At 39.8% G+C, this 134110-nt stretch overlaps 2 protein-coding genes and 1 non-coding gene across 3 annotated transcripts in view; 2 read left to right on the forward strand and 1 right to left on the reverse strand.

Moving 5' to 3' along the window:
• The window catches only part of LOC126416206 (exportin-2), a 165315-nt gene extending 149857 nt beyond the window's left edge, over positions 1–15458 (reverse strand). The window contains exons 1-2 of the mRNA XM_050083798.1: positions 15128–15458; positions 14857–15002 (exon numbers count right to left, since the gene is read on the reverse strand). Coding sequence (XP_049939755.1) covers positions 14857–15002; positions 15128–15212 — 231 coding nt within the window. The 5' untranslated portion in view covers positions 15213–15458. The remainder of the gene's footprint in view (positions 1–14856; positions 15003–15127) is intronic.
• Positions 15459–45098: 29640 nt separating this feature from the next.
• LOC126416154 (XK-related protein 4-like) lies at positions 45099–106830 on the forward strand. Its single transcript, XM_050083708.1, has 6 exons — positions 45099–45416; positions 61113–61214; positions 81886–82106; positions 82264–82416; positions 83475–83754; positions 104532–106830. The coding sequence occupies exons 1-6, from the start codon at positions 45118–45120 to the stop codon at positions 104734–104736; spliced, it is 1260 nt and encodes a 419-aa protein (XP_049939665.1). The 5' UTR covers positions 45099–45117; the 3' UTR covers positions 104737–106830.
• On the forward strand, positions 92824–92897 carry Trnat-ugu (transfer RNA threonine (anticodon UGU)). The gene has a single exon. It is a non-coding gene; the product is annotated as a tRNA-Thr (tRNA).
• Positions 106831–134110: the final 27280 nt, after the last annotated feature.

Here is a 134110-nt window from a genome sequence, read left to right on the forward strand (position 1 = left end):
ACTTGGAACCGAGTTGTCCTAGCTTCAGTATAATATTATTCATACTGTGTTTCTTTCTAACCACTGGGTAAGATCTTCAGAAAAGAACTGAATAATATGATTTACTTATCCATTAGACACAACACATGGTCAAATCTTGTAAAAAAGGGTACTGTAACTCTATTGATTAGCTTTTCCTATTACCAGGACTATCCTCCCATAGTGTACTTTATTTGGAAACTAAACTAAATTTAGTAAGAGGGTTACGCATGGCAACATAGAGACAGGATTTCTGTTATTCAGGTACAAGTATACTAAATTTCAATAGTAGCGGTAGGGTTGTAAAATGGGTGGGGGCCGCCTCCTCATCCCCACCTGGTTGCCTCTCCCATCATACACTGCTGCTCACAGTCAAGCTCCAGCTGCCAGAGACTGTGGTCATGCGTGTGTGAGATGCACTTTTTTGTGTGTGTGTGTTTATTTTCGACAAAGGCTTTGTTGGCCGAAAGCTCACTTTCCAAGAATCTTTTTGTTGTACCTATCTGCGACTCAGTGTCTCTGCTATATGGTGAGTAACAACTATTCTTTTCATAATACTGTTATATTCCATCTTGGGTTTTCCATTGTTTGCCTCTACATCTCACTGATGTAGAAACAGTTGTCCATTCTGCCAAGTTGGTAACAGCAAGAAGTTTGTCAATGAGGGCTAGTGTGTATACAGTGCGCATCAGTCATTGGTTTTATAATGATTGCTAGTAAAATCAGCTTATTTATGTCTGATTAGAGATAGTATCTGACAAATATTCGTGCCCTGCTCTCTGCACAGGAATTACTGCACTGCTGAATCGGGGCAGTCACGATTTGCCACAGACAACAGGTACACATCAGCCCCATGTCATGAGAGATCACTCTGTTCAGCTCCCAAAAATCAGCAACAGTGTGGTGCAAGGGGGAGATGACAGATAAAATGGAAGTTTTACAAAGGATAGGACTGGACTGGTTACATTCCATGGCAACCCCAGTGGTCACCATTTTTACTTGTTACAAGCAAAGACTTTACAGTGGTGAGCAGTGCGAAGAACTACACAGTCAATGGCACCAACATTATGGCCACCAACCACCATTAGGGGAACCACCACCCTAAGTATTAACCATACATTAATTTACCTACCTGACACACCCTTTGAAATCATACCCCTAAAAACATAACATACTTTAATAACGCTTCAACTCAACTCTTCTTGCCTCCCTATATCAGATGTTAACCGTGCAAAATGGATGCATATAAACTGAACACTTACTAGACAACGTGAAAAGGTGCCACACAGAACATCACCACTAAGTCTTAACAATAGGAACCACAACCTCAACTATCTGCATAATTTTAGCAATAATAGGTATTGGTTACTAAAAGTTCAAGCGTATAGCTGTCAAATTCCATCCCTTCCAACCTGCAACCTACAATGTGCAATTTCATACTGGTCATATTGGCGACAAGGAACAGTCAAAGAACAGAGCAAAAACAAGAACCAAAAACTCACTGGATGTGCCAAATGGTATTATAACAGCAATGGAAGCGTAAATAGCACAAAGCAACAAGTTACATTGTGAATGAAGTAAGAGATGTTGACACAAAGCGTAAATAACTGTAAATATATCAGGACTTCTGTTGCGGCCAGTTTAAAGGCAGGAATCCAGAGGATTGGATTTTCCCTAGTTACAAGGAAATATAATGGCACAAACCAAAGCTAATGCCCAGTGCTGTAGAGGGAGTACTGAGTGCTGGGCATTGACAGTTCCAAGTCAGCAACTTATTCTGACAGAAGAAGCACCCTCCATCGAGCAGACACCTCTGCATCAACCTACTACCTAGAATCAACAGCTGCACAGGACACTGGCCACCCCTTCAGCAAGCTTCCACAACAGCAGATAGGTTCAACAGCACAGAGGAATGTGGCAGTGGAATTCCTTCCACATGGTCAACCAACAGATAGCTGTGTTTAGATTCCCCCCCACAAGGCCAGCCAGTGATAAACAGCTGGGCTGTGTTACGACATCTCCTCTGTACTATTTGTTGCCATGAGGACAACACATTATGACGCAGCCACCACCATCGCCACTTGGCCTCGAACTTCCAACTGATGACTGATCCCCCAGGCAGCTCTGCACTCTGCCACTATCCCAAGCCTGCACCAGCATGTTCCCTCCACCTTCATGTTCTGGGCTCGCACGGAAGACCCCCAGCCCTTTGCCATTGGGGCACAATGGCTACTCGTCGTACTGGGACACGATGGTTTCTCTGTAACAGCCACAGACAGTGCAGTCACCCTGCTACACCTGGCTAGTCGATACATCCTCTGACACAGCAGCTACATTGTAGGTGCTAAAGCTGCAAGGCCAGCATTGTGAGATTAACAAATGTCACGATGAATGAATGTAAATAAACAACAATAAAAGGTTTTTTGCATCCACGAGCTGTCTTCTTCAGCTGCACCTACACCCATGTCCTATAGAGAATCGCCATCTACATCAGCCACTCGCAGAGCCCATTACAGCACTTTGTTTTCACTGATTCAGCTACTCCTGCCCATCACAGTCCGCTATCCAACAGGATAGCTGAGTAGTGAGCACTGCCTCACAGCAGGAGGAGCTACTTCAGATGGTTCTCTTTGAAAAGATTGGGGGAGGGTGGAGGGGAGGGATATGTCTAGACATCAAATTCAGAAGGTTACTCTAATCTTTGTCTATTAAGGGATAGGAACAGTGGAATGTCTTGGGGGGATTGTGCTCTGTGGAGGAGGCGAAGCTTCTGGTCAAGACAGCATGGAACTCTACTAGACTATGGAGATATTGATTTTAGGACTGAAACGTCTTATGGATGTTCTTCCAAATACTCTGAGAAAGTAAGGGTACAGAACCAGAACCCCTCTGTTTATATTAGAGGGTGTATCAGGCCTCTGAAGAGCTGGAGGTAAGCGGACTTACACTAGAAATATAAAAAAACCCACACATGCACTTATGTCAAGAATGGAATTTAACTCATGCCGAGGGTGAACTTCTGTTCCAGGAACTTGGTGACCATCAGGATGAAAAAGCGTGATGAAGGAAGCACAAGGGAATTTGTATTTGCTTCAGCTTAACTTCCTAATGAGGACAGTGCTCTTACTTCCCTATAAAGGAGGAGAATAGTAGACAGTTGCTTGCGCTAAATGAACAACTGTTAGTAGATTGTGATGCTAATGTCTACAACCTGTTGTATGCAGCAACACGAAGAGCAGAGTTGAGTACATAGTGGAATATGTATTGGCAAGTAATTTAGAGATCTTGAACAGGGTACGAAACCTACCTTCAGGAATAGAAGGAGGGAAGAAGTAACTGACACAACATTTGGGTCCATATTAATTGGCAGTTACGTCAAACAGTGGCCTGTGGTAATGGAGCTATCATTATCTAATCTGAAGTATATTAGGTTTGGGATTGAAACAGATGTTAAATAGACCATGGCCTATAGGAATCCAAGGAAAACGCATGGGGGAAATATAGGAAAGACCTAAACTAATACTTAAATGATACTAAAACTTCAATAAGAAATCCACCAGATCTTGAGGAAACAGCAGATAAAGTGACATTTGCCATTAGGAACTTGTGTTTAGAGAACTGTCAAATCACCAAGAAATGCACAAACAGGAATGTACCTCAGTAGAACAACAACCTGGAATTTCAAGGTAAGCAGGTAAGAACATTAAAGTTTGCAAGAAGGAAAGGACAATGGGCCTGTGATAAAAACTGGTGTCTAAGACCCAGGACCATATACTGAATATAAATCTTTGAAAGAAGACAACTTACAGGGCTATAATATGGTGGAACAGGATAGAAAATAATGTTACTGTTTGGGGGTATGGGAGGGTGCAGAGATTGGCCTGTCTAATCACAAGAGATGGAATTAGCAGCCCTCTGCTGGGGTAGAAACAACGCTGGTCATGCCGCAATTACATCTTTGGGTTACAGCGGAGGCGGCAGCAGCAGGGGCATACAGGTTAAAAACTGTAAACCTTTAAAGACATCCAGAACCCCACACTAAAACCGGGTGGTGTGGAGCCTACTGGCATTTTTCAGCTAGTTGTATATTAAATACAGAAGCAGAGAAAAAATAACTGAAAGTGTCTATAGGCAGAACCCCACACTAAAACAGGGTGGTGTGGAGCCAACTGGCATTTTTCAGCTAGTTGTATATTAAATACAGAAGCAGAGAAAAAAAACAACTGAAAGTGTCTATAGGCGTATTCCATATCAATTCAGGCAGGCTAGGAAAAAATCTTGCCTTCATTGTCTCGGATGTTATTGAATATAGCATATGTTACAATGATGGACTAATTAAGAAACATGTATTTTTTTTTTTTTATTTTTCCAAAAACCTTCTGCTCCGAGATACAGCCCACCAAAGATGACTGCGCATACAATTTTGAAGATGCAAATTTTGGAAAAATTTTTAAAATGCTGTATCTCTGGAACAGATCTAGATGTTTTGTTGGGGCTTGTTTTATTTGAAAGATAATTTCTTTACGATTACAAAGAAATCCTCCATTTGGACTAATCTGTCAAAGTTCTTTTACTATAGTAATAATTTTTTTTTTCAAACATGGCAGTCCATAAAATTTTGTTTTTTTTCTGTTGATTAGTACTGTATAGTTCTACATTCCCTGAAAAGAAAAGCTTCCATTTTAAAGTGGAACAGGTTTTATAAGCAATTGAAATTTTTGCCTTACATAAAACCTGTTTTATTACTGCATTATCACGTAACAGGCTCATAAAAATCAAATCCTAGCCTAAAGACTTAAAAGTTTCAATTTATACAACTTTCGTGCACTCTGTTTTGCACTGAAATTAGCCAGTCACTGATCTAAAAATGTGTTCCACTGCTTCAGTATTTTCCTTTGATATAGAGTGGTGGCTTCCTGTTGAACCAATAGGAACTGGAGCACTTACAATCTTCAAAACATTGTGAACAGGGAGTGAGCACTGACAGCGCTGTTGCTGTTCTTCAGCTGGAAACCTATATCCAGCAGCTGGTCCACATGGTAGCATAAAGTTCACTACAATTTCATTTAACTCATAACTGGTGTCTACAATATCTGCAATCCACAAGTCACAGTCATACACACACACAAACACAAAACACACACACACACACACACACACACACACACACACACACACACATCCCCCTTCTCAGGTTGTGAATCTGAATATTATCCTGCTGTTGTGAATCTGAATATTATCCTGCTGTTTCTGAGGTGCTGGTCGAACGAATGAAATTTCTTCTTTCTTGCTCTTCAAAGTGCGTGCAATATGAGTTTGCCAATCACTTTGAGTCCACAAATGTGTCTTATGAATTCCTTTCCCAAGAGTAGTTTGGACCAATCTTCTTGTTTCTGCTCATGGAATCCTTCAATTTCCTCTTTGGACAAAAGAATGAGGGCAGTGGATGTATAAGATTTCACGACTCTCGTAAAATCCTCAGCATTCTGAATCACAGCTGTATTTCATCTGGAAAGATTGCTTTGTAGCATGGTGCTTCAGCAGGCCTCCTAAACCATCACAAGGTCCCTTCCTGTGATCAGTAGCAATGTATACCCAGTCAGTTGGCAGAAGCAACTTACTCAATTCAAACAGCTAGCAATGATTTTTAAAATAACTAGGAGTACCATCAGAAATAATGATGATCTTCTCTGCCCTAGTTTGCAGTTGAAGAATTTTGCACATTGCCAGCAAAGCATGTGCTGAGTAGTGCCCTGTGTCATCACTTATAACTGCATCACTTGTGGTCTTGTGTTAAAAATATGTCATTCCAGAAAAAACTGAAACCTGATCATTACTCCAATGATACCCTTGTACTTCTTGTGGGAGAATCACAGACCAGTTCTCAGCAAAATCACAGTGCAGCAGTAAAGGTAGTTCTTCAGCCTGTACACACCCTTTCACTTCTGCAATATGTTGTTGCTGCACTTTCTTCAGATGCTGGGGTGTTACTGCTTTCACAGACCATTTACCAAGTTCATCAATGAAACTGTCGAAGGCAACAGTTTTCTTAATTAGTTTACTCTCCTCCCATGTCACATATGTAATTTATGCAGAGTTATCTGCTATGTCTTCCAGGCCAAGTGCTTGTAAAGACAGTCCTCCCTTTCCAGGGCAGTCACCACATTCTTGAAACAAACAAGTCTCTTGCTTTATGTCACAGACTACTAATGACTTCACATCCCCAATCAAGGTTTATATGTCACATGCTCCAGTAAGTTCTTCAAAGTTACGACACAAAGTTCAAAATTTGCGCAGTACACACGTAAACAGACACCTCTAGGTGGGTGTGAAACTATGCACTTAGGTCGTAGTGCATAAAATTTTGATCTTCCAATATGTGAAGTTGCTCTTATAAATTGCAAAAGTTTCTTTAATACAGCAAGTCATGTACCTCTTCACGTTCACAACTTTTTGACCTTAAACTGTTACAGTTATAGTGTCTTTTTTGTTGGCACTCTGGCAAGAACAGTCCCATTTCTCTTCCAGATAAAATGACTGTACTATTTGAACTTGAGCTGCTTCTACAGAATGACCATAACAGGGGTCTGGTCTTCCAAAGACTCCTTTTACAGACCTCACATTCCTTGATTTGTCTACAATGTACTTTGATACTGATGGAACTTGGTTCAAAATTGTTTTCTTTGAAAATGTCTCTGGACTAGGAGTTAAAACTTGCACCTTTTCACTGCAGGATGCATAATATTCAACAGCTGAAATGATATTTGTGAAAAAATTGCTTGCAAGAGTGCTTTGGTTCATTTTCTTCTGAAGATGGAATTTCTACTAAGAAGAGTGTGGTCATCTTCAATTTTCTTGGTCCTGTCCTCCTCAGTTGCGCGTAATACTACGGTATGTTGATGATTTTCACTTATGGACCGTCTGACAGCAACTGAATAAAACACAATTTTAGTGCCATACGCGTTTCGCCTTTACTTTCTGCAAGGCATCATCAGTGGCCTGTAATATGTACATATGTTAGCTATTTTATTTACATTTTTGTCACTGTGCCTATAGGTTATAAACAGTTCTGGTGGTTGGTATTTCCTATTAAGTAGTAAAGTTTTGAACTGTACTTACAGGTTGCGTAGACAGTTTCTTACATATTACGCTCCTGTTGCATTTTTGGTCTTGTTCATCTTCCTATGAGCGCCAATTTGCTGTTTTTTCTGCATTCCACAGCAATATGCACTGAACGCTTTTAATGCAGTGTTTTGGTTTCTGTTGCCAACTGTCAAATGTTTTTGCCAAAGATCGAATATTACTGCCAAACTTGTGAGTGTAGCTATCGAAGTATCTGTGGTCTGTTCGTGAATGCATTTGTGTGTGTGTGTGTTTTTTGGTGTCATATTATTTTATTGTATTTAATTATTTATTTTTGTTTATGTCCTGTGTATATTTTGTGCTTTGTATGTGTGTCTATCTGTATTTTGGTGTTATGCATTTTTTTTTTTTTTTTGGTGGGGTGGAGCTGTGTATGTGTGTGTGTGTGTGTGTGTGTGTGTGTGTGTGTGTGTGTGTATTTTGGTGTTATATACTTTTTTATGTTATCATTTCCTTTATTAAGTGTAGTAAGGAGCCTGTGCTGATCTGTGTTTGTTCATTTATCACATGTTTGTTTTCTGCTATGGCTTTCTGGATGTGGAAGTTTTCTTGCATTTGTATAAGATGTTTGTCATGGTTGCTTATTCTCATTTCTTGTTCCATGTTTGTAGGATGATGGTTGTAGTGTTTTAAATGCTCTGCAAATGTGGAATGGTTTGTTTCATACTTCCAACATCTGATATGTTCTTTGTATCTTGTTTCAAAATTCCTGCATGCCATGCCTATGTATACTGCATCACAACATTGACATTCAAGTTTATATATTCCTGATTGTTGGAATTTGTCCCTCTTGGTAGCTGGCTGGCTTAGGTGTGATTGAAGGGTTTGCCCAGGCTTACATGCTATTTTTGAAGCCCTGTCTCTTTAGGATGTTTGCAACTCTGTGTGTTAGTTTATGTGTGTAGGTCATGGTGTACCATCTGGTTCTTTTCTGTGTGATGTTGTCATTGTGTGTGTGTGTTGAGTGTGTTTGTAAGTTTTCAGCTTGTGAGTTCTTTTGTATTGTGGAAATGTTGTGTTTGTTTTTTATTTGTGTTTTTATTTTTTGATTGAGCCTGTGTACCACATGTGTGTCATACCCGTTGTTCCTAGCTATTTGTATGATCGTGTTCATTTCTTGTTCATAGTTTCTCTTACTGAGTGGGATTCTGTTTAATCTATGTAACATGTGTCTTAGTGCTGCAAATTTCTGGCTTTGGGGGTGGTTGGATGCAGACACAAGCAGACACAAGCAGACATATTTAAAGACCAATATAATAAATATGTCTGCTTGTGTCTGTATGTGTGGATGGATATGTGCGTGTGTGCGAGTGTATACCTGTCCTTTTTTCCCCCTAAGGTAAGTCTTTCCGCTCCCGGGATTGGAATGACTCCTTACCCTCTCCCTTAAAACCCACTTCCTTTCGTCTTCCCCTCTCCTTCCCTCTTTCCTGATGAGGCAACAGTTTGTTGCGAAAGCTTGAATTTTGTGTGTATGTTTGTGTGTCTATCGACCTGCCAGCGCTTTTGTTCGGTAAGTCACCTCATCTTTGTTTTTTTATATATATATATATATATATATATATATATATATATATCACACCAAAACACACACACATACACAGGACATAAACAAAAATAAATAATTAAATACAATAAAATAAAATAATATGACACCAAAAAACACACACACACACACACACAAACACACACACACACACACAAGCGCACACACAAATGCATTCACGGAACAGACCACAGATACTTCGATAGCTACACTCACAAGTTTGGCAGTAATATTCGATCTTTGGCAAAAACATTTGACAGTTGGCAACAGAAACCAAAACACTGCATTAAAAGCGTTCAGTGCATATTGCTGTGGAATGCAGAAAAAACAGCAAATTGGCGCTCATAGGAAGATGAACAAGACCAAAAATGCAACAGGAGCGTAATATGTAAGAAACTGTCTACGCAACCTGTAAGTACAGTTCAAAACATTACTACTTAATAGGAAATACCAACCACCAGAACTGTTTATAACCTATAGGCACAGTGACAAAAATGCAAATAAAATAGCTAACATATGTACATATTACAGGCCACTGATGATGCCTTGCAGAAAATAAAGGTGAAACGCGTATGGCACTAAAATTGTGTTTTATTCAGTTGCTGTCAGACGGTCCATAAGTGAAAATCATCAACATACCGTAGAGTGTGGTCAGTTTTGTTGTAGTGTATTCATCAACAGCTTTAGCAATTTCTCTGTGCTTTCGTGATGCATTAAGCATATGACTCAACTTCGCTGACCATGGTTTCTTAACAGGACAAACACCTACCTCTGTAGTTAACTCACTCAGGGCATTTAATTCTTCCTCTATTGAAGCAAAATCTGGATCATCTAATCATCTGCACCATGGGAGGCTTCACCTTGTTCAAGTACTATCATTGTTGTTATTCTGTCAAAACATTTAGAACACAAAAAGTTGTCACTGGAAACATCTTCACTTTGAAACAGTCTCCAAACGAGAACACTTATTCCCAACCTGAACAAAGTCTTTTTGTCGGTCTTATATATATCACCCTTTTATGGATATGCAAATAGTCAGCACACTTCACTTCACTCTCCTGTGGCCTCAGTCAGAAGACATTTCAAATAGTTCTTTTCACAAAACATACTGCAACAGTGTCAACTGGCAAACTGTTCACAAAAACACCGGACCCACTGGATGGTCTCAGATTACTCAGAAGCCTCTTCAGTAAAGAAATTAGCACTGAACAACTACAATACAGAAACCTGCAATGAACAACCACGACAAAGAAACTGACAAGAAACGACAACAAGGAGTAAAAAATATCTGCAACATTGAAAATGAAAATAAATAACTGCAACAAAGAAAGTGATAGGAAATAACTGCAACAAAGACAATAGAAATAAATACTGTAACAAAGTAATTAGTAAGAAACAACTCCAGTGAAGACATACATTACCCATGAAAGAGGTCGACAGAAGCATCCGATCCCACGCGTCGGATTTGACCCGTGATGTAAGGGTGTTGCCGTGTGTGACGTCATGACGGCGCGGAGTTTGGTTTGTGTGTGTGGCGTGTTTGTAGATGTCGTCGTGTTGTGGTTTGTTGTGCTCTCTGGTGGTATGTTCAGGGTTTTCGTTTGTGTGGTGTAATGGGCTCAGTTTGCTTTTGCTCATTATCCAGAATTGTTCAAATGTCAGCTGTGTTTGTAGTGGAATTCGTTTCAGTGAGTTAACAATTTTGTGTGAAGGTTAATTTAGTGTTGTTCGCTGTACATCGTGTGGTAATTTTAATAAAATTAATCGGTTGTTGTTTTTGTTCAGGAATGGATATGATGGATAAAATTGAAAGTGCGCAGCTCAAGGGAAGTATTCAATCCCAATGTGTGGCTGTGTATTTGGATATTGGTATCAGGAGATGTTTTTGAGCTATATAGGCCAAGGGAATTGTTTGATCCTAATTTATGGGATCGGGAGCTGCTGTTTAGCAATATAGGTCAAGGGAAGTGTCTGATTCCAGATGATATATTTAGTGGTATTTGGGGATTTTTGTGATGTCAGTTTTTTTCGTCTTTTTGTGTGGTTTTGTATGGAGGCGGGTGTCTAAATTTGTTTACATTTAGTTTGCCCCCACCCAAAAACACCCCATTTCCCGCACTTGTCCCGTTAGTGCCATTAGGCTTATGGTAGAAACTGTGTGTGTTTGTTTTTCGATGTATTTTCGTCCTCATAATGTGTACGTACCAACTTTATATGCGCCATATTGGAATTGTGGTTTATGGTCGTTTCCGCCATATTTATGACGTCATGGGTCAAAGCAGACGGGCGGGATCGGACGCTTCCGTATTTCGCATGAAAGTTAAAAAAAAAAAATGATTGTTTTAAAACAAAACCTGCCCAACTTAAATGTGGAAGCTCTCCTCTGCAGAGAATATAGTACTACAAGGTACTAATTGACAGGAAAAAAATCTACTTTTCTGGATTGGCATTTTTGAAATTAAAAAAAAATCTGTAAATTGTGAAAAAAAAAATCACAAGGCGACAGTAAAAAAACTTTGACAGATATTTCCAAATAGAGGATACCACTGTAATCATAAAGCAATTACCTTTCAAATAAAAAAAACCAACAAAATATCTAGAACTGTTACAGAGACACAGCATTTTAAAAATGTTTCCGAAATTCACATTTTCAAAATGGTGTTCACGGTTGTCATCTTTAGAGGCCTGTATCTCGGGGTAGGAATTATTTTGGAGAAAACAAAAAAAACACGTGTTTCTTACTTCCTCCTGAATTTTAACATATGCTAAACTCAATAACATCTGAGACTATGAAGGTAGCCCCACTGCCTGAAGTGATACAGATTATGCCTATACATATGACCAAGTACAGTATTTATTTACCTCTGATTACAAGGTATTTATTTTTTAAACAACTTCAGGCATGTGGCCTCTGTTTGCGTCAATGCTTTATTGCAAACACTTCTTGAAGTGGCATACACGCACCTCCATAGGTCCTCATTAATGGCTGCAACTTCATCACCAAATGCTTCCTAAGTTTATGAATATTCAAGATATGCCTATGCAACACACATCAAGAACACTCTCAGCAGAAAATCTGTACACTGAGGTCAGACAGCTGAGCTGGTCAAGCGATTCCACCGAAACGAGACATAACAGTTCTGAACACTTTACCAACTACAGCCATACTCTTCATATATGGTATGGCCTGTTGCTCCATCCTGCTGGAAACACAGATTATTAGGATCAATTCCTAGGTATCTTAACTTTTGTCCTACAAAGCCTTTCAACACAGTCCAATAATATTCTAACTACACATCACTGTTCATTGTCATTTTGAATGAAATACAAGACTACAATTCTGAAAGCACTGACTCCACACCAAACCAACACATTAGGACAGTGCAAGGGCTTTTCAGGTAGTTCCTTTGAGTTCACTGGTGACCAGTATTTCATGTTCTGATTGTTTACCCTCCCAGAAACATGAAAATATGCTTTGTTGGTCATTAGCAGACTACTCAGAATGGTTGGATTTCTCCATAACAAACCACTCATGGTGGTGCAGGAAGCAAGTCTTGCTCCCTTATTTCTTTTGTTAATTTGCTGCGGAACCTGCAGCCTATAAGTGTGAAATTTTCTCTCTTTTTAGCATCAGGTTTTAACAACCCTACTGATGCTTAAAATGTGATATTGCTGGTGTGCCAAACAGCGAGGACTGTGTTTAAAAGCTTCCTTCACTATCTACAGGTTCTCTGGCAATCGCACCGTTCGTGGAGCTCCATGCTTCACGTCTAACATGCAACCAGGTCCTTCAAATTTCTTACCCCAAACCAATACTGTAATGCAATCATGTTGGCCATTACTGAACTGTCATCGACAGATATGCAGCACTTCCATGAAAGAATTTGCTTTGCAGTAATTATGATTACAAGTAACACAGTGTTGCATATTCCAACACTCCAATGTGACCTAAATACTGTGGTGGCACGTATCATGAAAACCCCTCTCTCATTCCCCCTACTGGCAACAATGACAAGCTATCGTGGCAGCGCACTATTCACATTTGAAATGTGTCAGTTGACTCTGTGCCAACTTGTATAACGAATGTGGTAAATATTGAAACATTATTCCGAATTATTTGTTGCATGCGAATTTCTTGACATCACCTGCAATAGGTATAGACATATTACTGAACTGTGACATGTGAAAATATGCACCGGACTGGGCATTGAACCTAGATTTCCCACTTATCATGAGCATACACATGAACAATTTAAATATCTGCAAATGCTGACCAGCTAGATCCAAATCTCCATGTCACTGACCACTTCCTTATATTGTAGGTAGACATACATAAGACTACAACACAAGGAAGAAGACAGTGACATATGGAGGTTTGAATCGAACCAGGGAGCTTGCATGGATAGACAAAAATGATTGAGTTGACCGCGCGCAATCAGCAGGAAATCTGGTTCGAATCCCACTCTGCTACAAAGATTCATGTCACAAATGGGTAATACGTCTATACCCATTGTAGATGATGTCATGAAATTTGCATTCGGTGAATAATTTGGAGTTATATTTCATACAGCTGCTGAGAGTCAAATCATATGTAAATACACGAACGGTTCAGAAAATGATTGCTGACTCGACAATATCTTCCAGCTGCCTCAATAAATCTTTCAATGTAACAATTGGAAGTAGGGGAAGAACGAACCATGATAACATTCAGGAGACAGTCTGATGTAATGACCAGTCAAGAAGGTACTGGAGCCAGGGTATATGTGGTCAGCCTAGAACGGGGAGTGTGTCTCTCTAGGGAAGCCTGTCACAAGAGTGTTACAGGGGATGAAAGCGCACCACACTTAATCTTCCAAGACGAAACACTGGAGGTCGGCATAAATATCTGGGTCATTAAGTCCTGAAGAAATTGTGTCTAATAAGGACTTAGTAAAGGATATCCTAACATTCTTTAAGGGTATTGGCTGGTTTTACTTGCGGGCAACAGCAAGCTGAAAACATTGGTGTTTTGTCTCCATGTGTAAATCAAATAACTTATTGGCTTTTCCCATGGAAGGTGGTAGATCCTTAATGACAATGGAGAAGAATTCAGAAGGCTGGGGAGTCTCACTAATATCAAACCATGCAGGCTTCTCTTTTATACTTCATGGAAATGTTGCGACTGTTCCTCCAACAACAGAACAGGCACCTCAACAGAGTGAGTACTCTCTTCCTAGTAAACTGAATGTCAACAGAATACACACCTTAAATATTCCTTTCTTTATTCTAATTCCTAGAGCCAAACTACCTTAATACACAGACACAATGAAATCAATATATAACAAAGAATTGCCATGTACAACAACCTAAGTTCTTCATACTTTTACCTTTAATGAGTACAATTCAGTAGAAGTTGTTTAACTGCAAGGTCCCTACATAGTCAATATTAACAAACATTCAAGGTAACACCAGAGAGCAACAGACAAATCAGCATTCTCAAGTACCTTGAGGCTGTACACTACATAAAGTAAAAAATTTGGCATATGCCATGGGCAATCTTACATAAGGTTTCAGATAACAGAATTCTGAAATTTCCTGGCAGATTAAAACTGTGTGCAGGACCGAGACTCGAACTCGGGAACTTTGCCTTTCGCGGGCAAGTGCTCTACCAACTGAGCTACCCAAGCACGAGTCGCACCCCGTCCTCAAAGCTTTACTTCTGCCAGTACCTCGTCTCTACCTTCCAAACTTAACAGAAGCTCTCCTGCGAACCTTGCAGAACTAGCACTCCTGAAAGAAAGGATATTGCGGAGACATGGCTTAGCCATGCACGGTCTGGCCACAGTTTTAATCTGCCAGGAAGTTTAATATCAGCGCACACTCCACTGCAGAGTGAAAATCTCGTTCTGAAAACAGAATTTTATTTCTCTGAGTGCAATTAATACTGGAGTGTTTACTTTCAATTACTTATCATAATCAACATTGGTCACTCAGCAAATAAATTTATAAAAACAAAGAGAATGTGCAAGGATGAAAGGAAATAAAAGTTCTTGATCCTTCTGCCACGAAGCCTCTGTACCAGCAGCTTAAAGAGCACAGAAATACATATTACATCAATCCGCTGTGGTACATACGTAATACGTAAACAGATCAGTACATTTAGTGCTCACCACACTCCAGTTTCTCTTGATATAGTTCTTAAAGGCAACTGCTCCAGCAATTCGTATAGTCATGTCAGCATCTTTTCTGTCGACTAAATGCAACAGCAGTAGAGGATAGTTTTGATTCACTTCAACCGACTCCAGAAACTTTTCGGCTGTAATGAATAAGAGGTTATAAAATAATGATCTATTCTTCTGGGATTTACACAGCAACATCAGTTTGTCAACACCCCCAATGTTCTAAGTTTTGACTTTCACTTTCTTTAAATGGATTTATTACCTGGTCTCCTGATTTCACTGTCTGGATTCAGTGTGTGCTGTAGATACTGGGATAACGTTTTCAAATTTTCGTCACTTAACTCCATGTTATGAAAGTGGCACTGCCGGTGACACAACGGCTCTGCTAAAACTTGGCCGCTGTACAAACGACGAGTATGAAACTTCTCACGCCTTATGTTTACCGTACGTGCATAAACAGTCAACAGAAAACTACGTAGCAAAAAACATGCCGAATAAGAAGAATAATTGTGCAATCGTAAATCTGAGTATCACAAACTTTTCCCGGCGACAAACAGAAACCGTTCCAAAGTCTTTCTTTCAAAGATATACTGCTAAGTGCTAACCCTAAACTGACATTAAAACCGTCGTGTATACAAAAAAGAAGTTCGCAGACCAATGAGACACATCTCTGACATGCAAATCTTGGTGGTAGGAACATAGAGTAGATATTTACTCTATGAGTAGGAAGGGAGTTGTAATTACGTCACAAACTTTAAGCCGAGGTCCGCCATCTTAAGAAGACCAAAACATTATTGTATCAGCAACGAGACATACCAGTGTCTGTTCTGAGACGCCATGACCGACTTCATTTAAACTCTTCTGTAGGGAGAGTTAATTTGGAGCTGGAATGAGTACTTGGGTCGGGTGCGATGTCACATATTGGTTTGGTTCCTGTTGATTCTCTCAGTAGGTGGGATTATAATAGACATGGCCTACATCTCAACAGGAAATGGAAGGATAAACTGACTGGGCTAATAGCAAGAAATGTAAGCGGGGGAGGCACTCACGTGAGTGGTAATATACCAGTGGTCATAGGTGTTGAAGCAGCACCTTTTTTTTAGGATAGGTAGGACAGAACGAAGTCAAAATCGGAGAGATGTAAAGACTGAAACAAACCTTCAGTTTCAGAAAGAAATCAAACAGCATAAACCTGGCACATTGGATCAGTGAACACAGCTGTTGGTTAAAAATTTAAAGCAATCAGCGGAAATTTTATTTCCACCCCATTTCGTCTCGGTAAATGTGAAATGCCAACTATCTTTATTGCATACAAATATTCGAGGGCTTAGATGTCAAATTAATGAACTACTTATGTGCATTGATGAACTAGAGTAATCGAACCCAGTTGATATAAGCTGCCTTTCTGAACATCATGTGACCACTGGCATAGATATGTTAAACCTTACAGAATTTAAGTAAGCCTCTTACTTCTGTAGACAAAATACGGAGAAAGGGGGAGTTGCCTCATTTGTTGAAAACAGTTTTAAATTAAGAATACTGACATTAATAAATTTTGCTTAGAGCACTTACAAGCATTTGCAACAGAGATAGAATTTCATAATAGGTCCTTTATAATAGTGGCCATATACAGAGCACCTTAGGAAATTTCAACCTGTTTATAAACGGTCTTGAAGATTTATTACCTCATCTAAAATTAAAAAACAAAAAACTAGTGGTTGCTGGTGATTTTAATATGCATGTCCTGAAAAACACTGTCAGTGAACAGTTACTGAAATCAGTTACATTGTTATTCAATTTAATTTCTATTGTAAATTTCTCAACTAGGGTATACAAATGTTCTAAGCCTGACATTGGTAATATCTTTATAGATAATTGTAGGCAACTAAGCCACATTACAAAACCAGTAGTAAATGGGCTATCTGACCATGACATGCAACACTTAACATTAAATTTTGAAAATTGTCATGGTAAAACATATATCAGAACTGAGTACAGAAGTCCAATAAAACAGTCAAAAACTAAGAAATTTAGGAGATTGCTCAAAGAAATTAATTAGATGGATGTTTACAGCATCCAAGACACAAATGAAAATACAAAACATTCATTAATAAAGCTAGCGCCTTATTTGAAACTTGTTTTCCCCTTAAGGTAACTCAAATTAAGCAGAAGTCTAACAAGAAACCATGGATCACACAAAGGATAAAGATATCATATGAGACAAAAAGGAAACTCTATCTGGTATGTAGGGACACCTTTGATACCACATTACAGCTCATTACAAAAATTACTGCGAACTACTGAAGAAGGTTATCAAAAATCTAAACACCTGCATTATGAGAAGAAGATAAATACATCCAGCAATAAAATAAAAACAATATGGGATATAGTTAAGACAGAGACAGGTAGGACCAGAAATGAGGAGGAACAAATACTTATAAAAATAAATGAAACCCTGGTAACAAACGCATATTGTGCCATAAACCATTTAAACAAGTATTTTGTCTCTGTTACTGATAGCATGGGTTTGTCAGGTTCAGTAAATAATGCAATGGAATATCTGAGACCAGTGCACTCAAGCAATCTCAGTAAAATGGAATTGACACTTACTTCACCCAAAGAAATAGAATCCATCATAAACACCTTTAAAGCAAAGCATTCTAGTGGCTATGATATCGTATCAACAAAGAGTGTTCATGTGAGTTTAGTCATATCTTAAGTTATTTGTGTAATCAATCACTTATCACAAGAACTGGGTTTAATGTGGGGAAGTTATACCTCTCCATAAGAAGGGGGACAAAGAAATGGCGCCAAATTGCCGACCGGTCTCACTTTTGCCACCTTTTTCAAAAAACTTTGAAAAGGTTAAGTTCAAGCGTCTGCTTAAGCACCTTAGTGAAAATAGCATACTGTCTAAGTCACAATTATGGTTTCTTAAGGGTTCTGATATTGCGAAGGCTACTTACATTTACAGTGAAAATGTCCTTAATTCATTAGACAACAAATTAGAGGTAACTGGCATATCCTGTGACCTGTCAAAGGCTTTTGACTGTGTGAATCACAGCATTCTTTTAAGTAAATCAAAATATTATGACATCACTGGTAGTGCTGCAAAGTGGTTTCAGTCATATCTTACTAATAGAAAACAAAGGGTGTCATTACTTAACACTTATGCTGTAGGCAATCAAACATCATCTGACAGGGAAGAAATTACATGGGATGTTCCCCAAGGTTCCATACTAGGACCACTACGTTTTCTTGTGTAAATTAATGACCTGCTATCTGTTACATTTCCAGATGCCAAGTTTGTCTTATTTGAGATTGCAATAAATAGTAAATCAAATATAAATCTAGAAAGGGCAGCTAAACAAATTTTTACTGAGATTAATAAGTGGTTCATAGCCAATTCACTGTCATTAAACTTTGAAAAGACTCACTATATGCAGCTCAGAACTTCCAAGAGATTTCCTTTTAGTGTGTGTATAAAATATGACATGGAAATAGGAAAAGTTGAGGGTGTAAAATTCTTGGGATTACAGCTTGATAATAAGTTCAGTTGGGATCGACATACTAACGAACTTTCATAGCACCTAAACATGCCTGCAATGCAATGCAAATGATGTCAGACACAGGAGATATAAATTTAAAAAATGCATATTTTGCTTATTTTCACTCCATTATGTCCAATGGTATCATATTTTGGGGTAACTCCACATACCGAGAAAACATTTTTAGGGTACAGAAGCGCACAATAAGAGTGATGTGTAGTGTAACTCCAAGAACTTCATGTCGAAACCTATTCAAAGAATTGGGCATACTAACCACAGCTTCCCAGCCTATTTATTCCTTAATGAAGTTTGGTGTAAATAATAAATCTACTTTTCCAACTAACTGCATAGTACACAGTATCAATATTAGGAATAAGAACAATATACATAAAGATTTAAAAGCACTTACTCTTGGCCAGAAAGGAGTCCAGTATTCAGCAACGCATATTTACAATAAGTTACCAGCAACCAGAAAGAGTTTAGTTTCAGACAAGGCACAATTTAAACATAATTTAAAAGAATTTTTGGTGGCCATCTCCTTGTATTCCATCCATGAATTTCTCAACAAGTGCAGTAGACCACTTTAATGAAAATTTATTATATTTAATTTTTGACAATACTTGGTTGTAACAGCCAAGTAGCTTCCTACTGTGTGAATGATGGATGTATGGAAAGCATATGTATGTCTTACGTTTGTAAATACTTGGTTGTAACAGCCAAGTAACTACCTACTGTGTGAATGATGGATGTATGGAAAGCAGATGTAAGTGTTAAGTCTGTAAATAGTGGAAGTTTAATTTTAAAGCTTGTACGTAATTTGACTGTTCTTAACTGAGAATCATTGACGCGAATTATTTACTTAAATTTTTGACAATGCTTGGTTGTAATAGCCAAGTAACTAGGTGCTGTGTGAATGATGGATTTAATGAAAGCAGATGTAAGTATTAAACCTGTAAATATTAGAAGTTTAATTTTAATTCATGTACATAATTTTACTGTTTATTGACTGAGGATCATTAAAATTAATGAAACTAAGTTTTTCCTAATTACATTTTTGTAATGTGTTTATCTGACATGTTACACATCCAGGAGGATACCCTCTTTTGTCGGTCTATGGAATGAATAATTAATCTAATCTAATCTAATTAGGTTCACCATTGTGATACTTCCCCATGAAGTCACTCTGACGAGTCGGTGCCCAGTTCGAGCTTGTTGGGCGCTTTGATGGTATGGAGAGGTAGTTGCTTCATAAAAAATGCCAGCTTGCATTGTTTATGGATGTACTAATACATCCAAACCATAATTTAAAGTCTGAAGGAATCAGATCTAATTGGTAAGTGGGGCAGCCCAAACAATATTTTCTTTTATATACATGAATTATGGTTGCACTGTTTTCTTTTAATGTAGTGATTTTATTTCTTTCATTTGACTTTAGATTTCCCTTATTTTGCCGAGTGTCTATTCTTTCTCATGTTTCATATTCTTTTCATTGCCTTCCATATCGCAAACGACTTGACATCCGCCCTGTATCAATGCTCTCGTCCCTGCACAGCACATGGCTAGGTGCCGCATCTCAAGCATAATTATTCATTGTTCACATTTCCTCGCTCTTAAAAAAAGGATTCTGCCTAGAACAGCCGGAGGCAGCAGTAGTGTGTGTGTGTGTGTGTGTGTGTGTGTGTGTGTGTGTGTGTGTGTGTGTGCGTGAATTTTGTTTGTATTATTGTACGAATGTATAAATGCGCCTGTGTGTGTGTGTGTATGTGTGTGTGTGCGAGAGCACGTTCTCGCTTTGCGTCCTTTCTGAAGAAGGCTTTCGCCTAAAACCTACGTGAACACTCTTTTTGCCATGCTTGGCTGCTGCTCAGCATGGAAGTAGCATCCTAACCAATTCACAGCATAGTTATTCCCTAGTGAAGTTTGTTGTAAGTAATCTTCTGCACTTCAAAAGGAACAACAATGTACATGGTTGCAATACTAAAAGAAAGAAGCAACATTCATTACGTCACATTAAGATTGTCCGCAGCACAAAACGGGGTTCACAATGCTGCAACCAAAAGTTTTGATCACTTACCCAGTGATATAAAATGGTTGACAAGCAGCAAAGTAACATTTGAAACAAAACTGAAAACATTTATCTTCGACAGCCCCTTCTGTTCGACAGAAGACCATCTATTATTGTAATATGTAAATGGTAATGGCTAAGACTTACTGACTAACATCTGTCTTTAATTAAAAAACAAATAGCTTATAAATTATCAGCTCGGAGGCATATTTACAAGAAAAATTGATGTTAAAATAAAATTACTCGTTCCTCAAGATTTATCGTGCAGATGATGCATGGAACACGAAACTAACTAACTACTGGTGTATCGCAATGAATAGTAAAGACTTCTATTGTTTGAATACCTCTACACGAAATTCGGAAGCAAAATTAAGCAGATGATCAAAGTAGATGTACATTCAAATTGTGATATGTTTGGTTATCCTTGAAAAACTGACAGCATTACTGGCGAGAAGTATTCTGAGAAAAGAAGCAAACCTGTTGTTGTTGGAAAGGTAACCCTATATATTACACAGCTTATGGTGGCATTACTCAAAAAAAACTTACATGCATGTTAGAGTATAATATCCAATTCAGAGGATAAAAGCATTTGAGATCATTCCCTTAATCGTATTTACAGTATAGCACAGTGCTGGAATATGTTTAAAGCATTACATCTTTTTTTGCCCTGTAAATTGCTGTTATTGGTCACACACTGAATGACATCTCGTAAGAGAACATGGGTAATCTACAGTGAAACTAATACACTGACAATCCAATAAACTAGTCTGCATGGAAGTTCTGTTTCTCTGACATTTCAATAATCGTTCACATTACTGACATGCACAAGATATGACTGCATTCCTTGATTCTTCCCTCATTGCGCACGTTTATAGGCATCAAATAACACGTAGGTATCTTTCTTTGCAAACGTTAACATGAAAAACTTTGTGTATATGAGTTGAAAGCTGAAGATATAACAAAAAAGAAGCAACAAGAGATCAGTACCAGTAAGCAAACAAGCATTGATTTCGAATTTCCAGCTTCACTTGCTATCGATACAAAGAAAGTAAAACCAGAATTAAACAGATAACGAACCGATGCCTTTCACATCACTTCCCTTCTTTTTTTGTTATCCGAAATAGATCAACACTGACGAGGCCATATGTGTCGTATTACTAGAGCAGATACGCATTTAAGAACAGAAAAACGTTCGAAATTGCCGACCTTACACTACACTTCTCCAGTATTTAAAACAGTTTTTGCGTGCTCACAACAGAAATAATGAACAAGAAGCAAACGTAAACAGTATTCTGCTAATTGTTTGGGCTATTTGAGATGGCAGGAGGCCCCGCCCACTCTGGCTTCAAAACAACATACAACATAAGTCTATACTGCCACCTCCCTTCTTTTTTTTACCTCCATGATGGTAACATAACTAAATTTGTTAGGTCCCGGTTTTCATTCTGAAACAAACATATTTCATTCATCGTAGTCGATGTTTTTGTAGAGCCTGGAACTGTTACTTATGATTTAAAAAATGAGACAGTGCACCAGACACATATTTTTTCAGGTTTAGTCGACTAACAAGATTCAAGGGCTTCATCTCATCATGGTGTGCAAATCTTTACCTGTAAGAATTTGCCCTTGATAAAAGATTAAAGTTTGAAATGCGTTGTGCTAAGCACGAAAAAATATGTAAAGGCCAAATCACATTGGCCATCACATCAAATCATGTCATGTTCAATCCTGTAAAAATATTCTACAATGCATTTGAAATGGCTGAATCCACACTGGATATCCCATCACATCATTTCATGGCATCATGAAGGTTTCTTGGCAACATAGTTTCGACAGCTGACGTTATATGTCCATTGTTGATCATGTGATCCCCATGCACATTTGAGTCATTCCTCTCGAGATATAACCATGTGCAGATCTTCATATTTAGTTTTGTTGTGGTTTAGTGGTTAATATCAGTTTATTATTTGTTATGAAATTGTTTCGTTTCGTTCTTTTGTAGAAATTTATCGTAAGTGACGAAAGAGGAATTGAAGCAGTGAGAGAGCAGTCTGAATTGTATGACGCAAGACCACCAAATTACTTGCCCTCTACTACATTTGTAAAGCTGATTTTTATACATACCAGTAGGGTATCTAATATTTTACAAAGAAATGCATTAAATATAGCTGCAAATTGAAGTGAAAAAAATACTGTGGGTAAAATCAGATTGATTAGTAGGTGGAATTTATTCGTATATCGCCAAGAATTTGTAGAGTTTCATAAAAAAATTGACTGAAAACTTCAGACACTTCAAATTGTTTGTTTAAATTTGTGGTGGTTTATTTATTGTTAAGTGGCTTTCTGGATTGTGTATGAAGTAGTTTTGCAGGCAACAGTGGTCAATATTTATGAGGTCTCACTAGCTAACCCAGTACAAGTAAGACATTTGAGCTACTTAAAGCCTAATACAACATGTAAAGGAAACAGATATACCTCAAAGAGAAAGATATTGAGGGAGACATGACTATTGTACAAAAATTTGCACTGTACTAGCAACAAAGCTTAATCTTTAGGTTAGAATCAGGATTTAGGCACCCTGTTTTGAAATAAGTCGAAAAAGCAGAAGAACCCCACAAAGTACTTCAGAATGCTCAAAAAACGAAAGTGGGCTTATTTTATCAAAATATTAGAGGATTGAGTAATAAGTTAGAAGAGCTTATTGTCGGTCTGGAAAATTTAGAGAGCTCTAAGAAGACAGGCGTCCTGTGTGTGCCAGTCAGAACACAACATAACCATAGGTTTAGATAAGTTACATACAAAACATTACACTCTAGCATCTTACTCACGAAGAACTAAGTGGGAAAAGGAGTAATTCTTACACACATTAAGACAGAATGCAAGTTCAAATATACTGAGAAAAATAGAGTATGTAGTGAACAGCGCATACAAGTGTGTGTTTGTGAATCAATACTGAAAAATAGGCACTTTTAATTGCAAACTGTATATAGCCCCCACTGGGCAATTTTGAACTACTTATGAGCCATCTGGACTCCTTGCTGTGCTATCTGTTAGATGGCAACAAGCAGTTAATGATCTGTGGTGACTTCAGTGCAGATTTTTAAAGGATTCTGACAAGATTTTTTTCGGAAAACTTATTTAGATCATATAGGTTGACTTCATTAATTAACTGTACAACACACGTGGATAAAGACAGTGGGATCCTAATCAATAATGTTCTCTAGTGACGCTCAAAGCAAGAAAATAATTATTTACCCAGTATCAAATGCCCTCTCTGATCGTGATCCACAATCTGTTTGGATAAAGAACACAGTGCGTTGCAGTATGGATACTCCTCAGTTGAAATGTTAGAATAATTAATGACTCCGGGACAAATATTTTTACGAAAAGTTTACAAGAGACGGCCTGGGATTAAATATATGATGAAACAAATGCAAACATAAATTGTAATGTACTCCCTGATAAATTCATATCATTATTTGCAAATAGCTAATCAGAGAGAATATTGAATGGTCATGTAAAAAACCATGGATCACTAGAGGGATTATACTATCTTGTGGAACGAAAAGTGACATCTACATGTTGGCAAGATCAAGTAGAGATCTTACAGCAGTTGCATGCTATAAATTTACTCAAATTTACTATGGAAATTTATTGAAAAATCAAAGAACATGTACATAACATCATAAACCAGTAATTCTGGCAAAGGACATAAGTCGTTGTGGAATATGAGTTACAGGAAAACCAGCCACAGAAAAGAATAACATCATTATTGAAATGAATAAAGGGCTATAAGTGATGAGTTACCGGTAGGAAATACACATGGTATCCCACATATAGCCAGTATGCCTCATGTCTGAGATTCAGGAAACAATAAACCAACTCAAAACGTTACATTAGACTGGATTTACTTTCATTCGAAATTATCTGTAGTGAGGAGGTCCTCCAGAATGTAGAACATGTCAGAGAAACAATAGTACATGACAAATATTTACAACTAAAACAAATAATCTAATGTACCTAAACCAAAAAAGAATAGATGACAGTAACATTAAAATCACGTAGTTACCTATTTACAAGAGATGTTGGTAATGGTGACAATGTGCATTCAGGCATTGCTGACTTCGTGTGATGACGTTACCACCAACACATGTGATACTGCCGGCGTGATGTTGCTAAATCTGTAGTAATGTTCCGTTTAAGATCGTCTATTGTGAGAGGATTTTCAGAATACACTTTGTTGTTTAGTGCGCCTCATAAATAAAAATCATGTACATTTACACAGATAACCTGCAAATCACACTTAAGTGCCTGACAGGGGGTTAATCGAACCACCTTCACACTAATTCTCAAGAATTCCGATTTAGAACAGTGCGCGGAGAAAACAAACACATATTTCTTTGCGTACGAGCTCTGAATTCCTTTATTTTACTATGATGATCGTTTCTCCATGTTTTGGTCGGCCTCAACAAAATATTTTCGCATTCGGAGAAGAAAGTTGTTGATTGAAATTTGGTCAGAAGATTTCGCTGCAACGAAAAACGCCTTTGTTTGAATGATGGCCACACCAGATTGTGTATTATGTCAGTGACACTCTCCCCTCTATTTCGTGATAATACGAATGTTCTTCTCTTCATTGAACTTTTTCTATGCACTCCGTTAATCCTATCTGATAAGGCACCAAGACCATGAAGCAATTCTCGAAAATAGGACGGACAAGTGTAGTGTAGGAGTCTCTTTAGTAGATCTGCTACATTTTCTAAGTCTTCTGGCGATAGAACGCAGCCTTTGGTTTGCCTTCCTCACAACATTTTATATGTGTTCTTTCCAATTCAAATTGTTCGTAATAGTAATTCCTAGGTATTTCGTTGAATTTACGGCCTTTACATTTGACTGATTTATCATGTAACCGAAGTTTAACAGATCCCTTTTAGAGCTCATGTGGATGACAACACTTCTTATTACTTAGTGTCAACTTCGAAATTTCGAACCATATAGATAACTTTGCTAAATCGTTTTTCAATTTGTTTTGACCTCTTGATGATTTTACTAGACAAAAAATGACAGCATCATCTGCAAGCAATCTAACAAGGCTTCTCAGGTTGTCCTCCTAAATCATTTATATAATTAAGGAGGGTCTATAACACTACCCTGGGGAATGCCAGAAATCACTTCTGTTTTATTTGATGACTTTCTATCAGTTACTACGAACTGTGACCTCTCTGACAGGAAATCACAAATCCTGTCCCATAACTAAGGCGATATTCCATAAGCATGCAATTCACTTCAAGCTGCTTCGATCGTACAGTGTCAAAAGTCTTCTGGAAATCTATAAATAGGGAATCAATTTGAAATACCTTGTCAGTAGCACTCAACTTCTTGTGTTTAAGGAGCTAGTAATGTTTCACAAGAACGATGTTTTCTAAATCGTTGTTGATTGTGTGTCAATAGACCATTTCTTCAAGGTAATTAATAATGTTAGAACACAATATATGTTCTGAATTACTGCTGCATATCGACGTTAATGATAAGGGCCTGAAATTTAATGGATTACTCCTACTACCTTTCCTGAATATTAGTGTGACCTGTACAGCATTCCTGTCCTTGGGTATGGATCTTTTGTCTGCAAGCAGTTGTACATGATAGTTATGTATGGAGCTATTGCATCAGCATACTCCGAAAGGAACCTAATTGGTATACAGTCTGGTCCAGAAGACTTACTGTTATTAAATGGCTGAAGTTTGCTTTACTACTCTGAAGATATCTACTTATAATTTATTCATGTTGGCAGCTTTTCTTGACTCGAATTCTGGAATATTTCGATGGTCTTCATTGGTGAAGGAATTTCGGAAGGCTGTGTTTAGCAACTCTGCTTTAACAGCACAGTCATCGATAGTATTTCCATTGCTACTGCCCAGAGAAAACATTAGTTGTGCCTTGAAGCTAGAATACAATCAGAACCTCTTTGGGTTTTCTGCCAGGTTTCGAAACAAAGTTTCACTGTCGAAACTATTATAAGTATCTCACTTTGAAGGCTGTGCTAAATTTCGATCTTCTGTAAAAGATCGCGAATCTTAGAGATTTTGCGTTCGTTTGAATTCAGCATGCTTTTTTCGTTGTTTCTGGAACAGTGTTCTGACCCTTTTTGGTACCAAGGGGGATCAGCTCTTGTTTGTTAATTTATTTAGTATTGTAAGGGTCTACGGGTTTGTACATAGCTGTACAGTACGTAACACGCGCTCGACAGCCGGCCCAACTTGGAATGCTAACAATCTGCTTGGTCAGTAAACGTGCGTCCAGCTGCAGTGCGCCACAGGAGCGTAAGCCATTGGCAGTGCGAATATGTCTCTCTTCTTAGCTGACCATGGAGCCTTTCGATATGACCATAAATACCTGGTGTTAGGATGTCAAACACAGTAATGATGGGTGCGCGTAGTGTGCAGTCTTTTGTTAATAAACTGTTTAAACTTACTTCTCAGTGTTCTCGGATTCTGTACTTCAAGGGCCCACTGCTTACAAATCCTGACAAATATTTCGTGTAATTATCGTCTGGGGGCAACAACACAAACAACTTCCTTATAGAAGTGGTGTCAGAAGTAGGATAATTATGGAAAATCTACAGTCCTGAAGAGGTGCAGCACAATGTGAACTTCGAGCAGCAGCAACATGAACATCTTCCGACTATGCAGGGACATCCAACGCTGGAATTCAGGTTGGTCTACTCTAGTTTGGCTACAATACAAAAGGGATTGATGGATTTTTATGTAACGCTTGAGTGACTTATTGGCATTGAATTAGATGAAATGCCACAATCCAGCCAGAGTAACGTTGTCGATTTACAAACTGTTATTAATGAACTGCAAGAAGAGGTTTGGCAGATAAAAGCAGAAAGAAGCGAACGTAACATTCCGAAAGACTTGTCAAATAATTGTTCATGCAGTCCTAGTACAACTACAATAAAGCATTTTTCATTATTGTCATCAGTACCAGTGTTTAGTGGGAAACCCAAAGATGTGAAAATGTTTCTTCGTAAACTTGAAAGTGCCGCCCTGTTAGGGACAGATTCCGATAAGCTAATGGTTGCCAAATTAAGAATTCAGGGACAAGCACAAGATATCATTAGCGTGGAGCCTACTTGTGTGAAAACAAAAGATTACAATGAGTTTAGAACGGTTGTAGTTCAGAGATTTAAACATAAATACGCGATCAGATTTTACAGAGAGCAGCTTTACAGTTGGTGAATGCGACAAGACCAATCTATCGAGCAGTTTGCCGACAGAATTCGAAACATCAAGGCTCAAACGAACGAGTTAGTAAAATATGAAAATCAAAATCGCGTTCAGTTGTTCGAAGCCAACCAGGGAGCCTTGGAGACATTATGCATGGGTTGTACGGAGAGGAAGTAAGCAAATCTGTTAGTTTGGCACGTTGTAAAACGTTTCAGGAAGCAGTAGAATCAGCTGTTGGTTTCGTTGAAACACTAAGACGACTGAATGATATGCAGAAACAAGAACGCATAGTTTTCAACAGAACAGTACAATGCTGCAGATGCAATAAGCTGGGTCACAAGCATAAGGATTGTAAAGAGAATCGTATCTGCTTTCATTGCGGAATGCATGGTCATGTTTTGAGAGATTGTCACAACAAGAAAAAAGGTAATGCGAACAACAGACAATCTACCAAACCTTTAAACGAATATCTACATTTACATATACATCCATACTCCGCTAGCCACCTGACGGTGTGTGGCTGAGGGTACCCTGAGTACCTCTATCAGTTCTCCCTTCTATTCCAGTCTCGTATTGTTCGTGGAAAGAAAGATTGTCGGTATGCTTCTGTGTGGGCTCTAATCTCTCTGATTTTATCCTCATGGTCTCTTCGCGAGATATACGTAGGAGGGAGCAATATATTGCTTGACTCTTCGGTGAAGGTATGTTCTCGAAACTTTAACACAAGCCCGTACGAGCTACTGAGCGTCTCTGCTGCAGAGTCTTCCACTGGAGTTTATCTATCATCTCCGTAGCGCTTTTGCGATTACTAAATGATCCTGTAACGAAGCGCGCTGCTCTCCGTTGGATCTTCTCTATGTCTTCTATCAACCCTATCTGGTATGGATCCCACACTGCTGAGCAGTATTCAAGCAGTGGGTGAACAAGCGTACTGTAACCTACTTCCTTTGTTTTCGGATTGCATTTCCTTAGGATTCTTCCAATGAATCTCAGTCTGGCATCTGCTTTACCGACGATCAACTTTATATGATCATTCCATTTTAAATCACTCCTAATGCGTACTCCCAGATAATGTATGGAATTAACTGCTTCCAGTTGCTGACCTGCTATTTTGTAGCTAAATGATAAGGGATCTATCTTTCTATGTATTCGCAGCACGTTACACTTGTTTACATTGAGATTCAATTGCCATTCCCTGCACCATGCGTCAATTCACTACAGATCCTCCTGCATTTCAGTACAATTTTCCATTGTTACAACCTCTCGATACACCACAGCATCATCTGCAAAAAGCCTCAGTGAACTTCCGATGTCATCCACAAGGTCATTTATGTATATTGTGAATAGCAACGGTCCTATGACACTCCCCTGCGGCACACATGGGCCACCACTCCGTCAGCCCCCTGCCAAAGTCAGTGATTCCTGTTGGTTCCAGCGAAAATCAGACCGAAAATGACTTCGTGATAGGTGGTGTATATCGTGGGAGAAACATCAGACTATTTACACAGGAGCACAGACCTCATTAATGTGGTGTTGCATATATAAACGGGGTAAATTGAAACCGCCGCTATTAAAAGTGCGAGGGTTAAACGAAGGAAAACTCCGTGACTATGGAGAAGTTGATAATTATTTCTTGGGCAAGGCCAAGATGAAGGTGAAAGTAAAGATAATGATAAATACACAGCAAGGGTGCAAGTAATTTCAAATAACGAAACGCGTTACGATGGTGTACTTCGATTTGATTTCTTGTCCACTAACGAGGCAGAGATATGCGTCGCAGAAAGAAAGATCAGACTAGGCTGTAGCAACTACAACCAAGGAAATCGTTCTTTAGCTCGTACTCAAAGGGGCATCAATACTGATGTTGTGGGAACGGATGGCCCAAATGATGCATCAGTTCAGTCCATCCGAGTCGATGTTCAAATCGATCAGCCTCAACAAATTCCCAAGGGAGCAGGAAAGACAATCCATGTTGAAGTTAAGTCACCCTGAGGCAAGACGGAACTTTGTTATTAATTGAGCGATCCGAGAAAAGTGAGTTACTGGATACAATGCATTGTTATGTTGGTAGAAGTTTAGGTGTCGCTTCAATGGTGAGACAGAATGTCACAAAAGTCCCGGTAACAATAACGAATATGAGCAATGAGGATGTTATTTTGCCATGAGGAACGAAAGTTGCTGAAGTGTTGAGCGTAAGTAAAAGTAACGTAATACAGATTCCAGATGAGGTAACAAACGCTGCAGTTATACGCAGATTTTTGTAACAGTACCGCAAAATTTCATCAAGGAGACGAAGTTAATAATGAACTGAAGAGCAAGACCTGGAAGAAGATATAACATTTGACAGCTGATGAACAGAAGATTTTAGCGCCTGTTTTGCTGAATTATGCCGATTTATTCCAAGAACTTGCAAATTTACCTGCCACTCATTTAGTTCAGCAACGTATTCATACAGGGAATGCAGCCCCAATCACACAGAAACCGTACCGAATACCATTCAGTCAAAGAGAGTTGCTAGAAGACATTGTTAAGGAACAATTAGAAGCTGGAATTATAAAACCAAGAGATCCATCAGATCCACCATGGTGTTTGCCTGTTGTAATTGTAAAGAAGAAGTCAATTTCTGGAGAACCACAGTTCCATTTTTGTGTTGATTACCGATCTTTGAATGCTGTGACCACACCTTACATTTACCCCTTACCAAATTTAGTGGAAACCTTGGATTACTTGTGCAGATGCTGATTTTTTTTTTTACTACTGAGTGAGATGGCGCAGGGGTTAGCACACTGGGCTTGCATTCAGAAGGAAGATGGTTCAAACCCACATCCGACCATACTGATTTAGGTTTTCCGTGCTTTCCCAAAATTGCTTCAGGCAAATGCCAGGATGGTTTCTGTGAAAGAGAATGGTCGATTTCCTTCCCCATCCTTCCCTAATGCGAGCTTCTGCTCTGTCTCTAATTACCTCCTAGTTGACAGGACATTAAACACTAATTTCCTCCTCGAATTTTTTCACTATGTGATTTAACAAGTGGTTATCACCAGTTAACAGTGCATCCAGATGATCAAGCAAAAACTTCATTTGTAACTGCAACCGGAGTATACAAGTATCTTCGTGTGCCATTTGGACTTTGTAATGCTCCAGCTACATTTCAATGCCTGATAGATTCAGTGTTTCAAGGGCTCATCCCAACACAAGCACTTGTTTACCTAAATGATGCTAAAAGCTGTTTTTGACCCTATAAGAAGTGCAAACCTGTCTTTATCAATAGATAAATGTCATTTTGCACAAAGTTAATTACCTTGGCCATGTTATAACCAGTGAAGGTGTTCGACCTGATTCAAAATTAATTGAAGACATAAAGAATTTTCCTGAACCACAGAATTTGAAAGAACTACAATCATTCTTGGGACTGTCAAATTTCTACAGACGATTTATAGCTGGTTTTGCAAATACAGCAGGACCAGTGACACAGCTACTGAAGAAAGGAGCCACATTTAATTGGCCAACAGAATTCAAAAAGGCAATGGAAGAACTTAAAACTGCACTAACCACAGCGCCAGTGTTAGCCTAACCGGATTTCAGTAAATCTTTTAATCTTTCAACAGATGAATCCAATTTTGCCATAGGTGCAATCTTGTCTCAATAAGTTGACAGTCATGAACATCCAATCTCATTTCCTTCCAGACAATTAAACAAAGCAGAAAGTAATTATACTAGTACTGAGAAGGATCTTTTTGTTTTGGTTTTTGGTATAACACGCAACAGATGTTTCTTAACAGGAAGACAATTTACAGGTATTACAGAACATGCCACACTTAAATGGCTGTTGAGCTTAAAGGATCCAAGTTCCAGATTAACAAAATGGGCTTTAAGACTGAGTGAGTACCAATTTAAGGTTATTCACTGACCTGGTAAACAACATGTCAATGCTGATCCAATGAGCCGAAAAGTCAATGTTTGTTTTACAATACGTCGAGAAGATGAGTTAAAGGCAGCTCATGAAGATGATCCACAATGCAAATTATGGAAAAATGATCAACGTTTTGTCGAAATAGATGGATTACTGTACAAAATCACTAGTAAAAGAATCCGCCTAGTTATTCCAGAAAGCATGAAAGAGCAAATCATGAGAGAACAACACAATTCTTTATTATCAGGACATTGCAGTAAAAAAGCAACAGACATTAAAATACCTCAAATGTTTTGCTGGCCGAGTCGCAAAGCTGACGTTTTTGATTTTGTTCCTGTAACAGACGGAATAATTTAGGAAGAAGTAGAGAACCACTGCAAGAACTGCCAGAGACAAGTGAACCGTTTGAGAGAGTAGGACTAGATGTTGTAGGACCGTTGCCTAAGACCAAAGATGGAAACAAATACATATTGAGAATGTTAGATAATTTGAATAGATAACTTCTCATGATACCAATTCCTGATCAGAGCGCTGAGACCATAGCTAAAATTTTTGTGAAAGAATGGATTCTTTAGTTTGGATCACCATTAAGTATAATTTGTGAGCAAGGAACGAATTTTATGAGTGAATTACTTAAACAGACTTGTAAGCTCATGCAAATCACTCCATTAAGGACTACACCATCACACCCTGAAGGAAATGGAAGAGGCAAGCGAGTCCACATAACAATTATTGAAATGGTTAGCCTTTATGTGAGCAGTAAACACGACAATTGGGATGTCTGTTTACCATACTTGGTAAGTTGTTGGAATGCCAAAACGTACAGCTCAACTGGCCTAAGTTCATATGAGATTGTCTACAGAAGAAGAATGCATTCACCCTTAGACTTGGCACGATCGACTTCCGGAATCAGCAATGAACACATAAGGGATCTAGCACGCAAACTAAAGGAAGCATGGAGTGAAGTGAAACAGCGAAATCATCAATCATTTCTTCAGCAAGCATGACAACACGACCGCCAAGTGCAGTGCCACAGTATCGGGTTGGAGATCTTCTGTATCTGAGCAATATGATGCTAAAGAAGAGTCAAGTGAAAAAGCTTAAGAAGTTTTGGAAAGCACCATATCCAGTCTTGGAGATGTTGTCGCCAGTCACTCTTATGCTCCAACTGCCCTTTAGTTCTTAGTCGTTCATGCCAATCGTGTAAAACCATTTCTGGGCAGATTTCCTGTAGCGTCAAAATAGGATGAGGACTGACCGAGAGGAAGACTTGTTGTTCTCAAACCCAGGAAGCGAGAATCGCGAGGTTGCAGTCCAGTCTTCGAGGTCGAGATTTCGCGACATTCTGGGCGATCCTGTTCCAGACACCCCTACAATCTGCATAAACGTGTGTAGTGTGTTAGAGTGCAATGTGTGTGTTTATTTCAGCCGCGTGCTTATGTCAATGTGTTGTGATAATTTAGTATTGAAGCTATTACACGAGTGCGCATGTAAGGCTAAACCTTGTATTCAACAGGTTATCACAAGAAATTCATTTATTTTTTATTCGTTGTTAACTCTAGTATTTATAACTAATTAACCACGTTCATTTTTATTCTAATGTTTGCTATGATAGCGTATTCTACCAATTCTGAAATAGTAGTACCACAGAGTACAGGTGTTTTTGTTTCAACCACGATCAGACATGGTAGTTTCAATAGCAATGCAAAATTTGTACTCAAGTACCATTTGAGTGAAATCCAGCAATAGTTCAATTCTGCAAATTGATCTAATGCTTTCTGTTAAGGGTAATGATACAATTTTGGAAATGGGTACATCTTGGTATAATAACTGGATCACAGCAAAATGCAGGTGGAGTCTACATTTGCTAATTATGAACAAGAGATAACTGTTTTTTTTAGCTTTTGATCCAGAAGATTTTAATTAGGCATAAGCATGACTGATTTGATTTTGGAGGGAGTATCCTTCATACTGTATTTAGTACTTTAACTAGTTGAGTTCTAGTGGAAGTTAAAGGCAAAATATTAGCTCTTGAACAACAGTCCAGTATAAACTCAACTAACCTCTCCAATGAAATTATCGTAATAAAGAATATTCAATGAACCATTACTAGCCACACAGTTTTCATTGAACGAATTGTAAAGCAATTTATCTCACATTTGCACGTAATTCGTAAAGAATTGAACGTATATATCCAAGATCTATTCCAAGGATTAAATGCTGTGAGTGCACACTTAGATTTTAACACTCTTTTCTTAAGGATTACTGGTAGTTTATCAAATGCTAAAACTAATGCCTTTAACTTAAGAATAGCCTTAGGAAGTAGTTCAAATGATTGTTTGACCTGTGTACTACTACACCCAGAACAGCTTTTAAAAAGATCCTACTATCAATTGAATGGAAGCTAGATGCAACATTTACTATGATTTACCCTGTTAACAATTTATATGCTTACTACAAGTTAACCACCACACACTCTTTAATGATTCAACATGAACTAACTGTTATTGTTTCTACACCCATTGCTAGATCAAAGCATAATTTTGAAATGTATAAGATTTATATCCTCCCCCCATGAACCATGGACCTTGCCGTTAGTGGGGAGGCTTGTGTGTCTCAGCGATACAGATAGCCGTACCGTAGGTGCAACCACAATGGAGGGGTATCTGTTGAGAGGCCAGACAAACGTGTGGTTCCTGAAGAGCGGCAGCAGCCTTTTCAGTAGTTGCAAGGGCAACAGTCTGGATGATTGGCTGATCTCGTCTTGTAACAATAACCAAAACGGCCTTGCTGTGCTGGTACTGCAAACGGCTGAAAGCAAGGGGAAACTACAGCCGTAATTTTTCCCAAGGGCATGCAGCTTTACTGTGCGATTAAATGATGATGGCGTCCTCTTGGGTAAAATATTCCGGAGGTAAAATAGTCCCCCATTTGGATCTCTGGGCGGGGACTACTCAAGAGGATGTCATTATCAGGAGAAAGAAAACTGGGGTTCTACGGATCGGAGTGTGGAATGTCAGATCACTTAATCGGGCAGGAAAGTTAGAAAATGTAAAAAGGGAAATGGATAGGTTAAAGTTAGATATAGTGGGAATTAGTGGAGTTTGGTGGCAGGAGGAACAAGACTTCTGGTCAGGTGACTACAGGGTTATAAACACAAAATCAAATAGGGGTAATGCAGGAGTAGGTTTAATAATGAATAGGAAAATAGGAATGCGGGTAAGCTACTACAAACAGCATAGTGAACACATTATTGTGGCCAAGATAGATACGAAGCCCACACCTACTACAGTAGTACAAGTTTATATGCCAACTAGCTCTGCAGATGACGAAGAAATTGAAGAAATGTATGATGAGATAAAAGAAATTATTCAGATAGTGAAAGGTGACGAAAATTTAATAGTCGTGGGTGACTGGAATTCGTCAGTAGGAAAAGGGAGAGAAGGAAACATAGTAGGTGAATATGGATTGGGGGGAAGAAATGAAAGAGGAAGCCATCTGGTAGAAATTTGCACAGAGCATAACTTAATCATAGCTAACACTTGGTTTAAGAATCATGAAAGAAGGTTGTATAGATGGAAGAACCTTGGAGATACTAAAAGGTATCAGATAGATCATATAATGGTAAGACAGAGATTTAGGAACCAGGTTTTAAATTGTAAGACATTTCCAGGGGCAGATGTGGACTTTGACCACAATCTATTGGTTATGACCTGTAGATTAAAACTGAAGAAACTGCAAAAAGGTGGGAATTTAAGGAGATGGGACCTGGATAAACTGAAAGAACCAGAGGTTGTAGAGAGTTTCAGGGAGAGCATAAGGGAACAATTGAGAAGAACGGGGGACAGAAATACAGTAGAAGAAGAATGGGTAGCTTTGAGGGATGAAGTAGTGAAGGCAGCAGAGGATCAAGTAGGTAAAAAGACGAGGGTTAGTAGAAATCCTTGGGTAACAGAAGAAATATTGAATTTAATTGATGAAAGGAGAAAATATAAAAATGCAGTAAATGAAGCAGGCAAAAAGGAATACAAACGTCTCAAAAATGAGATCGACAGGAAGTGTAAAATGGCTAAGCAGGGATGGCTAGAGGACAAATGTAAGGATGTAGAGGCTTATCTCACTAGGGGTAAGATAGATACTGCCTACAGGAAAATTAAAGAGACCTTTGGAGATAAGAGAACCACTTGTATGAACATCAAGAGCTCAGATGGAAACTCAGTTCTAAGCAAAGAAGGGAAAGCAGAAAGGTGGAAGGAGTATATAGAGGGTTTATACAAGGGCGATGTATTTGAGGACAATATTATGGAAATGGAAGAGGATGTAGATGAAGATGAAATGGGAGATACGATACCGCGTGAAGAGTTTGACAGAGCACTGAAAGACCTGAGTCGAAACAAGGTCCCCGGAGTAGACAACATTCCATTAGGACTACTGACGGCCTTGGAAGAGCCAGTCCTGACAAAACCCTACCATCTGGTGAGCAAGATGTATGAAACAGACTTCAACAAGAATCTAGTAATTCCAACCCCAAAGAAAGCAGGAGTTGACAGATGTGAAAATTACCGAACAGTCAGTTTAATAAGCCACAGCTGCAAAATACTAATACGAATTCTTTACAGACGAATGGAAAAACTAGTAGAAGCCGACCTCAGGGAAGATCAGTTTGGATTCCGTAGAAATACTGGAACACGTAAGCCAATACTGACCTTACGACTTGTCTTAGAAGAAAGATTAAGGAAAGGCAAACCTACGTTTCTAGCATTTGTAGACTTAGAGAAAGCTTTTGACAATGTTGACTGGAATACTCTCTTTCAGATTCTGAAGGTGGCAGGGGTAAAATACAGGGAGAAAAAGGCTATTTACAATTTGTACAGAAACCAGATGGCAGTTATAAGAGTCGAGGGACATGAAAGGGAAGCAGTTGTTGGGAAGGGAGTAAGACAGGGTTGTAGCCTCTCCCCGATGTTATTCAATCTGTATACTGAGCAAGCAGTAAAGGAAACAAAAGAAAAATTCGGAGTAGGTAATAAAATCCATGGAGAAGAAATAAAAACTTTGAGGTTCGCCGATGACATTGTAATTCTGTCAGAGACAGCAAAGGACTTGGAAGAACAGTTGAACGGAATGGACAGTGTCTTGAAAGGAGGATATAAGATGAACATCAACAAAAGCAAAACGAGGATAATGGAATGTAGTCAAATTAAATTGGGTGATGCTGAGGGGATTAGATTAGGAAATGAGACACTTAAAGTAGTAAAGGAGTTTTGCTATTTTGGGGAGTAAAATAACTGATGATGGTCGAAGTAGAGAGGATATAAAATGTAGACTGGCAATGGCAAGGAAATCGTTTCTGAAGAAGAGAAATTTGTTAACATCGAGTATAGATTTAAGTGTCAGGAAGTCGTTTCTGAAAGTATTTGTATGGAGTGTAGCCATGTATGGAAGTGAAATATGGACGATAACCAGTTTGGACAAGAAGAGAATGGAAGCTTTCGAAATGTGGTGCTACAGAAGAATGCTGAAGATTAGATGGGTAGATCACATAACTAATGAGGAAGTATTGAATAGGATTGGGGCACAACTTGACTAGAAGAAGGGATCAGTTGGTAGGACATGTTCTGAGGCATCAGGGGATCACCAATTTAGTATTGGAGGGCAGCGTGGAGGTTAAAAATCGTAGAGGGAGACCAAGAGATGAATACACTAAGCAGATTCAGAAGGATGTAGGATGCAGTAAGTACTGGGAGATGAAGAACCTTGCACAGGATAGGGTAGCATGGAGAGCTGCATCAAACCAGTCTCAGGACTGAAGACCACAACAACAACAAGATTTCTATTTACCCTGTGAAATGAAGACAGGCAGGTATTCATGTAAAGTATGTTCTAAATGATTATCTACTAATAAGCAAGGACTGAAGATATTTTTTGTCCCTAACTAAAAATGATTTGCATATGTGTAAACGTAATCATAAATTAATTTGCCCTGAAATGGCAGTATTCTTAGATAGTAGAGTGAGCAGCTGTGAGGAAGAATTGTTTATGAATCATCCCCCAAGAAAAGAGTGCCCTAGAATTTTAACGCATCTATATCGTCCATTTCTTAAACGAAGTTCTGAAGGTACAATTTTCTCATTTCACTCCACCCTTTATATAACATTTACATGTAAAAATTATGATACGCCTGAGCTACCTTTTACACTCAAACTGAATGATAGTGGATTAATCTAGAATGCCAGACATTGTGATTTATGATGTGAACTATTTGATATGCCTAGTGTATTGCCAACTACATTTCATGCAACTGGACATTTGCCATTTACGAGAATGTTATCTGTTTATTACAATGATTCATACATTTTAACATATGGAAAGCATTCCTAATCAAGTTTTTCTGAAGACAGCGATTTAATTAAGGATATCCATGAAAATGTAATTTCTTGCAATAGTGAGTTAAACTTCATTAAAAGCAGCAAATAGAATTAAGTCCTCCGATTCATCCAGTAATGTAAATGCATACTTGATTGTCAGTATTGTGTTTTTATTGCTTTTAATAATTGTCTTTTGTCAACAGCATTTGTCATGTGTGAAACTTTCATCCTGAAAGCTTGCTTCTCTGTACCAAACGTTACTGTGTCTGCAAATGAAATACATGTTGCAATGCCTTCTGATGCCACGAATGGCGAAATAAATTCATAGCGTCCAGGAGGTTGTTTTGAGGCACCTATGGTTGCTCTTTTTCTCTGGGGAGAGTGACGTAAGGGTCTACGGGTTTGCATCTAACTGTACAGTATGTAACACGTGCGCGCCAGCCGACCTATCTTGGAATACTGACAATTTGTTTGGTCAGTAGACGTGCGTCCAGCTGCAGTGCGCCACAGGAGAGTAAACCACTGGCTGCCATCCGCAGTGTGGCATATAACTAAAGCGGCCTCGAGCACGAGTATGTCTCTCTTGTTAGCTCACCACGGAGCCTTTCGATACGACCATAAATAGCCAGTTTTAGGATGTCAGACATAGTGATGATGGATGCGCGTAGCGTGCATGTTTTATAATCATTCTTCTGTTCATAAACTGTTTAAACTTACTTCTTGGTGTCCACGTATGTTGTACTTCAAGGATCCACTGCTTACAAATCCTGGAAAATATTTCGTGTAATTATCATCTGGGGGGTAACAACACAAACAACCTCCTAATAGTATAAATCTCTCAGTTGCTGTTGATACTATTTCTTTGAATTCAAGCCATTACACTTACTGGTACATTGTTAATTTGATAGGTGTGGAGATTGTCTCTCAGAAAGGCGTCAAGTGAATTTTAACTGTTTTTTTAATAGGTATATTTCTCGTTTATTTTAGGAGGATTTTGGAGTTAGAATATTCTGTCCGACTACAACAGCCCTGTGTTCGCTAATCCCTGTATTTTTTTATGCTCATAATTAGCTCAGGATTGTTTTTGCTAAAATGTCAAGTGTGTTTTTACAACCATTTACTATTTACATGGGTTCGTGAACTAACTGCTCAAAATAATTTTCAGACAATGTGCTTAGCACAATTTCCAATGTTGTTTTATGTCTACCTCCAAATTTAAACATTTATTTTGACCAATATGTTGAGGGTAAATAAAAATCACCTCCAATAATCATTGTATGAGTCGGGTACATGTTTGAAACTTAACTGAAATTTTCTTTGAGCAAATGTATCATCTGAGTTAGAGGTCGGTAAAACGATCCAATTATTTAATTCAAATTGCCAAGAATAACCTCTGCCTGTACTAACTCACTTGAACTGTGTACTCCAGTTTCGCTACTAGATGAACAGCAACAAACACGCCACCGCCAACTCCGTTTAGTTCATCCTTTCGGAACACTTTTAGCTTCTTTGCACAAATTTCAACTGAACTTATCTCTGGCTTTAGCCAGTTTTCAGTGCTTATAACAATTTGATCATCATTACTTTCTATTAGCGCTTGGAGCTCTGGTACTTTCTCAACACATCTACTACAGTCTGCAACTGTTATACCCATGGTTCCTGTATCTATGTACTTCCTGTGTTTGACCTGCACCCTTTGAGAGTTCAGCCCGAATTATGTTTCCCTGAGAGCCTCTACGCTAAAAAAAACCGTCCAGTCCATGCCACATAGCCCATGCTACCCATGTAGCTACCTCCTGCGTATAGTGGGCTCTTGACCTACACAGCGGAACCTGAAACTCGACCACCCTATGGCGCAAGTCGTGAATCCTGCGGCCTACAAGGAACACAGATTTGTCTGAGCCTCTGATTCAGACTGTGCTCTCGGTTCTGTAACAGAGGTCCCAAATCAGTCCTGTCAACTATGCTACAAATGGTAAGCTCTGCTTTCATCTCACAAAGCCTTTACCACTTCTGTTAGCCATTTGAATGCAGAGAGAATCCCTTCCTGTCCAAAGTGACACATCATTGGTACCAACGTGAGCCACTACCTGCAGTTGGCTTCACCCTGTGCTCTTCATTGCATCTGGAAGGACCTGTTCCATGTCTGGAATGACTCCACCCGGTAAGCGCACAGAGTGCACATCGACTTTCTTCACTTGACAGCCATGTCCCTAAGGGGTCCCTTAATGCGCCTAACATTGGAGCTCCGAGCTACCAATAACCCCACCCTCTCTGACTGCCCAGATCTTGCAGGCTGAGAGGTTTCCTCTGAATCAGATCAAACGACTGCATCTGGCTGGGGGACAAATGAGCCACAGACAGCACGTGGATCCTGTTTGTCAGACTAACCAGAGAGGCCTTATGTGCGCCCCCCTGGGTTTTGCTAGATACATATTTGTATCCTCATTTCACTCACTACCGAACATATGTCAATGCACTGTTCCATAGAGAACTGAAAGTACACATGAACACATGATATTGCACAGGAATACATAACATTAAGCTGGCGTTGACCTACAGCAATATTAACAGTGTACGTGCTTCGACGAAGCTATCACATACCTTTATTTGTACATACGCCACGAGAAGTACTGTGGCTGTGCTCCTTTCAAACATATCCATAGATGTTTCTGTTGTCAAGGTATCTTCTCAGTCTGACAAAACAGTCACGACACTCGCTCTCATGTTCGTTACCCACAGCGATAGCCGCGCCCCAAGCAGCCAGTAACTGGCAGTTCTGAGTACGAAATCGGATAAGTGCGAACACTAACTTTTATTCTGATTTGTAACATAGTTTTAACAGTAGGGAGTGTGTGTAATGCCACAAAAATCAACAGTGACTAAAAAATGAGACCTTATTTACCATCATTTAGTTTCCTGACCATCTTGGGAGGCACGGAACAGTATTTCACTGGTCGGTTTTTTTCACCTGTCATGTAATGTACAGACATGTGCTGAACAACGTCGTTTCCGTTTAATAACATAAAACTGCTAGTAAATACCAGACGACTCAACCTTTTGCAGAAAGACGTCATATATCTATCCAACAAAGCAGAGTTTTATTTGCTACATTTTCAGCCAAATCAGTGACTGTGAAACGCAGTAAACCGGTATGGAATGTAATACCTCCATTATTTAACGTGTCAAATAAGCCGCCACAACTATAACTTAAGGAAAAACCGCACAAATGTGGTAATAAAGAGTAAAGAAACTGTTTCCCAACACATAAGAAACCAATTCCACATTATTCTTGCTAAATCTGACCCATAAATAGCAAGAAAAGTCAACACATGCGCTTTTGAAACTAAAGTAATTCCATTTACAAAAATATTCATGTATTATGTAGTCAAGTGAAGTGCAAAGCCCAGTTTACACGACGACATTGGGTTGCACCACTCGTTGCGTGGAATGAGTTGCACGCAAATGGTTTCATATTTGACTGTAGGCATGGCGAAACAAGTATACACTTCAGTTTCGTCGTTTTGTGGGTTCCTAAGTCGTGTCTGAAATGAAAGTTTTGGCAGATGCACGTCGTACGAGTTGTGATGGAGTTAAAGTTTGCTGCGTGGAATCACTGGATAAGAAAAAAATAAGAAACGTGTTTCGATTTTATGACTGGGTGAAGAAAATTGTCAGCTCGGTTGCTTAGCTTTGTTGCTGAAATAATTTGTAATAGAAGACCAAGAAGTTCTTATAATTATCTTAAAATGTAGCCAGAACTGTTCACTATTCTTCTACATAGAGTTAATTATGCGATAAGGAATAAAGATACCGTAATGCATGAAGCACTGCCGCCAGAACTGAAATTACATATTACATTGTGTGCATTACAATGGAGAACACTTGGCATGCTATAAAATGCCGTTTTATTTGGTGATGACGCTTTTTCATTAACGCCAATAATTATTAACATTAACAGTAATAATTATTAACAGCAGTAATTATTCGAAGGAGGGCCGCATTAAGAAGAGAATGGTTTGCAGACCACTCTCTTGAAGACGGATCTGTACAGTGGCAATATTTCAAAAGTCAAACATTTGTGAATGGGGAGCACTGAAGCGACCTTTTAAATAAATGAATATTGAATAAAGGATGCAGCTTCTTGACTTTTGTAGTCTTCCCTCCTGTCAACAATATTCCCTAAGAAAAAAAGAGTTGGCCAACTCGAACGATAGGATTTTAGTCTTTCAGACTAGAGCATTTCCACAGCTACAATTACAATTGCTTTTATTTTTCTTAATTCAGTTGTAAATGTGCTCCTAACTCAAGAAATTTTGCCGTACAGCTCAGATACTGTCAAGCCATCTATGTTATGATTGCACATGACGGGCTCAGCGGCAGCAATATGTTGCTTATTTCTATAATCAGCATCACTGAAATCCCACAAACACTAATGCAAAGCATAGATATGCAAAAAACCAACATTATTCTCCGTTCCCGACTTCATATTTCAGTTTGCCTACACTCTATGAATACACATAACCTCAAAACCCATGCACCTATCGTCGCCAAAGTTGGAACACTCCGAAAGCGTTTAGTTTCATCAACGAGGTGCGCAAACGCGCGGCGCGTCTTCAACCTAGTGTCGTCATGCAAACAAGGCTTTAAGAATGGGCTAATCATAAGACTCCACAAAATTTTTTTAAGTGTCATGGAAAGTGCTTATGATAATAACAACAGACAAAAAACAAACAAAGATATGCTTCTCATGCATGAAATATGTTTTTATATTATCTTGCTTCCAGTGAAATAAGCTGGAAGCATACATGTATTCGATAGTATTTATTGAGCGAGATGGCTCAGTGGTTAGCATGCTGGACTCGCATTCCAGAGAAAGACAGTTGAAACATGCATCTGACCATCATGATTTATGTTTTCCATGATTTCCCTAAAATCGCATCAGGCAAATGCCAGGAAGGTTCCTTTAGAAGGGAATGGCCGACTTCGTTTCCCATGCTTCTCTAGGCTGATTGGACGGATGACCTCGCTTTTTCGTCCCCTCCTACGAATCAACCAACCAACGAAAGTATTTTTTCATGAATAAGTTGCAGTTGATGTCATTGAATCAATTTGATTTGGCTGTTTTAAAAGTATTTCGCCATAATTAATGTCTCTTAGCAATGTACTTATGCATGGAACCCAAAAATATAACAACTATTCCGTTAATTAAGTAAAACATAATTAAAAACAAAAGTTATCCTTACAGGACATGTGACTATATGCTTTCTCGCCGTTTTGGGTGCTACTGTTGCTCCATCTGTCAAACGGTAACAACTTTCACAGCAGAGAGGACGTCGTGACTGTATGTGTCGGACTGTCGTATCTCGTGACTGTGGCAGCTATTTTAGCGGACAAATTAAAGCAGAAGCTCTTTATAGGTTCAGCTGGTTCATCATTGCAAATTTGGAAACTATTTCTGTTTTTTATTTTTTTTTTTGAAGGTGACAACTTGCCCCCTTTTTACACATTTACATCGCAGCATGTGGTACAGAAAGAATGTAATAAGCTCCCTAAACGATAAATAAGTGTGCTGGTTGTGTGAAGTGACTCCTAATTAAGTGCGAAAAATTACAACTACTGTTGTATTTTCTTTCTTTGGAAGTGAGAATTTGTCAGCTACATACAAGTTACTTACATGGTGATATGCATTACAAAAAGTACTTAAGGAGAAACTCACTGCTGGTTGTATGAAGTATGTTCTGATTTGAGGGAAAAATTACAATTCACTGCCAGGAAAGTATTCTTTTTTTTTTAACTGAAAGAACTAGAAAAAATGCCATCAGATATATGCCCGCATCGGTACCAGAACATATTTCGTCTGGAAATGTGCTTTATTTGAGGACGTTCTTGTTTTGGAAATTAGTCTCCTAAAATCAATAGTTTGTCATGTTTTTACTTCATAGGCGGCAGACAGTGAGACTGTGACCTTTTAATGCTTTCTGAGGTGTTTTTCTTTTTCATGTTATTTGTTCTGGCGATCTGTGAAATTTCGTTTTCACCAGAAAATCAACGTGTTTTGAATATTCAGCCTGCCGGTGTGGCAGAGCGGTTCTAGGCGCTTCAGTCTGGAACCGCGAGACCGCAACGGTCGCAGGTTCGAGTCCAGCCTCGGGCTTGGATGTGTGTGATGTCCTTAGGTTAGTTAGGTTCTAAGTTCTAGGGGACTGATGACCTTATCTTAGAAAACACAGGAAGAAGGGAAATTTGACGATAATTTCCCATATCATCTTTGGAGCCTTTCTTAAATACTGGTTTGACTTCTGCATATTTTAGAAATTGTGGAAAGTACCCTTCTTCAAGTGATTCGTTAATTACTTTGTGCAGTGGATGTGCTATTATATTTGTAGCTCTTTTAATGACTTTGGCATGTATTTCATCCAATCCCACAGAATTTTAATTTTTTAGGTTTATTATAGTTTTTTCTACATCTTTTACTGTTACTTTGTTAAATTTAACTAGGCTGTTTTTCTTGTTCTGATTTGAGCCAAATTGTGTAAGCCATTCACTTTACTTTCTAACAGTCAAGATGGTATCCTCGCCTTTTCTACTTTCACAGGTTGCAAGAAATGTTTAACAAATGTGTCAGATGGGCCTCTTATTTGTTGGCTAGTCCCCTAGCTTCAGTCGTGGTCCTCTGTGTTTTGGCGATGGTAGGATCGCTCGGTTGGGGCCGAAGGGCGGGGGGGGGGGGATGGGTAGTGGGTGGAGAATATAATTCTGCCTCTCCCCCCACCGCCCTCCCTTGTAGAGCCAGAGTGCCATGTCTCTATCTAAATGGCCTGGTTATTTTATTTTCGTATTGAAAAACAGAATTTTCATTATAATTTGTATTGTTTTTAATCTGATTTCCGTGTCAAGCAAAATTTTAAAATAGCGCCGTCAACACTTGAGACCAACTTTAATTAGTAAAGAAGACGTTTTTATTAATTTTGTTTACTTTTTCAGATCCAGACTATTAAAAGGATATTACATATTCGTTGACAAAACAGATACGGACCTCTTACGTTATTGTTACACAATGTTACAGATATACTGAGATAGCTGGTTATATGAAGATGTGAACTGTGGAGTAGGCGGGTACCATAAAATGGCGGAATGTGTTGTTGTGAAGTTTGGCGGGGATAGAGGTGTTAGTTACGGTGACGATGGTAACAGTAATTTGCAAGATGAAATGCACAACAGTACATCATACCAGACATTCGGGATTTACCACGCTGTGTGTATTGCGTTGTCAATCGTGACTTACGTCGTTGACGTTGTACTTCATTGCTGGTTGGCATACTTTTATTTAACTCAAGGACATGGGGCGTATTTTGCGTATTTCGGTTTAACAGTAACATTTTTAGTGGTGCCAGCACTTATTTCAACCGCGTTCAGCATGCGATGGTAAAAGTCACAATAAAATTTTCCTGTAATATTTCTTATTATATGAGTATTTAGACGTGAGCCATATGTACTTTTACTTTAATGTACAACTGTAAGTATGTTACTCTTGTACGATTATAAGCACGATTGTAAAATGAAATTGCATTTAAGATATGATAGTTAAACTCGAGGAAGGACTTAACGACATTGTTGTCACTTCGGGGATGAGAGCATTACGTGCATTGTCATTGTTTACCTAATTACGTAAGGACGACTTCTATCCAACACACAAGTGAAGCACCAGCATCTTGTCTTATGTATTAAAACGAGAACAACATAAAATTATACAGGCCCAACTACTTATTACTTGGCCAATTCACAGGTTTCATATTTGACATTTGTGTGCATGCTGTACTCAGAACAGTAGAGTGTCCTCAGATACACCAAACTGATGTTATTTAATGCACTTCATGCTCGTTGCTGTGAGTGGCAGCAATTTTAATATGAAATTTTGATAATGTTTTGGGACATTTTAAGTTATGTTCGCAGAAAATTCAGTAGCTTCTCCGATCTATTTAGTTGGTCACAAGAGACATGTCATTCTGCTTGTTACTTGATTGCTATCATTTGTTATTTACTTGTGGCGATCTAATTTCTTTGTGGAAGGAGCATTTGCCACTTCAGTTTTGATGTCTTGTTTGTCAGAGTGCTATCTATTTAAAATACGTGGACAGGTTGTATACTGATGATTCCTGTTGCCTGTTTAAGAATTTTGAATGTCTGTTTTGTAGTGTGCATGAGTATTTGGGGCTGTCCTGCAGTGTTTCTGTTCAGGATCTGTTGGAAGATTAGGCCAATATGTATCTTGTAAAGCATACTTCTTGAATCTCCAATCAAGGGCTTACGGTGGATTTGTGGTGGTAGTGAAAGAGAGGGGAGTGAAGTAAATGAAGTGCAATTTCATTTAAAATTAGACCGAAAATTTTATTCATTAGGCCTAATCATGAAGTGTGACAGACATGTAATTACTGTCAACATCATACTTACGTGAGTGAATACAGTTTGAATGAGCTTTTTACATAATATTGTTCTGTAAGACAAGCAATATTAATTTCAATGCAAATTTTGATTTTTTGCGTTTTTCTTTTTTTGTACACTGCTAGTAACAATACAAAACCTAATGCATTGAATATTGTAAAGTGGTAATGTAAGTTGTTGGATCCCAGAGCCCTGTGACATTTTCAGCTGCAAGGAAAATAACGAAATAGTTTTGAGGTTTCGTGACAAATGAATCTCAGGACACTTGCTGTCAGGCAGTATACATTACATGTTCTGGCTTCTTCAAACTGATTCTGAATTAATACATCTGCCTGTTTGATTGGACAGAATGCAAGTTTTGTTTGTGAAAACCATAACTTTTCTTCTGGAGAACAGGTGGATGGTGTGTGCAGCTACCCAGTCACTATGTGCACCCTTGCCTCTGAGTGATTTGTTCACTCATGCAGGGCAGTGGAATGCTGGCTTGTCAGTAAATGTGGGTCAGTGTTGTAACCGGCACGAAGTACCCTTTCTATTTGGGCAATGTGAAGTTGGTAACAGGTCACTGTCAATTTACTGTAGCAACAGTTAGAAATGCCACAATGTAGCAAGTCATTTACAAATTCGGTGCTGGACACTACCGAAAGGTAAGCAGTCATACTAAGCAGAACCATTTCCTAGCCATGGAGTGCAGAACTCACCTCCCCATTCCTGTACTTCAACTCACTCTTCAGTGGTGAGTTGGCATTAAGCAATAATGTTCCCACTGTCACTGGAAACATGTTTGTGGCAAACATGCCAAATGTTACAGTGTGTTTACAACTTTGTTTCGTGTTAAAGTCTGTCCATGCTTGTGGTAAACATTTCTCATGCTGTATTTCTATCACCTGCTGCATTATGTGTAGTGACAACAATGATACATTGATGTGTGGTGCTGAATTATTAATACTCTTAACGTTCAAGCAAACAGAGCGAAAGATATTGTTGCTCGAAAAAGCAAAGCATGTACTACAGAACTGGTGGGAATAACTTGATATAGCAGCTGAATAAGGAAGACAATGTTGGTTTCTGTAACTTCTGTAGGATGCCATCCATAAATTTTGAAATTCTGGCAAACACTAGTTGTTTTTTCCTTATTTAATAAATAAATTACAGTCAACCAAACACTTGCTTTTACTCTCTTTTGACGAGGGAGATGATTTCAGAGCATTGCTTATTTATTTCACATTTCGAAGCAAGCTCTACCTCACATGGTAACTGGAAGTTTGTAAATCACTAGTGGTAGTCATGAAAGATTATGTAAAGATAATTAATTTGAGAAAATCAGTACATTTCTGTTTTACTGGATTTGTGGAGCACTTCAGCTTTTTAAGGCATCTGACATTTAAAATGTTAAACTTATCATTTCTCCTGCTGTTTAGTGGTTTTCATGTATCTTTTAATTTACAAAACAAATTATTGTTGGCTGAACATCAAATGTGATTTCTCGAATGAGACATTTATTTAAAAAACCACAAAAATATGACAGTACTGTCAGTGAGTAACTGAATTACTGACACAACTCAGTTCTCAAACTCAACCCCGAAGTAGCTATAACACTGATACTTTCACTCTCTTCCACAAGGTTTTACATACAGGCCTACATGGTGAAGTAGAAACTTCACCAACAAGTTCTTTCTCATCTGTAACTTTTTTTGGCACCTCTTTTGTCAGAATGTCTGCTGCCTGTCTGTCTGTTGGTTAGTGTGTAACTCACTATAAGCTTCTTCTTTTTAACTAGTTGACAAATATAATGATACCATGTCTTTGTGTTTTGATCGTTCATACAATCCTGATACATTAATAAATTTGATAGTGCTTTGTTTATCTATTAGAAAAAATAGGAACTGATAACTAAGCGGCTGCCGTTTCTTTCAGATGTTGATCTAACCAAAAAAGTTTTTTGCATACTTCATTTATAGCCATGTATTCTGCCCCCATTGAAGAAAGAGCAATGCACTGCTGTAGTTTACTTTTCCACACAATTGGTCCTCCATGGAACTTGAATGGGATGCCACTTGTTAATCGTCATGAGCTTCTGTCCCCACCACGATTGGCATCACTATAAGATTCACTATTACGGTTTATATTCATCTCAAATTTATGCCATCTGTAATTGTTAATTTAATATACCTGAATATTTCGGAAAGGTATAAACACCATTTGACTGTACAGCAGGTTTTATTTCACAGTCTAGATTTCAGCCTTAGGTCATTATCAAGTGTTAAAAGTATTGTAAATCATTTAATTGGATAGACTAAAAAAATCTACTCATAAAGCAGTGGCAGAACACACAAATAAAAGGCTGTTGTGATAGGCAAGCTTTCGGAGCCAGTGGCTCCTTTTTCAGGCAGAAGGGTTGAAGAGGAAGGAAGAAGGGTGAAGGGAAAGGACTGGAGAGGTCTAGGAAAAGGAGTAGATTTTGCAAAAGTCACCCAAAGTCGCAGGTCAGGGGAGACTTACCGTACAGGATAGGAAGGAAAGTCTTATTGTTGGGGACTGCATCAGACGAGATTTGAAAACCTGAGAGCTTAAAGGTGGAAGGCAGGGTAATATGCAAGACAGAGTTTACTACTAAAACATCATGTATGAGTTAAAAAAAGTGAGAAGCTAAGTGCATTGTACGTAACAGAAGTGGGAGGTGGCAGTGAAAAACAGACCGAAAAGACAATGAAAGATGTAGAAAACTAAAACGGAGTAAATCAAAGAGCAGTTACAGTGTAGAAAAGCTGAGAAGGGATAAATTAACGTAACTAAAGGTCAGATGTGTGGTGAGAAACAAGGACATGTTGTGGTGCTAGTTCCCACCTGCGGAGTTCTGAGAAACTGGTGTCTGGGGGAAGAATCTGGTTGGCATGTGTGATGAAACAGGTACAGAGGTCATGAATGTCATGTTCTAGAGGATGCTCTGCAACAGGATATTGCGAGTTGCCTGTGTCCATTCGTCCTAATTGATAATTTGGTGATAGTCGTGCCAATGTAGAAAGCTGAAAACAGTGTTTACATAATAGCTGGTATATGACGTCTTGTTTCACAGGTGGCTCTCCCTCTGATACTATATGTTTTGCCAGTTACAGGGCTATTATAGGTGGCGGTAGGAGGGTGGGGAAGTCTTGCAGCAGGGACAAGCACAGGGGTAGCAGCCATAGGGTAGGGAGGTGGGTGCAGGAGCAGCGTAGGGTCTGACAAGAATATTGTGGAGATTGGGAGGGCGATGGAAAGCTACTCTACGTGTGGTGGGCAGAATTTCAGACAGAATGAATCTCATTTCAGGCATGATTTTAAGAAGTTGTGGCCCTGTTGAAGTAGCTGATTAACACACTCCAAACCAGGATAATATTGAGTTACCAATGGTGTGCTCCGAAGCTGCTGTTTTTTGGAGGGATCAAAAGTACTAGGATTGAATGTGATGCCCCGAGAAATCTGCTATTTAATTAGTCTGGTGGGGTAATTGCGTGCAGTGAAGGCTGAGGTGAGAATGGTGGTGTATTGCTGTAAAGAGTCAGCACCCAAATGAATATGTTTGCTTCGGCATCTCTGGTGGTTAATTTTGTTACATTTGGAAAATGAATGTAATTATCTTTTGTTTCAAATGCCACTTTCACTAGTTTCTTGAAAACAGAAATATACAAATCTTGTCCAGAATGTTGTGAAATGCCCCTCCCCCCACCTCTTTCAAATCATTGTTATTTTCTTCTTCTTCTTCTTCTTCTTCTTCTTCTTCTTCTTCTTCTTCCTCCTCCTCCTCCTCCTCCTCTTCTTCTTCCTCTTTTTTCCTCTGCCTTACTCACGTGTGTCGTTCAGAAACTGAAAACCATGTAGGCTTGTGTACTGCTTGATCACTTGCTGTTCTCCACTGCAGTATAACAATAATTTACTGCAAAATCTTGGATTTTATAGTTGTTCTGCTAGTCCTTGCTTCAAAGGCATCCTTCTGCCTGGTACAGCGATGCCACCTCTCCTTCATCCACTACATTACTAAACTGCTTGTGAAGCATTCAGTATTTCATGTGAAACAATAATCTGAAACATCAACGTAAGCTAATGCTATGCATTGGTGAGATGTGATAGCTGGACGGAAACATTGTTTCTTTCAGTCTGCACAGTCACTGCCTGGGGTAGTTGTTTCTGTGTTTCAAAATATTTTGCGAACCTCAGCCACTGATTAGTAGTTGGAAACATTATTATACTTGGCTTTCAACATATTCCAGCAGTTTGTGTTAAATTAAGAACTTTGGAGATGGCCTTTAGTACCCTAAGCAATGGAGAAAATTGATTGCGGTAACTAGCAATTACTACTGATGAGAAAAACTATTAAGGATGTTGTAATGTAAAAGTAAAACAGATGAACAAGAATGGCACGGAAAGCAAAAGGAAAGCAGAAATTACCATATAGACTACAAGGAAAGATGTGGTTTCGTATAGGTGTACTGTAACAACTGTTATGTTACTGCCCTCCGTACAGGGTGTTTCAAAAAGGATTTTACAACATTAAAAATTCATATAAATTTATTGAAAGAAGCTATAAAACTCTGTTTAGTGTTATTTTGTTGGGAAGCACACAGTTTGTTTACCTTAAACTAAAGGTGCTGTAGGGAGGTACAAACATGATATCCTTGATGAATCCCCATAATAACCAAAAAATTGAGTGGTGTCAGGTCTGGGGAATGTGGGGCTACGCAATTAGCACATCACGGTCTATCCATTGACCTGGAAAGTGGTCACTGAGAGAATCCCGTACGTCAGCCAGGTAGTGAGGTGATGCACCATTTTGCACGAAGTAAACATTTTGTTCTTGGTCATCCTAATCGATCTATGGTATTGGTTTTGTATGGCTGTTGACAAAACGTCTCTTTTGCTCAACAATGTAGTCAGATGCGCTTGGACGACCTGATTATTTCCCATGGGTTACTGAGCACCCTGTTCCTACAAAACATTTATGCCACACACAAATTGTAGGCCTTCTAGGAGGATCTTTAGCATACTTGGTACAAAAATTGTGCTGAACTGTTTTTGCCAGCTTAGATTTTTCAAACCGAAACACATAGCTAGCATGCTCGGGTCCAGTGAAGGCAGCCATCTTTAACACAACTACTGCTAGCGCTCCTTACTGTGTGGTAGACTCTGTTGACTCCATGGTTTTTCGCTGCATTTTGCTGGGCTTTCTTGATGGATTTTTGGGTTTGGAAGTGGTATACAGTAATGGCTCAGTGGCCAATAGATGAACCGGGTTTGCCTACATATGTCAGGTGTAGTGAACTATGCTTTCTGCCAGACTGATGCAGAGTATTGACTGCTGAATTGGTGTCTATCAGCCGAGCCTTCAGTAGTGTGTATATGCCCCGGGATAATCAGGAAATTCTGGGAAAACCTGCAGAAGAATACTGCAGAATAATACAACAACAGTAAAACATAAACAAGAGAATAATACCAAAATAAAACTTTATTTGCAAAGGAAATGCACCATTTACGGAAAAAAAACACGGTACACACACAAGCTTCTGCTGACAGTAAAATATGTCAGAGTATGCAATACTTCATAACAACAAACTGCAGTTGCTTTGACACTTGTGTGTGATCCGTGTTTTGATGATGTTTGGCACATTTCTTTGCAAATAAAGTTTTATTAGGTGTTATCCTCTCGTTTATGTTTATTTGCTGCAGTAGTGGGCTAAAGTAAAGTTCTTTTTTAGAGTTACCTGTTCATATCAGCCAACATTACAAAAATTTGACTGAAAACTAAAAATAATGAAAAATTCCCAAAAATCTAAAAAATTATTGTGTTTTTCCCACATGAAAAAGTTCCTGGGTTTTTCGTGGCTTTCTCGATTATCCTGGGGCGTGCACATCCTGTGAGAGGTTTTGTGTAAAATAATCTTCAAATGATTAAACAGGGAAATGTTTCTTTTACAACAAGCATGGAAATACTTATAAGAAAGCAAGCCACAGAATGAAGTTAAAAGGATAATGTATTTGGAAGTCAGGACCAGCACAATGGATCATTTCAGAGAAAACCAGACATTCCCCTCTCAAAAAAAGTTCGCAAGTTATATCAAAAGTTGGTGATACTGAATCAAGATGGCTAACTTCAAATTTTTCTGAAGCAAGCAAAGATGATCGATTTCTACCACATTTCTGTTATAGGTTATGTTAAACCAAATAGTGTAAAATCCAGGATGGAATATGACAATATTATGACAAGGATAGTTGCTACGCACCCTATAGTGGAGATGCTGAGTCGCAGATAGGCACAACTGATGATAGATGTTCAAGTGTGTCCCACGCGTAACATTTTTTTTTGCCCTTTTTTGCACATCTCTGTACATGTGTGTGCATGCATATGTTAACTTTAATTAAATTTTATTATTTTTATGTTCATTTCAGTGTTTTTGTCTAGCTGACGACCTCAAGATTGAAGAAGCTGAACCTTACTTGAAAATAACAATTGGAACATCTACTGTATTATCAACTATGCAAGTCAGATGCAAAAGATGTATGAACAACTAAAAATGAAAACCAAGGTTTTTAAAAACTGGAAAACAGGCAGATCTCACAATTGGATAAACTCTTTAAGTATGAGAGGAATCTGGAGAGGCTGCAGATGGAAATGAAGGTGGTGATTAGCTTATGTAACAGTCTCACTCTCTACCTTCTCAGAAGAATCTGTGGGTCCATATTGGTCCCCAGCCACCAGGAAATGTCTGGAGAATATTGTGTGCATTGCTCAAATCACAGAGGATGAAAATGGCTCAGAAAGTGCTGGTTTACTGTCATCAGCTTTGGAAGTGCTTTGTTACAATGCAAAATTAAAAAGTGGATTAATCAAAAGAGATTTCTACTTCAGGCCAGATACTGTATATGCATGCTCGGGAATTAATGACTGTATAACTGTCTCAGAGAAAGAAACCAAAGAAAAGTCATAGAAGCACTACTTGACAATGTTCTTGAAAGAAGCTTTCTCAGTTTTCAAAGAAAGAAACCCAGAACTTAATATTGGTTTCTTCAAATTTTGTAGCTTGCAGCCAGAGAATGTTTTACTTCTGTAAAGCACTCCATCTGATCAGTGCAAGTGCAGATTACTCGAGAACTTTATTTTCTAACTTAAGGCCTAAAATACAGCTATTCAAACTCTTTTGGAGAAAAAACTGTGTGATGTGCAAATCAACTCTGCTTGCTGGCAAAATAGGTGTGAAACCAGCTATAATGGCAAACTTTTCCTGATGCAGGAAACAGTGATGGGAGTTATTTTGAAATGCTAGGGAAATTAATATCAATAATTAAAACTTTCTAGTAAAGGAGGCCAGGTTTGAGATCTATTTGAAGACAGTACAAGATATGCTAATCTTTAAAGCCCAAGTACACCTCAGACAATACAGTTTGCAGCACTGAAGTGGTTAAATAGAAATCAGTGGTATCCACATCTTGCAAATGGATTTTTCATTTCTTTCTCATACAAATTATGATTACACTGTGGTCCAGAGGAAGTGTTGTGGTTTTCTCAGCAGCCTTATTATTTTAAGGAAAATGTCAGAATTCCTTGTTTGTTACAAAACTTAAAATAAGGTCAAAACACAATTTTTACATTCATAGATTTTTTTTTGTATTGTAATATTTTCAGTGCAGAACAACCAAACACTGAAAATACTTCTGGAGAGTAATCTGGAATGATGGTCTTGCCACTCAGTTAAAAACATGCATGACCAACGTTCTAGACTTCTGCCTTAGAAATATAGCAAATGTTTTTCGTAGGCCTGTTTTACAACAGCCCATGGAAAAGGAGTTGGAGTTGTTGTTGGAGTATGGCGTATGGGGAACTGTCAAAGAACTTGTTCCTGGGAAAATGATGAGCCAAGGAGAAAATGACTGCAAAATACTATGCCAATCTTTTTGCAAAAATATGGTGATCTTCTACACTGGTGAACAATTAATCAACAATAAAATTGAACAAGAAAATCCTTCAAGAGATTTTCTACCAGTCCCTTGAATTTCACCATTTCGCACAACAAAATCAAAAGGACTGCCCACACAGCTACAACAAATGCTCTCTCTTCAGATTGTTACTTTTTGAGATGAAGCTAGTATGGTGGATTTGTTGCACCTAGTGATTGACCAGTAGTGGCTGATTGTAATGAAAACTCTGGTAATTAACAGAGGAGAAATAACTGAAATTTACCAAGACACAGTAGAAGTTAATGTCATCCATGAGTCAAAGGTAAAAAACAGGATTGACATACCCTACAGCCACAATGAAATTCTGAAGATAAACCTTGAACCACTAATTACCAACAACAGGGGACTTTGTAAATGCATTGACAATTAGTTAACAATTTTCTTAACTTTTAATGTTGCAGTACTGTAACTTTAACAAATGAGTTGGCACTATAATTTTAATATCTTTGGTAATCAAAGAAAAGAGTTAGAATTCATATAATGTCCCACCTGTAACAGCAGACAAATATATCTTTTACAATTTGTTCACTCTTTAAAATTAATGTTACATGTGGAATATATAGAAAATATACTATTGTTGTTACTCAAAAATTTTGATTACAGTAAGACGATCATAGGTTCAAAGAGCTTTTAAATACAAATGAGAAAAATGTTTACCATATCTCGTGGGTGACCGCCAGTAATTTGAGTTGCACACTAACTGGTTGTTGTTACATTCAGTTTTTAAAGCAGAATAATGAAAAAGTATTAATAAAGTGCAAATTCCCCACATCCCACAGTGTGTGATGAATTTTTTAAATCTTACTGCATTGGACTCAAGTTGAAAACTTAACGCTGAGGACCAGCCCGGCACCATATGTCGAGACTCTGGACCACTGGGTCCAGATACTCCATGTGCGCCTCCTCACATTTGCATCAGCTGTGGAGAAAACCACTCCCCCCTGCTCGCCAGACTGCCCAGTACTCCAAAAGGAGAAGAAAATCGTGGAGTACAAGACCCTGGACCGATTGACTTACACAGAGGCTAAACGTAAATTTGAAAGATTACACCCCATTCGGTTGACGTCGACATATGCTGCGGCTACGTCACCATCGCCATCCCAAGTGCCAGTGGTTCCTCACTCTGTGCCACGAACAGCAGACATCCGCCCCCTTGGTGTAGGGGGCAAATCTTCCTCCGTTGCTTCCAAACGACCTACTTCAGGAGCAAGGCCATCACAAAAGCAGAGGACATCAGTCCCCTCCCCCCTGCTGGAGAAGCAACAGCCTCCTCTGGCTCCTCTCGTGTGGAAGGGGTCCCGTGGGCCCCTCTTTCCCAAGGTCTCCACTAATGCCACGGTGGACACTTGCCAGTGGCTCAAGGAGCCAAAAACTGCTGCATGAAGAGCTTCATGGTCTTCCTCCGTGCCTGAAGCTACTTTGGAGAAATCTTCCCAGCAAGCTGCAAAAGAGAGGCGAGAGAGCACGTACTAAGAAGTAGCCTGCTAAGAAACAGGACCCTCTGGTGGCCCCAACACCACAACTTCCTATCAGTTCCGCATCTGAGGATGCGGTGGGGATTTTAGCGTCACCTGTGGACCTGGACCTCATTAATTCCTCACACACCATAGACAAGGCTACAAATACTCAATTGGTGGCAGCAGGTGACCCTGAGGCGTAACCTACCTCCTTGCACCTTTCATGTCTTCCCAGCCTCACGATAATGTCATCCTCCAGTGGAATGTGGCGGTTTTTTCCACCCTTGTCTGAGCTTTAGCTACTCTTAAACTTTACACCTGCTTTCTGCATTGCCCTTCAGGAAACCTGGTTCCTGGAAATGCGGATCCTGCCCTCCACAGCTATAGCGGATATTACAAGAACCATAGTGACTATAATAGTGTGTCAGGTGGAGTTTGTCTATGTCCTGCAGTAGGCAGCGAACCTGTGCCCCTTCAAGCCCCTTTTGAAGCTGTGGCTGTCAGGATAGGGACGACGTAGGAAATAACTGTCTGCAGTGTATATCTTCCTCCAGATGGTGCAGTACCCCTGAACGCATTGGCTGCACTGATTGATCAACTCCCTAAATCTTTCCTACTTTTGGGAGATTTTAATGCTCGTAACCCTTTATGGGGTGGCACTGTGCTTACTGGCCGAGGCAGGGATGTCGAAAATGTACTGTCACAACTCGACCTTTGCCTCTTAAGTACAGGTGCCCCACACATTTTAGTGTGGCACATGGCTCATATTTGGCCATTGATCTTTTGGTTTGCAGTCCTGGCCTTCTCCCATATATCCACTGAAGAGCACATGGTTACCTGTATGGTAGTGACCACTTCCCCAAATCCTGTCACTCCCTCGGTGTCAGGCCCACAGACACTTGCCAAGGTGTGCTTTAAACAAGGCAGACTGGAAAGCCTTCACCTCTGCTGTCACTGCTGAATCTTCCCCATATGGTAACATTGATGTGGTGGTTGAGCAGGTATCTACAATGATCATTTCTGCACTGGAAAATGTGATCAATCATTCTTTGGGGTGCCCCCGGCAAAAGACAGTCTCTTGATGGTTACTGGAAGTCGCTGAGGCAATTAGGGAGTGTTGGTGAGCTCTACAGCGGCATAAGTGGCACCCTGCCCTGGAACACCTCATAGCCTTTAAACGGCTCCATGCCCGTGTTCGCCAACTTATCAAATGACGGAAACAGGAATGTTGGGAGAGATACGTCTCAACCATTGGTTGCCATACGTCACATTCCCAAGTCTGGGCAAAGATCAAATGAGTTTTTGAGTACCAGATCCCAACAGGTGTTCCTGATGTTAACATAAATGGCGTGTTATCTACCAACGCCAACGTGATTGCTGAGCACTATGCTTGCGCCTCTGCGTCGGAGAATTACCCCCCAGCCTTCCGCACTCTCGAACGGAGGAAGGAAGGAAGGGAATGCCCTCTCGTTCACTACACACCACAGTGAACCCTATAACACCCCGTTTACAGAGTGGGAGCTCCTCAGTACCCTTGCACATTACCCCGACACAGCTCCTGGCCCAGATCGGATCCACAGTCAGATGATTAAACATCTCTCGTCTGACTACAAGTGACATCTCCTCGTGACCTTAACCGGATCTGGTGCGATGGCGTCTTTCCATTGTACTGGTGGGAGAGCACCGTCATATCAGTGCTCAAACCCAGCATAAACCCACTTGATGTGGACAGCTATTGGCCCATCAGCCTCACCAACATTCGTTGTGTAAGCTGCTGGAGTGTATGGTGTGTCGGCTGGTGAGTTGGGTCAGGTCGGGTCCTGGAGTCACCTGGCCTACTGGCTCCATGCCAGTACCTGGCGACCTCATATCCTTGCCACTTTATACAAGTGGAGTTTCTGAAGTCCGCTGCTTATTTCTACCCAGAATTTCCTGTTGCTTTGTACTTTGTGTGTTAAGGTTGGTGCCTCCCATAGTTCCCCCCATGTCCAGGAGAATGGGGTCCCACAGGGCTCTGTATTGAGTGTACCTCAATTTTTAGTTGCCATTAACGGTCTAGCACCAGCTGTAGGGCCGTCCGCATCACCCTCTCTGTATGCAGACGACTTCGGCATTTCGTACTGCTCGACCAGTACTGGTTTTGCTGAGCAGCGCGTACAAGGAGCTATCCACAAGGTCATGGTCTGTAGCCCACAGCTTCCAGTTTTCGGCTGCAAAGTCATATATTATGCACTTCTGTCAGTGTCGTACCGTTCATCCAGAACCAGAACTTTACCTTACTGACGTTCCCCTCACTGTAGGGGAGACATATCGATTTTTAGCACTAGTTTTAGATTCCCGATTGACTTGGCTTCCTCACTTTCATCAGCTTAAGCGGAAGGTCTGGCAGCACCTCAGTGCCCTCTGCTGCCTGAGTAATACCAACTGGGGTGTAGATTGCTCTACAACCCTTGTTCAGTCCCACCTTGACTATGGGAGTCTGGTTTATGGTTCAGCGGCGCCCTCAGCATTGCGTTTACTCGACCCAGTGCACCACTTTGGCATTCGACTAGCGACAGGAGCTTTTAGGATTAGTCCGGTGACCAGCGTCCTGATGGAGGCTGGAGCCCATGCATTACAGGTCAGGCATCCACAACTGCTCACCAGTTACACTGCACATGTTCACAGTTGTCCTGCTCATCTGAATTACCATCTCCTTTACCCTCCCGCGGTGGTTCATCTCCCGCATCGGCGGCCCAAGTCAGGGCTCACAATTGCAGGTTGCTTCTGATCCCTTCTATCTGAACTGGAGTGCTTGCCTTTACGACCTGTACTCAAGGTCCATTCGCGTACATCTCCATGGTGTACAAATAGGCCACGGCTTCGTCTGGACCTTTCACATAGCCCAAAGGACTCAGTTCACCCTGCAGCTCTGTGCTGTTGCTTCCTCTTGATTCTCGACATGTACTGAGGCCATGAAGTGGTTTACACTGACAGCTCGATGGCTGACGGTCACGTCGACTTCGCTTATGTCCTTTGAGGACACATTGAACGGCATTCCTTGCCTGATGGCTGCAATGTTTTCACTGCAGAGCTGGTGGCTATATCTCGCCGGCCGCGGTGGCCGTGCGGTTCTAGGCGCTCCAGTCCGGAGCCGCGCTGCTGCTACGGTCGCAGGTTCGAATCCTGCCTCGGGCATGGGTGTGTGTGATGTCCTTAGGTTAGTTAGGTTTAATTAGTTCTAAGTTCTAGGGGACTGATGACCACAGCAGTTGAGTCCCATGGTGCTCAGAGCCATTTTGAGCTATATCTTGTGCTCTTGACCACATCCTTTCATGACCTCGGGAGTCGTTCTTTCTGTGTGTTTCTTCTGTGTACAGCCTACAAGCTATTGACCAGTGCTACCCTTGTCACCCTTTGGTAGCGACCATCCAGTAGTCAGATCTATGCCCTGGAACAGTCCGATTGTTCAGTGGTGTTTGTGTGGACCTGGACCCCAGGACACATTGGAATCCCAGGCAATGAACTTGGTGACAGGCTGGCCAGACAGGCTACACGGAAACTGCTTATGGAGATCGGTATTCTAACAACTGACCTGCGTTCGTTTTTACGCCGTCAGGTTTTTCGGCTTTGGGAGACGGAATGGGATAGTCTTGGTATGCACAACAAACTGCATGCCATTAAGGAGACTATGAATATGTGGCAGTCCTCCATGCAGGCCTCATGCAGAGATTGTGTGGTTCTCTGCCGCCTCTGCATTGGCCACGCTTGGGCGACCCACGGCTACCTCCTGCACCATGAAGACCCACCTCAATGTCAATGTGGCGCCTGGTTGACAGTGTTCCATATTCTGGTGCACTGTCCCACTTTGACTGCCCTGCAACAAAATCTTCAGTTACTGGACTCATTGCCATTAATTTTATCTGACAACACCTCATTGGCTGATTTAGTTTTGCGTTTTATTCGTGAGGGTGGATTTTATCATTTGATCTAAGTTTTAGCGCATGTCCTTTGTCCCTCTGTGTCCTCCACCCAAGTGCTTTTAGGGTGGAGGTTTTAATGTGTTGCAGAGTGGCTGGCTTCTCCTTTTTATTCTCATGGTCAGCCAGCCATGGTAATCTGTTTTGTCATTTTAATCTCTTCTACCTGTTTCGTGCATTTCTGTGGTTTTCTTCTCCCCTTTTGTCCATTTAAGTGTTTGTTGCCTTTCCGTTGCTCTTGTGGTTTTTCCTTTCTCTCCGTTTTGTGTTGTCAGTCTCGCTTGTTTTAGTCTCACCCTTGTGGCATTGTTTTATTCGGAACAATGGACCGATGGCCTAGCAGTTTGGTCCCCCCCCCCCCCCCCCCCCCCCTCCCCCTGTTTTAAACCAGCCAACCAACCAGGTACCCCACCAAATGTTGGGTGCACAGAAGTGAAATTTATAATTGTGCTTGTCAGAAACATTCAGCGGCTGCAATCAGTTTCAGTTGTGTTCATAGGACCGTGCCTAATCACATCTTCAGGGAGGCAGGGGGGGGGGGGGGGGTCGTGTTCATAGGACCGTGCCTAATCACATCTTGGGGGGGGGGGGCAGCAAAAATTTTTTGACAACCAATATTATACGTGAAAGCTTAGCTTTCCTTGTGGCTGTGCTGTATGCATATTAATTTAAACCAATAACTTTGTGTATTTGTGTGTTGGCGCTGCTGCTTTAAAATGCTATTGCTGTTGGCTGACTACATCATGTGTCCTATGCTCTGAATATCTGCTGTCATTGGCTAGCAAGATCACGTGACATGAGCCATGATTGGTTGACAAAAGTGCATTGAACCTCAATTTCAGTGCTGCAGAGGCTACTGTGCTGTATTTGGTGGAATTCCTGCTGATGTATTTCGTGGAATTCCTATTTATAATTTTCTAATGCAAAAATATATAGCGAAAATGTTGTTGTGCATCAAAAATCTTTTCAAATACGTAGCTTTTTGCTGGGTTTCGTTTCCTAAAGTGCTAAGAAGTTCGGTGCCAGTGTATAAAACCTTCACCGTTCAAAGGATTTATAAGTTTACAGTTCTGAGGGAAAGTATATTGTCACTTAACACGGAAAAAAGGTACTTTCACCAAGGGTATAGTATATTTTCACCCAGGAAAAATGTATTTTTAACCAGGAAAACTGGGAAAATCTAGGATTTTTTTTTTCTTGTCCATGCTTACACCCTATTCTAGGCTCAGTCTCAAAAGTATTGCAAACTTGAGACATCTGTTAATTCCTTTCAGGTACATAAATGATGTGGATGAACCATCATTGCCTAAACCACCACTGTGGAAATGGGTGGTGAGGATAATAATGCTGCTTCTACAGTTAGCTCCACTACTTAGGTAAGCATTTCTGTAAAACTTCATTTAACATCTTGGAGCAAAAAATTTTGATTATTTTTCTGTGTTGAATTTGTGTGAAATATGTACAACTGACTTGACACCAAGTGATGAAAATGATCCTCCTTATGGGGTGTATCAAAGAGTATTTCATGTACCACTATAATTTCTTATCTTTGTTGTTTCATTCAAGAATGGTGTGTGGGAATAATGATTTTTGGTAAATGTCTGTATGAACTCCAGTTTCTGGCAATTTTGTGAGATGTATATGGGAGGAAGTAATACAATGCCTAGTTCTTTGTGGAATGCACACACTCAAGATATTAACAGTAAATCTCTGTGTGACGTGTCGGACATCTCTTGTAGTGTGTACCTTTGGAGTGTGATGAACATGTCAATAATGCTCTTGGTAAATCTGTGACAAAATGTGCAGCTTGTCGTTGTATTTTCCAGTGTTTATCATACCTTGTAAAAGATGTCATTCTGCTGATTAATGATCTAATGGTCATTCCTTTTGTGACTGCCCTGGCTGCATTATTCTATATATTTGTTGTTATTACCACTTGTAGACAATGCAATGTGATTCAATGGGTAAATGTCAGACTACCAGCCCAGTGATTCTAGGTTTGAGTGCTGATCGGTCATTGGATTTTTTTAGAGTTCCTTTGTCGTTTTCCTTTGCCAATGATTTATTAATATGAAAAATGCAGAGTTGCGCCAAGGTACAGAGTCCACATTGAACTGTAGGTCCCGTTATAATTGACTGACAGAAGTCAGTTCAAGAGTTGAAGAAGGCATGGGCACACCACTTTCAGTGGTTCATGCCTAGTAAACACTGTTCTGCTCAAACCATCCTTTGGGTTGTTATTTTACTACTACTACTTGTTGTGATTGACAGAATTTTTTGTTGTAAAAAATGACATCTCTTTCTGCCTTCTTAGGGTCATGCTGCTTTGATTTTCTTATGTATTCAAGCTTTAACTTTCAGATTCAGAGAAGACCTGTTCAGTGTTGGTCTCACTGGGTGGCCACTCTTACATACCTTAACCTGTGAATATAATTTCAGAGAGAGATAGGGAGCAGGACAGAGGACAGAGGAAGGGGGGAAGAGGAGATTAGAACATATATCCAATTCCAATACATATGTAGCAATTGTGAAGCATTGCCAAATTCACTAGTTGTAAATATAGCAAAGGTATTACAAAACGCAAAACATTTAGTTATACATGTACAGCAGATCTATAGAAGGAATGTGAGTAGGGTGCCTAATATTAAAATATAAATAATAAGAGTCTATGGTGATTTTGAGAAAAAGACTAGTTCAGTATTAGCCATTGGCTCACCAGTTCTCCCTGAATACATTGAAGGTGGAGACATTAGGCTGAAGAAAGAGCATTTTAGTCTATGAAGATGAATCATATACACTGAAGAGCCAAAGAAACTGGCACACCTGCCTAATATCATGTAGGCCCCCCACGAGCATACAGAAGTGCCACAACACAAAGTGGCATGGACTTGACTAAGTCTGAAGTAGTGCTGGAGGGAACTGACACTGAATCTTGCAGGGCTCTCCATAAATCCCTAAGGGTACAAAGGGATGGAGATCTCTTCTGAATAGCACATTGCAAGGCATCCCAGATATGCTCAATAATGTTCATGTCTGGGGAGTTTGGTGGCCAATGGAAGTATTTAAACCCAGAAGAGTGTTCCTGGAGTGACTCTGTAGCAATTACGGACATCTTGAGTGTTGCATTGTCCTGCAGGAATTGCCCAAGTCTTTCAGAATGTACAATGGACATGAATGGATGCATGCGATTAGACAGGATGCTCACTTTCATGTCACTGGTCAGTCATATCTAGATGTACCTTGGTCCCATATCACTCCAGCTGCACCTGCCCCACACCATTGCAGAGCCTCCACCAGCTTTAACAATCCCCTGCTGACATGCAGGGTCCATGGATTTATGAGATTGGTCCTGCTCTTGTAGGATCTTTTTCCGACCGCAGCGATATTGGAGATTTGTTGTTGTACTGGATTCCTTACATTCACGGAATACTCTGAAATGGTCATACGGGAAAATCCCCACTTCATCGCTACCTCGAAGATGCTGTGTACCATTGCTCATGCGCCGACTATAACACCATGTTCAGACTCATTTAAATCATGATAACCTGCCTTTGTAGCAACAGTAACCAATGTAACAACTGTGCTGGACACTTGTCTTATATAGGTGTTGCCTACTGTGGTGCCGTATTCTGCCTCTTTACATAACTCTGTATTTGATTATGCATGCCTGTACCAGTTCTTTTACACTTCAGTGTATAGACAAGACTGTATGGTTTGTGTGTGTGAAGATGGAGGGCAGTGACTTTTACACAGTATGCTGATGTCAGGAGTGGGGATGACGTGCATTTAGCCACTGCAGGCCCAGACATTACCACTGTTCACAATGGCGCAACAACCAGTGCTCTGTGCTCATGAAAGTGTTAGGCAGGCAGATTTGGAGCACAGTAGATTGACAAATCACATAATGAATGTCTTGGTGTTTAATTGGCATAAGGAGTTTGAGGAAGGCCATAAATGTTGAAAATGGAAGCCGTGATTGTTGTCTGTGTACAGGCATTATGGACAAAAACATAATCATAATTTGTGATCACTTTGAAGGTGAGCAGTGTTTGACACTATCCAGAATTACTTCTAGGTCGGATTAAGTTATGGGAGCTATCGGTCATCATCACAGAAGAACTAGGCCATGTGAAGTTTGTTACTAGTGGATGCCTTAACATTTGACTGAAGAGCAGAAGTTGAAATGCCTGCATTCGGGAGGATGACGGTTCAATCCCGCGTCCGGCCATCCTGATTTAGGTTTTCCGTGATTTCCCTAAATCCCTCCAGGCAAATGCCAGGATGGTTCCTTTGAAAGGGCACGGCCGGCTTCCTTCCCTAATCCGTTGAGACCGATGACCTCGCTGTCTGGTCTCCTCCCCCAAACAATCCAATCCAATCCTTGAAATGCCTGCAGGTTAGTGAATGACTCTCAGCATAATTTTCAGCTGAAGGGGATGCATTTTTTCGTCACTTAGTGACCTGTGGTGAAGCTTGAGTGTGCCATTACACATTTGAGCCAAAACAAGATAGCAGAGTGACAAAGGGAAGATTAGGCACCCCCCCAGGAAAGCCAAGACTTGGTTGACAGTTGTAAAGTGTGTGTAACTGTTTTTTTTTAAATCGGTGTGGCATTTTACATGTTGAATTTGTTTTGCATGAATGCCATACCATCAGTGCAGCATCTTACTGTGTACTGCTAAGTGAGTTGCCTATTGCAGCAAATAATGTGATCAACTAATATGATAACCCCTATGCTACAGCTCTGACTCATCAGAAATTGGACAAAATGAGGCAGGCACCACTGACTCACCCTCCTTAAAGACCCAAACTATTATCCTGCGATTTTCATCACATTGGATTGCTCATACACATTAGGAAGGAATAGATGTGAAAATGATACAACCATAGGAGACTTCATGCACAATTTGCTGGTGACCTGGTCCCACTCTTTTTGTAGTGATGGCAACATGATGATAATGTGCTGGGCTAACTACGGTTTTAAATGATCATGAGATTGTGTTGAAGTGTGTTGTATACTTGGTTATCTTGTAAAATCAAATAAAAAAACTCATTTATATTGGATTTACCCTCATAATATCAAAAAGATTACCAATATTCATATGGGCATTCCATACTGTCCAGGATAGGACAAGTTGCTTTTGGTAACTGATCTAATTGAATGCCATTCTCATGCTAAGAAGCATATACTAATTTATCATGAATGCATTCACTACAGGAGTGTTTTTTGCCTTCCACAGTAAAAAAAAGACCCAATAGTTTAAACCTCTGTTTCAGAAAATACAATACACAAACATTTGAAATACACCCAGAACAAAGTTTGCATGATTCACAGACATATGGCATAGACAGATTCAGTCCTGTAGGTTAATGGAGGACTAGGACAGTAGGAAGGCCCATGTTGCCACAAAGTTAAATAAAGGAATTTGTTATATCATGGAAACAGAAAGCAGTGAATTCCATACTAAAACTGAATAACATAATGAATTCCAAAAACATTGTTCTCTCTTGCAAAGATTTAATAATAATAGTCCTGTCTTCGTGCATTATTGAAAGAACTATGGCAACACAGCCAAATCTGCAAAGGGACGCACATGTTGGAAATGCCACCAACCAGAACGTGAAAGTGTTAGCACAGTTTCAGCACCACCCATTTGTGTGAACATTTAGGAAGACATGCATTTCCTATTAGAGGGGGGGGGGGGGGGGGGGACCAGCAGATCATGGTTACAAGATGAATTTTACTGCATTTGGGTCCTATACATCACCAAGATATGTCCCACATTCATCTTGTAAGTTGCATCAGTGACTGGGCTGATATATCAGACAATTCCTCTACATAGCTTTTAGTAGTTTGGATCCATACAGACATTCATACCTGAAAGTGCATGTGTAAAAGTGCACTTCATTTTCTATTTACAACAAAGGTTGCAAACAAATGTTTACTTGAGAAAACAAGCTTATTCCTTCAGGCAGAATTTGAAAACAATCACAAGATTGTCCCCAGTAGCAGAGAACTGGATGACAGAAACAGAACTGCACCATTAGAGTGTTAAATATCTTGAGAATATACTGCTCCATTTTTGAGTGGTGTCTGGTGATCAAAGCATGGGTAACATTAACATTGAAGTGAAATGTACATAAGGAAACCAGTAAACCCCTCAAACAACTTATCAGAAGTCCCAGTACCTCAGTGGAAAGACAAGGGGAAATACAAAGTTAGTTAGTTACATGCAGCATAGACAATTTAAACAATTCTTTTATTGACATGATGTCAAATGAGTTTTCATTTGTATTCATGATTTCTGCTAACATTAATGAACACATTATCATTTCATTTCTACTTGTCCCACTACACTTAAAAACAAGGTTTTCTCTTTGTTCTCTCTTTTTTTTCTGGCTACCAGTTTTTAAGTAGAAATTCACTGATGGAATAGGAGCAGCTTTCCAGGAGAAATGACTTTAAATTAGATTTAAAGCTTGTTTCGCTGCCTGCCAGAAATTTTATGTTATTGGGCAAATGATCCAAAAATTTTATGGCTGCATATGGAACTCCTCTCTGAGCCGCTGACAGCGTTAATAATGGGTAATAAACGTCATTGTTCCTCTAGTGTTGTAGGTATGTACATTGCTGTTCTTTTCAAATGGTTGTGGATTATTTATGACCAATTTCATTAGTGAAAATATGTATGCCTAACTTCTTGAAGAGGCACCAACATGACATCCATGGGTGACACCACATGTTATTTTTCTGCTCACATTTGTGCAATCAATGCTTTTGTTCTAAGTGGTGAGTTACCCCAGAAAATTATACCATATGTCATTATTGAATGGAAATACGCAAAGTATGCCCAGAGCATAAGCAGTTATATAAAGATCAAAAGTGCTTGAACATAATTGTTTGAGAAGCTCAGTAATATACTTCTTCCAGTTCAAGTTTTCATTAATATGTGAACCAAAAAATTTGGAGCGTTTTTCCCTTCTTATTAGCTGAAGCTCATGTGCTACATCAATTGAATCAGTCAGAGCTGAAAGCCATTAAGTGCAAACGTGCATATTTTGTTTTGTTGAACATAGTGAATTACTTGGACGAGACACTTCAAATGGCACTGAAAAACATTAAGTTAATCCGTGGCTTTGGGTATGTAGGCAGTGCTGTTAAGTGCTGCCTCCCATGCAAATCTTCCCGTGTCATTTCATATTCATTCAGTTGTTTGTTGTCATGCCGAAGTCAGTCTTATGCTATGTCGCCCAAAAGAAAGAGACATGATTCCATTCATAAGAAAAACTTTATAAAACAAGCCTTTACCAAAGGTATAGCTTATATTAACCACAGTGGAAAACCGTTGCAAAAAAGAAAACAGGAGAGGATTGCAGGCCAGTACAAACTTCTACTACATCAATATTGACAATAATAAGCTTTATTTCCACTCTATCTTTTACTGATCTGAAGTAGCTATTCTGGTGAATCCTGTATTCTTTTCCAATATCTATCGTTGAAGAATTGAGTAAATGACAGATTGTTAAACAGTCATATTGATTGTGGGTGACGGAGAGGTTGTGTTGAGAGAATTGCTGACAGTGTGAAAATTGATATCCTTTCGAAATTTCATGACCTCCCAAACAAAGATGCTAAAGATTTGTACCTAATGGGCCTTATTGAAGCTTATGATGTAAAGTGGCGCTGACCTCAGAAACTAGACAGTGATGGAAGAAATAAGCATTGTTCCGGTTTTCAGTATTTTGTAATGTGTTACTCATGTAGAGTGCAAGTGTGTCAAAAAGAAATTCACAATTTCCACTCCATTGAAATGAAGTGGATTTTCTCTGTAACTCCCATGTTAATAAATGGGAAACTGCCACTAGATAAACGTGGGAAGAAAGCGAAAGGAAATAAAATTTCTGAAAGTATCCTGAAAACAATAGATGAAAAATACAGTCTTTTCCTCTGAAGTCCCCACATTATGCTGGAAAGAAAATTCAGTACTTAGATTTGTGAATTTGTGTGAAAACGATGTATCAGATATACTGTACCGCGTATCCAGACGCAGCTATGAAATATGACTTCTACAATCAGTATTTTCGAAAATTAAGATTACGAGTTCGGCAGACCACAGATAGATGTTTATTCTCTTTGTGAGTAGCTTAATGTGAAACTAAAACGTCCCCATTTCTGTGAAGCTTTAAAACTTGCTGCCAAGGCAGATTTGCAGATTCATCTTCGAAGAAGTCGAAAGTTTTTAGAGTTCCTGAAAGAAGCCAAGCCTCAGTGTCTTCAAAATGAAGAAATAGGTGCCATTGCCTTTGACTATATGCAGAATTTGCCCTTACCAGAAATTCCTGTGCAAGAAGTATTTTATATGCAGCAGCTATGAGTAAATGTGTTTAATATCCACAATTTAAAAGATGACAGCACTGTGGTATATCTTTATCATGAGGGTGATGGAAGAAAAGGTGTGAATGAACTGTGCACTTTTCTGTATCACAACATTAAAAACTACATTCCAGACACAAGCAAGCACCTCTGCTTGTTCTCAAATGGCTGTATTGGACAAAACCGAAATCACACAATGGTGAGAATGTGTATACGGCTGATTACAGTCGGTAGATTTGAGTCGATCAGAACATGGTCATTCATACCTACCATACCCAAATTTTGGGGTATTCAAAAAGAAAATAAAAAATTGTGATAGAGTTTATATACCAAAAGAATATGTTGAATTAATAGGACACAGCGGAAAAAGTGTGGAAGTTCATGTTGCAGAGTAAAATGAAATAATTGACTTTGATAAATGATGGCTGCCCTACTTTAAGAAGATTGTTACATCAAGGGAAACTGAAGGATTCCCAAGAGATAAGAAGCAGGCATTGTCTTCCTTAAAATTCAAGCAATTCAAGTACTGCGACAACAAGATTGGAGAGTTCGAAGTGTCTGTTTACATCCACTCTCCTGTTACACTCAGATTCCTTCTGGGAAAGTAAAGGTCACTGTGTTATCTTACCATGCCTTCTGAAAATGTATACAAGGACAAAGTTCCCATAAACTTCAAAAATATTCAGGACATTGGAAAGTTAGTGAAATATGTTCCTCAGGACGTGAGGGAATTTTACAAGAACATTCTAAAATGGCCAACAATGGGTACTCTATGAGTGAATCTTTCAGTCCCTAATAAGTCCTCTGTGTGTGTGTGTGTGTGTGTGTGTGTGTGTGTGTGTGTGTGTGTGTGTGTGTGTGTGTGGCTTCATGAATTTAAATTATATTCAGTCATAGTAATAATAAATTTTGTGATTAACATTACTGTTGTCCATAAATATGTATTCAATAAACACATGTGATTAATATACGATATTAAATTTATTAATCAGTACAGGTCGTGAATTTACTTGTAACCTCAGGACTGAAAAGCATCAACTCCATTTTTGGAAAAACAATGGATTAAATGTTCAAATCGTATTTTCACTAACAAAAATTACATTCTAAGAAATTATTTTATAGATAATAGGAGCTATAATCAATATTTATTTGGCTTAGATACATCTAAACAGTTTTTTCCTTCTCCTGAAAAGTTGTGAAATGGACTTAATGCCTTTCAGCTCCGACCAATTCAGTTGTTGGTATGACACTCTTTGTTGTACAGAACGGAATGTTTTTTTTTTTCTTTCTAATGGGATTTATTATAACACTTGTATCATCTGCAAAAAGTAACAATTTTGCTTGTTGAATGTTAAATGTGAGATCATTCAAATATGTAAGGAATAGGGGCGGACCCAAAATTGAGCTCTGCGGGACCCCCTTTGTGATTTTTACCCCAATCACAAAAATTTTGTAATTTTCTGATATTGTCTGAATTATTCAACACAAACTTTCGCATTTAGTCAGTCAAGTATGATTCGTACCAGCTGTGTATAGAGCCATCGGTTCCATAAAACATGTGTTTTTCTAAGATAGTATCGTGATATACACAGTCGAAGGCTTCGTGGAGGGCACAAAAAATACCAACTGGTGATATGTTAATATTGTACGTTTCGATGGTTAAATGTATAAATAACATATTCAGTCGAGCAGCCCTTCCAGAAACCAAACTGTGGTACGCTAAATAAATTGTTTCCACTCAAGTGTGTGACTACTCTTGAATACATTACTTTTTTGAATATTTTGTAAAAAGATGTCACTAAGGAATGTTGGCAATAATTGTTTAAGTCTGTCTTGTCACCTCGCTTATTAAGTGGCTTAATAATTCCAAATTTTAACCTGCCTGGAAAAATTCTTTGTACCACGATGCATTGCATGTATCACGAAGGACATTATTTATTGGAACGTCATTTCAGAATTGTTTGAAATTCAGTCACAAGAGGCTTTTGTTTTGTAGAATTTTTATAATTGTTTTAATTTCAGTCAAATATGTTGGCGCTTCTTTAGTTGCTTAAAGTTTCGTGGAATGACAATTTTAATTTATTCTTTTGCTTCTTCTACTGAACTATTCAATCATAAATTTGCTGCTACATTTAGAAAGTGATTGTTAAAAGTACTTGCAACTTGTAAATTTTCGGTCATATTATTTTTATTTAGTTTAATTGTTGTGGAATCTCGTACGGTGACTGGCACTGTCTCTCCTGTTTCACAGTACCCCATATAGTTTTAATCTTATCAAACTGGGGAACAATCAAGAATGGGGTGCCGCAAGGTTTGGTCTTGGGTCCTCTGCTGTTCTTAATATATATTAATGACTTGCCATTCTGTATTCACGAAGATGCAAAGCTGGTACTTTTTGCCAATGATACAAGTATAGCTATCACATCCAATAGACAAGAATTAACTGGTGAAATTGTAAAAGATGTTTTTCAGAAAATCATTAAGTGGTTCTCTGCAAATGGGCTCTCATTAAACTTTGACAAAACACAGTATATACAATTCCACACAGTAAAGGGAATGACACCATTCATAAATATAGACTTCGTTCAGAAATCGGTAGCTAAGGTAAGATATTCAAAATTTCTAGGTGTATGCATTGATGAGGGGTTGAACTGGAAAAAACACACTGAGGATCTGCTGAAACGTTTGAGTTCAGCTACTTATGCTATTAGCGTCATTGCAAATTTTGGCGATGTACATCTGAGTAAATTAGCTTACCATGCCTATTTTAATTCTCTGCTTTCGTATGGCATCATATTGTGGGGTAACTCATCATTGAGTAAAAGAGTGTTCATTGCACAAAAGCGTGTAATCAGAATAATTGCTGGAGCTCATCCAAGACCATCCTGCAGACACTTATTTAAAGAGCTAGAAATCTTCACTGTAGCATCACAATATATATATTCACTTATGAAATTTGTTATTAACAATCCGAACGAATTAAAAAAATAGCAGTGTACATGGCTACAACACTAGGAGAAAGGATGATCTTCACTACTCAAGGTTAAATCTAACTTTGGCCCAGAAGGGGGTATATTATGCTGCCACAAAAGTCTTTGGTCACTTACCTAATAGCTTCAAAAGTCTGACAGATAGCCATATAGCATTTAAAAGGAAATTAAAAGAATCTCTTAATGGCAACTCCTTCTACTCATTAGATGAATTTTTGGATATAGTAAGTGGGTAATTTCCCAACCTCCCACAAAATAATTTTTTGTGTAATGTAATATCTTGTATAGACACCTTTTATTAACCTGACACGTTCCACATCATTACGAAGTGTCGTATTCATGATCTATGGAACAAGTACTAATCTAATATGCATTATTTATTTCTGTCAGTACATGCATACTTCTGGATATTTTAATGACTTTCCTTAAAATACTACAGTATTTCTTGTAGTATACAAGTAATGTCGAATTTGACTTACTCTGACCTTTATATACATTTTCCTCTTACATGAGATTTTAATTCCCTTAGTTATCCACAGCTTAATTTTTTTTAAATGGATCTTTTGGATGACTTTTTAGCAAGGCAAGTTTCAAATATTGTCACAAATTTACAATGGAATAAATTGAATTTAACATTAGCATCTCTTTCTACATATATTTCATTCTATACCACCCCTCTCAGCTTAATCTTAAAACTCTGTTCTCATTAATAAGCCCCACTGCTTTTTATGAACCTACCTCGGGGTTGTAAGGTGCCATACTGATTATTTCCATCAATTGTGTATCTTGATCAGATACTCTATTAGCAATTTGGTACACATTAATTGTTTGAGCCTGAGCGCTGTTTATAAAAAAGTTGTCAATCAGTGCCCTCGTATTTTGCTGTTCATGAGTTGGAAAACTGACTACTGAAATTAAACAGTGGAAAATCCAGGATGGAATGTAACAATATTATGAAAAGGAAAGTTGCCGATGCTGAGTCGCAGATAGGCACAATGAAAATACTGTCACAAATAAATAAAGCTTTCGGCCAGCTAGACACACACACACACACACACACACACACACCACACACACACACACACACACACACACACCTGTAGTCTCAGGCAACTGAAACAACTGACTTCTGAAATTAGTTTGAAACACCCAAATAATACTCCTGGCTAATTTTTCCTATCTGTATCTTAGGAAATCTACACTGAAACCTCCACAAACTACTAACTGTTTCTTCTTGTCTGACAGATAGTTCAATAATGCATATGGATGTCTCATAAATAGCTGAAAGTTTCCTAGAGTGGATCTGTAGGCTGTTAAAATTACCAGAGAAGTATTCTGCAGTAAAAACTCACAAGCTCATGCAAGGTAAAGCCACACTGTGGGGCGGCAGGTAAAGTTATGATGGCATAGATGTATAGTACGCTGTCTTTCTCTCGTGAGCCTGGCAACTATTTTTGTGGTCAGCCAGAAAGCGTTGGAGAACACGCTGGCCTTAGTTTCCAGTCTTCACGGCCACATTGTGGTCCAGCCCAATGAAAGAAATGTTTTTATTCTCCTTCTACTTAGCAGGATCAGGACTATGATTATAAATGAAGGAATAAAGTTCTAGCTCATACATATATTGAGTAAAGTATCTCATGCACAACACTTTGAAAGTCACTGCGTTCAATTGACAGTAAACCTTTTTATCTTAAACAGCACTATTCTCAGTTCAGAGGCGACCTCTACAGTGCGTTCCTACCAAATAGTCCTTCGCCCTGACTACTAATCCTCAAATAAATGTTCAAACTAAATGCTCGCCACAAAAGTGGATATAATATTCTCAACTTGCCACGCGGATTTGTAATTATCACAGACGGCACACCAACAGTTACTTTAGTGAAATCTAAGCAATCGATGAGGGTGTACAGCCCTCGTGAGTTCACAATCCATCATTACGGAAAATATGCGTTTTGTCACAGTTTGTCCCTGACATCATCAGAGGCAGAGTGCGATCCGACGTTTAACAGATGTGTTTCTTACAGTGGCTGAGTGTGAAGTGAACCTGCCTCTTGGGCTGTATTTATATATGTGCCTCAGTGGACGGCTGAGGGAACATCTGTTATCTACTGCCTTATGCATATGGCAGCAGCCTCTGAATGGCCCCTTTCTTGAACACATAATCTTTAATAACAAAGTTAAGAATTAATTTAGAATCTTCTTAATTTTTATATGTATTTAGGTAAGTTGTTTGAAAGCACAGAAAAAGTGTCAGCTCCGTTGAATAAAAACTTTGCCTTCTAGACTTTTTATAGTGGAACTAACGGTAGATCGTTACCTCTGAACCATACCTTTACTAGAACTTATATCGGATGTAATTACTACTACGGTTCTAAAATTTGGTATAGCTCTATTATTTAGTAGGTTTTATCATGTGCTGTAACCAAAATTTTCTATCATTAATATTACAGGTATTTAATCTATTAGAATGGGCATATTTTAGTTACAAATTTGGTTTTCATTAAATTACTCAAAAACTATAAGAGATACCTTAACGTTGTCTCTTAGTTATTATTTTTAGGTGAACTGAAGCATAAAACAAATTTTTACGTTTCTATGTTCAATATCCCCCCATGAACCATGGACCTTGCCGTTGGTGGGGAGGCTTGCGTGCCTCAGCGATACAGATGGCCGTACCGTAGGTGCAACCACAACGGAGGGGTATCTGTTGAGAGGCCAGACAAACATGTGGTTCCTGAAGAGGGGCAGCAGCCTTTTCAGTAGTTGCAGGGGCAACAGTCTGGATGATTGACTGATCTGGCCTTGTAACAATAACCAAAACGGCCTTGCTGTGCTGGTACTGCGAACGGCTGAAAGCAAGGGGAAACTACAGCCGTAACTTTTCCCGAGGACATGCAGCTTTACTGTATGATTAAATGATGATGGCGTCCTCTTGGGTAAAATATTCCGGAGGTAAAATAGTCCCCCATTCGGATCTCCGGGCGGGGACTACTCAAGAGGACGTCGTTATCAGGAGAAAGAAAATTGGCATTCTACGGATCGGAGCGTGGAATGTCAGATCCCTTAATCGGGCAGGTAGGTTAGAAAATTTAAAAAGGGAAATGGATAGGTTAAAGTTAGTGGGAATTAGTGAAGTTCGGTGGCAGGAGGAACAAGACTTTTGGTCAGGTGATTACAGGGTTATAAATACAAAATCAAATAGGGGTAATGCAGGAGTAGGTTTAATAATGAATAAAAAAATAGGAGTGCGGGTTAGCTACTACAAACAGCATAGTGAACGCATTATTGTGGCCAAGATAGACACAAAGCCCATGCCTACTACAGTAGTACAAGTTTATATGCCAACTAGCTCTGCAGATGATGAAGAAATAGATGAAATGTATGACGAGATAAAAGAAATTATTCAGGTAGTGAAGGGAGACGAAAATTTAATAGTCATGGGTGACTGGAATTCGTCAGTAGGAAAAGGGAGAGAAGGAAACATAGTAGGTGAATATGGATTGGGGGGAAGAAATGAAAGAGGAAGCCGCCTTGTAGAATTTTGCACAGAGCATAACTTAATCATAGCTAACACTTGGTTCAAGAATCATGAAAGAAGGTTGTATACCTGGAAGAATCCTGGAGATTCTAAAAGGTATCAGATAGATTACATAATGGTAAGACAGAGATTTAGGAACCAGGTTTTAAATTGTAAGACATTTCCAGGGGCAGATGTGGATTCTGACCACAATCTATTGGTTATGAACTGCAGATTGAAACTGAAGAAACTGCAAAAAGGCGGGAATTTAAGGAGATGGGACCTGGATAAACTGAAAGAACCAGAGGTTGTAGAGAGTTTCAGGGAGAGCATAAGGGAACAATTGACAGGAATGGGGGAAAGAAATACAGTAGAAGAAGAATGGGTAGCTCTGAGGGATGAAGTAGTGAAGGCAGCAGAGGATCAAGTAGGTAAAAAGACGAGGGCTAATAGAAATCCTTGGGTAACAGAAGAAATATTGAATTTAATTGATGAAAGGAGAAAATATAAAAATGCAGTAAATGAAGCAGGCAAAAAGGAATACAAACGTCTCAAAAATGAGATCGACAGGAAGTGCAAAATGGCTAAGCAGGGATGACTAGAGGACAAATGTAAGGATGTAGTGGCTTGTCTCACTAGGGGTAAGATAGATACTGCCTACAGGAAAATTAAAGAGACCTTTGGAGAGAAGAGAACCACTTGTATGAATATCAAGAGCTCAGATGGCAACCCAGTTCTAAGCAAAGAAGGGAAGGCTGAAAGATGGAAGGAGTATATAGAGGGTTTATACAAGGGCGATGTACTTGAGGACAATATTATGGAAATGGAAGAGGATGTAGATGAAGATGAAATGGGAGATAAGATACTGCGTGAAGAGTTTGACAGAGCACTGAAAGACCTGAGTCGAAACAAGGCCCCGGGAGTAGACAACATTCCATTAGAACTACTGATGGCGTTTGGAGAGCCAGTCATGACAAAACTCTTACCATCTGGTGAGCAAGATGTATGAGACAGGCGAAATACCCACAGACTTCAAGAAGAATATAATAATTCCAATCCCAAAGAAAGCAGGTGTTGACAGATGTGAAAATTACCGAACTATCTGTTTAATAAGTCACAGCTGCAAAATACTAACGCGAATTCTTTACAGACGAATGGAAAAACTGGTAGAAGCGGACCTCGGGGAAGATCAGTTTGGATTCCGCAGAAATGTTGGAACACGTGAGGCAATACTAACCTTAAGACTTATCTTAGAAGAAAGATTAAGAAAAGGCAAAACTACGTTTCTAGCATTTGTAGACTTAGAAAAAGCTTTTGACAACGTTAACTGGAATACTCACTTTCAAATTCTGAAGGTGGCAGGGGTAAAATACAGGGAGCGAAAGGCTATTTACAATTTGTACAGAAACCAGATGGCAGTTATAAGAGTCGAGGGGCATGAAAGGGAAGCAGTGGTTGGGAAAGGAGTGAGACAGGGTTGTAGCCTCTGCTCGATGTTATTCAATCTGTATATTGAGCAAGCAGTAAAGGAAACAAAAGAAAAATTCGGAGTAGATATTAAAATTCATGGAGAAGAAGTAAAAACTTAGAGGTTTGCCGATGACATTGTAATTCTGTCAGAGACAGCAAAGGACTTGGAAGAGCAGTTGAACGGAATGGACAGTGTCTTGAAAGGAGGATATAAGATGAACATCAACAAAAGCAAAACGAGGATAATGGAATGTAGTCAAATTAAATCGGGTGATGCTGAGGGGATTAGATTAGGAAATGAGACACTTAAAGTAGTAAAGGAGTTTTGCTATTTAGGGAGTAAAATAACTGATGATGGTCGAAGTAGAGAGGATATAAAATGTAGATTGGCAATGGCACGGAAATCGTTTCTGAAGAAGAGAAATTTGTTAACATCGAGTATAGATTTAAGTGTCAGGAAGTCGTTTCTGAAAGTATTTGTATGGAGTGTAGCCATGTATGGAAGTGAAACATGGACGATAACCAGTTTGGACAAGAAGAGAATAGAAGCTTTCGAAATGTGGTGCTACAGAAGAATGCTGAAGATAAGGTGGGTAGATCACGTAACTAATGAGGAGGTATTGAATAGGAATGGGGAGAAGAGAAGTTTGTGGCACAACTTGACTAGAAGAAGGGATCGGTTGGTAGGACATGTTTTGAGGCATCAAGGGATCACAAATTTAGCATTGGAGGGCAGCGTGCAGGGTAAAAATCGTAGAGGGAGACCAAGAGATCAATACACTAAGCAGATTCAGAAGGATGTAGGTTGCTGTAGGTACTGGGAGATGAAGAAGCTTGCACAGGATAGAGTAGCATGGAGAGCTGCATCAAACCAGTCTCAGGACTGAAGACCACAACAACAACAACATGTTCAATACTTAGTGTCCTTAATTTTTCTTATAAATGTGGATTCCGATTGTGATTTTTTTATTTCTTTGCTTTGAAACTTCCACCAGTTATCTACGAGCTCCTTGGGCACATTCTGACCAAATTCTGACTTTGTAGCTTTATTATTTAGTGCCACTTATTTTTTTTCTTAAAACTCTATTTTTATGGAAACTATTAGTTCAATTACATTAAGACTTCATATTTAAAACATTATTACAATAAAATATATGTTGACAAAGTTTGAATATAAAATTTTTACTTTTAATTTTATACTTAATAATGGTGCAGTATTTGTGCGCTTTATGTGGACACGTTAAAGTGATTTGGCGCTACTAGCAGTGAACTGGGGTAAGTCCCGGCACACTTGCTCACCTCTGTGGTTTACACTGCACTTAGATGAATTCAGAGTTACACTGCTTATGTTCAAAGAAAAATTTGAACTTATCTGATATGACTGTTCTATTAGAGTAATGTGCACTAGATATGTGGTATTTCATTAGCCACATGCCGTTGAACCAAATGGCACATACCTCAGGGAACTCAGCCAATTGAGTACATAATTGAAGCTTGTTGAGGTTTATGAGCCACGGACTAATGTGTAGCATCAGTCCGCTGTAACCAACCATAAGCTCTGAGCATGCTTTGGTAACTGCCACTTCAGTGCTGTGGTGGAACATTGTGTCAGATGAAATGTGTGTCTTTTATAAATTGCCCAGATCATAAGGGCAGTGGCAACCTCAATGGAAAAAATCCCAGCCTCAAGGACTGCTGCACTTCAGTGGAGATTGTTGAGGTGAAACAACATTTACAGGGAATATCTGGGGTACTTGCGACTCCTCTTTTTGTATTAAACTTGTCTAAATATGTTTGCTCTGCCTGAGTTCACCTTAATTTCTTTTGTTGGTGAAGAGAGAACAAGATGACGTCCTCCAATTCTCTAAGAAACCTAGTAGTAGTTCAGGTGGGCTGTTACGTAGTAAAAGAACCCAGTCAACCAAGAAGCCAATTGGTTACCATTTGTGATCAAGTATTATCCAAATTAAATCTTTCTTACCTTAAGACAGTGCATATAGTGTATCAAAATGTATATATGGGTCATTCCATGGTAACTCACATTACAAAGTGATGTTTATGTTATATGTTTTGGACAATCAACAGAAGGAAATGTTTCTATCCAATATTTTTATACCTCAAAGCATAATTCATACAGAATGCTCAATAAACCTATATCACAATAATTGTTACATTACTGGATTTATAAAACCAAATCTTATAATTATTCTTGGTAACTCACGTTACATTTCCAAGAAATGGCTTTTGCATATGATAAATAAAATACAAAAGTCTGCTCTGTTTTATGTGAACATTTATTGTAAGTTTTACACACAATACCAGAAGATCTTACAAGTATTTTAACAAAGTTCCAAACATTTGATCTCTAATAAAATAAATATTAAAACATAATGAACAGGTTACTCGTGTTACATTGTCACAGATCAGTCAAATTTGAAATAACCATGGGAATTTACAACACTTGGAGTGTTCACTTCTGACAAGCTTGTCTTTAGTAGTATATCTCATCTTTAATTTCGGGCCACTTCCAGAACTTCCTATCTTTCATCATAACATCAACTTTAAACTCATCATTTTCAATTTTAGTAACATTACCAGGAAAATATGAATTGTCATATTTTACCACCACCCAGTCATCTACTTGTATATCTAGTGAGTTTTCTGTTCTGTTAGTCTTTTCCTCTGCAGCTGCTGAAGTGGTGTGTCCTATAGCTCCATTATTATAGAGTTCCAAGTGATGAATTTTATAAATATTCAAGAAAGGCTTGCAGTTCTTGATTAAGCCCGAGAGATTAGAAGAAGAATTCAACAATGCTTTGATAAAATCTGTTGCTTTGTTTATAACACATTTCCTGCTTTTTACACGAGACCAAACTTGGCATTTGACAGCCCCACCAATTCCATCACTGGTCCCTTCCCATGAGAAGTTGCAAAGTACTTCCGTGTAATTCTTTTGGCATGACTCTTACTTAGAACTTTTATAGCCTCTGCAATACATCTGTTTTTAAACTGGGAAGCAGGACCATGTGACCAGATTGTAACTTCTCTAATATTTTTTGGTAGTTCTTGAAGTCTTTCAACATAGGGAATGACAGTGTTTTTTGTGTGGTCCAGATTATCAGATACCAACACATAGGGGTGAGAATTACCTGAATGCCAAATCATGGCAGTAAAAATACTAATTTGATTCTGCTCCCAGTGTGCACTTTGTATTTCATCTTGAGTTACACATGCAAAATTTTCAGAATAATCAATTTGCATCATGGCAGTTAGCATCGCAGAAGGCAGTGATTCCTTATCACTTATCTTTGAATGTTCACTCTTAAAGTAGCAGTGCTCTAAAAATTTAGGTCCCATGGTAAGAATATGATCAATAAGATTCTGTAATGTACCTTCTTCCTCTACTTTCAAAATTCTGCCATCGCTTTCTTGCCACACATACCATTTACGCCGTACTCTTGTACACCAGTACATAAACCAAGAAGTTTAACTGCCAATAAATCTTTACATTTCACGCACTTTCACAACCAACAATCGGCTGTAGGCTCTGCACATAGAAAAAATTCTGGCCAGTTACTGGTGTTACTTAGGTATTAGAGGTACTACGCTATGAAGAGAGTTAATAGCACAGATGAAATTCTCGTGAAATCAGCAGAGACACATGTTGTGTGGAATTTTATTGGCAAGCATGACATGTTTGGATCTTAATTCTGCAAATTTACTTATACCAATCACTTTGCCATTTTTTTCATAAAACATTGCATGGGCTTCTTTCAAAGAAAACACAAAGTGTTGTACTTGCAACTTACTCTTACCTTTCTCATCTTTTACGTCACAACGTCTTTGCATCCAGGGGCCTGCTAATGTCATCCCTTTCATAGAATTTGCTCACCGCACTTATTGTTTCATCACTTACTTTTTGTTTAGAGATTCTTTCTGCTTCTGCATCATACAACCTTCTAATAACAAATTTTTGTTTTCTGGGTGATGCTGGAATTACACGTTTCACTTTTGATATGGCTTTTCCCAATATATGGTGGAGAGGCAGAACTACTTGGTGTAGCTGAAGATGCTTCCTTTAGCCGCTTCCTGTACTTGGCAACTCTTTCTTCTCTAACATTCCGTTTCCTGTCTGCAGTAATCCTTTCTTGTTCTCTTTTACTCAAACAATTTTCCTGTTCCTGCTTCTTTTACCAGAATTTTTTCATAGTTTCCTTGTGTTTGATTTTACTCTTCATATCTGCCTTCATTTTTCAATTTCTGCCTTCTTCTTCTCATGTTTTCAGCTACACTTACAGGCATTCTGCAAGAATTGCAGGTTGTTGTAAAGAAGAAATAGCTATTCCCAAAGGGATTTCATGTGGCATATGGAGATATACATTAAATATGTTAAAATATATTGTTAGTTGTGTTGTATGTAATTCAGAACCAATCTGACTGCTCAAAATTATAACTAATCCTACAAAAATTATGGTAACTCAAATTTCATAAATAAAGGTAACTCACATTGCATGAATTAAATATCCTATACTAGGAGAAGGCTTCCAGGAGGAAATCTATTTGAGACACCAAATTATCAGGTACACTTATGTGAAGGACAGCATGGCATATAAGTTTCTATACTTTAATGTATTTTGTGAAAATCTTTAAAAAATTGGCGTTTGGTAACTTTTGTTAAACATTTTGGGTTAGGTTATATAAATGTTTTTGTATTTATCATGCTTCTAAAAAATACAAAAAAAAAGAAGTTGTGCACTTTAAAGTGATATATAAACCATAAAGAATTATTATAAATGTTATGATTTTTTTCTTATCTTGAAATTGATCAAATCTTCTGCGTGTGAACAAACTCAACAATATAGTCTTCAAAACAATGGCTCCTACAAGTAAACAATAGGTTTTGGAGGGGAAAATCAATCTTTCCAACAAAATTCAGTGCCCACCCTACATATGTAACGGGGGAAAATATTCCCACAGAAAAATTAATTTTTTTATGATTATTCCTCGTTTACATGGAAGACCCATATAGTCATGAAATGGGAAGAATATAATTTTGTGAAGGTGTAAACCCATCCACATATCAAAGGCATCAAGGCATGACCGAGTCATTGAAGTCAAATACTCTACTACATTGGTAGCAGAAATGGTAACATCACAGCAAACTACTGACCATCTCAAATTAAAACTACTGTTGAAGTACACTACTGTAGTGGAACTGGACTATTTTAATAGTAACAGTAGCCTTCTAGTGATACTATGAACATAAAAATTGCCTAACATCAGGGGGAATGGTTAGGGAAGTATGTCATGTCATGTCATTAGTACATGGTATTTCAGAAAAAGACCACAACATGTACATTGACATCATTCACCAGTTGTGTTGTCTTATAAATCTAAGGCTGAAAGTGAGACTACATGTCAAAAACCCCCAAAGAATTTTTTTTAATCGAATTAGTGGTGTTTTTTTTGTTGGTGACCTCAATTAATGGTAGTGTTATTTAGTTTGAGACCAATGCCTATGTTGAGTTTCTCATGATTATAAACTATTTTTGTAATTATAAATTATTTTGTTCACCAATACTAGTTAATCTTATCATATGTAATCTGCAAAGATATTAAAACATATAACAGAGAGTGCAAAAATACATTTTGAGAGAGACTTTGATATGCTAATTACTATTCTCATGTCTTTGTAGGTATTTTGACACATTGTCATATGGATGCCGGAGTGTGATTGCTGGGAAGTTGGGAAATGGGATCAGACAGCAAAAATTGTACAGAATAATGCTAGATGAAGACTCTGATGCTTCCTTGTTAAGACTGTTCCACTGTTTCCTTCATTCTTTTCCACAAGCAGTACTTCAGCTTATGATTCTGCTTTCGGCTGTAAACATCCAAGAAACGAGCCCAGTTCAAGGTTTGTGGTATTTGCTTGTTGTGCCTCTCACTGATATGCATGAGAGAGAGAGAGAGAGAGAGAGAGAGAGAGAGAGAGAGAGAGAGACCACAGTCAAACAAGTTAGAACTTCGTGACAGATGAATTGCACACTATTGTTGAAACTCTTGTTTTACAGGTCTCCAGTCTTGGGCTGTTGCGTGCTCTTTAATATCTATTGCCTGGTCACTCACCTCTTACCATCGATCTGTAAGGTTTGCCAGAGATGATAAAGAAAAATTGGCATGGCAAGGAGCTGTGATGCAGTTTTGCTGGCATCTGTTGAGTGCAGGTTCGGTATTTATTCCTCATAGAAAATGCTCTTGAATATGTTTCTGTTGAAAATATGATTATTTGAACATGAATGAACAAAAGTGAATGCCATGCTCTGATTTAATTTTGTTATTAATTGTGTAAGTTATCAGTGGTTTTTAAATTACCAATATATTTGATGGATGGTGATGAACTATAGGTAAAACAGTGTGTGGATCAGAGAGAGAGAGAGAGAGAGAGAGAGAGAGAAAGAGAGAGAGAGAGAGATTTTCGTATTGTGTGCATGTACCAGCAGTTTGGTTATTACAGTACTAGGTTGGACACAATGACTGTTTCTGTTTAATTTGTACCTGCCATACAAGAGAATCAGTTGAGCACTAATAAATTGGTAGAAGAATACTTAGTGACTTTGACGTACCCATTTCATCTTGGGTCTTGCTTGTTGTAACTTGATTCTCACACACACACACACACACACACACACACCACAGATTGGTGCGGTTTGTTGGGAAGTGAGATGAGAAGTAATTATAATTTCGTGTGGCTCAACAACCTGGTGCAAGTCTTTAAGTTGGACGCCCCTTCGATGACGTACGTCCATGACCTACCATAGTGATCATACTGGGGAAGGGGACTTACAGTTAACGTGGACTTCAAACCATTTGTTCTTCGGGCAGATCATCACATCATTGAGATGTAAAGGATAGGTTAAAGGCAGACTGAAAAGAACTGTGGTTCAACCAGGGTTTGATCTCGCAACATTTTGTTTCCTAGGCGCACACTTTACCGTTAGACAATCTGGCCTATAATATGAGAAGTGAAACTAAAAAAAGTAAGTGTTGTGGAGAAACGAAACAGATAAATGACAAGGGAGGAAAGAGAAGAATTAGTTGAGTTTTCTGTTGACCAAATGAACACGAAGTTTTGGCAAGTCTCTGATGAGTAGTGGAAGGTTGTTCTGAATGTTATCCAATGTTGAAACAGTATTACACAGCAGTATGCAGTTGCAGCGTCTATTCTATATACAGATCACACAAGAAAGTTGTTGCCTTCATGCCCCATGTATACCTGTTGCAGTGTCACGTGTTCTGGCTTTGAGTCTACTGGCTGCGCTCTATCCTGCCTGGATGGGGATGGTCTGCCTGGCTCACTGGATGGTGATGTCAGCGTGGCTGGCTCTGAGCCACCAACCTACTGCAGTCTGTACCAGCCGCTGCGAGGAGTTGCTCTTTAGTGCTGCTCTGGGATTTGCATATATTTTGACTTTTGTGGCCCCACGTGATGGACCGACTAGATATTCGTACCTTGCATATTACTTGGTGTTCTTTATGGAAAACACTGGTGCTCTTGTTGTGTGGTAAGTATTACACTCCATAACAAAATTATGATTATGGCAGGCCTTGGAATGCTGATCAGGACAGTTTTAGTGGATAAATCTCATGTTCATCCTTCATTATTGCTTCAGCTAACACAGTGATAAATTATGTTGTCGTTTGCCCAAGTGAGCAGCATTAATATAAAATAAACAGCAAAGGAGGTGAGAAAAAATTTATGTTTGGTGCGAGAAAATGAGTCAGATTTTGAGCTAGCAGCACAATCCCACAAAAAGGCAGTTGTCTACAACATAATTAGTAATTAAATAAGCTGTTGGCTGGGATCTGATGCAGCTGCACTGTTTAATGGTTCGAGCGGGTGATTTTGATGGGGCATCACGTGTCTGTGGTGAGAGAGTGGCTTTAGCTCATATTATGTTAATTTATTTTGTAGTTGTTTAATTCAACTAAGATTAAACAGTGATTTTTTTGGCTATACATGTTTACCTTGCTAACACAAAGACAGCTATTCTTCACATGTGTACAAGGTATGCTATGTGCCCGCTAAATGTATATCTATTTTCCATATTGTCCATTAACTGGTGCAAGCCGTTTAGATGTTGTCCTTCTGGCAGTTTTGCATTTCGAAAGTGATTGCTGGACAAATGTGTAGTGTTCACGAGTGTGCGCAGTATGCTATCATGTTATTGATGGTGGCGATAGTAATTTTGATGACCGTTTGTAAAAGAGAACAGAAAGTTTGGTACTCAGTGCCAGTACATAGTGTGCTCTGTCACATGTTTGCTTGTCTTGAGTAACATCACCAGTGCTGCTGAACTAAATACTGGAATCTGAAGGATGCATCATTGACTTTGTTGGACGAGACAGTGCAGAAAGGTTTGTAATTTAACCCAGGATATTGTTGCCAGCAGAAATTTCTTCCACCATCGAGATTGACTCTAGCTATCCTTGAATCAAGCATCATTATGAAATCATTTAAGAGTGATCTTGACCAAAGAGGCAAGTTTTATCCTAAATCAGTTTGAAAAGAATGCTGAGATGATTTTGTAACGCAGTCCTCACAGTTTCCCATTCACATACCCAATCTGAGCTTGTGACTAATTTCTGACCACCTTGAAATTCTTCCTTCTTCAAGGGTCTTAGATCCCATACCTCCAGTGTTAAATTTGCAATATTGATGATGACTCATTATCTCAGAACCTTTGAAAGATAGATATCTGAATTTTTTGGGAAGTATAGTTTCATTCCTTTTCTGATTACTGAACCATAATCATAACATACAGACAAGTAATTAGTTTGTTTTTTTATGTTCAATTTTTTTAAATCCACTTTTGCTTCTGTAAGTAAAAAACCATTATACGTATAAGTGTTTTGGTGGTTCAGCACCAGCTAAGAGGCAACATAGTGTAAAATTAGATATGCACATCTAGTATTTCCTGAGATAATGGGTCAAATATTAAAGGAAATCATTTTCAGGAACTCAAGTTTTAATGTTTCATTTGATGTTAATTTACGTATGGAGGCATGTCAGCCCCTTAAAAAATAAGAGCCAAGCCCAAAATCGGCGTTTTGTGGATCCTGGTTTTGATCAGCCTGAAAAAGTAAAAGCTTTTTTTCTTTTCCTGCCTCTTGCTTCTTTAGACATTTCTTCTGCTGCACGTTGGGCTTTCATGATGCTAAGTCGATCCATTCGCTGGAAGGCTTGTGGTGTGTTGGCTCCTAGAGTGATACCAAGTTGCTCTAGTACCCCAATTCTTTCCTTATTACCAGCATTAAATGTTATCAAAGCGTCACAAACACCCAGACATAGAGTTTTTATTCATACAAAGATGTTTTTTGGTATTTGGGTCCAAATAACATTATTGAAGTCTGATTTGGGTTTTGGCAACGGCCTTGCCGCAGTGGGTACACCGGTTCCTGTGAGATCACCGAAGTTAAGTGCTGTCGGGCGTGGTTGGCACTTGGATGGGTGACCATCCAGGCCGCCATGCGCTGTTTCTGTTTTTCGGGGTGCACTCAGCCTCATGATGCCAATTGAGGAGCTACTCGACCAAATAGTAGCGGCTTCAGTCAAGAATACCATCTTACGACCAGGAGAGCAGTGTGCTGACCCCACGCCTCTCCTATCCGCATCCTTCACTGAGGATGACACGGCGGTTGGATGGTCCGGGACTGATGACCTCAGAAGTTAAGTCCCATAGTGCTCGGAGCCATTTTTTCGGATGGTCCGGGTTGGCCACTCATGGCCTGAAGACGGAGTGCTTTCTGATTTGGGTTTTGCTTTCGACCATGTGGACATTTGGAAAGGTCAGGAGAAGTTAACTCTCTATATATTCGTTTAGTAGCTTCGATCTTTGAAGATGGTATGCTATTTTTGTGCCTAAATTGTCCCTCTGTACCCGCTGCCTGAGCTTTGCGGTAGTTGCACCGTGATTTGGCACCACATGGGCAAAGATCATGTATAGGTGTATCATCAGTGGATAATATGTGGAAGAATGTAGCCCACACTGCTCTTTTCATCCCTTGTAGGTCATATGTATTGTTTCTTATTGCCATTCCATAATACTGTTGGAATTCATCACTGTTTTTGTGTGTAAGTCGTACTTTACCATATAGAGTCCCTACAAAATGCATGTGCAATACCGCCATTTCTGTTTACATGCTGCATCCAACCTCTTAACATGAACATTAATATGAATTTAAGGAATAAATAGCTGAAAACCACAGCCTTCTAGATTGAATTGTTCCAGAGATATACTTAAGGAAGTCAGTGCAGAATGACTGGATGTTTTGGACTTGCACCATTAACTTTGAAATAATATAAACTACCCTTCCAATTGGAAGTAATCAACAAATGATGTATCAAATTATTCAGGCAAGTTCAAATATTGATCAGAGGTAATAATCAGAAAAATGTCACTTTTTGACCCAATTTTACCATATATATACCCCTTAACATGGTCCAGAAGGAACCTGTACTCAAGAGTTCTCCCTGCCAGCTGCAATTCAGATAGAATGCTGTCTAATGTGTGTGGTTTTCTCACATTGTCTCACAATCACTTACATAAAATTAATGTAATATGTACCTTTGTCTGTAGTTTAACCTTTCATAGCAGATGAAATCTTGTATACAACAGTAGTGCGTAGTTTTTCCAGCTCTGATACATTGTTTGATTTCCCAGGACAGTTCTTGTGGGTTAGGGTATTTCTTTCCTCCTTTTTTTCCAGCATATTTGGGGGGACAGATTTCTCTTTTAGGAATGCTCTGCAAATACATATTTAATTTGCCTAAATGACAAAATTATGCAAAGGATAGATTGCTACTCACCATATAGTGGGAATGTTGAGTCACAGACACATCTGGCCTTGGCAGTGATTGTGTGTGTCTCTGGTTTTCATGCACAGTTTCCTATAAATCTTTTTGAATAGCATGTCATTCCTGCAGCATTACACAATTCGAATAAAACAGCAGTTGCATAAAGAATATTTTGGGTTTGGACCTGTGGCGATAACAGATCAGTGGATATCACATAATGTAACTGTATCATCTGAACCAGCACCTCTCGAACCTCAAGTGGGTTTGAAACAAACGTGTTCAACTGCTCAGACTGACAGTACTCAAATCTGCGTGGCCAGAAATTTTAAATTAACCGGAAACAGGAATACTCTACTTTCCTTCAATTTGGCTGAACATTACATTCACACATTACCAAAAAACATAACAACATGAATGATCACCCATTAGCACAAATCAAACAATTACGACTGATAAAAAATTCTCCTAAACAAACTGAACAACTCGTGATATGTTTCTGCTTAATAATGTAATGGCAGATATTGCATAGTGTGCAGAATTCATTGGCAGAGCACAAATATTTGCACGAGATCAAATACAAAACAATAAAACATCCAAATGCAGATAAACACTTAAAAATATATAAACAAACAAGCATTGACAATTAAAAGCAAAGGGACCGATGACCATGGCAGTCTGGTCCCTTTCATCCCCCAAACCAACCAACCAATTAAAAGCAAATGAAAGGGAATAAAACTAAGCTTTATCTTGTCAGTACCGATAGCAATTTTTTTTGCAATAATACAGACTATGTCATTAGTGAGTTTGCAAAATTTTGATGATTAAGGAAAGAATTATAATGGACAAAACTAAGTTATAACCATTATTCTGAAAATTATTATTGAAAAGAAATCAAAACAATGTAGTAATATGGCACTTTATAATTACATGAAATTAATTACCATGAAAAGTTACTCTTGCTTATGCATATTGAGCTTTAACATCACTGATTTGAACAATGTTATTCACGGTGTCTCTTAGTCACTGTTTCTTCAAAACAGTTTTGACTTAGCTTATGCAGTCTGTGAGTTGTCAACATCTGCCTCGTTGGTCCTTGATCCTTGAGCATGTTCTCCAGTAGTTGACATTGTCTCGCTGAGCTTCTTGATCAGGGACACCTGTTATAAATTTAACAGAAATGCTCAATGTTTGTAGGTATAATTGCAATTTGTGTATCTGCATGCAACAACAAATATAACACATGCTTCTTTCTATTAACATGTGACGTAACCTGATGTCATAATTTATGTTACACGCATTAGCCACAGTTTTCTGATTTACAATTTATGATCACAGCATAGCACTTTGCACAGTATACTATGAAAGTAAATCAAGTTGATTGTACTGTCAATCATTAGTCTGCAGTTTAAATCAAACAATGAGTGGCATGTAAAATTGTTTACATAATCAGTCACCTGTGATCAGCACATCATACATACACAGTTAAAGTTCTTCATGCCAATGTATGACACAAAAATGTGTAACCATATTTCCTGTTTCATTCCACAGTATATGGTATGCACTGAACAGTTCGTGCCGTCTACAATCATAAACATTATTTTTACGGTGTATACACAGCTTACAGTCTGCATATCAAAGGCTTATGTTTAATGAATCCAAACACAGCTCCAGCAAATGAGCAACGCGACACGTAAAGTCACTAGGTATTTAATCGCGGTACACGCCACGATCATAAATGCAGCACTATGCAAACACTGATATTTTTCACTGGCCACAAACACAATATGCGGCAGTACATATGTGATATAACTATCACGTCCACTCTCTTCTAGCTCCCGACTCCTTGTTAATGCTTTCTCTTTCGACCTCTCAATGTAATTCTACATCACTCAAATACGTTGCCTCTCATAATACTTTCAAAAATTGTGATTACATTGATTAACAGTTTTACACAAAATTGCATATTCATATTACTCTGTCCATAGGAAATGAATTCAGATAACATGTTAACAAATAAGAAAGTATGCAACATCAGAATAATTGAAAATGGCAATTACAATCACAACAGCTACATTTTGTAAACAGGCACATAATTATATCAAGATTTAATTCACCAAACTCATTCTGAAACAACCTTTTCAATGTATAATGAAAATAAAGCAGGAAAGAATTGGAAGAAAATCTAGCAAAAAGGGAAAAAAATGTATATCAACCTGTAGAGTTATATATAAAAACAAAGATGAGGTGACTTACCGAACAAAAGCGCTGGCAGGTCGATAGATACACAAACAAACACAAACATACACACAAAATTCAAGCTTTCGCAGCAAACTGTTGCCTCATCAGGAAAGAGGGAAGGAGAGGGGAAGACGGAAGGAAGTGGGTTTTAAGGGAGAGGGTAAGGAGTCATTCCAATCCCGGGAGCGGAAAGACTTACCTTAGGGGGAAAAAAGGACAGGTATACACTAGCACACACGCACATATCCATGTGTGGATGGATTAGTGCCCAAATGCACTCTTTTTCTCACTTTCGATAGAGCAGTGCTTCCGTCAAAGATCAAAGCAGGTTATGAAGTTATCACAGTCAGTCCGAACATGCTCTGCTACTGCTGTCGTCGTTACGTCCACACTCGGTTGTACTGTCGGCATGTGGCTAAATGTGTAGTCTGTGGTAGGGATGCTCATGAGGATGATTGTCCATCTCCTTCTCCACGCTGTACCAACTGCAATGGCGGCCACGCCGCCTCCTCCCACAATTGCCCCATGTATTTTGATGACCTGGCTGCCCAGGAGATTTGGGTGAAGAAAAAGTGCCTTACCCTGTTGCTCGCAAGTTGGAAAGCATGCATTCTACCATCCGGCACTTACAGTGCTCTTCTGTTGCTTATCGCTCCACGAAGGACATGGCCACACAGACTTGTGACCTCAAATTCAGCACAGCAGTTGTAAAATCACCCAGTATCATGGTAGCATCCCTGTCTCCTCCTCCAGCTGTGCAGCAAGCCACCAAATTTTCATCTCATGGGACGAAGTCACCTGCTACACAACCAGCAGGATCCTCCAGCCTCTGTGCTCTGTAGCAGTGAGCCATCAAAGGTGGCACTCGGCAGCTGCTCAGGTGACACACCTTCATTTTTTGCCTCCTCCCTTTTCCTTGTCATGACTCTCCTCCAGTGGAATGTTTGTGGCCTTCGGTCCAACAAAGAGGACGTACTGCTGCTCTTAAAATCGCAGCATTGCTTGTTCTCTGCCTTCAGGAAAAAAAATTGCATCCTCACAATTGTTTTGAACTCCAGCAATTCTTCCTGGTCTGCTTTGAGGCCCCCCCCCCCCCCCCCCCTCCTCTCCCCCAAGGACGGCATTCTGTCTCGTGGGGGAGTCATGCTGCTCATCCGGGATGAGCAGCATAGTTAACCCATCTTCCTGACTACCCAGCATCAAGCTGTTGGAGTTCATCTTTTCCTGCCTAACGCGACATTTTCCCTTTGTACCGTTTACATTCCTCCATCATTCGGTGTCACCATGGGAGACTTCCTCCAGCTTATTGGACAACTTCCTCACCCCTTTCTGCTGCTTGGTGGCTGTAATGCTCACCATCCGCTTTGAGGCTTTCCCAGAACCTATTGGAGAGGTGCCCTCTTGGCTGACCTCAATCAATTTAACCTCATCTGCCTTAACATGGGAGCACCCGCATTCCTTTGACTCCACGCACACCTATTCCCATTTGGAACTCTCCTTATGCACTGACCTCTCCTTCTACACTGCCCAACTTGCCCACAGTCTCGAATGGTCTGTTCTCTCGGACACGTACTAGAGTGAGAATTTCCCATGTGCTATCCATTTTGTGACTCCTATCCCACCTGTGTGCACACCCATATAGCAGCCTTTCTAAGGCTGACTGGGGATTTACACCTCCCTTGCGATCTTCGACAAACCGCATTTCCCCAGTTGTGATAATCAGGTAGAATAGGTTATGAAGATCATCCTTAATGCTGCAGAAAGTTCCATTCCTCTCACTTTGTCTTTACCATGCTGTGACCCAGCTCTTGGTGGACTGAGGCGTGCCACGACACAATTCGCGTGCGGATATGTGCTCTCTGCATTTTTAACCATCATCCTATGATGACAAATTGCATTCATTATAAACAGTTGTGTGCACAGTGTTTTCGCATTCTTTGGGATAGCAAAGTAGCTAACTGGGTTTCATTTACTACTTCTTCTAACAGTTCCATTCCCTCTTCTATCATGTGGGGCAACCTCTGACGGCTGTCTGGGACCAAGGTCCATTTCCCAGTTTCTGGTCTGACAGTAGCAGACGATGTCATAGAGGACCCTGCTACTATCTCCAACACCTTGAGCTGCCATTTTGTGGAGACTTCGAGCTCCTACCTCTATCACCATGCTTTCCTTCATTGGAAACGAATGGAGGAGGCTCGGGTGATACCGTTCTCCTCTCAGAATCGTGAGTGCTACTGTGCTGCCTTTACTGTGAGGGAGCTAGATCATGCTCTCACTTCATCCTGATTCTCGCCTCATGGCCGAACAGTGTTAACATTCAGATGTTGCAGATCCTTTCTCTTGTGGGCAAGCTCTTTTCCTTCATACGTACATTCGCATAAGGGCAGGGGGCACGTTTCCCAGATGCTGGCGTGAGGCCACTGTCATACCCATAACTAAGCACAGTATGGACAAACACCTTTTTTCTAGTTATCACCCCATTTATCTCACCAGCAGTGTTTGCGTGATGGAACGTGATACATGCCCGGCTGGTATGGTGACTAGAGTCTCGCAATTTACTGACCAGTGCACAGTGTGGATTTTGAGTGCGCCGTTCTGCAGTTGACCATCTTGTCACCTTATTACCCCATGTCATGAATGGTTTTCTGTGTTTTTCGTTTTGGATAAAGCCTGCAACACCTGTTGGAGGACTTGTATCCTCCATACTCTCTGCACGTGGGGCATCCATGGCTGCATGCTCAATTTTGTTCAGGAATTTTCAAAAGACTGAGTTTTCAAGGTCCCTGTGAGTTCTGTCTACTCAGACAGCTTTATCTAGGAAAACGGTGTGCCTCAGGGTTCCATCCTGAACATCGTCCTCTTTGCTATCGTCATTAGTCCTATTTTGGCCCTTCCCGCCAGGCATCTCTGGCTTCCTTTTCGTTGGTGATTTTACCATCTGTTGCAGTTCTTCACTGACTTCTCACATTGAGTGGCGTCTTCAGTGATGTCTCGCTCGTATTTACACATAGAGCACCGACAGTGGCTTTTGCTTTTCCACTGACAAAACCATTTGTATGAATTTCTGGTAGTGCAATTAATTTTTTCTACCGTCTTTACATTTTCCGTTCGTTGAAACTATGAAATTCCTGGGACTCATGCTCGATAGGAAACTTCCTTGGTCCTCCCTTGTGTCTTACCTGGTAGCCCACTGTACATGGTCCTTGTGTCCTTAGTGGTACTTCGTGGGGAGCGGATCGGACCACCCTCCTCCATGTGTACCGGTCCCTCGTCTGTTTGAAACTAGACTATTAGTGTTTTTTATATATATATATATATATATATATTAGTTAAGGCTTACCGGCCACTTAACCATCTTCTTCTTCTGTGCGAATGCACAAACAGTGCCCAAACTCTCACGGGATTCGGCAACGCGCCGCAAGTAATGAGTGTAATGGGCGGGGCCACTACAAATGTAGTGCGGGACAATATGTTGAGAATGTGGGTTTCGCTGGAGGCATACCAGAGATAAATTCCTGCAGTCGCACTATCCTCTGTATCCTCGGTGGCTCAGATGGATAGAGCGTCTGCCGTGTAAGCAGGAGATCCCGGGTTCGAGTCCCGGTCGGGGCACACATTTTCATCTGTCCCCGTTGACGTATGTCAATGCCTGTAAGCAGCTAAGGGTGTTCATTTCATTGTAACATTAGTGTTTAGTTTATGCTTCTGCATGTCTGTCTTATCTTATGCCATCACAATACATTCCACCATTGTGACATCCATTTGGCCACTGGCACCTTTTACTGTAGCCCTGTTGAGAGTGTGTGTGCAGAAGCTACCAAATTACTGTTGTCATACCGCTGTGACTTCCTCTTCAACAGATACGAATGCCGTTCGTCAGTGATACTTGGCCACCCATCCTATGCCTCGTTCTTCGATGATTCCTTTGATCGCCCTTATGGGGGCACATTCCTCTTCTCTGTTACCTCCTGAAGTTCGCTTTTGGCTCTGGCTCTAGCAGCTTAATTTCACACTACCTGCCATTTCTTGATGGGTGTTAACCTTTCACCACCTTGGCTTCGTGTGGCGGCCCGTGTTCACCTTGGCATCCATTCACTTCCTAAAAACACTACTCCAGCCTCGCTCTATTGGCGTAAATTTCATGACCTTCACTTGGAACTCCGTGATAGTACCTTTGTGTACGTTGATGGCCCTCGGACTGCCCTTGGTGTTGGGTGTGCCTTCGTCATTGGCACCAACATTTTTTGGTGTCGACTGCTGGAACACTGCTCAGTATTTACAGCAGAGGTCTTTGCCCTGTATCAGGCCATACAGTACACCCAGACACACAGACTTCTCAATTGTGTCATCTGCTCTGACTTTCTCGGTGCCCTTCAGAGTCTCTGTGTGCTGTACACCGTCCATCCCTTAGTGCAACGGTCCAGGAAAACTATCACTTGCTCACTCAGCTGCAGTCCTGGTACCTCAGCCACCACTGATGTCACTATATGGTTGACATATGTGGCGATAACGGATCAGAGGATATCAAAAAACGTAACAGCTTCTCTTGAACCTTAACTGAGGTAGAAATGAGCATGGTCAACTGCTCGGACTGACAGTACTCTGATCCATTTGCCCCTAAATTTACTGCACCCAGAAATTTTAAGTTATGTGGAACCAGGAGTACTCTACTTTCCTTCAGTTTTGTTTGCTTTGCTGAGTATGGGTTCGGTGACCCAGGGTTCCTGAACTGAGGATTGGTTAGCACCGCCAGTCCTCTTGTCACCATGAGCTCTGTACATGCTTCAGTGACCACTGTGTGGCGCAGTGATGGAATGTTGTGTCACAGGGATCTTGGCTTAACCACCCAGATCGCAAGGATGGAATGAATCTCAATTAAAAAAAACCTCAGTCTCAAGGTATACTGCGCATATTAGATGTGTGGCTGTTGAGGTGGAACAGTCGTTAGCAGTCAACCTCTGGGGAACCTGCCACTCCTCAGTTGTATAAGGTTTACTCAGGCATGCGGGGCTCTGTCTTAGTGGACCCTTACTTCCCTAGCTGGGACCGAGATGGAACCCTTGGCATCTTCTTCCCTTCGCTGCGGGAAGAGTATACTGTGTGGGTGTACTCGCACCGATTCATCAAAAAGAACAATGGAGGCTTGTCCTCCTGATATCAACTTTTTGTTGGTAATGGGGCTCAAGGAGTCATGAATTGAACATTTGAAAAAGTGTCCCCCTTCTATACCGTATTTACTCGAATCTAAGCCGCACTTTTTTTCCGGTTTTTGTAATCCAAAAAACCGCCTGCGGCTTAGAATCGAGTGCAAAGCAAGTGAAGTTCTTAAAAATGTCGGTGGGTGCCGCCACAACTTAGTTCTGCCGTCGAATATATGTAGCACTACACAGGGATGCTTTGTAGGGTGCTGTTTGTAGGCACAAAGATAAATACTGGCGCCAAAACCTCTGCGTCAGTAAATAAATTAAAAAAGGTGGAAGACAAGCTTTTTTTCTCCGCGCCGAGTTTCGACCACTGCATTTTCATACATTATCCAACGAAGTAAATACTAATTCCGTATTGTTCATCTTCGAATGTAGCAGCATTTCAGTGTACTACGAAAACCCGACTGGCAAGAATGTTTAGGACGTTTGTCAATACGGCCAACTCTACGTTCTGAATTTTTTCCTATCTGTGGGAAGAGATGGTTGCTAATACGAACTTTTATAAATTGTGAATCACATGCAGTATTCTCGTCACCATAAGAATAATACGAATATAAACATTTTGCCATGTATTATTTCGTGTTTGCTACTATCTCATTTAAATCCTGTCTGCGTAATAAACCACAAGACTAGAGTGAGACAACAGCAAACGCGGAAGAATATACATATCATGCCATGCGTATATTCGTATTATTCTTATGCTAAACAGTGATACAGTCAGAAATGAAGCGAGGCAATTGCCTAGATTTTTAAATCTAAGATGACTCTAATTTCTGTGCAGAATGTAATGTACTAAAGAGGCGCCTGCAAAGATTTTCAAACGGAGAAAAATTTTCGCTAAACTCTCGTTCGGAACATCTTCTATCATACGCAGTCTATTATTTGGTTCTTGTTAATCATTATCAAAGAAAGCAGCAGTGTAAGTAACAAGTAGCAGTCTCTTGCCATTGTTTCGCTAATGAGACGATTCCTCTCTCTCTCTTTTTCTTTTTTTTTATTTGTAAGCGGCGGTAGCGCGCTCAAAAGCAAGCCATGCCGCGATCGGCGACAGGCCGTAAATACGCAGTATCAGAGTACGACAAACAATGCATGCCACAGTACAGTAATGCATTTTCAGCGTAGAGTGACGTAAACACCTATAACAAAGAAAACTGCGCTTATCAGATCAAAGAAAAATAAGCAATCAATTCAAACCAGACGAAGCACGTGAAAAAGGAAGGGTACCTGTATAAATACGGACGGAGCGCCTGACGCATAGCAATGGCTACCTGGTAAAGCTTAACTGCTAAGCTTACGACTCGAACCAAACTACTGTAGCTGTATCGTCATTCATTCGACCTAAATTGTCTCATATTACAGTGGACCAACTTTGTTTCGATTTGGAGATGCTGCCTAAAACTTTTCTCTCCCCTTGAATTTCGAGTCTCAAATTTCAGGTGCGGCTTAGATTCGGGAAATTTTTTTTCCTTCATTTCGAGTCTCATTTTTCAGGTGCGGCTTAGATTCGAGTGCGGCTTAGACTCGAGTAAATACGGTATCCATAAAGGCTTAGAAGGGCTTGCTGGTACCTTAAAGTCTATTAAGCGGTTGCGAAATGGTTCCTTGCTGGTCGAGACTAACCCTACAAAGCAGGTGGAACTTATTTAGAAAGTCACAAAAATTGGGTAAGTAGGACCTTAACTCTAGCAAATGTGCAGTCACCTGCCATGATATTATGGACATTGATTTTGCCGAACTCAAACAAGAATGGGCATCACAGGGGAAAATAGATGTGGAGCAAATGGCTTGTAAGAATAATGGAGAAATTGAGAAGACTGCCACCTTCATTGTGCCCTTTAATTCTCCGACGCTATGTGAACGCATCATGGCAGGTTTCCTCCGACTTAGAGTTAGGCCCTCTGTACCTAACCCTATGTGCTGCTTCAAATGCCAGCATTTTGGCCATACAACACTGAGTTGCAGAGGCGAAGCGACCTGTGGGAAGTGTGGAAAGGCAGCCCACGAAGATGGGGACTGACTGTTCATCTCCAGCAGTCTGCATTAACAGATCTGGGAGCCACTGAGCCTGGAGCCAAGACTGCCCTGTTTTTGCAGAGGAATGCAAAATTCAGGAAATATGTGACCAATTGGATCCCCATTGTAGAAGCCAAAAGGAATATAAGGTGATGAAACCCCCTGTCTTTGCCACTTCTTATGCTTTCTTGGTGCAGAAACTTGTACCTAGGTCGACGCTTCAACACAGACGTCTACCACCAGGGCCTGTACTTGCACCTGCTTGTGCCAAAACAAAGTTAAAGACATAGCGATCCAGGCAGCTAAGGATGGAAGAGACCAGTAATGCTTTCACAGTGAGCAGACCAAAGTCACCCCAAATGCAGAGTGCCTCTCCATGCTCACTTTCTTCAAAGAAAAGTGGCTCTCACTGCACCCTTTCCCACTCATTCGTGCTGGGAAAGGATCTCAGCATTTGGGTCGAAAGCTGCCCCGGGCGCCATCGAAGGTCATTCTGGCACGTCTCATTGATGATATCATGGATCTTGATGCCGCATCAACAGTGCCAGGCAGTTCCTCCACTCCATCTCACTCTACAAGCGCCTCATCATCCCAGTGCAAGGACAGGGGTAAATATAGACCACACTGATGAAATGGCTCCCGGACTCCAATGGAATATAAATGGATGCAGGACTCTTCTGGAGGACTTCAGACTCATTGGACTATTCTGGAAAACGGTGTACTTCAGGGTTCCATCCTGAGCGTCATCCTCTTCACTGTCACCATTAACCGTATAATGGCCTGTCTCCTGCCGGGCATCTCTGGTTACTTTTTCCCTTTTTGTTGATGATTTTGCCATCTATTGCAGTTCTCCATGGACCTATCTTATTGAGAGGCATCTTCAGCGATGTCTTGATCGTCTTTCCTCATGGACCATCGACAATGGCTTTCATTTTCCACTGACAAAACCATTTGTATGAATTTTTGGTGGCACAATTAGTTTCTCCCACCATCTTTACATCTTGGGCCTGTTGCTCTTTGATTCATTGAAACTAAGAAATTCCTGGGGCTCATGCACGATAGGAAACACTCTTGGTCCTCCCACGTGTCTTACCTGGCAGCCCTCTGTATGTGGTCCCTGAGTGTCCTACGTGTACTCGGTGGTACTATCTGGGGAGCAGATCGAACCACCCTCCTCCGTTTGTACCAGTCCCTTGGCCGTTCGAAACTGGACTATGGGTGCTTTATGCAATTGCATGTCCATCCCTCTTCTGCCGTCTCAATACTATCCACCATCATGGCATCTGTTTGGCCAGCGTCATCTTTTATACTAGCCCGATTGAGAGTCTGTATGCAGAAGCTGCAGAACTTCTGCCATGACTCTCTCCTCAGTAGGTAAGCATGCCATTTATCTGCTGTGCATTGGCCATCCACCCTATGATTCCTTTGATTTCTTAAGCCTTCTCAATACTATCCACCATCATGGCATCTGTTTGGCCAGTGTCATCTATTGTACTAGCCCGATTGAGAGTCTGTATGCAGAAGCTGCAGAACTTCTGCAGTGACTCTCTCCTCAGTAGGTAAGCATGCCATTTGTCTGCTGTGCATTGGCCATCCATCCTATGATTCGTTTGATTGCCAGTATAGGGTGTGTCCCTCTTCTTTTACCTCCTGGAGTTCACTTTCGGCTCTTGCTCTGGCAACTTAACTTCACACTATGTGCAACTTTCCCAGTGAATGTTAACCCTTCAGTACCTTGGCTTCATGTGGCGGTCTCTGTTCTCCTTGGCCTTCATTTACTTCCTAAGGACACTACTCTCCTTGCTCTATCGCCTTCAGTTTCATGACCTTCACATGGAACTTCGCGGTAGTACCTTTGCGTACACTGATGGCTGGCTGGCTGTGGTGTTGGGTGCGCCTTCGTCATTGGTGCCGACATTTTTCGGTATCTGCTTCTGGCACACTGCTCAGTATTTACAGCAGAGCTCTTGTCCCTGCATCAGGCCACAGAGTACATCCGGCGACAAAGGCTTTTCAATTATGTCATCTGCTCAGACACTCTCAGCGCCCTTCAAAGCCTCTATGCGCTATACGCTGCCCAACCTTTAGTGCAACGGGTCCAGGAAAACTTGTCACTTGTTCACTCTTGATGGAGCCACTTTGAAGTTTATGTGGGTTTCTGGTCATGTTGGTCTGACAGGAAACGAGGCTGCTGCCAAGGCTGCAGTCCTCATATGTCAGTCCACTAGTTCTTATAGTCCCTCCGATCTCTGTGTTGCCACCTGCCCCTTTGGCATCGCCACTGATCCTCCCTTCATGGGAATAAGCTCCTTGTTATTAAGCCTCCCCTGCAGCTTGGATGACCTCCTCTCAGCCCTCCTACCACGAGAGGTAATTTTAACTAGGTTGCATATTGGGCAGTGCCCTTTTAGCCATCGCCATTAAGTGGTGCTCCCCCACGACATTGTACACATTGCACACAGCTTTGAATTGTCTGCCATTTCGTGATGGAATGCCCATTTTTTAACCGTTTACATTCATGCTTGGGTTTGCCGTCTGAGTTATCGGTTGTTCTAGCGAACAATACACAGCCTGTCAACCGTGCTTGAATTTTTCTGTCGTAACAGTATGGTGAAGGCCATCTAATTTTTAGTTCTGGACCTCCATTTCTCTAGGGTGCATTTTATAGACCTTTCTCTGTGTCACTGTTTTTAGCTGTCTTCTCTTCTGTTGATTGGTATTGATGTGTAGTCATTTATTCGTTTTTAACTAATCTCTTTTTCTTCGTATTTCACTGTTTTGATATGGGCATGTATGGCCCTAGTTGTTTTTGCGCACTAAAACAAAACAAGACTCATTGTACAGGACAGATCTTTTTGCCTCTGTCTTAAAGAGACTGACACACCTGTACTTGGAGGATATCACCTTTAAAGAAAAGACAACCTTATTAGTGACAGAGCAAAAGGTGGTGTTGCAGTGTTCATCAAGGACACTTTTCATTCCTCACATATTTCCTTAACCACATCACCACAAGCAGTTGCTGTTCAGATACTGGCCCATTTTGCCATCATGATGTGCTTCGTGTACCTACCACCCCATGAGCATCTTGACAGTGGGATCCTCACTCATCTTCTTGAAGAACTACCCCACCCCTTTCTCCTTTTATGGGACTTCAAAGCACACAGTGTACTATGGGGTTCTAGCACCACTTGCCCTAAAGGTCAGGTATTAGAGGATCTGAGGATCTTATACACACAACAGATGTCATACTGATGAATGTAGGTCAAGCTACACATTTTAGCACTGCTACAGGTTCGTCTACCTCTCCTTTTGCTTGCCTGCCCTTGCAGACACTGCTCAGTGGGCAGTGGACAATGACCTTCATGGTAGTGACCACTACCCTATCTCAATCCATCTACCTGATGGAACAGATCTCGAAAGGAAGCCACCAAGATGATTGTTTAAAAAGGCTAACTAGTTGCTTTACAGGCAGTGTGTTGGTGTCCAGAACTGGGTGGATCACATTGCAGCTGTGATTCACCATGCTGCTGATGCATCAAAGTCGACAGAACTGCCTGTGAGGCGACCTGTCCATTGGTGGAATGATGAGTGTTGTTCTGCAATCAGGCACAGTAGGGTGGTTATGTGCAGACTCACTCGGCGCCCTATAGATGAGAATCTTGCAAACATTAGAATGGCATGTGCAAAGGCGAGGCAAATAATTCGGGAGAGTAAGCAGAGGTCTTGGCAAGAGTTCCTGAACTCCACCATCAGGTCCACATGCACAAGTAAAGTATTGGAAGCCGCTAGCAAGATCTCAAGGACTAACTCGTATAAATACAGGGGTCTCTCATAACATCGCTGAGGGACATAGCTCAGACAATGGCTGAATCATGTAAGTCCATTATGGCCAATTGTAACCAGGATTCCATTTTCCATTGATACTGGGAGATACAGGAGATGGCTGCTTTTTGATTTCTATTCCACCAGTATGGAGGAATACAATCAGCCGTTCTCCCTGTGGAAGCTGGAATTTGCATTATCAGTAGCTTGTGATAAGATGCCTGAAAACGAGTTGATAATCTACAGCATGTTGAAACAGCTGGACCAACAGTCGAAGGAGGTCCTCCTTCAGCTCATTAATGAAATTTGGATGACGGGTGACTTTCCCAACTTGTGGAAAGAATCTGTTTTAATCTCGATTTTAAAACCAGGGAAGGATCGGACAGATCCCAGTAGTTATCATAGTATTAGCCTGACAATCTGCATAGAAAAGACTCTGAAGTGTGTGGTCAGTCAGCACCTAGTGTGGGTTCTTGAAATCAGGTCACTACTCGGTCGCTCCCAGTGTGGGTTTGGGAGGTATCACTCCACACTCGATAACCTGACCCTGCTTTAAGCAGCAATTCAACAAGCTTTCCTTCATAAGCAACACCTTGTCAATGTTTTCTTCAGTTTGGAAAAGGCTTAAGGTACTACATAGAGGCGTAATATTTTGTCACAGCTCTATCAGTGGGGATTCTACGGACAATTGCCCACCTTCATATGGTCCTTTCTCTCGGACAGATATTTTAGATACAAGGTTGGGACTGTCCTGTCTGACCATTTTAAGCAGGAGAATGGTGTCCTTCAAGGGAGTGTTTTAAGTGTCATGGCATTCGCCATTACAATAAACAGTAGTAGGTCCACAGTGCGACGTCCTGTACGATGTTCCTTGTTTGTGGATGACTTATCCATCTTCTGCGCATCCGCCAGCCTTGTAACGGCTACTCAGCAATTGCAACTGACGATCAGGTGGTGGGGAATGGAATTCCACAACAGGTTTTAAATCCTCTTTGGAGGAAACTGTTCATGTTGATTTTAATTATTCCTGCTGCCTGTTTAATTTACCTGTTTTAAAACTGGGGGACACTGCTCTCACTTTTAAGGAAAAGGTGAAGTATCTGGGTCTCATTGTTCATGAGAATTTAACATGTTAAAGAACTCGGTACTGAAATGTTTCAAGGCCTTAAACATCCTTAAATGTGTCAGTCATAGGTCTTGGGGAGCCAACAGGGCACGTCTGCTCCAACTTTACAAACCTTGTGCAATCCTGGCTTGAATACGAATTCCAGATTTATGAGTCAGCAAGGCCTTCGCACCGCAGTTGACCCAAGGGTATTAGGCAGTCGACAGGGACCGATCACATGAGCCCTATTATTAGCATGTGTGCGGAGGCTGGTGAGCCTCCACTATCCATTCAGTGTCGTCTTCTCGTGGTATGCCAAGCGTGTAGGGCATTGTCAATTCCTACATCGCCAGCATCCAGTAACGTTGTACAGCTGCTACTGGAACGACTGTTCGATCGTCGCCCACAACCAGCAAGGCCATTTGGGATCTGTGCGATGGAGAGCCTTGAGTTATTACAGGTGGGGGACATTAAGTTCCGAAGCCAGGGGTGGATAGGACATCCCCATAGATACTAACAAGGCCCAGATTGCTTTTAGAACTGACTGCTTACAGGAAGCATTGTACCCCAGACTATATTTTTAAAATTAAATTTTAACGAGATTTTACGTAGCCACCCAGGTTTTATTATGCCTACAAGGATGTTTCTAAGCAGGGAGATTTTCTCATTTGTTTTGTTGGGTTTCTTGACAGTGTCTTCAGGATAGGGCTCTCAGAGCAATTTTCAGTTTATTACACGGAAATGTTTGCTATCCTGAGGGTAATGGAGCAGATGAGAGGGTGTCATGACAAGAAATTGCTCACCTGGTCAGATTCTCAAAGTGCTCTTCTCGCTATCGGACAGATGTGCCCAGCAGATTGGATGGTGCAACAAGTACAGGATGCTCTCCTTCTCCTTCTCTAGCAAAAGCAAGGGAAGAAAATCATTTTCTGCTGGGTTACAGTGCACCCAGGGATTCAGGGAAATGAACTCGCTGATGTGGCTACCAAGGAGGCTTGCTCCCTCCCTTCCTCCTCCTGCTCGCTGTTCAGTCCCCCTGCAGGCTGGCACTTCATTTATGACCACCGGAAGGCCACGTGTTGGTGAGGGGCTCAGTGGCTGGAAGTGGGGAATAATAAATTACGTTCCATAAAAACTTCAGTGCAACCATGGTTTACCTCCTTCCACTCAAGACGGTCTGAAGAAGTGGCCCTTATACGGCTTAGAGTGGGACATTGCTGACTGACGTATGGTTTCCTCTTATGTCGGGAGGAGCCCCCAGTATGTCAGATGCAGGTCACAGCTGTCAATACAACATATTTTAACTTCTGTGTTTTATATGATGACCTGGGAGTTGAACTGGACTCCCACAGGATCTGCCCTCTATTCTAACTGATGATGAAGCAAGTGTTGTTCGTGTGTTAAGATTTTGTGTAATGAGCAAAATTCTTCTCAAAATGTTTGTGGGGGGGGGGGGGGGGGGTGAGATCTTGATGTATCACAGAGTAGGAGAGTCACTGATTATTTATAATTAGTAAACCAACAACAGTTATTTGTCCCTTTTTTAACCACATCTTTAGAGGTGTTTTATCTATGTTTTTCCCCCTCCCCTCTCTAGTTATTCTGCTGTATCTCGTTGGCATTGTATTACAGGGTTTTCTGAAGCTCATGTTATTGGAGTTGCCTTGTGTGAATGGGGGGATGAAACTTGATTTTCCGTTTTATTGACCTTTTACCACAGATTTTCATAATGTTCAGTGGTAAATCAATAATGCAAGGGTGCTGATGACCTTGCTGTTATAGTGCCCACCACCATCATTATTTTCTTCAATTTGGCTGAACATTACATTCACACAGGAAAATAATTACTCAAAAACTATAACAACATTAATGATTACCCATTAGCCCAAATCAAACAGATTACCACTGCTAAAACATTCTCCTAAAAAAACTGAACGACTCATGATATGTTTCTAGTTAATAATGCAATGGCAGACAATTCATAGCATGCCAAATTCATCGACAAAACACAGTAATTCACATGAGATCACATGCGTTATCGTCATTGTGCACAACCCGCACCCAGCAAACCGTTAGCAGTGGTTCAGCCTCGGTATATGGGCAGGGATTATTGACAACTACCTCGTGGGACCAGTCATCCTTTCACAATGCCTCACAGGTGAGGCATATCTGCACTTGTTGTGGGTGACCCTGCTGCCTACGCTGGAAGATGTGCCCCTTTTTGCCTTCTAGACATGCTGATACAGCCATCTGAATAGTAGAATGTCAGTTATTATGATATGAATTTGAGGTTAGTACAAAGCCCAGAATGTCAATTGTGATTATACGAATGTGAGAACAGTACAGAACCCAGTCTCCAATCAGAAAATCTTAACCTGGCTGGGAATGGAAACTTGGACCCCTTCGGTTAGCAGTCCGATGCACTGAAAGTGCAATTACCGAAGCAGACACAGGAAGAGGTGTCGTCCCCCCCTCCCGGAACAAAGGGTAATGTGCTTACTACACATTGGTGCTCCAGTTCACTTGTGCATTTCCATATGGAGGCATCTCAAAATTTGTAACCCAGCCAATGGCTCACATGCGGTGATCCAGTCCAATGGCCCGTACAGTTGCTGGACTTCAGCCCTTGAGATTTCTACCGGTGGTGGCACCTGAAAGGCTGTATGCGGAGCCCACGCTGGACGTGCAAACACAGCAACAACACATTTGTGCTGCCTGTGGCGCCATTTGGTTGCAGGACGGCACATTTGAATGTGTGCACCAATTGCTGCTGTGTCATGTTCATAGGTGTTAAGAGGTCTGTGGAACCACTTTGAATTCTTGCTTAACGGTGGTCTAATCACAGCATGTTGTTCAGTGCATTGTACTGTATAGGTGTGACAAATAAATAAATAATTAGCTTGTACCACAGACACCATACATTTTCAGTCATATGTCCATATGACCATGTTTTGTTCCTTATCCTCTAAGGGACATTTTCCTGCAGTTTGTCCCAATTGTGCAGAATCACTCTGTATTAGTTGTTTGTATTTAATGAGAGCTTAAAATTTTGAAGAAGTCTAGCAGTTGCATGCAAAAATAATTATTTATTCTAAATTACAGGTGTGTTTCAAGCAACTCCGCACAAAATCCTATCCTGTACTATGGAGCCGTTGTTGTCCAGACAACAGCTTTTCTTCTTGCCATTTTTTTTATGCTTACGTATTATCGACACTTCCATCCAAGTGGAACTACTATCAGGCTCAGCAAAAGCATTGCTATTACGGATCCGGGAACAGAGCTGAAACGTCGGACTACGAACCAATGAAAAGTTAACAGTTGGTGTTTACTTGTTATGTGATCTGAAGCTATGTCGCGAAAATACAGTATTTATGTATATAAGATTAACAGATATATATGTATACATATATGTATATTTTAAATATTTGAATTCTCAAAGTGGATTGATAATTTTGATATGGTGAGTTGAAGCACAATTCATGTCTGACTGCAACAAAATTAAGGTTTACAGTTCCTTGTAAATTATGAAAATAATTGCTTTTGCATAACCACATGGAAGCATTCATTTTTTAATACAAAGTATTGCCTTTTATGTTCTGCAGTTCTTTGAAGATATGAAACAGTGTTATATACTTTCATTTTTCTAACTGAAATGTAATCTTTTTCTCAGCTTTTCAATACTTATTTTTAGAGGATCTTTTTCTTTATTTTTGTAAGCTTTTTTATAGGTGAGGATATAGTTAAAATTTTATATTAACTTCTGCTCCTTGGAAAGATTACAAGACTAAATCATGGGTGTTTCTAAAATTAAATTTGTATAAACTGTCTTTGAAAATGCTCTATGTAGGGGTTTCATGTCTCAGACACCAAACATGTGGTAAAGAAAACTTCCATACTGTAGAGTCTGCCATGTCATGCAGGTATACTGTGGTTAAAGAACAATAATTTTCCGGTTACCTCGTTAAAGTACCACTCTTCAACTTGCCAGCTACATTAGGAAATGAGATTGTTGTTCTGTATAATCTTACATTAACACTGTGGTTTCCGTGCCTGAACTTGATACTGTATAGTGGTTATCAGGTGAACATCAGTATTACTTCAAATTTGTATGTAACTGTGTTACATAAGCCGTAGATCTGTTATTTTTCTGACTCACATGTTTGTGTGTAAGAAATGTCTTGTACTGTACAGGTCGTCTCCATATATTTTGTGGCATGTTACTTGCATTTATATTGCTTTACTGTAGGTGTTTGTAACAAGTGTTTTGTGCTGTCTTTTGATAATATTTGGTGTATATGGATGTACAGTCTTTCTGAATGCAGACCTCTGCAGCTCTTTGTATCTAAAATTGTGATAAGATTTCTTAAAAATTGGTTTTTATATGCACTTGTCTAGAATTGCTTTTGAATGATTCTCAACCAAAACATTATATGGAACAGAAACAATATATTTTTTAATGGCATGAGTTGTCTTGAAAGAGTGCACAATGTACTAATGTCATAGCTCAGGTTCATCTGAATCAATTTTATCCACTATAAGCGAATGTAGAAAAAGAAAGGATTAAGGTGGGGTATTTGTAGTGTGGTGACACGTTAATTTTTCTTGGGCTTCAAGTCTTCTAAAATTATGTCATCCTTTTGTGTACTGGTAGCCCCCTACCTACTTTAACATTGGAGGTCCAACCTCCTTTAACTTACTTCATTTCTGTGCTGAAGGATCCTGTAGTTCTGTAAGCTAGGAGTGCTGTGTGTATTTGTAGATATTTTTATGAGAGTTAGTGGAAGTTGTGCTTCTTGAAGGCCAGTACTGGCCAGCCCATCTATCTTCATGAATTTAACAAATTTCGTTACACAGAATGTGGCAGAAGATACACAATGCCATAATTTGTCTCTTTTTCTTCTTTTTGCAGATACACTTCAGAAAAATCAATATAGCTGTATGCCACTGTAAAGATGGTATTGCTGTAATTTTAAGATAGTGACTGTGACTTAAAGCTACTAAACTACGGTTCACCTATTCACTTTACTTTGACCAGTGACTTGTCGTATCACTTCATTAGCTCCTAATCAATGTGCGTTGTTCATTTCGTAACCCTATTAACATGGTGGTTGCCTTATATTTTCTTTCTCCCCATTTATAACCATTACATTACAAATAGTCTGAATCACATGTGCATTCAGTGACCTGTTGTTGTGATAAGGAATATGTTAACTGCAAATTTTCCTACAGTTTTGATTGTAAGATGGCAAAGTAACGTGGATTGTAATACCTGGTTGGTTTAAAAAGTTCGCGTTTAACAAATAATGTGTGCTTATGTGAGAAGAATCAGCTGCATTGAAAAATTAATTAAAAAAGAGAGTTTTTTTCCACCAATGTCAAATGCACAGTGATGTTATTAGTCTGGAGCTATGATTCTGGGCGGGGGGGCGGGGGAGGGGGGTGGGACTACAAACAGTATTTACATACAAAAGTAAAATAAGGTGAATAGTACACATTGACCAATGTAATGGAAGATTTTGTCTTAACCATTTAACCTTGACAGAGTCTGAAACAACTGAGCACAGGCCCCCCTTTCTCCTAAAATATGTGTAGGGTATCTTGTAAACAAACTGGTATTCTATTCTACTGAGAAGACCAAGCAAATGCCATCTTATGACAATAAAAAATGTGTGTTTTATGAGATATAGGTTGATGAACATTAGTAAATTTGCAGTGGTTGAAACCTACAGTATGATACAGATGGTGAAGTTGTAGAGTTACACTAATTTAAGCAGCCAGTACAAATACAAACAACCTAATGTTACAAGAAGTAGTTGGGTACCTAGTTACTCTGTATCCACAAGATAGTTTGTTGTTTTTGTAAGTGATTTCTTGTGGGGATCTGAATGGACACCGTAATAATTCATACTAATCCATCTGTACACTAAGTTAAACAGATTGAAACTGGGAAACTTGCTTTGCTGTGCAGTATGCAATATTCCTAGTCATTGTATCTTTTACTGTACAATCAGTGACCAAGTTTCAATTGCAAACTATACATTCTACCACTCTTCATTGGAACATGAAATGTGCCAATGAATATATCTTTTAGGAATGTTTGCAGAAGGTGATGTACGTCTATTCAGTGGCAGTTGTTGGATGTATGATCTGATGCAGTAACTAATAATGTCACACCATGTGTAACACGGAATCTTTTTTTCGTGTAAGTTGCAGACAGTTTCATCAGATTCTGTCATGTACATGCTAATGTATCAATAGATGATCCCATCCTACCGAAATTCTCACCCATTGCTATATATACTCGTCAAGTGCTATCAGTTTTATGGCAGTTTGACACACTTCTGGGTATTATGTTTAACAACTAATAACAGGAAAGTCGAATAAATGGTCAGTCTGCTCCTGGCACATGGTTACCACTGTAAAACATTTGTATGCTTAATGAATATTCATTGTGTGACTCTAATTATTGAACTGTTGTGTATTTGTTGCTCAGGATTTGTGCATCCTTTCTAATTATCACACTGCAGTTGTGTGTTTTTGGTATAGAGAAATTTGTGATTTGAAGCCCTAGAAAACTCAAATGTGATGTTTGATGTGATCCATATAAAAGTTTGAGGCCACATTTGGGATAAAAGATCTTAATAATTATACATATTATATACATGTAAGTTTATAAATGTGCAACTTAGAAGTACAAAGTATTTTTGGTAAGTTGTTTATAAAATTATAGGATATAGATGCAGTGGTAATGTTTCTGAACCTGAAGTGCTTTTTTGTAATTGTCCTGTCCACGTCTAATTTAAATCTAGAGCAAAAATACGCAGAAGATTTTTGTATGTCCTGTGACGCTAGGTTGAAAGTGTGTGAAAGCTAGGAAAAAATGTCTGTTCCTCATTGAATCTCAGAGCATTTGGTCTTGCACTTCTCTCAGGTGCTGTAGCATTTAGATTCAGATAAAACTGAGGGAGAACTCTGCGATGCAAGCAGCATTGTGGAACTTTTAAGAAGTGATAACACATTTTACTGATTGTAAGAAATTTGCATGTAAATATTGTAATCATATAGGTTATGTGTACCTGATTGGAAGATATATGACATTATATTGTAAATTTGCCATTAACGGCTAAAATTTGTATGGTTCTACTATTCTAAAATTAGGCTTTAATCAAAGAAAACATGTTTACAGTGTTTGTCTGGAAAGTAATGCTGTTCTTTTCTTTGTTTCATTATTTATTGATCAGATAGGTTCAACAACTTAAAATTCTTTGAAGTGTGACCCTTCAGCATCAATACATTGTTATGTATTTGTTGCTCAGGATTTGTGTAACCTTTCTAATGGTATTGCTGTGTGGCAGTTTCCACACGAAGTGCACAACTTCTTTCAGCTGCAGGTGACCCTCTGATTCAGTCTCTGGAACCTCCCTTGTAAAATTGAGTGCTGACAGTAAAAAAGCATGAACTTCATCTGGGACTTACTCGTGTGAGCCTTCTTTTGGTGTTGCAATGACACCATGTGCCATTCTGCACACGGCCTCTTGGACTCCGGAACATACTAAAAGACCCATGGCTCATCCCCATTATCACATTGCCCAAGAAGTTGGGATCATTTTCACAGAGTTGCTAGAATTCTTCACACAACTTCCACTTAGTGTTGCTTTTGCACATCGGTCAAAACTCTCACAAGTTTTGTTCAGATCTTCCACATAGCCAAGTCGTTCAATACAATCTGATCATAACTGTTTTCGGCCACTCCAATAATTCTGACATCAAGCTATCACTTATTCATCAGTCTGAATTCATTACTGGTGCACACAAGTCACATAATTATCAGTTCGCGATGTGGACGGGCATACTTTCAGGCCTTGTTGGCACCCTCTTGTGCTACCTGTTAGACTTTGATATGGAAAGGCAATCTTCCCCTATAGCTTTCTTAAGCATTCCAAAAGCTTCCAGTGACATCTTGTTGAGCTGCATGTGAAGCTCAAGTGCATAATATTTCTCTAGATTTTCTCCATTGTAAGTTTGATGCAACTACTACATGAGATTCATGGAAGCAGCTGTCCTAACTATCCAAGAGCGTGAAGGTGATTGAGCGACCTACTGCTGGAAAGCAAAGGGTCATCCTCACCCTCCCCAAAAGGTGTCAACCACTCTGTGACAGTTGCGTCACAGAAAAAAAGTGACACATTACTTTTCAGACACACCATGTAAGTATGCTATTTGACCCAAACAGCATTTCCAGGAAATATAGCAAATAGTAAGAGGAATAGTTAAAGATTTTTTGAAGGACGATAAGATAAAAATAAAAGTACAAATGTAATGAGAGGCACAAGGTTTTCACTCAATATATGTGTGTGTGTGCTGTGTGTTGTGTGTGTCGTGTGTGTGTGTTTTTTTTGGCATCAAATAAGTCCTCTTTCATATATGATGGGTATATTTTTCAGTGTGAACACACACAACAATGAACAGTATTAGTTCTGTCTTAAAAATTAAAATTTCAAGACTCTGTGTAGCCTGTAAATGTATACCTTTCATATTTTTTATGGAAGTGCCTTTAAAAAATTTTAAGATAGAGAAGGAAGATGATATGATTCTGACGCTGTATAACAGACTTAATTTCTTTGTGCCAGTGCCATGCCCACTCTCTGTGGCAAGACTTGTTATTGGCACTTATAGAACATTGTGGATTCTGTTTTGTGGTAGTTTCTCCAAATCGTTTCTCATAATGTCCCATCCCTAAATTCTTTTTATTTATCTTTGTATGAAATGTTCATAAAGTTTCCTGCCTTTTGTGGGAGCAAACTCATAACTATCTTAACGAGGTATTGCCCTTTGTGCTGCTGTAATTTCTCCCAGTTCTTTACTCTAGAGAGTAATGCATTGTTTCCATTCCAATGGTGGATGAGTGTTTATAAAAACAAAGGAGAAAAGAGCTGGTAAAGAACTGTGATTAATGTGATAATCAGGACATTAAATAGTCCTTTTCTGCTAGTCCTGCCCTATTGAATTAGAGACCGAAACTTTTTATAAGCAGGCACACTTTTTTATTTGTATATGCCTGTTGTAGTTCTCCATTGGTCACAGTGAATTATATTGTAAGGTGGCACACAATGAGATGGGCAACAAAGAGATGCACTGTCAGTTGGGATTTTAAGTGCCTACACTTATAATTCTCGTTGCATCATTTTTTATAATTCTCATATGTTTACAATTGTGAAGGTGAAGTAATACGTTGGAAACAGTTCTGAGAGAAAGTTTCTCATGTGGTGACTGTATATGTTACTAGATTGATAATGCTGTTTGTGCTGTATGTCCGTTGTATTGTTTGTTTGGCCTATTTCTGTGAGTAAAATAGTTTGTAGACGAATTTTGCTAGTTTGAGGCATTGTGAATCTCTTACTCATACAATATTTTATACAGAAAGGTGTACTAAATTGTAAATCCATTTCAGACACTTTGTTGAAACATTTACAATTATCAATCTGCATTTCAATAACAGAAATATCTTTTTTAATAATGTATTAATAATTGATACTCTAGTATTACTGGAAGCAGTAAAACAAGGCTTCCTGCCCATGGAATGTTGACAAATTTGAAATAAAGTTTATCTTTTATTAATTATTGTAAAGTATTTTCATTCTTCATATAATAGTCAATGCCTGTAGAAATCTGAATGTTATTCCCCCCCCCCCCCCCCCTCCCTCTCCCTCCCTCCCCCCGCTCTCCCCCCCCCCCCCCCCCTCCTCTCCTCTCTCTCTCTCTCTCTCTCTCTCTCTCTCTCTCTCGTCTCTCTCTCCCCCCCCCCCTTTATTTATTCTTACTTTTCAAGAGCCAAACAGTGATGAGAGAAGGGTGGTTGAGACAGGTTTTGGCAGAAAAATGGAGTCACTAGTCCAACCCACTATTGGCAGCAGTGTGATGGTTGCACCCTTTTAACCTGTAACTAATCGGAGAAGTAGAGTGAACAGTTTTGTTTTGGGTAGGCAGGCCTATTTAGGAATACTGCTACCCATCGCACATGGGCATGGGGGACCCTAGAATAGTTTGGCTAAACTTTGGCAGTCAGTAGCACGTAAGTTTGGTCAACAGTCTTGCCGAGTTGGTCACCCACTATTTCTATTCAAAAAAGAAAATAATTTGATCAGAATGAAAATGGATGTACATTGCAGCTATCATTGAAATTGCAACACCAGAAAGAGAGGAACGAAATTTTGTTCATTGTGTGAGTACAGTGCAATAAGACTGCATGAATAATAGGTAGGTGATGTGGGGATATATAGGGGGTGAAATTACAGACCTGCCACTTCTGTCTCCAAAAGTGGCTCTAATGTGGCTAGGCATAGAGTCAAAATGAGCTCGGATGATAGAATTTGTGTGTTGTTCGAGGCAGCTTCAACTCTGTGCCAGCATTCACTAGTTGTAATTGAGGTACACTAGTGTCTTGGAAACCCACGCTCAGATGTGGTCAGTCAGGGAGAGACCTGGAGAACGTTCCAGCCAGGGCAAAAGCCAGACACCTGTTGTATTGAGGTAGGTTAGGACAGTATGAGCAACAGGAAGTCTTACATTATCTTGTTGAGGGATAATTTGATGGGGTACAGCCACAGGTCTTAACACTTCCAAAATATACTTTCATGGCAGATGCCGTGCCTGTTTGATACTGACAAATGTTGTGTGGAAACTTTGTTTCTTCTGAGCCTTCACACATGGATATTGCCATGAGGATGCTGTACAGTGAACTGGTACTCATCTGAAAAAACGCCTTGGTGCAAGAGATGAAGATGGAAACAGAGGTGGTCGAACTTCAGCATTATACCTTGATCAATAGCAGGGAAGAAGAAACTAGATTAGGAACAGGTTTTATGGTGAGGAATATGAAACGATAAACTCCAGATTATGCCGAATGAGGGTGAAGGGAAATTTTTCCAACTTGACGCTAATTAGTGTGCATGCACCAACAGAGGTGCAGCTGAAAAAGGAAAAAAAGAATTTTATGAGAAATTGGGGGAAGTATATGATAAGCTGCCGAAGTTCAGTGTCAAAATTGTGCTGGGAATCATAAGCTAAAGTAGGTAAAGAGAAAGAGACCCAACCAGTTGGCAGGAATCAAATAACGACTGGAAACTGATTGAATTTGCTTTCAGCAAAGGACTGGTGATTAAAAGTATGTGCTTACCACACAAAGACATTCATAAGAAGACTTGGATATCACCAGATGGGCTGATGAGAAATCAAATAGATTATGTACTGATAGATGGACGACGTGCTTCAGATATTTTGGATGTGCTCTGATGCTGAGGAGCGGATATTGATTCAAACCAAGTTTTGGTAAGAATCAAAACCTTAGAAAGGACTGCAGTGGCCAGAAGGGCTGGGTTGGAGAAAGTGAGGTCTACAATGTGGAGATGCTTAAAGACCAGAAGAAAGACGAAGAGTATTAGGATCAAAGTGCAAGAGAAGTTGCAAAAGATCAGCGTGATGGAGGGAAAGGATATCGATATACTGAGGGACGAAACTAAGTTAGCCTTAAATACAACAGCTCAAGAGGTACTCGGAGGAAGAGGAAAACAGAAAAGAAACGGATGGTTTGATGAAGAGATGTCAAAGGCGCTGGATGATAGAAATGAAGTTCGACAAAGAATGTTACAGAAACTCACTCAAAATAATTTGGTTATATTTAAAGAGAAGAGAAGAGCAGGATAGCTAAGAATTTAGTGCAGGAAGGGGGAATTATGGATGAAATACAGAAGAACTTTGAAAATAAGTGGGGGGGGGGGGGGGGGGGGGGAATTCTTTTATGGTGTGAGAAAAACAAAGAGAGGATATCAGCCAAGAGTGGACATGTTGAAAGATGAGACAGACAGTTTGATAGTTGGAAAGGAGAAAATAGTAGAAACATGACCTCAACATTTTGAAGTGTGACTGTCAAACACGTCGTAAGTGAAGAGGGAAATGTAGGGGTTAGAGAAGTAACTGAAGAAGAACAAGATATGGATGGAGGAGATGATGTACACGCAGAAACACCCTTGATAGAAGAGTTAAGAGAAATTATAAAGCAACTTAGGAATAACAAAGCTCCTGGATACGACCTCGTAACGGTGGAAATGGTAAAACACGGAGGTGAAATACTAGTAAGGAGGCTACGTAAAATAATTACAATGGCGTGGGAAACAGAAAATGCAAGAGGACTGGATGTTAGCAACCATGTGCCCTATACATTAGAAAGGATCATGCATGCTGTGTAAAAACTACCGAGGAATATCTCTGCTGAGCATTGTCTCCAAAATCCTTTCTACTGCTATAACAAAGAAAGTAAGTAGAAGAGCAGAAAGGATTCTAGGTGAGTACCAGGCAGGCTTCAGACCTGGGAGGTCTACAGTTGACCATATCTTTACAGTACATATGATGCTGGAGAAGACCTATGAATATAATGTACAATTAGAACATCTCTTTATAGGTTCTAAACAGGGCTGTGGCAGATTTAAAAGATCAGCACCGTGGGAAACAATGCAGACATTCAAATTTCGCAAGAAGTTACTAAAATTAACTAAGATGACCCTGAAAAACAGCAGAAGCCAGGTTAAAGTTCAGGGATGTCTGTTGAGATTGTTTCCAATGGAAGAAGACCTAAGGCAGGCAGACTCATTATCCCAATTGCTATTCAAGCTGGTATTAGAGAATGCAGTAAGATCAATAACCACAAGCCCAGGAGGCAATATTTACAATAGACTTCAAGTACTAGAAGTACGGAGACGCTTACATCAGCTTTCAAAGAGTTTGAAGCCGCTGCCAAGAACCTTGGTTTAGAAATTAGTGAGACAAAATCTAAGTACATGGTAACTGAGACCGTTAGAAGAAACATAGATGATCTCCAGTTAGAAGGGTACAGCTTTGAAAGAGCAGACAGTTTTCTATATCTTGGTTCAGTAATAACATCAGAAAACAAAGCAAAGCCAAATGTAGCAAACCGAATTAAGGCTGCCAACAGATTGTATAGAGCACTATACTCCATGCTCATAAGTAAGAACCTAAGTAGGAAATAAAAGCTGACACTTTACAAAACAATGATCAAACCAGTTCTTATGTATGGCAGTGGGGTATGAGCACTGACAGAGGCTTTGAAGAAGAAGCTAAATATCTGGGAAAGGAAAGTGCTGAGGAAGATTTTTGGTACTGTAAACGGAGAGGTATGGAGAATTAGGACTTATGAAGAAATAAAGTCTCTGTACACAGGACCTGATTTGGTAACCTCAGTCAAACGGGAAGGCTAAGATGGTTAGGACATGTCCAATGGATGATGGAAGAAAGGCTCCCGAATCCTCGTGGTAGGAGAGGACGACCGTGTGTGAGATGGTTGGAAGGTGTGGAAACTGCCTTGAGAGCAGTGGGAGCGAGGAGGTGGTGCAGGTGTGCTGAACACCGAGACAACTGGAAGTCTGTGATTGAGGAGGCCAAGGTCCTCAGAGGACCATAGTGTCATGGATTAAGTAAGTAAGTTAGTTCTGTTTCATTGTTGTCGTTGCACACACCACTGACAAGGCGGCTTTGTCTGCTTTTGCCGCAGTAATAGTCGCCGTGTTGAGAATCTGTGGTGCTCCAAACATCATTGCACTGTATGTATGGATACTTCTCATGCTGCAAACAAAATCCGTTTCTGGATTCAAGATACATGTTGTGGTTGAACAATCCTATACAACTGAGAGAACAATACCTCTGGCACTATAGTTGGCGACTTCATTAATGGCCCCTGGATGTGCAGCTCACCAGGAATGCTGTGTTATCAACTCAGCTGAAAGCTTATAGACAGCAGCTACATTATGGACAGCTTTAGTAGTGGAAGTTTTAACCTATCTCTCTACACTCTGGTTCATTGTGCACTAAAAATTGTTTCATGATAAATTTATTAAGTGTACATAGAAAAGAGAGATCAGATTTCACACTGCAGAATGGATTCTGTAATAAATTGCAACCCAAAGAAAAGATTACACCTTCTATTGCCTCTTACTTTATAATAAAATGAAGAAAGAATCAAGTCTAAAATATCCAAAGGAGGATGAACAGCTTCTTAAACTTCCCAGTCAGCAACAGTGACCTTTGTCTGTTGCTTCATGGATCAGCCTGTCAATGTTGGCTGCTTCAGATGTGGTATTTTTGTCTCCCACATATCCCTTCACCTGTGCCCACGTCAGTTCTATGGGATTATAATGTGACCATGTTGCAGACCTGTGCAATCAATTTTGTATTTTTTACTGCTGCCTTTTGGAATCTTAACAAGCTGCAACAGCTTTGCTCTTGTTTGTGGGTTCAATATGCCGTATATTATTACTTCGCAGCTATGAAAGAATATGTTTTTCTTGTGGTTTTAGTGGGAGGCCTTTTGAGAGTAACATTGATTGCTTGCTTAGGCCATAATAGTGACAGAACCTGGATGCAAATTCAGCAACAGTTGATTCTGAAACCATTCTAGAAATGTTTCTTCATTCATTTTGGAATGATAATTAGAGTTGGTTTTCAAGTTTGGTCAGAATACAAGTTTACTTTGAGGCACAAATCCAGTAGCAGCAGAGTCAGTGTGACTTTTTGTAAGATGCCCTCCTTTTTCTATAGGAACTTTCAAGCCACCTAGTCAAAAAAATGGCTCTGAGCACTATGCAACTTGACTTCTGAGGTCATCAGTCACCTAGAACTTAGAACTAATTAAACCTAACTAACCTAAGGACATAACACATATCCATGCCCGAGGCAGGTTTCGAACCTGCGACCGTAGCGGTCGCTCAGCTCCAGACTGTAGCGCCTAGAACTGCACGGCTGCTCCGGCCGGCAAGCCACCTAGTCCCTCTGTTGTTTGCTAAATAAAATTTATAGTGTGGTACTGAGGTCTCATCCAAGTAATACACAGCTAATGTTCCTTTTAATATAACTTCCTGCATTGTTATTAGAAACGTCATAGCAGTATCACTATCAGGGTTGCCACGGGTTCTGGAAATCGGGATTTCAAATACGTCAGGGAAATTTGGGAAAAAAACACTGGAAAAATCGCGTTTTTGTCTCAGTAGATGAAATGGTTTGTTTACTGAGGTGTCATGCATCATCGCTGGCTGGGTGGAGCGAAGTACATGCGCCGCATCCCTACTCCCTCATTACTATAGCTTCTCTCCTTCCTACCACTCCCCTCAGCTTGCAGTCAGTGCTGCACCACTTCTTGCCACTAGCCTAGCAGCTGCTGACGAGAGGCAGGGGGCATGAGGACTGGTTTGTTTGGATCTGATTCTCAGACACTGTAGGTGCAGTGGGTGGAGACGGCATTCGTGTGCATGAGTTGTGATTGTGTGAACGTGTGTGTAATCTCGTTTTCTGACAAAAGCTGTGGCTGAAAATTCAGTTGTGAGAAAGTGATTGTCTTTTCTGTTTGCCTGTCTGCGGCTCAGTGATCATCTTCATGGTGTGTTGCTACCTATCCTCATTATCATTGATTCTCAGAATAGTTGAACAAGTTATCTGTTGCATGGATTTATCATCATGGTCTGATTTCATCAACATGTATGTGGCTTGCGAATAGCTGGCCACAGTGGTTTTCTGTGACTGGCCAAAACTGCAGGCCGTTTATGCGGGTATGTGTAATGGATCGAACCTGCTGATCTGAAGCCATTTGAGTTCCCACTAACTCGCAGGCCCTGCCCACCAGATCTAGTCTCACCGATCTGCCCGCAGGCCGGTTCTGTTTGTGTGTGGCATAATGCAGCAGACCCAGGACAGTGGTGCTCCTCACAGGGCCAGAGACCATGGGCATTAGATTTTAGGAATTGTGACTGTCTCACCGCAAGTACGTTGTACTGTGTAGCATTTTATAGACATTTTATTTGTTCTAGTACATTTTGGCACTTCAAAAGTAATTTACAGGTTTGAAACTATGGATGATAAGAAGAAAGAAATTGTCAGTCACTGGAGGTTTTATGCTATGTACTCATATACACTGAAGCGCCAAAGAAATTGATATAGGCATGCATATGCAAATACAGAGATATGTAAACAGGCAGAATATGGCGCTGCGGTCGGCAATAACTATATAAGACAACAAGTGTCTGGTGCAGTTGTTAGATCAGTTACTGCTGCTACAATGGCAGGTTATCAAGATTTAAGTGAGTTTGAATGTGGTGTTAGAGTCGGCGCACAAGCTATGGGACACAAAATACCCGAGGTAGTGATGAAGTGGGGATTTTCCCGTATGACCATTTCATGAGTGAACCATGAATACAGTAATCTGGTAAAGCATCAAATCTCCAACATCGCTGCGGCTGGAGAAAGATCCTGAAAGAACAGGACCAATGATGACTGAAAAGAATCATTTAACATGACAGAAGTGCACCCCATTCTGCAAACTGCTGTCGATTTCAATGCTGGGCCATCAACAAGTGTTAGCGTGTGAACAATTCAACGAAACATCATCGATACTGACTTTCGGAGCCGAAGGCCCACTTGTGCACCCTTGATGACAGCCCAACACATAGCTTTATGCGACGCCTGGGCCCATCAACACCGACATTGAACTGTTGATGACTCGAAACATGTTGCCTGGTCGGACCAGTCTTGTTTCAGATTGTATTGAGTGGATGGACACATACGGGTATGGAGACAACCTCATGAATCTATGGAACGTGCATGTCAGCAGGGGACTGTTCAAGCTGGTGGAGACTCTGTAACGGTGTGGGGTGCATGTAGTTGGAGTGATATGGGACCCCTGATACATCTAGAAATGATTCTGACAGGTGAAATGTACGTAAACATCCTGTCTGATTACCTGTGTCCATTCACGTCTGTTGAGCATTCCGACGAACTTGGACAATTCCAGCAGGATAATGCAACACCGCATACATCCAGAATTGCCACAGAATGGCTCCAGGAACACTCTACTGAGTTTAAACACTTCTGCTGGTCACCAAACTCCCCAGACATGAACATTATTGAGCATATCTGGGGTGCCTCACAACATGCTGTTCAGGAAATCTCCACCCCGCTGTACTCTTACGGATTTATGGACAGCTGTGCAGGATTCATGGTGTAGATTCCCTCCAGCACTAATTCAGACATTATTTGAGACCATGCCACATCTTGTTGCGGCACTTCTGTGGGCTCTATACGATATTACGCAGGTGTACCAGTTTCTTCGGCTCTTCAGTGTATTTCCTGAAAGAAAAATTACAAAATATCTGTAAAATAATAGAAATAGCACAGTGGGTAAGAACCTATGAATGTAGCAGAACCAATATTTTATTGGCCACACTTCTTTCAAGAGGCCTACTTTTTTCTGAATTTATTTCTGAAATCAGTGAAGATATTTTAAATACGTCTTGCGACTCCAAGGAAATGCATGTTTTTGTCACCAAATGTGTTTCTTTTTATTGAACAGAATAATGAAACACACTTACCATTTGGCTTGCTTTCACCACCTAAAATTAGTTCATTGGATAAGATGGTGACATCAGTACTTAAGATTTTTGGTCACATCAGGAAACGCCATTGCTTAGAAGTTTGTTAGATATTTCCTCATTTGCACTATTGTTGTACTGTAGATGCAAATACAGATTGTCAGCTTAAGTCTCAACTTACGTTTTAGATCTCAAAATTTGTCAGGGAAAATGCCAAAATTTGTCTGTTAATCAGGGAATTTCACTTGGGGAAACTTGTGGCAACTCTGACTACGCTCCATTAAACATTTCCCTCTGTCACTAGATGTTACAGATTTAAATCAAATGTTCTTCAATACTCTTTACATTGATCTTCTCCCTCCTTTGAACACAGTACCTTCACGCATAAGCGACCAATTTTGCTGTTGTGGGGAACACTCCTCCTTCATTAAATTCGAGACCAAAATTCCACATTTCCAGATGTGTACTGAGACAGCTTGGCCTTCTGCAGAATTCGTCTGATGGTTCGTACACCAATATTGCCATACGCCACTGCAGCACTTTCCTACACCTTGTCAATGTTGCTGACCAGCTTGTCTGAATCTGCCTCAATGTTTGAAGAATGAGTACACTTTAAAATTAAGGTCCCTTGCCTGTTTTGAAACATTTGGTGCCTTCTGGATGTTTCAGCCATTATGAGAAAATTCGCAGAAATCACGAGAAAATTCACAGAAATCACTCAATTGCACATTTATACACACAAAACACAGTAGAACACTCAAATACACTCCTGGAAATTGAAATAAGAACACCGTGAATTCATTGTCCCAGGAAGGGGAAACTTTATTGACACATTCCTGGGGTCAGATACATCACATGATCACACTGACAGAACCACAGGCACATAGACACAGGCAACAGAGCATGCACAATGTCGGCACTAGTACAGTGTATATCCACCTTTCGCAGCAATGCAGGCTGCTATTCTCCCATGGAGACGATCGTAGAGATGCTGGATGTAGTCCTGTGGAACGGCTTGCCATGCCATTTCCACTTGGCGCCTCAGTTGGACCAGCGTTCGTGCTGGACGTGCAGACCGCGTGAGACGACGCTTCATCCAGTCCCAAACATGCTCAATGGGGGACAGATCCGGAGATCTTGCTGGCCAGGGTAGTTGACTTACACCTTCTAGAGCACGTTGGGTGGCACGGGATACATGCGGACGTGCATTGTCCTGTTGGAACAGCAAGTTCCCTTGCCGGTCTAGGAATGGTAGAACGATGGGTTCGATGACGGTTTGGACGTACCGTGCACTATTCAGTGTCCCCTCGACGATCACCAGTGGTGTACGGCCAGTGTAGGAGATCGCTCCCCACACCATGATGCCGGGTGTTGGCCCTGTGTGCCTCGGTCGTATGCAGTCCTGATTGTGGCGCTCACCTGCACGGCGCCAAACACGCATACGACCATCATTGGCACCAAGGCAGAAGCGACTCTCATCGCTGAAGACGACACGTCTCCATTCGTCCCTCCATTCACGCCTGTCGCGACACTACTGGAGGCGGGCTGCACGATGTTGGGGCGTGAGCGGAAGACGGCCTAACGGTGTGCGGGACCGTAGCCCAGCTTCATGGAGACGGTTGCGAATGGTCCTCGCCGATACCCCAGGAGCAACAGTGTCCCTAATTTGCTGGGAAGTGGCGGTGCGGTCCCCTACGGCACTGCGTAGGATCCTACGGTCTTGGCGTGCATCCGTGCGTCGCTGTGGTCCGGTCCCAGGTCGACGGGCACGTGCACCTTCCGCCGACCACTGGCGACAACATCGATGTACTGTGGAGACCTCACGCCCCACGTATTGAGCAATTCGGCGGTACGTCCACCCGGCCTCCCGCATGCCCACTATACGCCCTCGCTCAAAGTCCGTCAACTGCACATACGGTTCACGTCCACGCTGTCGCGGCATGCTACCAGTGTTAAAGACTGCGATGGAGCTCCGTATGCCACGGCAAACTGGCTGACACTGATGGCGGCGGTGCACAAATGCTGCGCAGCTAGCGCCATTCGACGGCCAACACCGCGGTTCCTGGTGTGTCCGCTGTGCCGCGCGTGTGATCATTGCTTGTACAGCCCTCTCGCAGTGTCTGGAGCAAGTATGGTGGGTCTGACACACCGGTGTCAATGTGTTCTTTTTTCCATTTCCAGGAGTGTATGACGGAAGTTCACACAGTACAGAATATGGAAACTGACGTGAGCGCTGATTGGCTAGCAAGACTGTCACCAGCTACAGTCACATAGAGCTGTTGAGATGACTATGAGCATAGTCCTCAGAAACCCATCGATTCCATATTTACATGACAATCATTGGATCCCAACCAACACAAGCATCACTGTCACAGAATGGTTGAACTGAAGTCTTCATAAGACCTGCTCCTGTCACTGTCAGATTTTGACACATGCAGACAGATGTTTCTTCGCCTTATTCCAGGCATAACATGATCTCACAATCAACCAACATGCAAATGGGAGTTTCTGAAAGGAAAATCCACTGCATGATCTTTCCTTATTCCTACCTACTTAGTACTGCTGTGCTGAAATGTTCTCCAATTACATACCCCATCCAGAAGTACACTTCATGTCAATTTAACATTTGTTACTTGCTGCCCTTGTGGTGTTGAAATTTTGATGGCCAGCATCGTATTAACATTACTGGACCTAATGAATAACAATAGCTCTTGTAAATGAAGAGCCGCACTCTTTCACATTGTTGCTGCTGCTTCATTTGAAACCAGGCTATTAGATTGACTGTAGACATTGTATGGACTAAACTATGTTTTGGAAGTGATAGACAGGAGAATATTGCATTCATGGTGGTGGTTTTGCAGTAAAGGCTACATTAATGAATAAGCATCTGCTTGCTACTGTCGCGGAGTTGACAGTACATGACCATTTCCATACTTCTTCCTGGAAACAACTAGATATCAGTCATTTCCTTGCATGTCCCCATCTAAAATTAAAATTCTAAGAATCATTTCTGTGAGCAGCTTGAACATTGTTCTCACCAAGATTCCCTTGACAGATGCTCTTTCTGTTATGTGGTAGTTAATGCTGGGTTGGGAAAGGTCTATATACTAATGCTAGTTTGCCATAACACTTAAAGACAACATATACACAACTTGATACAAAAGCAATGTCACATGATTTGCGAGGTATTCCACATGTGAAAATAACCAAAAAAGTTCTATGAACATGTGTCCTGTTTTTGATCATTAGGGAACTGGAGTGGGTTGAAGACCACACACATTCAAGAATGGATGTGGAGACAAGTGTGAATGTTACTTACCGAAATTCTGTGTAGGCATTGTGGTAGACAGCATAATGGTGGTACAGATGACTGGTCCATCATCCATGCGTAATACGTGGACATGTTGTTTGTGTATAGGTACTATAACTGCAGTGCCCATGTGGCTGTGACAGAATACCAGAGATGTTTCCCTGATGTATGAAACCGCTGTGCCAAAGTATTTCTCAGGGTTTTTCAACCATTATGTGACTCTGGTACCCAGTACCCAGTATACACGTAACATGAGAACTTGAGGCCGTCCAGTCAGTTGAGGAAAGGGATGACATTATTGCAGCAGGACAACAGAGCCCTACCACCAGTCCCAGAACATTAGCCATCAGCTTGACATTTTTCAAACACATGTTACATTCAAAATGCTTGTACCCATTCCATGTGCTGCATCTAGGTGACTCAGTAAGCAGACAACAATTTAGTGAGTGGCTGGCCATACATAGAGATGTTGGGCAATACACTTCATTTAGAGATGAGGCTACATTTACACGCAATGATACCATGAACACCCACAATTCTCATACATTAGGGAAACAAGATTCCAAGTAAGGTTCTCAGTGAACATCAGGTGTGATATGATTGATGACTTGGTGAAAGAACCAAGCGAGATGGCGCAGTGGTTAGCACACTGGACTCGTATTCGGGAGGACAACGCTTCAATCTCACATCTGGCTATCCTGATTTAAGCTTTACTTGATTTTCCTAAATCGCTACAGGCAAATGCCGGGTTGGTTCCTTCGAAAGGGCATGGCCACTTCCCCGTCTTTCAAAAAGTGTGTGGCCTTGTACTCACTTATCACACGATACACTGAAGAACGTCCAACACCTGTAGCTGCAGCTGTTTTCGAAACAATGTCACTAATTGACTGCTATGGTTGTAACAGTTCCGTTTTATACACTTTAAGCACAATGTGCTTCTCAGAGGAACTTAATGATTTCTTCTTTGCTCGCTTCTTTGGTGGACTCAGAACTGACATGTCGACCTCGCTCGCTGAATCCGTGGATGACATAATGAGGACAGCCGTATGTGATGCTAATGAAATAAGTGAATATTTTAAATAAGAAACCATGCGATGCTATTGGATGCGCACATAAACAGTAAATGCTCAGCGTGACTACAAACACATATACTTACTCTAATAATCAACAACTAGTCTTTCAAGCATCTTTACAGATGAACTTAAGATATCCTGAAATCGCCGCTGTACAATACCCACTAACGAGCTCACACCTGCAACTGAGATGGCCATACTGACTGAGCGTCGCGCCTGCGAACCGCACAATGCATCGTTCATAAAGGACAAACGGTTGCACCCATCACATTCGAACAAACTACGAAATTAAATTAAAACCTTTCTGGAACTTTTCTCGCTTACACCCCACAAAAAAAAATTTAAGGGGAAAAGTTTGTCGCTTACTATATTTCGGATGATGATTTGGTAAAAGTTCTGCATCAGACATGAGATTTTAATCTATTACTTCACTATTACTGACTCTATTGGGCTAAAAATTTGCAGACGTCATCTACATATAGTACTGAAGGCAATTATAAAATTATTTTGCTGTGCGACACACAGTTTAGGAGCTATAGCATGATAAATATAGAGTAACGCAAAAATACAACTTTTCCTGAAAGCTTAAATATTTCTCTTTTCCAGTGACAATAGATTTTAATGTAATGTAAAAAAGTGTTGGAAGGTAGTTCTCTGATCATGTTCAGGTGCCAAATTATAAAAATCACCACTTTCATTTTTCAACTTCCGACGCCCCTGCCTTGTACACCCCTGGGCGGCAGCGCTGTGGTCACGTGCCTTGCAGTGTTTACAGATTGTCTCTTGTTTCGGTGAATGGAGTATAGACAAGTATCCCAGTATCTGAATAACACATTTCCTCAATGGTGGATTGGTTTTAGTGGATCCATGAACTGGCCTGCTAGACCAAGTGACCTAACCCCATTAGAGGGACGTTACACTATGAAGGTGGATACACGTGAAGAACTTGTAACTCGCATCATCAATGCTGTTGCCCACATTAAAGTCCGCTGAGCTGATGGAAGTACAACACAACACACCCTCCAACATGTTGAGAAGTGCATTGAGGTGGGTGGGGGCACTTCAAACACCTCTTCTAGCATGTATCAGTCATCTTTCCCACCATTATTCTGTCCACCATAGTGCCTATACAGCCTTTTGGTAAGTAATATTCACACGTTTCCTCATATCCATTCATTGATGTGTGTAGTCTCCAATCTGCTCCAGTTCCCTAATGGTCAAGAATTGGACACATGTTCTTGGACTTTTTCGATTTATTTTCACATGTAGAATCACCTCACAAACTCTGTAACATTTCTTCTGAATTGCCCTGAATACATGCTCCAAATACTTGCATATGACTGACAACAAAGACATTTTCATCACAAAGACAGCAAATAGCTTTAGATAAAGCACAAACTTATCAGTTGTCCCAGATCTTATATCCATCAATAGCCTCATAACTGTTTCATCTGCTCCTACATGTTGATTTTGATGTATTAAAACATTCGCCACAGAGTACCAGAATTATATTTTAGAGCATCTGATTAGTTACCCAGTCAACACAGAGGTAGTAAAGCTGGAATAGGCCTTACGTCGAAGCATCATTATGAAATCAGCGGAAAATTTGATTTGCTTTGTGACAAGGAAATTATAATATTGGTTTGTTGAAAGCTGTTAAGAAATTACAACTTATAAGTACCAAAAGATAAGCTTGTTTACATCTGCTTCAAGAGTGCATATGGGCAATATCGTAATAGTCTGAACACTTAGAAAATCGAAATGCTTAAACAAAATGCCCACAAATTTCTCTCCTGGCCTTTGATGCTACTCTCTGATACACATCTATAGCAGGCAGATAACATTTCTTATCTTGGAAGTATTCTCTTGGAACCATTCTGTAAAGGATATGGAAAACAGAATCCATACTACCCCCACAGCTTGTAGCCACTGGAGCATTCTCAATAAACATTACAAATATGCATTAACTGGTGTACCAGGCCTGTCTTTGTGGCTGTGAACCCTGAACACAGTATTGATGCGACACCAAAGTACTGGAGTATCAAATAGGAGGAATATATATATTATTTCTCAAATCGACAGCCCTTTTTATTAACACGTACTAATCATACAGAGATGAGTGAGGTATCATTAAAAAGTTTTTTTAATCAGTTTCTTACACTGCATACCGATTTTACACACTAATTTACTGTCTGTAGAAAATTTTAACACACAAGAAACTTTAACTATCATAGGCATAAGGGCATCATGGATGCCCAATTTGATACCTATATTTTAAGAAGCCAACTTATTAATTGTGAATAAGAGACTCCCTTTCCACATTATCTTATTACAAATACCATTTTATTTATTTTTAGAGCATTTATTATTGGAGTAATTTGTATACGGCATTGTCATAGGTCAGGGATTATCAAACTGCAGGCTGCATGTGGTGTGAATCACATATTTGTGTGACCCGCGATTCTCATTAATATTTCATAACAATACACATCTAGCAACTAACATCCAATCAAAAAATGTAAACTACCGTTAAGAGTGTCCTAAGAGTGCAATTTTCCTTCTCAGTAAGAAGAAAGAGAGAGTAATATTTTAAGATGTGGTTAATTTTAATTGACATTTGCGAATTTGGCTGTGAGATAAGTGTAGTTGGCTATTTTCCTCAGGGGCAGGGGGATAAGCAATGCAGCCACTGTGGGGTTAGATGATGTCAGAGATGGAATGTTACATGGTTTCTTCCAATATTGACTGCTCACAGATGTGTGCAACTCGAACTGATCAGCTGTTGTGGTATAAATTCAAACAGAAGTAACATGGATTCACGAATGCATGTTATATGGAAGGTCATCTTCAACTGTGTAACATATATGTAGGAAGGAGTATGAAATTAAGTTGATGAGTTTGTAATACAGAGCAATGAGTAGAAAGAAAATTATATTCAAAATGTCTGGTAAACTTTCCTGATCATTCTCATAGTGTATAATGCATTTAAAGATAAGTACAATTATTGTTATTAATTACTTAATCAACACAACAACATTTTATCAGGCAATTACAGTGTCATAACTTTGGAGTCCCTGAGGGTGGCAGCTATCTGAAACAGAAATAGTCGACACAGTATTTTGAATAATACAGACTTTTAACAGTCCATGCTTGGTGGCTGGATGCAGCTTATCATGCCCTTAATACAGCTATTGGGGCACATAATGTAGCAATTTATGTAGGCTGACAATTAATAATAAGATCAGTACATATGCGGCCTGATGTGCAAAGCCACAGTGCTAGTATTGGCTCTTGAGTAAGAAAGTTTGACAACCCCTGTCATAGATAATAACTGTGGCCATTGCGTTAGGCTGTTATCTCTGCCTGTCGCGGAAGCTAAGTTTTCTAAAAGTATATTCTTCCTGAATGACAAACATATTTGTCATTACCGCCTTGGATTGCTACCACAGTACAATGTGCTTCCTTTATTTACAAATGTTTGTTGAGTTAAAATTATATGTTATGTGGTCCTACTGACAGTCCCTGGTCTCTGCCCATCGTTCAAGCCAGGCAAACATTTCAAATGCTAAACACATTTTTGGACACACAGAACGTATGTAGAAGGATGTATCCTAAATTTAAGGTTATTAATTCACATTGTTCGATTCATTTTTAAAGACGTTTTCATTCACACAACTCCCCTTATTCCAATGACTACAATTATTCCAAATACTATAATTATTTAAAACTTTAAAAGTGTGAAAGTTTTGCACAGGTCTCCTGTAACGAATATTGCAGTTTGCATTAGGGCATGGACGAACATGATAGGAGCCATCTTTATTAGTCTCAGCCTCCAGTGGGTTGGCCACATCAATTATTGAGTGAGTAATGCATCTCTTCAGTGCAGGATATTCAATGATCTGTTTTCGAACCAAACATTGATCATTATTTTGAAAGAAGTTGCACTGAACTGCATATCCACATCCAAACTTCTAAGTTATTACTCAGTTGGTCTCGTCGTCTTCTGTATGGCATGATGATGGTGATGCATCCTATTCTCCTACAAATAAACATTAACGGATGAAAAGATTGTGCTATTCAGGTAGCTTCTAGAGATTATTGACAGAAATAAAGTTCCTGAACTTTGAAATGATTATATTCAGCAATATTTCACCCTGTAATGTAACACAAAATACATCTGCCCTCAGCAGTCTATAAAATATCACCAGCTCTATTTACAACATTTCTCCTGCCAAGACTGCCCATTAGAACCACACTCCTGCCAAGCCTGTGCACGGTGGAGAACATAGATGGAACATATAAAACTAAGGGTTTGCATCTTTGACAATAACAACTGCTGTACAACAGAGGTGTCCCAATCCGCTGGTCGCATGCAGCCCAAAGCAAGTATCAATGCAGCCCAAGAAGGGCAAAGACACAATCAGTAAAATAAATAAAAAAACATTTATGTAAAGTTATGATAAAATATTTTAAATTTGAAACTCCCGCCACATGATGCTGTTCTCTCATTGGTCCATTTCATAACACTGTCACCTATGCTGTACTTAAATCCCCAGTCTCATTTTTATAAGTGGTCAATCCGCCAGATTCACTGGTGTGTCACCTTATGTCTACTTAAGTTGCAACTGTGAAACTAGATATTTAGAGATGTGTACTGAAATTAATTTATGGAAATACAAGGAAATTCAGTGTTATTTCTGTACAATTTTTATAAAGAATTCTTTTCACCATAGTTCTGATGACTACATGTTGATAGAAGTTAGAAATCTTTATGTGAATTGCAATTACAGCCAGTGTTTGCTGTCTAACAGTACTGAAATCTATTGATCCATTGGTACAAATAAGAACCACATTTGAACATGAGCGTCTCTATAACGGGATTTCAGGAAATCCTTTTACGTTTGTATACAATTTCTACCACAGCAGATGACTGATACAAATCATAATGTGTTAGTACTGCACGTGATGGTGGAAGCTGTTTCACTTGCCCTTTGTCACCCCGCAGTGGTCATTGTTCTCATTCCCTGCACATCCCACCCACAGCAGAGAAATTTCTTTGTAATGTGATTTTTTTTTGACGAGATGCAAAGAGGCACTCTGACAACCAACTAAAAGAAAAATTTGATGATGAACCTTTGTTGAACTTTTACAAATTATACATGTCCAGAGACAAATATCCCTTGCCGCACAGTCATGCATTATATACATCATCTTTGATTGGAAGCACGTACATTTATGAACAGCTATTTTCAAGAGTAAAGCACACAATGAGTAAAAATAGGACCCATATCTTAGATGAACACCTTGAGAGCACCTCTTTGATCAAATCTGGTATTTATACATTAGTTTCCCAAATTCAGAGTCAAAGTCATATTAATTCCCTGATTTGCAATTACTCATTTACAAAATTATTAATGAAACCCTATATATAAAATGTCAAATTAATTCTATTTTGATAATTTTTTTCTCAGTGGTTATTGTTAGTGTTGAGCATATAATGTATGGCACGAAAGTACTCATCTTCTTCCAGTGTGGCTCATGTATGCTAAATGATTGAACACCCCTGCTGTAAACCTTTAAAACGTTAATAAATAGAATTTACAGAATTTCATGTAAAATGCTTCAATATTAATTCAGATGTATAAAATATGAATATTTAAGTATTAAATAACTAGTTTTTATGAACTATTTATACGAAGCTAAAGATTTTGATACCTTGTAGTATCATAGGATTCTTATTGTATCTTTGGCTTGATGTCATTACAACTGATGACAGACTTCCTTGACAATTCAATTGCCAGCAAAAGAATGTGCTTCCTCTAGAAAATGCTGCAGGTGCCAGTTAAAAAAAGTAATTAAGAGTACACACTTAAATTCAAATAGCTGAAATGCTCTGGCAGGAGACTGAAAGCTCTAGCAATTGACCACCTTAACTGGAGTGGGTCAGTTTGAGTAATATTGTACAAGACTGGCAAATTCAATCATTTCCCAACTCACATTTAGGTGCAATGCATGTGGACATGTTATATTCATGGATTGGTCTCCTATGCTGCCAGTGGCATCTACATAAATGACTAATGTTGTCGTGAATCAACACTTGTCACTTGATATTGCTTCGCACAACAAAACTTTCAGATCTACTAGAAAATGTCAAACGTAAAAGCCAAAACGAGTTGTGGACCAAAGTAAAGAAAATATTAAGCAACTGGAGTGATCATTCACTAATTTAGTACACAGTGACACAGTTTTTAGCTCTGCTTAAGAACTTGGGCTATAGATCTCTTACACCCTTATCTGCATTAACTGTAATAGCTTTAATATTTTTCATTTCAGTATCAGAGGAAATATCTTTTGACTGCAGAATAAAACTTGTTACATTTATATTGTCTCAAATGTCCCTCCAAACGTTCAAGAGAATCGATGTTTCAAACTTGGTGAAATAATTGATTATGTCATTCACTTCTGCTACCCCATCATGAGAAAAACTGCATTGACTTTCTGCGTATTTTAAAGTTGTTATTTCTGGTAATTTTTCTGCTATGGGCTTCACTGATACAATTCTTGTGCTCCACCTTGTTCCAAACAGGCCATGATGAAATTAACTAACATTGTGTTTTAATAACCCTTCCCACCTCTGTGGCATGTACTGAAGAAATTGTAGAGCTGGTTTAGATAGCTGAAGAATGTACCTACTACATTACTTCTTGATGTAATCCTACTAAGCTCAGAGTATGAGCTGCACAAAGAGAAAATGCTGCCTGTGGATAAATGCCTCTAATTTTTTCTTGCACATCTTTTATTTTACCAGCCATATCTGATCCATTATCAAAGTACTGACCATTATGGTGCTTTAAATTAGTTTCATGCTTGTTAAATACATCTATGATAGCATTACTAATTGCATCACCTGTCTTTTTCTGTAAATCAAAATATCCCAAAAGCCTCTCATGAAATTTTCCTCTTTGTTAAAAATACATACCTTAAAGTCAGACTATTCTATTCAGTCTTAGACACATCTGGGGTAGCACCATAAATAAATGAAAAGAAAAGAAGTGTTTCCTGCCTTTCTTCTAAGATATTCTTTAATATATGAGATAAATGCTCATGTTGTGCTGTCCAAGATAAATGTTTCTCTTGAGAGCTTTTAAAATAAACTTTATATTCTCTCAAAAATTGGTCTTATTTAGCCAACAACTCAATTCATTTATGGCTTTCCTAACTTATGGCTACATCTCCTAAAAGACAAATTTAAATTTTGTGAGACTAAAAAGATAGTAATATCCTAAATTCTTTTTAGTGACTGTTGTAAAAAGCATTTCTTCCAGCAATAGTTTTTGGATCAGGGAACGCACGCTGCTCTCTACTAGGCATTGTTCACATCTCAATGCTAAATAATTATTTTTATGCAATGAAATATTCTTGTGATCAAGAAGAATGGAGTATAGCTCTTTCCAAGTTGTTTTTGTGTAGCCAAATCTGTCATCTAGTTTAGCTAACTTAAATGTAAAAGGCTTTTTTGGATCATTTTGAAATGATTAGAATGACCAACAGAAGAGGTTTTTTTCTGGCTGCCAGCCCACACTAATGCAATGTTGATGAGAACATGTAGTTTCAAGGCTTCTTGTTTCATAAAGCCAGGGGCTCCACTGAGTGAAATAACGGACCTACCAACATCAACTGATATAGCTAGTTTGAATAAAGACGATTTTGCTGTTTTAATTGGAGGATCGAACGACGTCTATAGAAACGAGAAATACAAAGTTACTACAGAAATGAGGAAATGTTTAAATAATTTAACCCACACAAATGTACTCATTGTGAACATCCCACATCGTCATGATTTACCACCCTGGTTGTGTGTGAACTGCGAAATTAATTTTGTAGACAGGTGTATCACTGAAATATGCAGTAACTTTAAGAATGTCGATATAAACAGATTGGAGCGAAGGTTCCACACAGTCCATGGACTTCATTTAAATACACCAGGAAAGAAATTACTAGCAAAAAAATATGGACTCACATTTTGAAGAAGAGCAAAGAAAAAAGTATAAGTGACGAACAAACTGAGATTAAGAAGTGCTTTAGCCGAGTTACAAGCTATGCCATCAGACAAATGCAAATTACCAAGTGGTTTAAACCAATTAGGCAAGAAACAAACAATCAAGTCGTCAGCCAAACAAAAATTACGAAATGGTTTAAACTGAAGAGGACAGATGTGGATGAAGCGAAACTTATGCAAGCTCCAGAAGTTAACTCACCTGCTGATTGCCACCAGCAAATGGAAGCCACACACCAGAAAGATACCTAACATTTTTTAGGGTAAGTGCTGTATTAGAAATGCCATTAGATAAAGAATCAGAAACCGTTTCAACTAAAGTTACTAAATACCCAGATTTTGCTATACTACACCACAATGTTCAGTCACTCACAAATAAAATTTCCATGTTGGAAGCACTACTCCAGTATGCACTAAATGTAGACATAATTTGCATTACTGAACATTGGTTACAAAATGATGAAGTAAAATTAACCTCAGTCTCAGAATATAGATTAGCAAGTCATTTCAGCTGAGAGTTTTCCGAACATGGTGGTTCTGCTGTCTTTGTGAAAGACCAAATAAAGTTCTGTGATGTCAGCAAAAGTTAAACTGACTCAATTGAAAAAGACTTTGAACTTTCCATTACTGCCGGTCAGAGTGGCCGTGCGGTTCTAGGCGCTACAGTCTGGACCCGAGCGACTGCTACAGTCGCAGGTTCGAATCCTGCCTCGGGCATGGATGTGTGTGATGTCCTTAAGTTAGTTAGATTTAATTAGTTCTAAGTTCTAGGTGACTGATGACCTCAGAAGTTAAGTCGCATAGTGCTCAGAGCCATTTGAACCATTTTTCCATTACTAAACTACCAGAGCTTAATTTCATAGTTATTAACATGTATAGAGTACCAAGTGAAAACCTGCCAGTCTTCATGAATAAGCTAGAGGTTCTGCTGAACAGCATCAGTACACTAAATATGAAGATTGTGCTTTGTGGGGATTTCAATATTGATTTTTCAAAAGACAGCAGAACCCAAGATGCTTTCATAAATATGACCAACACATTCAATATGATCCCCACAATACACTGCCCAACAAGATTAACAGAATGCACAAATTCCATTATTGACCAAATATTCATCTCGGAAACAAATTACAGATTCACAAACAGAGTACTGAGCATGGGTTTTAGTGATCATGAGGCACAGCTACTGCATATAGAAATGCCAACAAGTAGTAGCAGTTCCGAAAAAGTAGTTGAAAAAAGAACCTTTTCTGAAGATAACATTAGAATTTTTAATCTCTTACCGGCGAAAGAAAACTGGGAAAGCATCGCCACTCAGAACAATGTTGATCGCATGTACATGAGTTTTCAGAGCATCTTTCTTCGTTATTTTAATGTAGCATTTCCAAAAGTAGTAAAAACAGTAAAACCTAACAATAATAAGCAATGGGTGATTAAAGGCATAAAAATTTCCAGTGAGAGAAACAGATTTCTGCAGTACTGTTGTAAGAAATATAGAGTAACCCAAGAATTCGCAGATTATTCAAAAGCCTACAAAAGAATCTACGGTAGAGTAGTCAAAGAGGCAAAAATTATTTGGAACGACAATTTGTTAAGAAACTCATCTAACAAAATGAGATCCACATGGAGAATTATAAAGAAAGAAACTTGTAATTCAGTGCCACAGAAAAAGAATGTATCATTAACACTAGAAGACTCAAAAGTCACAGACCCAAATTCAGTTGTGGAACAATTCAATGAATACTTCACTTCACTAGCTTAAGACCTCATTCCAGTACACTGTCAAGGACCAGTCCCAAGTTTCTCCAGCAAGTCAGTGATCACGACTGCTTCTATGTATGTTTATGAAACAAACCCCAATGAAATTATAAGTAAAATTAAATCATTAAGCAATAAAATGTCAAGTGGTCTTGATGAAGTACCTGATTTCACATTAAAAGCATGTGCTCACTACATAGCAAACCCCTTGGCAAAAATTTTCAACCTCTCTTTAAAAACTGGTGTATTTCCAGACATTTTTAAAATAGCAAAAGCTTCACCACTGCTTCTGAAAAAATATCAAACTACCAACCTGTGTCACAGTTAAGTTCCTTCTCAAAAATTCTAGAAAAACTCTTCTATGACAGGCTTTTAAGTTTCATAAATAAATATGCACCTCTTACAGTACAACAACGTGTGTTTTTTCTTTTGTTTTTCTTTTTCGAATAACCCATTTGGAGGGTACGATGAATCAACTTTGGCTACTCTTCATTGTATTAGATTTCTTCAGTTTCCAAATTTCCTTCCTCCTTTTAGAGTGTTGTTCCCTTTCTTCTTGAGTCCACTTTCGTCTAGTTATTTTCTTTCTCTCCTGAAATTCTGCCTTTTGAACTGCCTTTCTGAAATGTGTTCTGTTTTCTATTGTGTCTGTTGTAACTCCAGCATTTTCAGGTTTTAGAAAGTCTAAATCTACACATACAGCGATTTCCGAATTCTTAGACTGCATTTTAAAAACCCTTGATCAACATAAATTAGCTGCAGGTATTTTTATAGATCAATCAAAAGCGTTTGACATCCTGGACCATAACGTTCTGCTCAAGAAATTAGAAAGACTAGGGGTAAGAGGTGTAGCACATAGCTGGTTGCGTTCATACCTAAAAAACTGCAGGCAGAAAGTATCACTTCAATATGAATTCAACAAAATGAATAAAACAATAAACAGCTCCTTTCATTCTAGCGAATTACCAATAAAATATGGTGTACCAAAGGGCTCAATCTTAGGTCCACTATTCTTGATTTATGTGGACGACTTACTTGAATATATGAGTCCCACAAAA

This window comes from Schistocerca serialis, chromosome 8 (genome assembly GCF_023864345.2).
Source record: "Schistocerca serialis cubense isolate TAMUIC-IGC-003099 chromosome 8, iqSchSeri2.2, whole genome shotgun sequence".
Classification (NCBI taxonomy): domain Eukaryota; kingdom Metazoa; phylum Arthropoda; class Insecta; order Orthoptera; family Acrididae; genus Schistocerca; species Schistocerca serialis.

What these genes read in the sequence shown, in the direction of transcription:
- LOC126416154 (XM_050083708.1), top strand. Translation starts at nt 45,118, where the DNA reads ATGGCGGAATGTGTTGTTGTGAAGTTTGGCGGGGATAGAGGTGTTAGT. An exon ending in CAGTTAGCTCCACTACTTAG is followed by an intron (nt 61,215 to 81,885) that starts GTAAGCATTTCT and finishes ATGTCTTTGTAG; the next exon opens with GTATTTTGACACATTGTCAT. An exon ending in CTGGCATCTGTTGAGTGCAG is followed by an intron (nt 82,417 to 83,474) that starts GTTCGGTATTTA and finishes TACCTGTTGCAG; the next exon opens with TGTCACGTGTTCTGGCTTTG.